Below are 140,257 nucleotides of genomic sequence, written 5' to 3' on the forward strand. Positions count from 1 at the left end.
AAGAAAACAATTATGACAGGTGTGTTGTAATAAAAACGAGTGGGGGCCACTGATTAAATGCAGTCTTTCTGTATTGTGAAGAGGGAAAATCCCAGATATTTACAAAGTTTGTGATGAATGACAGGTTATTTCTTCATGCAAAATAGATTTGGGGTTTAAAATTCAATTAAGCTGCTTTATCATTTTTGACCCTGAGAACAAGGAGAGTATACAGAATGTTAAGACTACACAAGGGTTAAAACCATAACATTTGAGTTGAACAAGTTACAGTTCATGATCAATTACATCAAAAGCAGCACTGAAATCTAGCAACACTGCACCACCTAACTTCCTGTCATCCATACTCTTTAACCAATCATCCGTCATTTGTGCTAAGGCCGTACTCGTGGAATGCCCTTCTGCGTATGCATGCCGGAAACCCATTATCAGATCATTACATGATAAATAATGTTTGATTTGTACAGATCATTTTTTTTTACAATAATTGACTTAACACAGGCAGCAAGCTTATAGGACGACTATTAGGACCAGTGAATGCAGATTGTTTATCCTTAGGTAGTTGAATAACATTTGACTCTTTCCAGACTTCTGGGCACACCCCATACATCAAGCACTTATTACAAATATGAGAGATTGGGGTAGATATTTGGTTAGCTGTAACTCTAAGCAATTTGGTGTCAAGATTATCTGTACCAGGTGACTTGTCATCCGAAAGAGACAACAGCATCCTTTCTACCTCTTCCCTTTCTACTTGATTAAATTTAAACATGCATTGCCTCTCCTTCCTGATTCAATCTTTTATAAGGGTATATGACATAGATCCATCAGTTGGAATCATAGCATTCGTCAACTTGCCCACTTTGCCTGTAAAATATTCATTTGTTTGCCATGTCATGTGTTTTTGTAATAAAAATACCCTCTGATTCAACAAAAGAGGCGGACATGTTCGAATTCCTACCCATAATCGTGTTCAACATTCTCCACAGTTTTTTCCCATCACCCTTAACTTCATCAATGTTGTGCTGAAAGAATCCCTTCTTCTACAAACAACAACACAGAGTTACACATAGAATAAACAAGCGTACAGTCAATAACACAATAGAAAAAAAGAAAGTCTATATAGTGTGTGCAAATGGCGTGAGGAGGTAGGCAATAAATAGGCCATAGTAGCAAAATAATTACAATTTAGCAGATTAACACTGGAGTGATAAATGAGCAGATGATGATGTGCAAGTAGAGATACTGGTGTGCAAAAGAGCAGGAAAGTAAATAAAAACAATATGGGGATGAGGTAGGTAGATTGGGTGGTGTCACGCCCTGACCTTAGAGATCCTTTTTATGTCTCTATTTTGGTTTGGTCAGGGCGTGAATTGGGGTGGGCATTCTATGTTTTGTGTTCTATGTTTTCTATTTCTGTATGTTTGGCCGGGTGTGGTTCTCAATCAGAGGCAGCTGTCTATCGTTGTCTCTAATTGAGAACCATACTTAGGTAGCCTTTTCCCACCTGTGTTTTGTGGGTAGTTGTTTTCTGTCTTTGTGTCTGTACCAGACAGAACTGTTTCGTGTTGTTCGATTTTCGTTTATCTCTTTGTTATTTCTGTCATAGTGTTCACTTTTCTATTAAAGGCATGAACACTTACCACGCTGCGTTTTGGTCTCCTCCCTTAGACGATCATTACAGGTGGGCTATTTACAGATGGACAATGTACAGCTGCAGCGATCGGTTAGCTGCTCAGATAGCTGATGTTTAAAGTTAGTGAGGGAAATATAAGTCTCCAGCTTCAGCGATTTTTGCAATTCGTTCCAGTCATTGGCAGCAGAGAACTGGAAGGAAAGGCGGCCAAAGGAGGTGTTGGCTTTGGGGATGACCAGAAAGATATATCTGCTGGAGCGCGTGCTACGGGTGGGTGTTGTTATCGTGACCAGTGAGCTGAGATAAGGCGGAGCTTTATCTAGCATAGACTTATAGATGACCTGGAGCCAGTGGGACTGGCGACAAATATGTAGCGAGGGCCAGCCGACTAGAGCATACAGGTCGCAGTGGTGGGTGGTATAAGGGGCTTTGGTAACAAAACGGAAGGCACTGTGATAGACTGCATCCAGTTTGCTGAGTAAAGTATTGGAAGCTATTTCGTAGATGACATCGCCGAAGTCGAGGATCGGTAGGATAGTCAGTTTTACTAGGGTAAGTTTGGCGGCGTGAGTGAAGGAGGCTTTGTTGCGAAATAGAAAGCCGATTCTAGATTTGATTTTGGATTGGAGATGTTTAATATGAGCCTGGAAGGAGAGTTTACAGTCTAGCCAGACACCTAGGTATTTGTAGTTGTCCACATATTCTAGGTCAGAACCGTCCAGGGTAGTGATGCTAGTCGGGCGGGCGGGTGCGGGCAGCGAACGGTTGAAAAGCATGCATTTGGTTTTACAAGCGTTTAAGAGCATTTGGAGGCCACGGAAGGAGTGTTGTATTGCATTGAAGCTTGTTTGGAGGTTAGTTAACACAGTGTCCAAAGAAGAGCCAGATGTATACAGAATGGTGTCGTCTGCGTAGAGGTGGATCAGGGAATCACCTGCAGCAAGAGCGACATCATTGATATATACAGAGAAAAGAGTCGGCCCGAGAATTGAACCCTGTGGTACCCCCATAGAGACTGCCAAAGGTCCGGACAACAGGCCCTCCGATTTGACACACTGAACTCTGTCTGCGAAGTAGTTGGTGAACCAGGCGAGGCAGTCATTTGAGAAACCAAGGCTATTGAGTCTGCGGATAAGAATATGGTGATTGACAGAGTCGAAAGCCTTGGCCAGGTCGATGAAGACGGCTGCACAGTACTGTCTTTTATCGATGGCGGTTATGATATCATTTAGTACCTTGAGCGTGGCTGAGGTGCACCCGTGACCAGCTCGGACACCGGATTGCATAGCGGAGAAGGTACGGTGGGATTCGAAATGGTCAGTGATCTGTTTATTAACTTGGCTTTCGAGAGCCAAGACCAGCAAGACGTGTGAGAGACAAACTGGCGGCCATAAGGGAGGTCTGAGAGAAGTGGGTGGAGTGTCTGCCATACCTCTACAACCCTCAGCCTGAAGTAACAGTGGATGAGCAACTGGTTCCATTCAGAGGTAAATGTTTATTTTCATATCTGTAATGTAAGTGATTTTCACTGTTAATTTTATTATTGTTTTTCTGTAATATCATTGATTTATGTGATTGTTTTCTGTGACACTGATACTAATTACTGATAGTAATCTCTTTTGTCAAAAGTTTGCTGTCCTTTCCGGCAGTATATGCCCAGCAAGCCAGCAAAATATGCATCAAGATATGGGTGGCCTGTGACGCACAATCCAGCTACGCTTGGAAGATGCAAGTCTATACAGGGAAGCCGACCGGTGGAGGCCCAGAGAAAAACCAGGGGATGCGGGTTGTGCTTGATGTGACAGATGGACTAAGGGGGCACAATGTCACGTGTGACAATTTCTTCACCTCTTATGAACTCAGCCAGCAGCTCCTGAAGAGGAAGATCACCATGGTTGGCACAGTTAGAAAGAACAAGCCTGAGCTCCCCCCTGCACTCTTCGCAACAAGGAGGAGAGAGGCCTTCTCATCAAAGTTTGCCTTCACCCCCACCACCACTCTAGTTTCTTACCTCCCAAAGAGGAGCAAGAATGTGGTCCTCCTGAGCACAGTGCTCAAAACAGTTGAGATCAGTGATCATGAGGACAGGAAGCCACAGCTGGAATTTACAGCTGCAGGAGGATGACTGCCCGCTGGCCCCTGGTCATCTTCCATAACATCATTGATGTGTCCTCATACAATGCCTTCTTGATATGGAACAAGATCAACCCTGCCTGGATGCCTGATAAGCGGAACAAGAGGAGGGTCTTCCTGGAACAGCTGGGAAAGGCACTTGTAACTCCACACATTCAAAGAAGGGAGTGCCTCCCCCGCGCAGCAACCTCTGCTGTATGTTTACACCTATGCAGTACCTTTAGCAATAATAATAATAATAAACCTCTACTTTAGTAAAGAAAACAATTATGACAGGTGTGTTGTAATAAAAACGAGTGGGGGCCACTGATTAAATGCAGTCTTTCTGTATTGTGAAGAGGGAAAATCCCAGATATTTACAAAGTTTGTGATGAATGACAGGTTATTTCTTCATGCAAAATAGATTTGGGGTTTAAAATTCAATTAAGCTGCTTTATCATTTTTGACCCTGAGAACAAGGAGAGTATACAGAATGTTAAGACTACACAAGGGTTAAAACCATAACATTTGAGTTGAACAAGTTACAGTTCATGATCAATTACATCAAAAGCAGCACTGAAATCTAGCAACACTGCACCACCTAACTTCCTGTCATCCATACTCTTTAACCAATCATCCGTCATTTGTGCTAAGGCCGTACTCGTGGAATGCCCTTCTGCGTATGCATGCCGGAAACCCATTATCAGATCATTACATGATAAATAATGTTTGATTTGTACAGATCATTTTTTTTTACAATAATTGACTTAACACAGGCAGCAAGCTTATAGGACGACTATTAGGACCAGTGAATGCAGATTGTTTATCCTTAGGTAGTTGAATAACATTTGACTCTTTCCAGACTTCTGGGCACACCCCATACATCAAGCACTTATTACAAATATGAGAGATTGGGGTAGATATTTGGTTAGCTGTAACTCTAAGCAATTTGGTGTCAAGATTATCTGTACCAGGTGACTTGTCATCCGAAAGAGACAACAGCATCCTTTCTACCTCTTCCCTTTCTACTTGATTAAATTTAAACATGCATTGCCTCTCCTTCCTGATTCAATCTTTTATAAGGGTATATGACATAGATCCATCAGTTGGAATCATAGCATTCGTCAACTTGCCCACTTTGCCTGTAAAATATTCATTTGTTTGCCATGTCATGTGTTTTTGTAATAAAAATACCCTCTGATTCAACAAAAGAGGCGGACATGTTCGAATTCCTACCCATAATCGTGTTCAACATTCTCCACAGTTTTTTCCCATCACCCTTAACTTCATCAATGTTGTGCTGAAAGAATCCCTTCTTCTACAAACAACAACACAGAGTTACACATAGAATAAACAAGCGTACAGTCAATAACACAATAGAAAAAAAGAAAGTCTATATAGTGTGTGCAAATGGCGTGAGGAGGTAGGCAATAAATAGGCCATAGTAGCAAAATAATTACAATTTAGCAGATTAACACTGGAGTGATAAATGAGCAGATGATGATGTGCAAGTAGAGATACTGGTGTGCAAAAGAGCAGGAAAGTAAATAAAAACAATATGGGGATGAGGTAGGTAGATTGGGTGGTGTCACGCCCTGACCTTAGAGATCCTTTTTATGTCTCTATTTTGGTTTGGTCAGGGCGTGAATTGGGGTGGGCATTCTATGTTTTGTGTTCTATGTTTTCTATTTCTGTATGTTTGGCCGGGTGTGGTTCTCAATCAGAGGCAGCTGTCTATCGTTGTCTCTAATTGAGAACCATACTTAGGTAGCCTTTTCCCACCTGTGTTTTGTGGGTAGTTGTTTTCTGTCTTTGTGTCTGTACCAGACAGAACTGTTTCGTGTTGTTCGATTTTCGTTTATCTCTTTGTTATTTCTGTCATAGTGTTCACTTTTCTATTAAAGGCATGAACACTTACCACGCTGCGTTTTGGTCTCCTCCCTTAGACGATCATTACAGGTGGGCTATTTACAGATGGACAATGTACAGCTGCAGCGATCGGTTAGCTGCTCAGATAGCTGATGTTTAAAGTTAGTGAGGGAAATATAAGTCTCCAGCTTCAGCGATTTTTGCAATTCGTTCCAGTCATTGGCAGCAGAGAACTGGAAGGAAAGGCGGCCAAAGGAGGTGTTGGCTTTGGGGATGACCAGAAAGATATATCTGCTGGAGCGCGTGCTACGGGTGGGTGTTGTTATCGTGACCAGTGAGCTGAGATAAGGCGGAGCTTTATCTAGCATAGACTTATAGATGACCTGGAGCCAGTGGGACTGGCGACAAATATGTAGCGAGGGCCAGCCGACTAGAGCATACAGGTCGCAGTGGTGGGTGGTATAAGGGGCTTTGGTAACAAAACGGAAGGCACTGTGATAGACTGCATCCAGTTTGCTGAGTAAAGTATTGGAAGCTATTTCGTAGATGACATCGCCGAAGTCGAGGATCGGTAGGATAGTCAGTTTTACTAGGGTAAGTTTGGCGGCGTGAGTGAAGGAGGCTTTGTTGCGAAATAGAAAGCCGATTCTAGATTTGATTTTGGATTGGAGATGTTTAATATGAGCCTGGAAGGAGAGTTTACAGTCTAGCCAGACACCTAGGTATTTGTAGTTGTCCACATATTCTAGGTCAGAACCGTCCAGGGTAGTGATGCTAGTCGGGCGGGCGGGTGCGGGCAGCGAACGGTTGAAAAGCATGCATTTGGTTTTACAAGCGTTTAAGAGCATTTGGAGGCCACGGAAGGAGTGTTGTATTGCATTGAAGCTTGTTTGGAGGTTAGTTAACACAGTGTCCAAAGAAGAGCCAGATGTATACAGAATGGTGTCGTCTGCGTAGAGGTGGATCAGGGAATCACCTGCAGCAAGAGCGACATCATTGATATATACAGAGAAAAGAGTCGGCCCGAGAATTGAACCCTGTGGTACCCCCATAGAGACTGCCAAAGGTCCGGACAACAGGCCCTCCGATTTGACACACTGAACTCTGTCTGCGAAGTAGTTGGTGAACCAGGCGAGGCAGTCATTTGAGAAACCAAGGCTATTGAGTCTGCGGATAAGAATATGGTGATTGACAGAGTCGAAAGCCTTGGCCAGGTCGATGAAGACGGCTGCACAGTACTGTCTTTTATCGATGGCGGTTATGATATCATTTAGTACCTTGAGCGTGGCTGAGGTGCACCCGTGACCAGCTCGGACACCGGATTGCATAGCGGAGAAGGTACGGTGGGATTCGAAATGGTCAGTGATCTGTTTATTAACTTGGCTTTCGAGAGCCAAGACCTGCAAGACGTGTGAGAGACAAACTGGCGGCCATAAGGGAGGTCTGAGAGAAGTGGGTGGAGCGTCTGCCATACCTCTACAACCCTCAGCCTGAAGTAACAGTGGATGAGCAACTGGTTCCATTCAGAGGTAAATGTTTATTTTCATATCTGTAATGTAAGTGATTTTCACTGTTAATTTTATTATTGTTTTTCTGTAATATCATTGATTTATGTGATTGTTTTCTGTGACACTGATACTAATTACTGATAGTAATCTCTTTTGTCAAAAGTTTGCTGTCCTTTCCGGCAGTATATGCCCAGCAAGCCAGCAAAATATGCATCAAGATATGGGTGGCCTGTGACGCACAATCCAGCTACGCTTGGAAGATGCAAGTCTATACAGGGAAGCCGACCGGTGGAGGCCCAGAGAAAAACCAGGGGATGCGGGTTGTGCTTGATGTGACAGATGGACTAAGGGGGCACAATGTCACGTGTGACAATTTCTTCACCTCTTATGAACTCAGCCAGCAGCTCCTGAAGAGGAAGATCACCATGGTTGGCACAGTTAGAAAGAACAAGCCTGAGCTCCCCCCTGCACTCTTCGCAACAAGGAGGAGAGAGGCCTTCTCTCCTGTAGTTAAAGTTTGCCTTCACCCCCACCACCACTCTAGTTTCTTACCTCCCAAAGAGGAGCAAGAATGTGGTCCTCCTGAGCACAGTGCTCAAAACAGTTGAGATCAGTGATCATGAGGACAGGAAGCCACAGCTGGAATTTACAGCTGCAGGAGGATGACTGCCCGCTGGCCCCTGGTCATCTTCCATAACATCATTGATGTGTCCTCATACAATGCCTTCTTGATATGGAACAAGATCAACCCTGCCTGGATGCCTGATAAGCGGAACAAGAGGAGGGTCTTCCTGGAACAGCTGGGAAAGGCACTTGTAACTCCACACATTCAAAGAAGGGAGTGCCTCCCCCGCGCAGCAACCTCTGCTGTATGTTTACACCTATGCAGTACCTTTAGCAATAATAATAATAATAAACCTCTACTTTAGTAAAGAAAACAATTATGACAGGTGTGTTGTAATAAAAACGAGTGGGGGCCACTGATTAAATGCAGTCTTTCTGTATTGTGAAGAGGGAAAATCCCAGATATTTACAAAGTTTGTGATGAATGACAGGTTATTTCTTCATGCAAAATAGATTTGGGGTTTAAAATTCAATTAAGCTGCTTTATCATTTTTGACCCTGAGAACAAGGAGAGTATACAGAATGTTAAGACTACACAAGGGTTAAAACCATAACATTTGAGTTGAACAAGTTACAGTTCATGATCAATTACATCAAAAGCAGCACTGAAATCTAGCAACACTGCACCACCTAACTTCCTGTCATCCATACTCTTTAACCAATCATCCGTCATTTGTGCTAAGGCCGTACTCGTGGAATGCCCTTCTGCGTATGCATGCCGGAAACCCATTATCAGATCATTACATGATAAATAATGTTTGATTTGTACAGATCATTTTTTTTTTACAATAATTGACTTAACACAGGCAGCAAGCTTATAGGACGACTATTAGGACCAGTGATTGCAGATTGTTTATCCTTAGGTAGTTGAATAACATTTGACTCTTTCCAGACTTCTGGGCACACCCCATACATCAAGCACTTATTACAAATATGAGAGATTGGGGTAGATATTTGGTTAGCTGTAACTCTAAGCAATTTGGTGTCAAGATTATCTGTACCAGGTGACTTGTCATCCGAAAGAGACAACAGCATCCTTTCTACCTCTTCCCTTTCTACTTGATTAAATTTAAACATGCATTGCCTCTCCTTCCTGATTCAATCTTTTATAAGGGTATATGACATAGATCCATCAGTTGGAATCATAGCATTCGTCAACTTGCCCACTTTGCCTGTAAAATATTCATTTGTTTGCCATGTCATGTGTTTTTGTAATAAAAATACCCTCTGATTCAACAAAAGAGGCGGACATGTTCGAATTCCTACCCATAATCGTGTTCAACATTCTCCACAGTTTTTTCCCATCACCCTTAACTTCATCAATGTTGTGCTGAAAGAATCCCTTCTTCTTTCCTTTGTTTAGCTTGGTCACAATATTTCTTAATTTACAATAACTTTGCTTGATTTGCCAGATTTATCTGCTACTTTTTTGGCCTCATAACGTTGAATCATAAAATTTCTCAGCTCATCATCAATCCATGTGGCACCGTTTGACCTCACAGTGCATTTTCTTAAAGGGGCATGCTTATCAGCTATACTCATAAATAATTTCATAAACACATTAGTGACATTTCAGGATCATCCTTACTACACACTTCTAACCATTGCACATTCTTAATCTCATCCACGATTGAGTCCTGATTGAACACTCTGTAGGACCTTTGGTAGATTACCTTCGGGCCAGCCTTTGGTATTTTAGTTTTCCTAGTGAGTGCAACCAAGTTATGATCACTGCAACCTCGTGCCACTGATACAGCCTTAGAACAATGTTCAGCCATGTTAGTAAAAATGTGATCAATACAAGTTGATGATGTGATACCGGACCTATTAGTGAACGTTCTGGTTGGTAATGTCATAACTTGGGTCAGGTTTTTAGCAAGGATCCCGGGACATATTTCAGCGTTTCCAGCGTTAACGATAACTGCGTCCCAGGATCCAGATATGAATAGGAAAACTATTGTAAACTTTTACCATAGTAGATTGTTGTTAAAGTAAAACAAACCGAGTCTCTAGTCTTGTACTGCGCGTGTTGATGACTATGCGTGTTGATGGTAAGAAAAAAGAGAGCGATAGATGATGCTGTTTAATCAGCTTCTTGATATCCACACCTGTCAGGTGGATGGATTATCTTGGCAAAGGAGAAATGCTCATTAACAGAGATGTAAACAAATTTGTTCACAAAATTTGGTAGAAATAAGGTTTTTGTGTGTATGAAACATTTCTGGGATCTTTTATTTCAGCTTATGAAACATGGGATGAACACTTTACATGCTGCGTTTATATTTTTTGTTCAGTGTAAAGAAGTTAAATGTCTTACCTGTGATTAAATGTTTTCCACCAACAGCTACATGTAGCCTACATGGACACTGGGTCCCCACATTTCCCACTCTCCCACGCCCAATAGCTTGAAGCCACAGCACAGGGCTCTTCTAGCAGGCTCTATTTCCCTATGTGGGAGCATTGCGAACTGTAGGTCGGAATATTTGACCTGGTTACATGTACACTGAACAACATAGCAGCTTTTCTGGATTTTTTATTATTTCTGTATAACAAAAAATCGACAACAAAGTTGCCTTTTTTACAATGGGGGTCAATAGGAAAGAATGTTGGTGGTCAAGGGGAATTCCTTATTATTATGTGAATACCGACTGGGACTATTCTCTCCAGTGCTGTAAAGTACTTAAGTAAAAATACTTTCAAGTACTTCTTCAGTAGTTTTTTTGGGTATCTGTACTTTACTTTACTATTTATATTTTTGACAACTTTTACTTTTAGTTCACTACATTCCTAAAGAAAATTATGTACTTTTTACTCCATACATTTTCCCTGACACCCAAAAGTACTCGTTACATGATGAATGCTTAGCAGGATAGGAAAATGGTCCAACTGATGCACTTATCAATGGAACACATTGTCATCCCTACTGCCTCTGATCTGTCAGACTCACTAAATACAAATGCATTGTTTGTAAATGATGTCTGAGTGTTGGAGTGTATCCCTGTACATTTTAAAAACAAGAAAATGGTGCCGTCTGCTTTGCTTAATATAAGGAATTTGAAAGGATTTATACTTTTACGTTTGATACTTAAGTATATTTTAGGGATTACATTTACTTTTGATACTTAAGTATATATAGAACCAAATACATTTAGACTTTTACTGAAGTAGTATTTTACTGGGTGACTCACTTTTACTTGAGTAACTTTCTATTAAGATATCTATACTTTTACTCAAGTATGACAGTTGGGTACTTTTTCCACCACTGATTCTCTCTAATCTCATTATGTCAATAGTGTGTCCAAGTTACAAGCCAGAGTGAGTCAATGTAGAGGGAAAAAAACAAAGTTACCATGGAGACTACACAGATGTTGGTTTGTAATGCAGGGCTATGAAACCATGTTGTCGTTACGGAAATATTTTATCAGACTCCAGAATCAAAGTAAATACTTCGAGAGAGAGAGAGAGAGAGAGAGAGAGAGAGAGAGAGAGAGAGAGAGAGAGAGAGAGAGAGAGAGAGAGAGAGAGAGAGAGAGAGAGAGAGAGAGAGAGAGAGAGAGAGAGAGAGAGAGAGAGAGAGAGAGAGAGAGAGAGAGAGAGAGAGAGAGAAGGGAGTTCCCTTGTAAACAGTCAGGGATTCCATCCTACTCTATGACATGTCTGGGTGTCCCCCGTTTGATTGGTTTCTCCATAGCAATCTTCTAAATATTTACACATGCAGTAAGAGCTGTGCTGGTAGAGCTGGATACATGAGGTTGGCTCCATGACAGTTTTATTTTGGCAAAGCCTGGCTGAATCCATAACAATTGAGTAAGGCTTTATGACTTCCAGACCCTACCAAGTACACAGTATTTGTACATGGTACCTGTGTGAATGTCAAATACATATATTATTACTGACTACAATGTATTTGTAGAATGATGTATCATAATAGATATTTAATTGATCATGTACATTATTTTAATAGTTATGATTGGAATGTAAAAAAGGTATTTCTGTAAGTCTGTTTGTCTCTCAGTCTGTCAATTGTGTCAACCCACAGTTTCTGGGGGTTGACCAAACTGGCACACCGGGCACGTGCCCGGGGCCCTGACCTCGAGATGTAAACCCTGGATTGCTGATGCTATGTATTGGCCATTGAAAGACTTTGACGCCACCGGTTGGCCATATTGGCACTCCCCAGTAAGAGCAGTCCATAGGAATTAATGAATTTCTACTGTATTTACATTCATTGTTTCAAGGACAAAATTACATTTATTTAAGTTTTTTTTGGTAATGGAGACAATAACATTAGTAATCTCAAAAAATGCAACTTTAAGGAAAATGTTTTTATATATACACTACATGATCAAAAGTGCTTGTCGAACATCTCATTCCAAAATCATGGGCATTAAAATGGAGTTGGTCCCCACATGGCTGTTATAACAGCCTCCACTCTTCTTGGAAAGGCTTTCCACTAGATGTTGGAACATTGCTACGGGGACTTGCTTCCATTCAGCCACAAGAGCATTAGCAAGGTCGGGCACCGATGTTGGGCGATTTGCCCTGGCTCGGAGTCGTCGTTGCAATTCATCCCAAAGAAGTTCGATGGGGTTGAGGTCAGGGCTCTGTGCAGGCCAGTCAAGTTCTTCCACACCGATCTTGACAAACCATTTCTGTGTGCCACAAAGTTGGAAGCTCAAAATCATCTAGAATGTCAGTGTATGCTGTAGCGTTAAGATTTCCCTTCACTGGAACTTAGGGGCATAGCCCGAACTATGAAAAACAGCCCCAGACCATTATTCCTCCTCCACCAAACTTTACAGTTGGCACTATGCATTCAGGCAGGTAGCGTTCTCCTGGTATTCACCAAACCCAGATTCATCTGAAAATCTTGGCTCTCTCTAATTTTCTCCTTCTCTCTTTCTTTCTCTCGGAGGACCTGGGCCCTAGGACCATGCGTCGGGACTGCCGCCCGTGGTGACTCCTTGCTGTCCCCAGTCCGCCTGGCCTTGCTGCTATTCCAGTTTCAGCTGTTCTGCCTGCGGTTATGGAACCGCCACCTGTCCCAGACCTGTTGTTTTTCAACTCTTGATGATCGGCTATGAAAAGCCAACTGAAAATTATTCATGATTATTATTTGACCATGCTTGTCACTTATGAACATTTTTGAACATCTTGGCATAGTTCTGTTATAATCTCCACCCGGCACAGCCAGAAGAGGACTGGCCACCCCTCATAGCCTGGTTCCTCTCTAGGTTTCTTCCTAGGTTTTGGCCTTTCTAGGGAGTTTTTCCTAGCCACCGTGCTTCTACACCTGCATTACTAGCTGTTTGGGGTTTTAGGCTGGGTGTCTGTACAGCACTTCGAGATATTAGCTGATGTACGAAGGGCTATATAAAATAAAATTGAATTGAATCTGTCGGACTGACAGATGGTGAAGCATGATTCATTGCTCCAGAGAACACATTTCCACTGCTCCAAAGAACGCGTTTCCACTGCTCCAGAGTCCAATGGCGGCGAGGTTTACACCACTTCAGACAACGCTTGGCATTACGTATGGTACTCTTAGGCTTGTGTGCAGCTGCTCGGCCATGGAAACCCATATCATGAACTCCCAACGAACAGTTATTGTGCTGACGTTGCTTCCAGAGGCAGTTTGGAACTCAGTAGTGAGTGTTGCAATCGAGGACAGAAAGTTTTACGTGCTACATGCTTCAGCACTCGGCGGTCCCGTTCTGTGAGCTTGAGTGGCCTATCACTTTGCAGCTGAGCCGTTGTTGCTCCTAGACGTTTCCACTTCACAATAACAGCAGTTACAGTTGACCGGGGCAGCTTGAGCAAGGCAGAAATTTTACGAACTGACTTGTTGGAAAGGTGCTTATGACGTTGCCACGTTGAAAGTAACTGAGCTCTTCAGCACGGTCCATTCTACTGCCACTCCTTGTCTATGGAGATTTCATGGCTGTGTGCTCAATTTTATGTACCTGTCAGTAACAGGTGTCGCTGAAATATCTGAATCAACTAATTTGAAGAGGTGTCCACTTACTTTTGTCAAGGTAGTGTATTTATATGTTTTTGTTCACATAATATAATTTAGAAGTATGGAATAAGGTGTCTGTAATAAAATAAATGTGGCAAAAACGAATGTAAATATTTCTTACAACGGTGAGGGAGTGACAAGATGGAGGCAGGGTGGCTTCAACACAGCGCTCCCTAAAACTCATCTAGTGTATATATAAATCATTGTGTACAACAGCTGACGAACCTAACAGTGGAAAACTGTGAAAAAATGTGTTCAGTGTTATTTCCTGATAGTTTCTGGTTGAAAATACAATCTACACAGGACCTAATCAGCAGGTTTGCATGGGCGGGAGTTTCAGTTTGCCTGGTGATATCACCAGGTGGTAAATTGGTTAATAGATATAGAGCAATTTCAGTGCCAACAGAAACTGTATTTGAATTCCATAATTATGAACTTGTATTACGATATTACATTTTAATGTTATATCTTAGAATTTGTAATGCACAATTGTAATCATAGAATTCATAATATGAACTGAATTGAATAAATATTGCATTCCATTTTAAAATTCAATTTCAATTTAATTGAATATTCAAATTCAATATTTAGCTAGCTTTCCGTTTTGCCATACATTTGGGGCCCCAAATGCGTTAGTCTGGCCCTGCTCAGTTTGTTTTAGATTTTGTTAAAAACGACTGCCCAATGCAGTCGTTTTTATATGAATATCAAATCATTTCTGGGTAACGATTAAGTACCTTACTGTAATATATTTCCATAAAAATAGCTTTTTAGCAAAAAACTATTTCTCAAGCAAGAATTTAAAAGACACTACACAAGCTCTTCCCTGGAAACTGCCTAGGTCCAGGAACACATAGTGACTATGGTGACCTCGGAAACGGCAAGAAAAACAAATTGGAGGAACACATACATAAACAAGGTTTAAAACATTAATTACACATCCTTTACGTTCTCTCTAACCTCATTATGTCAATGGTGTGTCCTAGTTACAAGCCAGAGTGAGTCATTGTAGAGAAAAAATGTGAAGTTACCATTGAGATTACACAGATGTTGTTTTTCAATGCAGAACTATGCAACCATGTTGTTATTATGGAAACATTTTGTCAGACTCCAGAATCAAAGTAAATACTTCCAGCTCTAGGGGTGGAACCGAACACTGTGAGGGTTGAGAGCCAGAGGGACGTTACAGAAAACAATGTGTTATGTCACAACAGCAGTGTAGACTCTTTTTTATACAATTTCAGTCATGCAGAGAGAGCATGCTCTAAACCACATAAGCTTGAAAGGGAAGAATGAGGCGAAGACTTAAGAAAGAAGGAGAGGCTACCCAGTAACCAGGGAGTTCCCTTGTAAACAGTCAGGGATTCCGCCCTACTCTATGACATGTCTGGGTGTCCCCGTTGGATTGGTTTCTCCATAGCAATCTTCTAAATATTTACACATGCAAATACTATGGCCTATTTATTTCCTTACCTCCTCACGCCATTTGCACACACTGTGTATAGACTTTTTTTCTATTGTGTTATTGACTGTATGCTTGTTTATTCCATGTGTAACTCTGTGTTTTTGTTTGTGTCGCACTGCTTTGCTTTATCTTGGCCAGGTCGCAGTTGTAAATGAGAACTTGTTCTCAACTGGCCTACCTGGTTAAATAAAGGTGGAAAAAATAGTAAAATAAATAAATAAATAAGACCTGTGCTAGTTGAGCTTTACTCAGAGAGTTGTAAGTGGCTGGGTTGGATCAATGACAATAACAATTGAGTAACGCTTATGACTTCCAAACCCTACCAAGTACACAATAGAATGAATGGAACATCAAACGCATGGAAACCACGTGTTGGACTCTGTTCCATTAATTTAATTTCAGCTATTACAATGAGCCTGTCCTCCTATAACTCTTCCCACCAGCCTCCTCTGTTGTACATGGTACTACTGTCAAATGTACAGTGCATCTGGAAAGTATTCAGATCCTTTCCCTTTTTCCACATTTTGTTACGTTACAGCCTTATTCTAAAATTGATTAAATACTTTCCCCCCTCATCAATCTACACACAATACCCCATAATGGCAAAGCAAAATCCGATTTTTTGAATATTGTGCACATTTATTAAAAATTAAAAATACCTTATTTACATAAGTATTCAGACCTTTTGTATGAGACTCGAAATTGAGCTACGGTGCATCCTATTTCCATTGATCATCCTTGAGATGGTTCTACAACTTGATTGGAGTCCACCTGGGATAAATTCAATTGATTGGTCATGGTTTGGAAAGGCACACACCTGTCAATATAAGGTCCCACAATTCACAGTGCATGTCAGAGCAAAAACCAAGCCATGAGGTCGAAGGAATTTTTCGAGACAGGATTGTGTCGATGCACAGATCTGGGAAAGGGTACCAAAAGACTGCTGAGCCATAAGACTGCTGAACAATTAATAAAATGGCCACCCGGACTATTTACATTGACCCCCCCATTGTTTTTACACTGCTGCTACTCGACTGAGTATGTTTTACAACGTGTTAATATCTTATGCCACCTACTGGTCTCATACTGGTCTTAAAGTCTTGTGCTACCTGCTGTTAAATCGTAGGGAAGTAGGTATAAAAGGTAATGGCCTTATACCAACAGCAGAGGGAAGCAGAGTACTGAGAGACAGCGACAATCCGGCAAATGTATGCTACCGTGAAAAAACTGAGGATAGTTTGGTTCAACCAAATGGTGCATATACAGATTCAACAACATATTTGAAAATGAAAGATTATTTGAGACAAATACTATGTACTTAGTTCTAGTTTAACCTGATATTATTATTTGCTTTGCCATGTTCTGCACTCGTGTTGACAGATAGTCCCGATTATGCCTATACGTGTGAGTGCCCGATCGCACTAACAGGAGCGCGCACGTGGCTGTCAGCAGTAGGAAATGCAGGCGATTTGTGCTAAATGTCTAGCAGCAGCACGACCACACTGATTGTGAAGGACAGTTTGGGAGAAAGGAATACCATTTGGTCGTAAAATGATATACATTTGTAAGATTTAAACTCTCTGCAGTTATGTCAGAGAGTAACCCAAACAGACAGCTAGGTTAACAACACCCGCCTAACATCATTAGCCAGCAAGCTAGGCTAGCTAGCTAGTTTTGGGGGACATTGCGCCTCCTAACCTGCTCAGCCGTTATCTATTTATTTGCCTTTTGTTGCCTGGACAGTCCAGCTTCTCATTGTCGTGCTTTCATTGAACGGAGGAGCTTAGCGGACTGGAGCTGTGGGGGGCCCGCGGACAAACCCCCTGCCCTGGGCGTCCAGGCGGACGGATCACGTAGACACGCGGGCCGTGGGTAAGTTTACACGAGCGAGTTTATAGCGAGGGAAGCGGATGGGCAAGGCCGTGGACCCAATGGTCAGACAGGGCCCCGGCGACAGGGAGGGGAGTGGACCATTAATTAACTAGAAAACTAAGATGCCTGTTAGGCAACAATATCATTTTCCTGTGGTTGAATCGGGAAGTTGTGTCGCTTTGAATGAGGCCTCGAGAGGATATGAAAACAATCGTTCGTTTTTAGGTAGCTATAGTAGCTAGGTAGTTAGCGTGTTGGCTGTCGCGAGTTAGCAAACTAATCTGCTTAGATAAGCGGAATATAAATATAATGTTGTCCGTAATCTTGGTAGAAGAAATAAGATACTGTATCGGTGGTTGCTAGCGAAGGTAATTTTGTCTGACTGTTGTGCTTGTTAGTGCATGCACGTGATAGTGTTTGTGGCCACACCTGAGTTGATCGTTAGGGCCAGGCAGTCTTTTGAATGAATGTATTCTACAATGTATTTGAATTGTAGACATGTCATTGTCAACATCTAGCTCTGTAGATTGTCCGTGGATTTTCAGTGTTCGGTGACACTGGATAGATATTGGGCAGAAATGGAGAGGTGGGTTTGGGTGAAGTAAATAACACAGGTCAAATCATCATATTGAACAACATTAAGTAAAACCTAAGATAGACATGCATAATTCTACCTATTACTGTATTGTTACTTTATTGTGGAGATGGTGCTTGTTGAAAATACCCCAATGGGCAATAATTCGAAAAATCCAAATCCATGTCCACTAACTAAATATCAAATAGAAGACATAGAGTAGGAGGTAGGTGTGTAATGCATGTCCAATGTCCTCTTTCAGATATAGGGAACTGTGTTTGTTTATTTTTATCTGATTTTCATTGTCTGTTATTAGAATCTTCCCCACTATTCAAAACTGCAATTCTGCCAATAAAGCTTTGGGCATTAGCCCATCTCTCAAATAATGTCCTTGATTTTGAAATATACAGCCAACTTATTCATTTAACATTGTGTCAGCAAGGACTTTTTTGTTGTTGTGAAAAACTTGTCTGAAAAGAGTGGGGCAGGGACTGATGGCCTCAGACTGATGATAATAAATAATACTAACATAATTTACTCGAATACACTATGGAAATGTGGAGAGGTTGTTTCCATGTAATCATGATTAAGAGTTCTGTTAACTTTGGTTTCTCATGAAACCTTTCTGTCTTCTTTCCATCTGTCAAGGAGAAAATAAGGAGGCGCCATGGCCGAAATCTCCGCCCTAATCCCCTCACCTCCAGCTATAGGTGACACACATGCTGCCCCCTCCTTCCCCATACCCTCTGCCCCCCCTCCTCCCAGCAGCACCACCCCAGAGCCCCCTAAGGAGTACCCCGTCCCCAAGTCCTCTCTGTACGGTGACAAAGCTTCTCTGACATTAACTGTACCAGGAGAGACGCTTCCTTCTCACCCTCCTTCTCCCAAGTCTCCCAAGAGAGGGGGGAGAGGACCTCCACCGAGTCCCCCCAAACGCGTCTCATCAGCGTTAACTCCAGAGACTCCAGTGCCCCCACCTCTAATACCCCCAGAGAGACCTGCCCCCGTACCTGTAATAGCCCTAGATACTCCTGCCATCCCACCTGTAGATGTAGCATTGTGGCAGAGGGAGGGAGTGAAGGAGACAGACATGGAGGCAGGGGCCAGCCCAGTGTTGGCTGTAAAGCAGGAACTGAGTAACCCAGGGGGCAAGGAGCTGTTAAATGCCCCCTCAGAGTGCCCTACACAGGCCCACAGTGAGCAAGAGGTACAGGGGGTAACACAGCAGACTACCAGCCCCTCCTCTTGTCTTAATCTCACCCCTAATCTCTACCCCAGTGTTCATGTCACTGTGAACACTAATCCTGCTACTGATTATGCTCAGCCTCAGTCTATGGTGCAATCTCCTCCTCCTCCTGCCCCCACTCACACCCCCCCTCCTCCAGACTCCACCCAAACAGCAGCAGCTGCAGCCCCTGAAGCACAAAATCCTCAGCCACCAAAAGAAAGCCAAAACCCTCACCCTCACCCCCATCCCAAACTGGACACCCCCAGCCTGTCTCCCATACCTGAGACCTCAAGCCAATCTCCCAGAAGGGCAGAGCTACCCAACACCCCCTCCAGAGCAGGGCACCCCAGCCCTCCAGTGATCCAGGAACCTGTCTCCCTCTCCCTGCCCTACCCCAGAGTTCCAGCCCCAGACACCCTCAGCTACCTTGAGTCAGCCAGCATGATGTCAGGGACCCTGGACTCTCTGTCTGGCCTGGGGGAGGATGGAAGCTCTATCGGGTCAGACTCAGAGATCAACGGCCTGGCTGTCAGACGCACTGACAAATATGGCTTTCTCGGCGGGACCCAGTACAGCGAGGGCAGGTGGGCATGGTAAAACAAAAACACACCCTCACTCTATGCACACACCCATGTCAAATACGAATCTATTGTGTCTTCACTCTGACTGTAGATGGGCAATTACACTGGTTTGTTTTTTTCTCTCTTAAAGAAAAGTATATTTGTCACATGTGCCGACTACAACAGGTGTAGTAGACCTTACCGTAAAAGGCTTACTTACTAGTCCTTAACCAACAGTGCAGAGTAAAAAGTAAAACATTTGCTAAATAAACTAAAGGAAAAATAGTAACACAATAAAATAACAATAATGAGTTTATATACAAAGGGTACCAAGTCAATGTGCAGGGGTTTGAGGTAATATGTACATGTAGGTAGGGGTAAAGTGACTGCATAGAATTTAACAGAGAGTAGCAGAAGCATAATGTGAAGGGATATGTGTATGTGTGTGTGTTGGAATGTCAGTGTAGTATGTGTGAGTGTACATAGAGTCTGTGCAAGAGAGTCAGTGCAAAAACGTATCATAAAAAAAAAGGGGGTCAATGCAAATACTCCGGGTAGCCATTTGATTAACTGTTCAGCAGTCTTATGGCTTGGGGGTAGAAGCTGTTACGGAGCTTTTGGTCCCAGACTTGGTGCTCCGGTACCGCCTGCCGTGCGGTAGCAGAGAGAACTCTATGACTTGGGTGGCTGGAGTCTTTGACAATCAACCGTCTTTCCTGGCTTGGTCATCTTCTCTGAGTCACCCAGCTTGCCCTAAGTGATCTCTCCCTCCCCACCCTTTCTGTCCAGTCTTCCCTATATCCACTCTAAACTTATCGGTCTGTCCTTCATCTCTCCTTTGTGTGACTCAGATAGATAGTGCTGAGAGCGCTTTTGTGACACAATATGTACTGACTGTGCCTCGCCCAGCCACTCATTTCCCTCTCTTTCTGGAGAACGTATCTTGCCCCTCCCCTCGGACAGTCTCGCTAAGTGCACTTCCTCTTCTGTTTTCTGTTTTATTGATTTAGTTTGCTATTGATTAAACCTGTTCCCCTTCAGTGTCGTTATCAAAGGGTGTCTGTGTGTGAGAGAGTAGTGTAGGACAGAAATATTGTAAATGAGCATATAATATGAAGTATATTATAAATCTGTAGATGAGTATTCCTTTTAAAGAAGCTCAGGTCGCACAGCTTCCATTTAAAACAACTATTGCTCCTGTTTGGAATCCACTGAATGAACATGACCCTGTGGCTGCATCCAATCTTAGGATATCCATATTTAGATAACAGGTTTTTCTTCTGGATTAAAAAACGTGCTTAAGTGGTGGGCATGGCAGGGGTCGTGACAATGGGCGCAGTCAGCCCATCAGTGGGGCTGAATTTTAGAGGCCCCCAATTCTTTATCATTTTTAAGACAATTTCCTGCAATTCTCCAAACTTCTCCATGGCACTGAGAGACATTTTTGCTGTTTTAAATCTACTTTCATGCAATTCTACATATTCTGCCATGGAACTGAGAGAAAATGTTGCTAATTTCCTGCGTTTCTACATATTCTGCCTTGGAGCCGAGAACATTTTTGCAGTTTAAGGTGAATTACCTGCAATTCTATGCATTTTGCCATGTCTAATGCTGTGTTCTTTTGCTCAAACATAATAACAAAGTTAATACTGTTCAATTAATTGTTTTAGCTTTTATTTTGATGATTTTAGTTCTCAAAGATTCTATTATTTAAAAAAAAAAATATATATATATAGTATTGTTAGAGCGGGGTAAAGATTAGAGGTCGACCGATTATGATTTTTCAACGCCGATATCGATTATTGGAGCACCAAAAAAAGCCGATACCGATTAATCGGCCAAATTTTTTAAATGTATTTATTTGTAATAATGACAATTACAACAATACTGAATTTAACTTAATATAATACGCCAATAAAATCAATTTAGCCTCAAATAAATAATCAAACATGTTCAATTTGGTTTAAATAATGCAAAAACAAAGTGTTGGAGAAGAAAGTAAAAATGCAATATGTGCCATGTAAAAAAGCTAACGTTTAAGTTCCTTGCTCAGAACATGAGAACATATGGAAAGCTGGTGGTTCCTTTTAACATGAGTCTTCAATTTTCCCAGGTAAGAAGTTTTAGGTTGTAGTTATTATAGGACTATTTCTCTCTATACCATTTGTATTTCATATACCTTTGACTATTGGATGTTCTTATAGGCACTTTAGTATTGCCAGTGTAACAGTATAGCTTCCATCCCTCTCCTCACCCCTACCCGGGCTCGAACCAGGAACACATCACAAAAGTTACCCACGAAGCATCGTTCCCCATCGCTCCACAAAAGCCTCGGCTCTTGCAGAGCAAGGGGAACAACTACTTCAAGGTCTCAGAGCGAGTGACGTCACCGATTTGAAACGCTATTAGCGCGCCCACCGCTAACTAGCTAGCCATTTCACATCGGTTACACCAGCCTAATCTCGGGAGTTGATAGGCTTGAAGTCTTAAACAGCTCAATGCTTGAAGCACAGCGAAGAGCTGCTGGCAAACGAACGAAAGTGCTTTTTGAATGAATGCTTACAAGCCTGCTGCTGCCTACCACCGCTCAGCCAGACTGCTCTATCAAATCATATACTTAATTATAACATATCACACACATACGAGCCTTAGGTCATTAATACTAAATTCCCAATCTGGCCCTCAAACCATCACGGTCACCTAATAATCCCCAGTTTACAATTGGCTCATTCACCCCCCTCTCCCCTGTAACTATTCCCCAGGTCGTTGCTGTAAATGAGAACGTGTTCTCAGTCAACTTACGTGGTAAAATAATGGATAAATAAAGTTTAAAAAAATATGGTCAAATCCGGAAACTATCATTTAGAAAACAAAACGTTTATTCTTTCAGTGAAATACGGAACCGTTCCGTATTTTATCTAACAGATGGCATCCATAAGTCTAAATATTCCTGTTACATTGCACAACCTTCAATGTTATGTCATAATTACGTAAAATACTGGCAAATTAGTTCGCAACGAGCCAGGCGGCCCAAACTGTTGCTATACCCTGACTCTGCGTGCAATTAACGCAGGAGAAGTGACACAATTTCCCTAATTTAATATTGCCTGCTAACCCTTTCTTTTAACTAAATATGCAGGTTTAATAAAATATACTTCTGTGTATTGATTTTAAGAAAGGCATTGATGTTTATGGTTAGGTACATTCGTGCAACGACTGTGCTTTTTTCGCAAATGCACTTTTGTTATATCATCCCCGTTTGGTGAAGTTGGCTGTCTTTGTTAGGAATAGTCTTCACACAGTTCGCAACGAGCCAGGCGGCCCAAACTGCTGCATATACCCTGACTCTGTTGCACAGAACGCAAGAGAAGTGACATAATTTCCCTAGTTAAAATAAATTCATGTTAGCAGGCAATATTAACTAAATATGCAGGTTTAAAAATATATACTTGTGTATTGATTTTAAGAAAGGTGTTGATGTTTATGGTTAGGTACACATTGGTGCAACGACGGTGCTTTTTTAGCGAATGCGCTTGTTAAATCACCCGTTTGGCAAAGTAGGCTATGATTCAATGATAAATTAACAGGCACCACATCGATTGTATGCAACGCAGGACAAGCTAGATGAACTAGTAATATCATCAACCATGTGTAGTTAACTAGTGATTATGTTAAGATTGATTGTTTTTTTATAAGATGCGTTTAATGCTAGCTAGCACCTTACCTTGGCTCCTTGCTGCACTCGCATAACAGGTAGTCAGCCTGCCACGCAGTCTCCTCGTGGAGTGCAATGTAATCGGCCGTGATCGGTGTCCAAAAATGCAGATTACCGATTTGTTATGAACTTGAAATCGGCCCTAATTAATCGGCCATTCCGAGTAATCGGTCGACCTCTAGTAAAGATAAAGATTTTGTTTCGGGCGCCAGGCAGGTATTAACCCTGCTGAAAGGAAAAGAGTAGGATAAAGTACCTCTACCAGACCCACCCACACACATCAGCAGAAGACTGCCTAGAGTGTAGCCTGTTTGCCAGATAGCTAGTGGAGAGAAAAGATAAGACACCATATAAAACACAACCAACCAATAATAATGGCAGAGCAATTTAACGGTAACTTCATAGAAACAATTGACAAGAAAGAACCCAGTCATCAACATTAGATGATTTGCAATATTCTGCATTACCTCAGAGGGGGCGGTGTGAATGGGTGTGTGGAGTGTGTGTTCATAGACAATACAAAGAAGGCCTTAAAATGTCCCAAAATCTTCTTGGCCAAATGTAAATAGTCCCACACAAAATCAATACAGTTCAAACAACAATAAACAATAACTAAAATGTCAAACCAAATATGAATGGCAAGGAACTAATAGTCCAACGACACTAAACATCTCAAGGAGCATCTAGGATAAAAAGAAAGTCTGCTGCAGTAAAAAGCACAGGAGCGATAGAGGGAATATGAGAGGGGGGGGGGGGGGGGGGGGCTTGCAGTTACACTGTCTATCTGTCTGATACACCTGATGGTTTGTTTTTCAAAGCTTCGCAACAATGTTGTTACTACTCCATGCTAACAATGACAGGAGCGTTCCCAAAAGATTACAACCACGACCTAGAGCGGTAACACCAGTGATCGACTTAAACACTTTACAACTAAGCATGCTGAAAATTAACAATACTTCTGCAGAGTTGTACACACTGTCAAACTGCCGCGCCAACCGAGAGTTCTTCACAGAGAGCCGGAAGAGCTATCGTTATTTCCTCCTTCCTGACTGCTGATGCGCTCTTAAAGTGGCAGGGCATGGTGAAGGCTCCGTGCAGGATTTCGCCAAAGCCTGTAGAAACAGAGGATGCAGGTTTTGGCAGGGTCAGATTCCTCCTACACTAAACCAGGGAAGTCCCCCTCCAAGAAGAGTTCCTGCAGGTGTTGTTGCCTCCTCTGCGGTAGGGTAGCAGGGCTTTAGGTCAATAACATGCACCGTCCTGACATCTTCCCAAGTGTCCTCCAAACAGACGAAGTAGTTCACCGGCCCCAACTGCTGCACCACACGGTATGGATCTTTCCATCTTGAAGCTAGCTTGGCAGTGGACTGTTTGGAAGCCTTTGACAGATGATAACGGACCCAGACACCAGCATGTGGTGGTAAACTCTCGTCTATGTTTGTAATAGTTTCTGACCTGTCGTTGTTTGGCTTTGATTTTGCTGGCCTCCACTCTGGCTAGCAAGGTGTGGTGATGCTGGACTGCATCAAATGCGGGGCAGTCAGGTGAAACGTTGGAACTTTGCAAGACCCTGTCCATCTGACCTTTTAGTGGTCTTCCCAAGTGGAGTTCGGCGGGAGTGACCCCAGAAATCTACCGGCCTGCGGATTTCAGTGCAACGCGAAACTCAGGAAGATGCTGATCCCACCTTGTGTGCTGACCCCCCCCCCCCTCGAATGAAGCAATCATCTCCTTCAAGGTGCGGTTTACCCTCTCAATCAGGTTGGTCTGAGGATGGTAGGCCATTGTCAGCTTGCCAGCTACACCCCAGTAGGTACTGAGCTCTTTGTAGATTCCTGATATGAACTGCGGACCTCAGTCAGAGAGAATTTGGTCTGGAATCCCGAATCTGGTAAAGACCCCCCTTCGCAGAATTAGAGCAATGGCGGATGCAGTGGCTTTGCGGAGGGGAAACAACTCCAACCAGTGTGTGTGTGGTAGTCCACTACCACCAATAAAAAATTCCTTCCCGGTTGGGAGGAAAAGGTCCCATGAGGTAAATTCCCAGCACTTCATTGGCATGGTTCACCATGTCTGCTTCAGTTTTCAGGCATGTCTGGTTTGTATTTCTGGCAGACTTCCCAATGCTGTACAAGCTTCTCGGTGTCAACCCGTAAGCCACCTCCTGTAATCTTCGGTAGGTCTTGTAAACTCCAAGATGGCCACTCATGGGGTTGGCATGATAAGCTTGGATCATCTGGTCAGTCAATGTAGAGGGGATGAAGACGTGGTAATGGGTGCTATGTGTTCCATCTCCTCTTGGAGTTTTTCGATACACTTTATCCTGAACTTCTAATTGAAGCGACTCTTCGAGTCTTCTTCAGACAGACTCTTGTGGATAGCCATGATGGCGGCATCATTCTGCTGTGCTATCCACACGCTCTCCTCATCCAGAGGAAAGGAATCATCCAGACACTTAGCACCAGTGTAAGTGCTGCCCAATGGAGGACAAACATTGGCAGTCTCAGTAATCCGATCTGGTTTAAATTGTTTACGTTGACAGTGGAAGCGTTTATCCATCCTGAAAATATACACTGCTCAAAAAAATAAAGGGAACACTAAAATAACACATCCTAGATCTGAATGAATGAAATATTCTTATTAAATACTTTTTTCTTTACATAGTTGAATGTGCTGACAACAAAATCACACAAATTATCAATGGAAATCAAATTTAGCAACCCATGGAGGTCTGGATTTGGAGTCACACTCAAAATTAAAGTGGAAAACCACACTACAGGCTGATCCAACTTTGATGTAATGTTCTTAAAACAAGGCTCAGTAGTGTGTGTGTGTGGCCTCCATGTGCCTGTATGACCTCCCTACAACGCCTGGGCATGCTCCTGATGAGGTGGCGGATGGTCTCCTGAGGGATCTCCTCCCAGACCTGGACTAAAGCATCCGCCAACTCCTGGACAGTCTGTGGTGCAACGTGGCGTTGGTGGATGGAGCGAGACATGATGTCCCAGATGTGCTCAATTGGATTCAGGTCTGGGGAACGGGCGGGCCAGTCCATAGCATCAATGCCTTCCTCTTGCAGGAACTGCTGACACACTCCAGCCACATGAGGTCTAGCATTGTCTTGCATTAGGAGGAACCCAGGGCCAATCGCACCAGCATATGGTCTCACAAGGGGTCTGAGGATCTCATCTCGGTACCTAATGGCAGTCAGGCTACCTCTGGCGAGCACATGGAGGGCTGTGCCACCCCACACCATGACTGACCCACCACCAAACCGGTCATGCTGGAGGATGTTGCAGGCAGCAGAACGTTCTCCACGGCGTCTCCAGACTCTGTCACGTCTGTCACGTGCTCAGTATGAACCTGCTTTCATCTGTGAAGAGCACAGGGCGCCAGTGGCAAATTTGCCAATCTTGGTGTTCTCTGGCAAATGCCAAACGTCCTGCACGGTGTTGGGCTGTAAGCACAACCCCCACCTGTGGACGTCGGGCCCTCATACCTTCCTCATGGAGTCTGTTTCTGACCGTTTGAGCAGACACATGCACATTTGTGGCCTGCTGGAGGTCATTTTGCAGGGCTCTGGCAGTGCTCCTCCTTGCACAAATGCGGAGCTAGTGGTCCTGCTGCTGGGTTGTTGCCCTCCTATGGCCTCCTCCACGTCTCCTGATGTACTGGGTTGTCTCCTGGTAGCGCCTCCATGCTCTGGACACTACGCTGACAGACACAGCAAACCTTCTTGCCACAGCTCGCATTGATGTGCCATCCTGGATGAGCTGCACTACCTGAGCCACTTGTGTGGGTTGTAGACTCCGTCTCATGCTACCACTGGAGTGAAAGCACCGCCAGCATTCAAAAGTGACCAAAACATCAGCCAGGAAGCATAGGAACTGAGAAGTGGTCTGTGGTCACCACCTGCAGAACCACTCCTTTATTGGGGGTGTCTTGCTAATTGCCTATAATTTCCACCTGTTGTCTATTCCATTTGCACAACAGCATGTGAAAATTATTGTCAATCAGTGTTGCTTCCTAAGTGGACAGTTTGATTTCACAGAAGTGTGATTGACTTGGAGTTACATTGTGTTGTTTAAGTGTTCCCTTTATTTTTTTGAGCAGTGTATTTCAATTATATATAAAAATAATAATTAGGTGCCCCGCCCAAGGATTTCAATGGCAGAAAAATCCCTGGAAAGCAATAAATACACTTTCTTACTGCCCAGTGTGGTTGACATGCATGTGTGTCTTGGTGTTTATGTTAACTCTTTCTCCATGTGTTACAGTGATAAGGACATCAGAGTTGATGTAGCACGGCAGAGAGAGCTGAAATGGCTGGACATGTTCAACAATTGGGACAAATGGGTCTCAAGACGCTTCCAAAAGGTACATAGCTACAACTGTCTATGTATGGTATGAGATTGTGTATCTATTACATACATTGTATGTGTGTATAACATAAGTGTATGTGTGTGTTCCAGGTGAAGTTGCGCTGTAGGAAGGGGATCCCCTCTTCTCTCAGGGCTAAAGCCTGGCAGCTGCTCTCCAACAGCAAGGAGCTCCTGGACTCCAACCCCGGCAAATTTGAGGTACTGCTGCTAACCCACACCCTTTCTGTCTTCATACTCACACTTCCACTATGCAAAACATGTCTATTGTGAAGCAGACACTCAAAAAAGACAAACTTTTCACTATGTACTCTTCACCCATTCAAATCCGAGGCCATCATTCCTACAGCCTCTATTTAGGGTCATTGTAGTCAAAATGTCATTGTAATCAAAGAACGTATTTGAGTACAGAAGTTCTTCAGTGACCTCTAGGTAGACAGACTAACTGGAACAGAAGTTAATGCGATGGGGAGGAGTTGTGGCTCGTTAGACCTGTTAGATCTCATGGGGTGTTTATTAGGGGGCGCAGAGACCTCCCCAGCTCTAAGCCTCTTATCCTAGGCAGTAATCCAGCCTGGCTGGGTCTACCTTCACAGACCTGGGGGTCTGGACAGATCATATCAGATAAACCCTTTTCCTTCCTTTTCTCTGCTTTCACTCTGACACAGACATGCTTTGTTAAAGGCCTAGTTATACTCAGTCCTGTTCCATATTATGCTGCTCCAACTAGATACGTTGCTTTAAAGTTGCTCAATTAGAAATGCTCTGAACATTTCTTTCTCTCTTAATCTCTGTAGGAGTTGGAGAGGGAGCAGGGAGACCCTAAATGGTTGGACATTATAGAGAAGGACCTGCATAGACAGTTCCCCTTCCATGAGATGTTTGCTGCTCGCGGTGGACACGGGTAAATGACCATGCTGTACTGACGTATAATAGGATTTGTTCAGTCCATGTAGAGCACACTGACATGTAAAATAAAAATGTACTTTGTGTGCTAACTGTCTGATCTCTTCTGGTGTGGCCTCCAGGCAGCAGGATCTGTACCGGGTACTGAAAGCCTACACAGTGTACAGACCTGAAGAGGGATACTGCCAGGCCCAGGCCCCGGTGGCTGCTGTCCTGCTCATGCACATGCCTGCTGAGGTGAGGGGCTGCTGGGGGACACAGGGAGAGGGAGGGGGACTGTGGAGGAGACTGGGAATGGGAACAATGTTATAGAATGATGAAGTAGTGGGATGGGGCTAGGTGTTTATAATGTGTTTATTCCCAAATTGCAGCATGCCTTCTGGTGTCTGGTGCAGATCTGTGAGACGTACCTGCCTGGATACTATAGCGCTGGATTGGTGAGTAAATGAACGAACACACGTATCTTCTTCTTTGGTGTACATTGAGACGACTCCTCATTCTTTTAGGAAGCAATCCAGTTGGATGGAGAGATCTTCTTCTCTCTGCTACGTCGTGTCTGTCCCATGGCCTACCGTCACCTGAAGAAGTTTAAGATAGACCCCATTCTCTACATGACCGAGTGGTTCATGTGTGTCTTCTCACGCACCCTGCCGTGGTCCTGTGTGCTACGTGTGTGGGACATGTTCTTCTGTGAGGGTAAGACACTCACACACACACACAGTGCACATGATGCTGTGGCTAACTATTGTCTAACTGTGCTGTTTTCTAGGAGTGAAGATAGTGTTCCGTGTGGGCCTGGTGCTGCTCAAGCAGATGCTTGGCTCCGTGGATAAACTGCGGGAGGTCCAGGGCATGTACGAAACCATGGAGCGCCTCAGGAACATCCCACCTGAGTCTGTCAAAGAGGACCTATTGGTGCAGGAGGTGAGACTGTAAACAGTGTATACACACACAGACATACACACACACATACACGTGTTCTAAACATACTCCTACTCTGACTCATTGACACGAGTCAAATGAGTCAACTGACGTTTCACTGTCTGTGTCTAGATCTGGTTTGATGACTTCCTCTGTATGTCTCTGTCTGTGTGTAGGTGGTGTCCCTGGCGGTGACCGAGGCTCTGATCGAGAGGGAGTGCAGTATTCAGGTAAGGAAGTGGAGGGAGTCCAGGGGCGAACTGACCCACCAGCCTGTCCGAAGGCTCCACGGGACACGGGACATCCACGAGCACAAGCGTCGGGCCTCCGCCATCAGCTCCGGGGGTAGCTTCTCCTTCCTGGGGTCCATCCCCCCTCCAGGGCCCCTCAGGGCCTCCTCCAGCCTGCTCTCCCTCCCCGGCTTCCGCAAGTCCAAAACTCCCTTCCTCTCTCAGAAGAAGGGCTCCTTCTCTGGGGCCTCTGGGATGGAGGCCATGCAGCGACAGAACCCCTCAGCGGCAGCTTCAAACCCACCCAGAGGCCCCGCCCACAAACCACCCATGTCTAGTGGCTCTGTAGCTAGGGCGCCTGCCTCTCAGGGTCCTTTGGTTGGGTCTGGTCAAGGCCCCTCTTCTGGCCCATCCAAGACCTCAGCACAGAGCCAGCCTGGTGCATCAGCCCCAGTACACCATACACCACCCAACACCCTCTCCCCCAAAATCACCTCTGAGCAGATCACACCCACCATCCCATCACCCACCGCTAACAACACCCCTCTGCCCCCGTTCCCAGACGGAGGGAGAGGAGGAGCAGCAGCTACAGGAGGAGAGGATGACAGGAAGAAGAAGAGCAAGGAAGACAAGAAGAAAGAGAAGGAGGAGGAGAAGAGGAAAGAGAAGGAGAAGAAGAAGGACAAAGCAGACAAGGAGAGCCAGAAGAAGGAGAAGGAGCGGGCAGAGAAAGAGAAGAAAAAGGAGAAAGGGGGGAAGAAAAAGGACAGAGCTGGAGGAGAGGCAGAAGAGAAGAATGGAGCCACAGCACCAAGAGATTCGGTCTAGTTTATCCTGTTATTCCTTCTGAAAGAAAACAGGGAAGGAAAAAAAGAGGACATGGAAACAAAAGACCCCCAGAAGTGGAACGAAAGAGAGAAAAGGAGAAGGCCTCCTGTACAGTGCATCTTGAGGACTACATATAGTCAGGATGATTTTGGAGACATCTGGATCATGGTTTTATTAGCGCCCCAGGGGTCATGCCCCCCCATACAACCCCCCCCCATGCTTTCTTCATCAATGAGTTTGAATAATTAAGATGGGACACGTTTCCTTTTGCAACTGGAGAATTGTCTGTGTGGTTCACAATGGATCTCCCAAGATCACACAACCGTTTTATCATTTAGTTTTTTATTTGATTTTTTATCAGACTAAAGCTGGTGGACAGACAAGCCGTTGGACATAGAGTAGGTGGGAGTTATAGATTGGGTGCAATTGGATGTAAATAGAACATCCTAAATCCATGTAGGATCCTTAAGTCGTTCCCCATAATGCCCTGTCATGTCCAGTTTGTGGTCAGATGTCCAACTGGAATGCCTGCAGAAAAAAAGTAAACAATTGAAATATATCTCAAACCCAGGCACTAAAAACTGTGATTGCTGGTAGTACTGTGGTATTTGGATGTCTGGGAGGGACTATTTATTGTAGTGTTGTGTGAGTGTGCCTTAGTAGCGTAGTGAACTGTGTTACCGTTCAATATTGCCACCCAGTTTCTCTGCTCTTTCTCTCATGTCTTTGTCTTCCTCTTTTTTGAGTTGCTTGTTTTCTCCCCCCTTTCTCTCATCTCTTGATCTCTAGTCCTCTGACCAGTGACAGATGAATATAATCCCAACAGGTAAATGGAGAGATGTACACTGCGATAGGGAGGGTTTTGTAAGGAGAGGGAGAAATGAACATGACATTCTGAGCCTTGACAGACAGACATGCATGGATCAGGATGGCACCTCCCTAACAACACAGGGAGTGATTTAATTTTAGAATGCAATTATTTTTTTTCTTTTCAAGTCTCTTGAGTATGTTTATAGTGGGAGATGATGATAGATACTGGTAGTTTAGCGACGGAGGGTCCTTCTGCATTCAATGACAACTCTGAATCTGCCCATCAGACCAAATGTCCATCTGTTATTTTTTTGCTTGTGGTAAATTAAATAATATATATTTTATTTAGCCAAATATTAATAAGGGTGAGGCTTTTAGTAAATTAACCCATTGGAATGTGATCTATTTAGAGTGATTTGAGAAACTTAAGTTGACCACTCCTGTTTGGTTGGTAGGTAGGTAGGTTGTTGAATCTCATCTGGATAGTTCATAGAGAATGATAGAGGCCTCTAGTGGCCAAAAGGCTGTTTTAGCATGAGCAGGGCCATGAGGGCTTCCACCATTTTAATGTAGTCAACTGGGTGGGACTTCCAACTTCATTGACCGATCCCTACTGGTGACCCTGTTGGAGTCGTGCAACCAGGTCATCAGGAGGGATCGGCCAATCGGGAAGAAGAAAATTGACTACTTTGAAATGGAGATTGCCTCAATGAAGCTGTCACAGATGCCATAATGGAACGGATACAATGATGAGGCCTCTTTCCATCTCTATGGGATAGTTTCACCTCTTACTCCTGCGCCTTTAGGACCCATAGGAAGCTACTTGGTGCTGGGCGGGTCAGGCGTGCCAATATAGCATTAACCTCTGAACTCTGACCTTCGGGCTCTGATGTATTTATGTACAAAGTTGGTTAATTTAATCAGATATTATATATGTATTCTTTATTTTGGATCTGACTGCTATTTTTCTATGCGAGTAAAGGACACCTGGTTAACTGGAAGGATGGCTGGCGATGTGAAGCCCAGTTTAAGGAGGATAATGTTAAGTATTGTTTTTTTGTTTTTTTATACTGGTATAGCTGTTTTGATTTCTTTATTGCACATTTGTCCTCATCTTCTAAGATAACAAATCCTATTTAAGTCATTTCATATTTCAAGTTTACTGTGGTAGCTATGGGTAATGTTAGGTCCACAATTCTCCATTTACCTTATTACAGTATTAAACCTGACAGTGATTGAAGAACAGGGGAATGACCATCAACTAAGATTCACATGAATATTTCAGATATGACATCATTTGAGTGAGCCGAAGGTCATAAAGTACTGTATAAGATACTGGGAGGCGTTTAGTCAACTCTGACAAGGGTTGTAATTGAAGATCTGAAGTTGTCTTTGTCATGCCAGTATGTTGTAACCAACCACCATAATGATGTTTTGATAACTCCCTAACCCACTCACACACAGTGTTATGTAGCGTATGTATACTGTACATTAGATGGATAGTGCCGGTTAGTTACTGTAACACCATTCCTTGATGGAAACCGTTGATTCTCTTAACACTGATTCTCTGTACTGTTTTTGTAGGAGAGGAGGGTCTTTAGTGTAATCGTAGCCAAAATGTTCTTTGTGTTCACTATTTGTCTTTTTTTCCCAACTCATGTTATTTTTTTAAGCCTCTGCTTTCCCCCTTCTTCCTCCACATGTTGCTTCCAGTCTTCTCAGAATCACTTGGATCAGAGTAGAGTCAGCGACGATGACCTGAACATGTTTATGCAAACCTTACTGTTCACAAAGCATGTTGTCAAACAGCAGCACTGACGGCCAGCAATGCCACTGCTGAGATCAGTAGTGTTCATGGCAATAATTAGACGTTGGAGAACCCTGAGAATGCTACAGAACCAATCAGGATAGAGCAATATTTCTCCAAGCAGGCCCTGGCTTCATCCAATTGGGTAGGCCCCTTAAGGTCCTCAATTCTGTGTTCAGTCATTGCTCCCAAATTGATCTGGATCTGGAATCAGTTTTCACTCCTGAAATAGCCAGGATGAGTCAACAGAGACACTTAGGTCCTGAATGCATTTCTGCATTGGTCCTGAAATCCTTGAGCTTTTAATCGGGAGCGTCCCACTTGATTAGATGTTTTTAAAGGATGTTGCTTTTATTTTTTTCTATTTTGTCATTGCTTTCTCCCCAACTGTATGTCTTTTGTTGTTTTAAGTTTACATGGAACTGTTATTGGTGGAAAAATAAAATCCTAGATAATGAAATGCATTCCTTACCTGCAGAAAATCTACACATGATGTATTTAATTACTAATGATAATGACAGTTGTGATGAATAATAACCAATAATATATTAAAGAACCCTGCTCTGCCTTGCATTCTTGTTTCATATTGATATAGCCTGCATTCTCCCAATGAGCTGTGCATGAACATTTTATTCCATTCTGGAAAAACTTCATATTTCAGACAGTCTATGGTCCAGCAGGGGGCAGTAAAGGTGTATTTTTGCTGTCTTTACCGATGTACCTAGTCTGCAGATAAGACTTTGGTGTCTCAAACAGTTTGTATTTCTTCCCCCTATACACACAGCACAGGAAATACACCCACACCAGCCCTGTTGTTTTGCAATCCCACTCTACCAGAACCACTCATGAACAGAGACACTAGTGTACAAAAGATAAGAGCTTTTATTCACAGTTAGTCCCTTTTATTCGTTACAGAGGAGTTTCTGGCAGACTAAAGCTAGTCCAGGTGCAGAAAACAAAGGAGCTTATAGAAAACAGGTAGACGTAAAGGATGAAAGGGAGGGAAAGGAGGTGAAGACGAGTGTTTTCTTTGGGTCCTTTCTCTTCTAGCAGCCTTTCTCACTTGAGAAAAATGTAGCCGTCGCTTTAAGGAGACCATGTTTTTCTCTAGCCTCATTCCTTCTTAGAATATCCTATATCCCCACCTTATCTACAGGAGTTAACATCTACAATATTTATAGAACGATATCCCTCTGTTTGGTTTATTTGCCCGCCTGAGGGTTCAATTAAGGGGGAGTGAAAGGACTTCCAGGTCTAACCTCTGAGCTGTTGCAGCTGAGGCAAAGACTGGTGCTCCATTTCACCTTGGGGTTTACACATCCATACCACAGTAGTGGAATACGACTTGCTGTGTGCATTTCTTCTAACAGACTGGGGAAACAACCAACGATAGATATGAAGAGGGTTAAGGGAAGAGAAAGCGGATGAGAAAGAGATGGAGATGTTAAAAGATCATTTTTATTGAAAATAATCCCATATCCCCACGAACAAACATAGACAACCCATGAGCACCCGCTCTCACACAAATATCTTTAGTAGAGACGAGTCTTTTAGAGAATTTGTGTGAGTGAGAGACAGAGCACATGAGTACACATAAAGAGAAGGAAGGTATGAGAGAATAGAAGGAAGAAGAGAGGAGCAGGAAGGTAGAATGGCAAGGGAGGCTGTTTTCTTTTCTTCAGTCTGTTTCATTACTCCTCCTTCTCCTCTCCGTGTGTGATGACGTAGCAGATTTGCTTGTAGTCTACGTTGCCGGCCACATCTGGGGGGAAGGCATCCCACAGGTTCTTCATCTGAGGGGAGGAGAAGGAGGGTCAGCCACTCGCCAAGTCAAGGGACAACGAGAGATCATGATGATATTCAAACTGAATGATTAGAAATGTATTCACCTCCTCTGCAGAGAACCTGTCGCACTGAGTGGTCAGGAGCTCCTGAAGGCTAGAGAGAGAGTGAGACAAAGTCAGAAACATTCATGAAGCTGTGGATTCTGTTATGGAGTGCACTCATTACTACAACTGTAAAATAAGGAAGGAAATATTCTCACAATTCCTTCTTGATGAAACCGGTAGCCTCGGGGTCCAGGACCTTGAAAGCACTAACGATGACATCCTCGGGATCAGCACCTGAGACACACAGAGCGTCAGTCAGGCATGTTACACTGACAGCAAGACACATGCAATGTCCTCAGATATGGGAGTGTACTTAGAAAGCCACTAACACTTTGAAGCGATTATAACCTGGTTATAACAAGTTAGACAGTGAGCCTAACAGAGTCAAACCAAGAAATGAGGAGATTGTGAAACATAAATAGAGCAAGCAAGTACAGTGAGTTATAGACCCACCCTTGAGCTTCTCTCCGAACATGGTGAGGAAGACGGTGAAGTTGATGGGGCCGCTGGCCTCCTTGACCATGGCTTCCAGCTCCTCATTCTTCACATTCAACTGGCCTACAGAGCAGGGAGGGAGTGGAGGTTAGCTAGGACCATTATCTATCTCTCTCTGACACACACACAAACACATACAGACATATACAGTACATATTGGACATTGTGGACATACTAAGGCACACTTTTAATAGAGACAAGTCAGTCACATAATATGTCCTCAGAATCTTAAAAGGTCTTAAATGTAACCCTTGCTCACCCATTGAGGCCAGCACGTCCCTCAAGTCATCCTTGCTGATGATACCGTCTCTGTTCTGGTCAATGATTGTGAAAGCCTGAGAAGGAGGGAAGGAGGGAGGGAAGAAGTGAGGAAAACAGAGAATGTCTGACATGACATGAACACCAGTCACCAGAGTCTGCCAAGTTGTCATCCCCAGTGGGACATGGAGGAGGGTGGGTTCAGTCCTGTGCGTAGTGGGACGTGGAGGAGGGTGGGTTCAGTCCTGTGCGTGGTGGGACATGGAGGAGGGGGGGTTCAGTCCTGTGCGTAGTGGGACGTGGAGGAGGGTGGGTTCAGTCCTGTGCGTGGTGGGACATGGAGGAGGGTGGGTTCAGTCCTGTGAGTGGTGGGACATGGAGGAGGGGGGGTTCAGTACTGTGCGTAGTGGGACGTGGAGGAGGGTGGGTTCAGTCCTGTGCGTGGTGGGACATGGAGGAGGGTGGGTTCAGTCCTGTGCGTAGTGGGACGTGGAGGAGGGTGGGTTCAGTCCTGTGCGTGGTGGGACATGAGGGAGGGTGGGTTCAGTCCTGTGCGTGGTGGGACATGGAGGAGGGGGGGTTCAGTACTGTGCGTAGTGGGACGTGGAGGAGGGTGGGTTCAGTCCTGTGCGTGGTGGGACATGGAGGAGGGTGGGTTCAGTCCTGTGCGTAGTGGGAAGTGGAGGAGGGTGGGTTCAGTCCTGTGCGTAGTGGGACGTGTGTAGCATGTGCACTCCATACAACTTAGAGACACCTCTGTCAACTATGGTCATTTAAGTGCCAGGTGCTGCCTATTTATGGCACAATGCTATGTAACCCTTGTTAGGCGAGACCTAAAAAGACCAGAAGAAATTGAAATTCTTACACGTTAATTTAGGGAGAGCTCATTAAGTTACACCTGTTAAATCCTTCTTCCACTGTCCCAGCTTGTCTCTGGACCTCATCTCTTACATCTATGAAACCCAAGAGGACCCCCATGGTTGATCTTGAACTTTAAAAAGCAGCTGGTAATCCATCTTCCTGACTCACACACATGCACACACACTCTCCCCATCATTGCAAAGTGTTAAGACTGTCCCAATGATGATGTCAGACATTCCCCAAGTGACACTTAAGAAGTCTGTATCACTTACAGCAGCAAGAATTCCCTCCGTCAAGTCTGTGCCCATATCCCTTGACAACACTTTTGAAAACACACACCATCATATACAATCTCCCACCTACTTCCAGATCCCTATTTCCTGACCTTATCTATCCTTCCATACACACAGTATCCTTCCCTACACTTCTTCCACTTTCTACCCTCCGTCTTTCATCTACATACCGTTCACCTCTCCAACCTTCCTCTCCTCATAATCAGGTACACTAACCTGCCTTCCAAACTCTAGACCTTATCAGAAGCTCAAGAAGGTGCCCCCCCCACCCCTTCTGTTCCACTCTGTCCCCACCTGTTCTCCCCCAGTCACCCCCCATTCATCCCCGCCCCCCTCACTGCCCTTCCCCTCTCCTCTGTGTGCAGAGTGCCAGCCAGGGCCCAGTTGTCCTGCCATACTTAAACATGCAGCCCTCAGCAGCAGAGGACTTAAGATGAGAGGTTGAGTGACAGCTGAAGGCTCAGACGAGAGGGAGGCCTGGAGAGCTTCAAAAGGTTACAGAAACTTCAGAGCTTCTCCTCATGACATTCCTTGCTTTATTAAGATGGGAGAGAGGGGGGACAGACAAAATAGCAACTGCACTGAGAATTTACCAATCAGAGGCCAGCCCCCAAAATCTAATTTGGGGTTCGCTCCTTTAATGAAACAAGGAAAAACAGTACACCATGATTGACTCATGATTATAACAGTATCAATTTAGCCGCTGGGCCTGTCTGTTTCAGCGTTAGCAATTATTTCAGCCACTCTACAGCAGAATTAGGTTACAATGAAACTGACTGGTGGCCAGACTAGAGTCACTCACTCTCAGCCCAGATAGGGAGTTGAAAGGAAATCTGTCCCATTGACATTTTAAGGAGTAAAAGTGATGAGGTGTTGCATAGTGTGTTAAGAAATCCTCACCTCCTTGTACTCCTGGATCTGGCTCTGCTCAAACATGGAGAACACGTTGGAGGAACCGCCCTCTGCTGCTGCTCCCCTCCTCTTGGCCTTCTTGGGTGCCTGAAGGACAAACACATCAACTGCTTAACAATGGGAACTTCTAGGTCTGTTCATCCTGCAGCTGTAGCCCTCAGGAGGCCAATTAGTGACCTTTGACTTCAGTGTCAAGCTGTTCCTGGTCAGGGACAGGTGAGTGGATGTCCTTGTGTGTAGGTCCAGTACACTGTTCCGTCCGCCATCTAGCGTTACAGTCTTTGATCTGACTATCAGTGTGATGTGGGGTGAATATGTGTGGTCCACCATTAAATCCTGCCACTATGTCTTCAATGTAGTTTAACATCCCTTACTTCCTAGCTCTTGAAATTTGCTCAGAACAGTTCAGGAACAATCTTTCTCTGGCTCAGGACAGAGGACGATGTTTTTGAATGTGGATGTATTAGAACATTAATTATCCTCAGGTAGCTAACCTTTTACAGCATTTTTTTTATAAATGTTGTTAATAAAGTGTTAACAAAATGTTTAGATCCTGTGAATGATATTGTATATCCAGGAACAGCTTTACACAAAATGTCTAAAAATGTCACCACCCAAAAAAGTCCAGTTGAGTTTTAAAAAGTTGTTCCATAATTTATTTTTCAATCTAGCAAAAAAGCTTAACATAGAAAAACAAGAAAATCTGGAAATGCTGTGTTATTCCTGGAGGTTCCCATCGACAGCACACAGAGTAGTGGACAGGTAAGCAGTCAGAAAGTGAGGACCGGTGTTACTCACCATCTCGAGACGGTATGTATGGAGGTTTGGATGGTCAACAAGAGAAGAGACTGATGTGAAGCCGCATTAAACCCCTATCCTCGGGGGCTTATATACCTCTGTAGACCGTGCTAACTTTAGCCACAGCCTCAAGTTTGGATTTGTAGAGGCAGAGAGAGGGAGAGAGAGGGAGGGATGAGTTTGAAGCAAAAGTTAAGCGACTGGCAGAATGAGGGACAAGCTATCACCTTACAAGAGATCAGAAATAGACCCAGGAGTCTTGGAATGAAGGGAACCCGATACAACAGGGACCAGGCCATACGTTTAGTGTCCCACGTGGACTAATATGGACATTCAGGACGTAAAAGGCTCTGGTACAGTGTTTGTGTCTATTAGACCATGTTTATTGGTGTCGGTAGTGAGGTCTCCCATAATCCCCCTGGAGTCTAAGGGCCTGAGCCTGGGTTTCTATTAGTCTAACATATAGAGTTGTTGTAAGATGGTTATACCAAGGACCATTCGGCTAAGGACCATATATACCTCTGTAGTGGTATATATCTGAGTTAATAGGAAAAGGCCAAATTCAATGTTTCCTTAAATAATAATAATAAAACAAATAATATTAATATATATATATATATACAGTGCATTCGGAAAGTATTCAAACCCCTTGACAGCTTTATTCTAAAATGGATTACATTCATTTTTCCCCTAGTCAATCTACACACAATACCCCATAATGACAAAGAGAATAAAAAAATTGTTGTTGAAATTTTAGCAAATGTATTAAAACATATATTTTTAAATACCTTATAAGTATTCAGACCCTTTGCTATGAGACTCAAAATTGAGCTCAGGGGCATCCTGTTTCCATTGATCATCCTTGAGATGTTTCTACAACTTGATTGGAGTCCACCTGTGGTAAATTCAATTGATTGGACAAGATTTGGAAAGCCACACACCTGTCTATATAAGTTCCCACAGTTGACAGTGCATGTCAGAGCAAAAACCAAGCCATGAGGTTGAAGGAACTGTCCGTAGAGCTCAGAGACAGGACTGAGTCGAGGCACTGCAAAATTCTGCAGCATTGAAGGTCCCCAAGAACACAGTGGCCTCCTTTATTCTTAAATGGAAGAAGTTTGGAACCACCAAGACTCTTCCTAGAGCTGGCTGCCCGGCCAATGAGCAATCGGTGTAACGGCTGTCGTCGGTGGAAGAAGGTGAGGACCAAGGTGCAACGTGGTAAGTGTTCATGATATTTAATAATAATCAAAACTGAACACTGAATAACAAAACAACAAAGAAACAACCGAAACAGCTCTATCTGGTGCAGACACACAAAGACTGAAAATAACCACCCACAAAACCCAACAGAAAACAGGCTACCTAAATATGGTTCCCAATCAGGGACAACGATTGACAGCTGCCTCTAATTGAGAACCATATCAGGCCAAACACAGAAATAGAAAATCATGGAAAACTAACATAGACAACCCACCCAACTCACGCCCTGACCATACTAAAACAAAAGACAAAACAAAGGAACTAAGGTCAGAACGTGACAGTACCCCCCCCCCAAGGTGCGTACTCCGGCCGCAAAACCTGAACCTATAGGGGAGGGTCTGGGTGGGCATCTGTCCGCGGTGGCGGCTCTGGCGCTGGACGTGGACCCCACTCCACCATAGTCTTAGTCCGCTTCTGTGGCCTCCTAGGAACGGCGACCCTCGCCGCCGACCTTGGCCTGGGAACCCTAATAAATGGGCCCACGGGACTGAGGGATGCCTCTGGACTGAAGGATGCCTCTGGACTGAGGGGCAGCTCCGGACTGAGGGGCAGCTCCGGACTGAGGGGCAGCTCCGGACTGAAGGGCAGCTCCGGACTGAAGGGCAGCTCCGGACTGAAGGGCAGCTCAGGACTGAGGGGTAGCTCAGGACTGAAAGGCAACTCCGGACTGAAGGGCAGCTCCTGACTGGCGGACGGCTCTGGCAGCTCCTGACTGGCGGCGGCTCTGGCGGCTCCTGACTGGCGGGCGGCTCTGGCGGCTCCTGACTTGCGGGCGGCTCTGGCGGCTTCTGACTGGCGGGCGGCTCTGCCGGCTTCTGACTGGCGGGCGGCTCTGGCGGCCGCCAGTCAGGAAAAAATCCAGAAAACGAGTGGAGGACAGAGGAGCCTCTTAAAGAAGAAGTTACAGGTCTGTGAGAGCCAGAAATCTTGCTTGTTTGTAGGTGACCAAATACTTATTTTCCACCATAATTTGCAAATTAATTAATTAAAAATCCTACAATGTGATTTTCTGGATTTTTTTTCTCATTTTGTCTGTCATAGTTGAAGTGTACCTATGATGAAAATTACAGGCCTCTCTCATCTTTTTAAGTGGGGGAACTTGCACAATTGGTGGCTGACTAAATACTTTTTTGCCCCACTGTATATACTGTATCACAGTTGGTTGGTGGCACCTTAATTTGAGAGGACGGGCTTGTGGTAATGGCTGGAGCGGATTAAATGGAATGGTATCAAACGCATGGTTTCCATGTGTTTGATGCCCTTCCATTCGTGCCGTTCCAGCCATTATTATGAGCCATCCACCCCTCAGCAGCCTCCTGTGTAATGTGTGTATATATACAGTATTTTATTATTTGATAGAACATTGAATTTGGCCTTTTGCTATTAGCCCATAGAAACGCATTGAATAACATATTCATACATGGCAAAAAAAGGAAGCATGTTTTAAAATGTCTGTTCTATATCTGAGAGATACAAGAAAGCTCAGGAAATTACTTTCAAACGAGTCTTGTTAGGCTTGTGGGTGTCGTAGAGCCAAACAACGATTTGTAGCTGTTCATGAGAGTCACAGCTTTCGATGGTGGGGTAATATTAATTGGATGCTACAGACACTTTTGCAAGAAGACTGTCAAATACCGCTGTGGCTCTGCCACTTTCCACTGCAGATGCAGAAGGCCGACATCAGCGAATGCGATGGATTGGAGACGCAGCTCATCCCAAAACAATTCAGATATCTCAAGCTTAAACAGACAGATTTTTATGGGGATTTTTTTTATTTTGCTAATTTGATTAGCACAAGGGTCACGTTAAGCGGTTTTCACCATCAGTGGCAAGAGTGCTAAAGAAACTATACTCCCTAAAACAAACCTCAGGTTGTTAACCTTTGACAAAAACCCAAGAAACTTCAGGCACTGTTAACTTCTGACCAATGCCCTTTTTTCTCCTAGGTTTTATTAGGGATCCTACTTTAGTGATGCACACACTTTCATTTGTTTTCATAGTGCCACACACAGAAAGTCAGACAGCCCCCCCCACACAGTTTTGTATTGCTATCCTTCTGGTGACCAAAGAATTGATTCCCATCATAAATCATATTTACCCGAACCTTGAACCTAACCATAACCCTAACTTTATTCCTAAACCCCTAACCTTAAACCTATATCAAACCGTAACTAATTGTAACCCTAACCCCAATTGTAACCATAACCCAAAACCTAACCCGTAAGCCTAAAATAGCATTTTTCCTTGTGGACTTAGAAGGTAGTTAAACAAACAAGCACGCACGCACGCACGCACGCACGCACGCACGCACGCACGCACGCACGCACGCACGCACGCACGCACGCACGCACGCACGCACGCACGCACGCACGCACGCACGCACGCACGCACGCACACACACACACACACACACACACACACACACACACACACACACACACACACACACACACACACACACACACACAAACACACAGTGCTCTCTCTCCTTCCTCAAGTGCTCCACTCCTAATGCCATGTTGGAGGGGATCACAGGGAGGGGGACTGAGGGTGCAGGAGGAGCTATGAGGAGAATATATATGAGGGACAGCTGAGAAAGACCAAAATAGCAAAGGAAACTTGTCTGCCCCCCCACTCATCATCAATTTTAAAACTGTCCATCCATAGTTCATCCACTCATCTAGTTGTTTTTATATATTCCAGTCTGGTGTCTTTGATTTATTTTAATTTTAAACGACTTAAACCCAAAGTGCCGCCAGACAGGTGAGAAGCTTCCCCAGTGTCGGGGGACTATGGTAGGGCCTGTAACCTGCCGTCGGTTGTCTGTGTTGTTCTATGACCTCTGATCTGCCTTGTTATTGCCATGGTAAAGTGTAAAGTAAAGTCATTTTTCGTTATACTTTAGTTTATTTAACCAGGGAAGTTACTGTCAAGGATGCTTGGTCATATGGTGTACCATACATTATCTACACACAGTTCCGTAACAGGACCCCATACTTCCTTATATAGAGTGCACATAGCCTACTTTATTATAAGACAGGTTACTAGGGGTGTTCAGTGTCGGTCTTGGAGGGACGAAATACTTCTGGCTTTCATCCTCTCCTTCTAATAAGGGACTAATTCAGACCTGGGACACCAGGTGAGTGCGATTAACTACCAGGTAGAAACAAAGTGTTTCGGCCCTCCAGGACCGGAATTGAACAGCCCTGGGTTACACCTTATGGCTTGTTTATATCCTGTCACAGTGTGAGGAGGTGTTGATATACAGATGTATGTGCTTTGTGTAAGGTGACACACTTCCACGCTCCCCTGGACAAATCTATCACATTCTAGATGATTGGTATGAATTTCTGGTATGTGGTGAAGCCAAAGTCTCATCTTTGAGACACACATAGAAAACCACTTTCACACTTCAACTTAAAAGTTTCAACTCTTAGCTGACACTCTTACCCAGAGCAAATATGGATGCGAGCCTTGCTCAAGGGCACATTCACAGATTTTTCACCTAGTCAGCTCAGGGATTTGAATCAGCAACCTTTGTGTTATTGGCCCAATGCTCTTTACCACTAGGATACCTGCCACCGTGTGTGAACTTCAGTTTGATCCGTTGATCTGATATTCTTAAATATGTAACTTGTTTATTTTACCACTGGTGTCTCACTAGTGTACATTATATTAATCCTCATATATCCTTATCTCAGAACCCAGATCCAAATCTCACATCTGTCACGAGAGACTACATTGGTCCTGTTAATATTAGCTCACTTTTCATCTCTTGGTTTTTCAACTGAATGTGTTACATGTTGGCTGGTGGATGGATGTCCCATCAGGGCAATACCAGAGAGGGCTCTTTGTTACTAATGTCTCTCTCTATAACAATATTATGATTGAATTAAACTGAGTCTTGTCACACTTTTTAATCAGTGGACATTAATGGTTTAATTCACAGCTAGTGTTTGTAGCACCCTCTGGTGGTACAGCATGGTTGAGCTGCATCAACCTTTGTGCGCATTAAAGTTTCTTAAAAATAATGGATACATTTAACATGAAAGATATACACCTAATTATATAGTGCTGCATTGTAACTTATTATTTTGTTAAACGGGGATGTGAAGCCTTTACTTGACAGTGTGTAACAACACATCAATATATATGATGTTTAACACACCATAAGGATGTTTTTATGTTTGACATTTTAGTCATTCAGCAGACGCTCTTATCCAGAGCTACTTACAATCAGTACATTCATCTTAAGATAGCAAGGTGGGACAACCACATATCACAGGCATATAAAGTACATACTGTGGGGCAAAAAAGTATTTAGTCAGCCACCAATTGTGCAAGTTCTCCCACTTAAAAAGATGAGAGAGGCCTGTAATTTTCATCATAGGTACACTTCAACTATGACTGACAAAATTAGAAGAAAAAAAATCACGAAAATCACATTGTAGGATTTTTAATGAATTTATTTGCAAATTATGGTGGAAAATAAGTATTTGGTCAATAACAAAAGTTTCTCAATACTTTGTTATATACCCTTTGTTGGCAATGACAGAGGTCAAACGTTTTCTGTAAGTCTTCACAAGGTTTTCACACACTGTTGCTGGTATTTTGGCCCATTCCTCCATGCAGATCTCCTCTAGAGCAGTGATGTTTTGGGGCTGTTGCTGGGCAACACAGACTTTCAACTCCCTCCAAATATTTTCTATGGGGTTGAGATCTGGAGACTGGCTAGGCCACTCCAGGACCTTGAAATGCTTCTTACGAAGCCACTCCTTTGTTGCCCGGGCGGTGTCAGTCGTCCTGGTCAGTCGTCCACAGATCAGTCGTCCTGGTCCCTTTGCAGAAAAACAGCCTCAAAGCATGATGTTTCCACCCCAATGCTTCACAGTAGGTATGGTGTTCTTTGGATGCAACTCAGCATTCTTTGTCCTCCAAACACGACGAGTTGAGTTTTTACCAAAAAGTTATATTTTGGTTTCATCTGACCATATGACATTCTCCCAATATTCTTCTGGATCATCCAAATGCTCTCTAGCAAACTTCAGATGGACCTGGATATGTACTGGCTTAAGCAGGGGGACACGTCTGGCACTGCAGGATTTGAGTCCCTGGCGGCGTAGTGTGTTACTGATGGTAGGCTTTGTTACTTTGGTCCCAGCTCTCTGCAGGTCATTCACTAGGTCCCCCCGTATGGTTCTGGGATTTTTGCTCACCGTTCTTGTGATCATTTTGACCCCACGGGGTGAGATCTTGCGTGGAGCCCCAGATCGAGGGAGATTATCAGTGGTCTTGTATGTCTTCCATTTCCTAATAATTGCTCCCACAGTTGATTTCTTCAAACCAAGCTGCTTACCTATTGCAGATTCAGTCTTCCCAGCCTGGTGCAGGTCTACAATTTTGTTTCTAGTGTCCTTTGACAGCTCTTTGGTCTTGGCCATAGTGGAGTTTGGAGTGTGACTGTTTGAGGTTGTGGACAGGTGTCTTTTATACTGATAACAACTTCAAACAGGTGCCATTAATACAGGTAACGAGTGGAGGACAGAGGAGCCTCTTAAAGAAGAAGTTACAGGTCTGTGAGAGCCAGAAATCTTGCTTGTTTGTAGGTGACCAAATACTTATTTTCCACCATAATTTGCTAATAAATTCATTAAAAGTCCTACAATGTGATTTTCTGGATTTTTTCCCCTCATTTTGTCTGTCATAGTTGAAGTGTACCTATGATGAAAATTACAGGCCTCTCTCATCTTTTTAAGTGGGAGAACTTGCACAATTGGTGGCTGACTAAATACTTTTTTGCCCCACTGTATTTCCTCAATAACATAGCTATCAGTAGAAGCAGAGCTGGAGGGGGGGGGGGTCAAGCGCTGATGAAGTGTTGCTGTGATGTTGTTGTTTTTTGTGTGGGGGGGGGGGAATCGAGGTGAGGATACTGTTTATTTAAGTTACTGTTTAAGAGGTAGGGTTTCAGATGTTTGTGGAAAATGGGCAGGGACTCTGCTGTCCTAGCTTCAGGGGGAAGCTGGTTCCACCGCTGTGGTGCCAGGACAGAGAAGAGCTTGGACTGGGCTGATCGGGAGCTGCCCTCCTGTAGGGGTGGGATGGCCATGAGACCTGAGGTGGCAGAACGGAGTGCTAGGGTTGGGGTGTAGGTTTTGAGCATAGCCTGAAGGTAGAGAGGGGCAGTTTATCTTGCTATTCCGTAAGTAAGCACCATGGCCTTATAGTGGATGCGACCTTCGACTGGAAGCTCTTTGCTTCAATATTGCATAACTACCCTGATTGCTGACAGAAAGTTAAGCTTCACACTCACCATCAATATTACCTAGAAAATATACCAGTGATTTTAATGATAATTTACAAACAGTAACAGACAAACCCGTAGGAGTGCCAGTACTCTGAAATAAGAAAGTGACTATCATTTGCGGAACTAGCGTGTTTAAGAGGAACCAGTCACCTGTGTATACAGCATGAGCTGATTATATTCCTAAAACCTAACGTAGCAGGCGGAAAAGAAACACCCGAGCGGAGTTCCCACATCAGGGATGTATCCCTGAGAACCGGATGCATCCGGTTGTTTGCAACACCACTAAGGGTGATAGTCTTATGAGTTTGATGATGAGTCTCTGCTTAGTGACAATACATTTTTAGGCTCATCATCAACCTCATAGGACCCCATCATGATGTATACACAGGTGACTAGTTCTTCTTTAATGCTCTAGTTCCTCAAATTATAAAGTCACTTTCTTATTTCAGATTACTGGCATTCACACCAAAGTCCTCATCAAAATAACCAGAGTGGTGACTGTCTGATCTCTGTGGGTCAGTGTTCACTTAGGTCAATGAGATCCTCCTCAAGGTGCTCCTCTTCCTCCTGCCTCCTCCTCAGCCAATCAGCTCTCAGCTGCTTCACCTCCTCTCCATAGTAATCATGTAGCTTGGTGAAATCCTCTAGAGGATCAAAGTCCACTTGTGGCCGTTCCCCATATGGTGGTGCTGGTCCATTTATCGGTGTGACATGTGCGTTTCTCTTGGGCCAATGCTTAGGGGACCTCTTCTTGATCACGTTGCTGGGGATTGGAGGGGCTTGTAATACATTACTGGCACTGTGGCTTCTCCCTTCTCTCCTCACTGGTCCTGGCATGAGGAAGGAGGAGGAGCATGAGTTCAGGTAAGTCATGGATTGGGTAAGGCACATTGAGCCTGGACCAGTCACAGTGGTTCGTTGATGGGATTCAGCAGGGCCAGCTTGGCGTTTAGCCTCTGCTTAGTGACAAAAGAATACAGGTCGAGAGGCAGGAAAGGAACACATATTTTTGAAGAATGAATACAACAATACACACACACCACACTTTCTCCACACACTCACCTTCGTACTGCTTCCCCAGGTCTCTGACCAGCAGTGAAAGGTAGCAGTGGCTGGCTGTGAGCAGGGCTTTGACCCAGCTCTCCTGGCCCAGCTGGTCCTCAGCAGCAAGCCTGTAGGTTTTCAGCCCTGAACCTCTGAACACCATGGAGAAGGCAAACAGTCCTCCCTCAGACTCACAGCGCTGGACAGCACAGCCCTCTAGGACAATAACCCCCAGCAGGTGTCGATCTGCCGGACGCTCCTGGTAGAACAGCAGATTGGCTTTCAGGACAAACCAGCGCCTCTGGTAGGAGGAGGTCCTCTCTTTCTGATGTGGTATGTGTAAGAGGAGGATGCCAGGATGGTGGGGTGAAAGATGGAGAAAGGGAGGGGTAAGTAACAATATTTTTGATGAAGGGAAGTTGTAAAGAGTGAGAATAGATACGGAGATAAATACAGCGATAATTTTACCCAAATGAGTGCCATTATACAAGCCCTCCATTTCAATGTTCTATTTATGTCAGTGATATATCAATAGGGGGGGGTGGGTTGACATTGATAATAATAAAGTAGCTTCAAATATCAAATATCAGTTGAGACATAATTATTATTAGGCAGGGAAACTCAAAAGGCCAAGAGGAGACTGTGTTATAACAGAATCTCACAGCATATTGATAATGTAATTTGGCTCTTGCTTGTGTCTGTCAAGTTTTACAATACCTTTTTGTAGAGATATCCTTCTTTATTTATCGGTGAGGTGCAGGATAGGTAATGGGTTAAAATCTTCTCATGGATCTTCATTACAACGTTCTCCAACAAAGAGAGGATCCTTTAGAGGATGAAAGGCATCCTTGATAATATCAATCCAGCACCAGTAGTACAGACACATAACATTTGAGCCTTGTTTGTCTGTCATAATACCTCCTTTCTTTTTCACCAGTAAAGCAACATTGCCAGTAACCAGTTGCCATCGTCCTGTATTCAACTAGTCCATTCTTTATGACAATGATTTTAAATCTACACACAATTTCCATCTCTATCTCTTGCCAGTCTAGCGGAGGAGTAATGTGTCATCCAAGCTTACCTCTCAGGGTCACTCTCTATCCATCCAAATGTATATGTTTTAGATTTTCTGCCATAAACCTTCACTTGTTCCTCTCAGTCTAATTCCCACAGTAGTTTGTGTTCACCGCAACACATCTAGAATTAGACAATGTTTAAATATAAAGTTTCAGGTTACGAACACAGGTCCTCCCATGGGTACTAGAGGACAAGTGTTGAAATATAAATAACTCAACCCACTTCCTGGAAACAAAACCCTGACACACAATATTCTCTTTCCCCTCTACGCTTAAGTCCACACCTACTACCCAGATAGTATACATTGAGAGGGTGTTCTTCCTCACTTCCCTGTTCTGTGTAAAATGTTAAGTTAATTTCCTCAGTGATGCTTTAGAAAAAATTCTTACTATATTAAATGTGTTCTTGAAGTTGATTAAATGTTCCTTACTTCCTCTGGTGATTGATTCATAACCAAGAATGAATTTTCTCATTAAGGCCTAGTTGGACCCCATAGCACCACTACATTAACATGAGTGGTAATGAGGGCCAGAGCCACATAAACAGAGCTTTATCATTGCAGTTTTTACCTATTGAAATTAAGCATTTTATGAACAATAAAAACAAAAAAGGACTTGAAAACAATGAGAGTTATTTGACCTCGACCAACTTGTGCTGGCACTGAAATCATCGACGCTCAAAGATGATAAAAATACTATGTGACTTACCTGAACATAGTAACAACACAAGGCTCCTAAGAAAAGGAGGAGTGTAATTGGCCTTCAATAAATTGGTCTCTAGAGGCAAATCCCCCCCAAAAACACCCATGAAATGGCCTTGCATGGAGATAGATACGTTACAAAACATTAAAACACTTCGAAACTAACACACTCTGAATACACCCCGTTCTGGTGCTGAACGTTTTGAATTGTTTAGAGAACTTTTTGAGACCGTGACACCTCTTGAACACGCCGCAGAACTGTACGCATCAGGTTCGACATCACTTCCGGTTTAGTTGAATGTCGCTTGCAGACTTTTCATATCGATAGCTAGTAGCTAGCGAGGTAGTTTGTGTTTTCCTTAGCTATCTGCATTTAGATACATGTTGTATTTTTTGTATTTTTAATTATCCTTATCCATCCAAGGTGTTGTGAAGCTAGCTAACTTACGCCCCTTTAACGTTACTTACTAACTCTGCACGTGTCGTTGTTTGTTTTGTACCTGCTAGTACTGTAACGTTAGTCAGCTAGCAAAACTAAATTAGCTAGCTATAGCTGTAGTAGTCACACTATTGTGGAGATAATCGTATCACGTAAGTTAACGTCACGTGGAATAGTGTAACGTTACTCGCTTAAATATTGATGACATACGTATTCAAAAGCTTTAGTAAATGGTTAACTAATAACGTTAGTTAGCTCGCTAACGTTACTTGTTAACGTTAGCTAGCGCAGTAGTTAGCTAAGAAGATTGCTTCCATTTGATTCATTATAGTACAGTAATATATAGACATGTATACTACAAACATGTGCATGTAGATTTGTTTTCTCTTCTGTCATCAACAGCATGTCAAAAAGAAAAGTCACATTTGGGGACGGTGATGGTGGAGAGTTGTTGGATGAGGACGTTCCAAAGAAAAAGGTGCTGCCACAAACACTTGTTCTCAGATCTTAAGTACAGTGCTACATTAATTTTTAACAGCATAGAGTGGGACATAAGAATTACATCTGACCAACACAAATTTGCTTTTTGATGTAAGAGTCTTTCAGTTACTTGTGTTAGCTAGAGGCATTTGTTTGAGGGTTCTCTATACTGACCAGTTCGCCTTGTTATCTCACCTGGGATCTCGCCAGTTATGTGAGGACGTGGTTGGGCCGGGCTCCAGGTTCAAGGGAAAACATTCTCTGGACAGTGACGAGGAGGACGAGGAAGAAGATGGAGATAAGAGCAGCAGCAAATACAACATATTGGCCAGTGACGATGTGGAAGGTTTGTCTTACCAATTTGATTGTCTCCATAACTGAGACCTGGCCCTCCAGTTATTTAAAGGTAGACTCTGAGAAATGGCATTGCTACAAGCAGCACCGCAGATTTTGGGTTGAGTGAGACGCAAGACTTCCCTCTGACACAGTCACCCACAGTATCTGCGCATGTGCACGGGTTCGCCTTACCCATTACAACGTGGTAGCCACAGGACCAAATCAGCGGAGAAGTTGAGCATCGCGCTTCAACACTCTTAGCTGTTAGGAAAATTGATCCACTATGCTGTTTAGTTATTGCATCTGTCATATCGCTGAGTCTACCTGTTAATGTCTAAAAGTGCATGTTTTGTTTTAGGTCAGGAGGGGGCAACAATTGACTGTGACGAGGGAGTTCCCATCACACCCTTTAACCTGGATGAGGAGATGCAAGAAGGGCACTTTGACTCTGAAGGAAACTACTATGTCAAAAAGGATGAGGAGATCAGGGACAACTGGCTTGACAACATTGACTGGGTAACTGTGTCTTTAGTTATTTGATTAGTTGTTCACTGTAGAAATGTCACACACAGTGAAGTAATGTATTTGTCTCGCTCTTTAGGTGAAAATAAGAGAGCAACCTACTAAACGAAAGAAGAAAGGTCTGGCAGCCAAGAGGAGGAGGAGAGTGGGGGATGAAGATGAGGCAGAAGAAGAGAAACAGCGAGAGGAGAAGCAGGCAGACAGTGATGAAGAGGAAGACATGGAAGAAGAAAAGGAGCCAGTTGAAGACCCCCTGGCATCCTACAGCCAGCATCAGCTCACAGAGGCTGTGTTGGAGCTGCTATTACCTGGGGAGACTGTTGCCGCAGGGCTTCGCCGGCTTGGAGGCCTAGGTGGGCGTAAGAAGGGAAAGCAGAGGGAAGAGAACGGGAAAGCAGAAGAAACAAATAGGGATACCGAAAAACTGGACAGGCTCACGGCACTTGCAGACAGACTGGTTGGGAGTGGGGTGTTTGAAATATACCAGCAGACGTATGAAAAACTGGCCTACACACTGAAAGGGAAGAGCCAGCAGCAATCAGTGGAGAGGAGTAAAAATGGGGAGGAGGAAGAAGATGAGCTTGACATGTTTGCAGACAAAATTGACGAGAAGCACAGTGTCAAAGCTCCGGACAAAGAGGATCAGGATGATGAGACGGGTTAGTGAGAGTAAATTGGTTTGCGGTCAGCTGGTTCCAAACCATTTACACTACTATTACAGGTGCAATTTTTGTTGACTTTTGAGATGTATGTGTAAACATATTTTGTTTGTCTTAAGTGAGTGATGAGGTGATGTGGGAGTATAAATGGGACACAGAGGAGAATTCTGAACTCTACGGCCCCTTCAGCAGTCAGCAGATGCAGGTTTGAATTATCTCTCTATTTTCTATTACAGTATAATGGACAATACATTAAGGGCAGTAGTATCTGCACTTATGCTCTAGTAACTGTCCTAGGGGTAGGAACATCAACAGTACCTGCCATTCTGCTACTGGTCTGTTTTTCTGGTGGTCACACAGTTTATTTTCCTTCTTCCCTTCTTCCCTTATCATCCTGTACCTGGTTATACTGGATTAGGCCAGGCCGGTTCTGTCCAGTAATCCCTATTTTCTGTCTCTTTCAGGGCTGGGTGGATGAGGGCTATTTCAAAGATGGTGTTTACTGCAGGAGGATTGAACAGGGAAGCGCTCAGTTCTACAATTCCAAGAGACTAGACTTTGATCTTTACACATGACCATGATCAGTTCTTGACTAATAATTTATGTATTATGTTGTTTCATGTGGACCCCAGGAAGAGTAGCTGCTGCGTTTGCAGTGGCTAATGGGGATCCTAATAAATACCAATGATGGTCTCTCGCTCACACACACACAGACATCCAAATTCTCTGTTATCTGATCTCTTATTGTATGTAGCCTTCCTGTTTTAAAATAAACAAATTGGTCTTTTATATAGTCTATTTCTTGTCTGCTGCTAAGCCTACAAGCAAGGTCTTGAAACATTGCTAAATGCATTTTACTAAATATTTGTTGGGTTTCTATATAGTGCACAGTGTTACAACATTGGTTTTAAGAGTAGTTAGACAAATTTGCTAAAATAATATTTTGTATTACACTGGTTTCTGAACAAGCTGCTTTCCGGCTTTCTGATTGGTTCTAATGTACATCACTCGAGGACAAAGACTGCTTTCTGATTTCTGTTGGCCGTCCTTACCTAACAAGATACCTTCACTAGAATGCAGTTGGTTGAGAGACGTTTATAGCTTTCCTTCATTGGTTAGATTTTCTGGAGGGATTTCTTCCATGTGAAAGCTTCCCTCTGATTGTTTTTTTGGTCGGTGTGCCAGTGGAACTTTTCATGATGAACGGACATTTGTGAAATGGTTAAACTTGGGCGCCGTCCTGCGTCGTGTTTACGTTAAAGATGTCTGTACACAATTATATTATAGCAAAACTTCATATTTTTCTTACTAAATAATTGGGGCGGTGCGGTAAGTTTACTACTTCAAGTTGGCTACATAAAATATGCATATTTTTAATGTTTATGACTATAACGTTATCTCAGCAGTGCGAATGCTAACGTTAGCTAGCTAACTACTAATACTCACCCTACCCTCATTTTACCTTATCCTCCTTGAAATAATTGAATTCTCCCGACTTTACCAAGCTAACTTAGCTAGCTGACTACCACATAGACCTTAGCCGGCTATTGCATTGAAGTTCACGATATGCACAACACAGATCTACTGTTAACGAATAACGAGCTCTTGTAGAAGTGGCCTCCACCGGTGTACCATCCCCATGACAACACAAATAATGTGCTTTGTTCAAAAGAGTGCATGAAAATGATTTATTGTCAATAGGAGGCAAAAATTATGCATTTGATCAAATACGGGTAGCTATTAGTGGCTTATTCACGTATTTGTTAGCTGACGAGGTAAAACTAATCAAATCACGTTTTATTGTTCATTCTGGAAAGGTTAAACTAGAAGGTTATCTGTATATGTGTTGTTAGCTGGATGAAAATAAAAGCACAAGCTAGCAAACACTTTCCATTTGTGTACATTTTGCACAAATGTTTACTGTGCAACTGTTGAACATATTCCATAAGCAAGCAAGCCAGTCCCTTCCTAATTTGAAAATTAGATAAAAGTATGTTTATCAAATGTTTCCCCTATGTTGATGTCCAGCGTGTTTATTTCTGTTGTCTTTACAGAGAAAGACAGATAGGGTGAGGATGTTGATCTAGTTTCCTGACTTGCTCCCCTAAATAGTCTGTCCAATGGAGGGAGATGCCATGGTTCCCCCAACCCCTTTCTGTAACCCCCCTCACAGCGAACCTCCACCCCACCTTCTCCCTCTTTCCTCCATCACCCCCAGGTATAGTTCCCCTGGCACCTTTTGCTTCCCTCTTCCCCTATTGTATTTATATCCTTGCTTGTTTGAAACCCATGTTTTTAACCACCATCGCAATTACTGAGAGCTACTGGTGAAGAGTCCAAACCGTAACTGTTCATTTCCCACAGCTGTGAAGATGGCAAAAAGCCTGGTGACAGGAGGAGGAGTGGGCACATTCAAAAGACATCGAAGAAGCAGGAGCCCAAAGACACAGTGGCGGAGTCAAGACAAAATACATCCCCTGCCAAGAGGGAGACCAGTGTGGTAGTTTCATGTTTAAGTCTTAATGGTTTCTTAGATATTATAGGCTACTTAAAAGGGTCTTGTTTGGTAATCAGTTCACTCCTCTCTGATCCTTAGATGCAAGTGTCTCAGTCCCTGTCATTAAAGCTAATGAGTGTTGATCCCCCCTGCAAACAATCGCTAAAAAAGGTATGCAATAAATGTCTATTTGTGCATGGGCCACTTTCTACTGTATCCACTCTAGATAATCTGTCTGTACATTAGTGGTGGTCGGTGCTGGTTAAGATTAGGGTGGACAATTTTTTATTACATTTTTATGAGCATGGCCTCATTTCTATTACAGCGTATTGGATCACTGTCATTCATATTCCATTTATCCTGCTCAATGTAACATCGATAGGTTTAGGCTACTACATGATACTTACACATGATTTTCCCTATACCCATCATGAGGTTGCTACAACGTAGCCTATGAATTAAAGTGTATAATGTAGGTGCACAGGCTGCGCAACAAATTGGAGTTATCAAGGTGACAGACAGTGACACATTAAATACCTCCTTGCACACTTGCCTGCATCTAGCTGATCTTGGTGTAATCATTAGTCCAAACAGTTGCAAATGAGAGTTTCATTTGGACAAATAGGTTTATACCTGTTTCACTCCATTTGCTTCCGTTTAACAAAAGTTTCTCAACAGAGTCGGTGGAATGAATACACCCAGGATCACCCGCACTCACGGTTCACTTTCAAAGCAGCCACATACAAACAGCATCATCAATTTGCTCGATGTATAATTCCTTCTCCTTCCATCTACGCACTCTCCTCTCACCTTTTCCCTTCGCTTGTGGTCTACTGTTGGAATGTAGCCTAATGGAAGAATGTCGCAAATGCGCTTACCCAGGTGATCAAGAAGAAATAACAATAGCCTACGATTGGTACGGCTATAATATTCGTTTTTTAAAAGGTAGTGTGATCAGTCCAGAGGGGTTCCGATCTATGCGGTAGCGAGGGTTGGCGTAAACAGAGGAAGAGTCAGGTTTTTAATTTGCAAAAATAAGTGATGTATTTAATGTTCACAGAATGGCACTCGACCGGTTAAAGAAAGGAAACAAAGTCCTAGCTCGGTTCAGAGCACTTTACTTACACACCAATGAGCCTTTCGATAATCAACAAATTAAATAGTCTCTTTTGTGGCTTGGCATTGGCTCGCGTTTACGGGAATCACTCACTTCTTCAATGTCCTCTTCTGTCCGTTTCTGGTTTCTTCGTTCTATATTTCTCCTTATTTCTTTGTCCGTTCCTTCCTCCCCTTCCGCATTTCCCACTGTTCTCTTTTTTTCCCCTGTGCGTAATTGCCCCCGTGCCTTCACCTGCGCCGGTAATAGTTATGTGATCGGAGAATCCTGGGACGTCGGCAGGGATTCCCTGAGTGCCCCCGCCCCTCTGACTCCCATTTACCCCCACACCTCTGGATGGTTCACAGCAGGCTAATATAACTGATATTTGATTTTCTTTATGTACATGAGAAACATAGCCCTACCAATTTGTAAATCATTCTGCAACCCCCCTTCCTGAGAGAGAAAATAGATGATACGATCGTATATCAACGATGTTTGGACAGGACCATGTGTCATTCCAGACATGGCCCATCCCAAGTGCACTGTGTTTTGGCAGTACAGTGCCCTACACAATGCCGTGGTGTAACCGGTAGAAATATGTAAATTAATCCTCTTACAAGGTCTGCTGCATCTTAGAGACGCACAGCAAGGAGCAATAATTGGTGTCTGCAAACATGACTGACCTAACTTGATAGCCAGACATCCTCAGTGATGTTTACATTAACAATCAGTTTTATTGCAGATTGTCGCTGTCTCTATAAAAGCCATTTTGCAACCAAAAAACAACTTTTTTTTTGTTGCATAAAATCTTTAATAACTTATTTATTTTTCATGGTCACTATGTGTGATAAAGGCAGAGGCAATTATTGGCAAAGTGATTACACTATATGGATATGTTTATGATGTAAATATTTACTTACTTTGCAGAGCGGTTTGGATCTCAATGTTGCATCAGAATGTCAAGTGTCTAAGTGAGTATGATGACTTGCATAGAAGTTCAATGTTTTTTGTGTGCATATGACTTGATTTGTTCAAATGTCTAGAAACGAAGTGTTTTACCATGGGTGGAGAAATTGATTGAGTCAGTGGCTGTTTCCATTAACCTATCAAGTGATTTTTGTCAACATTTAGCAAGTTCGCATAGAAAATAGATGCAACATTTGCCTGCTACGGTGCGTTTCCAATTAACTATCTCGTGTCGATTTAAAAACAGCTGGACATAATACCGTCACACCTAAAAAAATATATATTAAAAAATGAAGTGGTTGAAGTCTTTCCATTAACCATTTAGGCAAATTGAGCATTAATAAATTGGTTACTGCCTGTATGCCCTCCAACCCATCTGTTTTATGTTTTGTGTGGCCTTCAAAAGCCAGCCTGTATAGAATGCAATAATTGACTATTTGCCACATTCTAATACAGCGTTTCCCAAACTAGGGTCGCCTGATTTGAAAATGGGGTCGTGAGAAACTTTGAGATAAAAATAAATAAAATTGCTCTTGGTTCATAGAACTGGGGTTACATCAGTAACCTCTGATAGCTGCTAGATGCAGTTGTAATTAACAATGGTTTCTGTATTTATAAAAAAAAAATGGGTGAAATCTTTTGAACTGTTTAAGCAACAAAATATTATGACCCCATCACTGAAAGATGCAACTTTGTTTCCCTCTACAATGCCCACAAGCCGCACAGGACTCATTAGAACAGAGTGGACAAGACCAGGCACTAAATAAGACTGGGAGGAAAAGAACATCACCAATGATAGTATTTTCTACAGAAAAGATCATACAAAATGATTGCCGATCTTTTGAACTTCCCAATACCTTTCTGGTGCATTTCAGTCACTTCAAACCATACTTCCTTCAGATTTAAATAATATCAAAAGCACTGTCGGACAGATTTGTAATAGACTGTCATAGTCCCAATGAAAAAAGTGAACATTGGCTGTTGATTCTATCACTTTATTTACATGGTGGGGTCGCTCCCCCCAAAAGATAGGGAACCGCTCATATAATTCTCATGTGCCACTGTGAAACCTGCACTCCTGTAGATCTGAAATAATTGGATGGTGAAACTTGCATCCAGCCAACCAGAAAAGCAAGGCGAAGCAATTCAGGCTTTCTTGAAAGTCAAGACCAATCTTATCTTGCAAAGAAACATTATTTTCATAGTTGAATAATACATTTAGATAACAGTAGGCATTTAGAATTAAATGTTGAGTGGAGCTTTATAGTTGGGTGATAACATCACGTGCCCCACGTACCTTAAATTATTCAGCAATAATTTATTTAAAAATATATAATTTCCATTTGTTGCAATAAAGATGAACAAAAATGTAAATCCGCCCCCTGTCGAATGGATACAAATGTTGTCGATCATTAGAAACTCTCCTATAGCTACTGTTTTTGATTACACGTTAATGTTTTTTTTTTTTGCATTGCTTTTGTCAAATTAACCTGGGTCAATGGAAACCTGCCTAGTGAGATCAGTGATCATGGATGGTGTTGCTCAGTTGGCCAGGTTGATCTCTTTTGTGATGAAAAAGGATGGAGGAAAAATAGATGAAGTGAAATGGATGGAGTTAAAATTTCAGATTAGGGGAAGGCTTGTCTGATTACGTTCAACCTCTTCATATCCCCAACTGTAGTTTAAGGTAGGGGTACTAGTCAGGGAATTATTTGGTTAAGATTCATTCATAAGTATTCATGAAAACAAGCTGGTAGTGCCTATTCTTAGTTTGGATGAATAATACCGTTACACCTAATTGTAGTTTGTTAAACATACCTGTATTTTGTACAATAGTGTTGTTTTTCTCTGTTCATGTGTTCTTTTTTGTTTCTTTCCATTGTAGGAACAAAGACACGAAAGGCTCAAATAACAAAGCGATTCCATCCTCTTCCACATTAACTTTAGATGTAAATACTACTGGCAAGACTGAACATGAATTCAACCAATCAGGCATGGAGGCGGATGAAGAGGTTGGCTGTGGAAAGTCCCCTGGAAACCAGACCTCTGTGAAGCGATGGGTGATTGGCCCATTGTTTCAGTCATTTAAATCCAAGATGGCCAGTTTCACACAGATTGTCATGAGTCCCGTCCGACTTTTCAAACCCAATGGCTCCCCACCTGAACCAGATGTAGACGTCTCCTCTGCCTCTCATAGTTCTCACCAACAAGGACCTGGGTACGAGCTAACCTCCGGCACAGTGCAACACTTTGAAGCTGGAAGAGGAGGAAATGACCCTGCCTCTCGTAAACACTTAAAGTTCAGCATGGATCTAAAAACCCACGGCACTCCAGAAGAGGATGAGTTTTCTCTTGAGGGGAAACAAAATATGATGCCACCTGGAGATGCGCAAAGGGACACCTGTATGTCAAACAGCTCAGAAAAGGAGACCAATAATAATGATTCATTACCTTGTATGCAGCCTAGTCCTCTACTCAGAAGCAGTATCAAGTGTGGTTCTGAATCAACGGAGTCCCAGTTCAACTCATGCTCTTCCACGTCCTTTCAACCCCCTGACCCCTCAAGTTCCTCATGTGGGTCCAAGCTGTCTCTCATTGTTCAAATGGAGGAGCAGGTGGATTTGACAGGGGCTCACCGGAGACCATTGCGCCGAAAATGTGTTTTTCTAAATGAAGCTGCATCACAGAGCAGTCCCTCTGCTGCAATTAACTCATCTGAAGCAGACCGCATCTCTAGTTTACCAGCTGAAGTAGGAATCTGTGAGCCGAAGGCTAAACGGCTTGCCACAAAATCGTATGTAGAGTACAAAATCTGGGACTGTTTTGACAGTGAAACATCTAGTCCATTATCCCCCTCTTTCTACAATACCCCTTCTGAGAGTCTATGCCAGACAGATGATGACAGCATAAAAGCTGTTGGTCTGCCTCAAGACCGAAACATGTTGGTGTGTGGTTCCCAGTCACATATGTCTATCCGGAAAAGCCCCAGAAAACCTGTAAACACAACACTGAACAACTGTGCCTCAGTCAGTCAGTGTCTTCAAAAGCAGATAGATGAGTGTGAAGGAAAGCAAGGCTATATGGCAGGCTCAGCAAAGGAAGTTAAGAGGAGATGCAGAGCAACTCCTTTTACAGCGATCAAGAGAGACGCAGAGAAAAAGAAAAGAGTGAATCTGACGAAAAGAGAGCGATGTGAAGAGGTTACAAAAGAAGACACAGTAGATGTTGAGTTAGAAAGTTACACATTAACATCGGTAGAGCATGCAAGTGATGTAGAACTTGTCCAGCCGGGGGTTGGAACAAAACCGTGTGCAACTTCTAAATCTCAGTCTCTTAAAAGTAGGGTGCTGCTTCGGGTTAGCCAGAGTTCTACCGTATACATTGAAACCACTCAAAACCCCTCTGAAACACATGTACCTCTGATGGAGGTGATGAAGGACAAAGGTAGAAGTCGAAGTGGGCGTATTAAGAAAAATACGTCTCTCACAGTAATGGCCACTTCAAGTAATGGGAGTGTACTAGAGCACAGTAATGACAGTTTGTGTGACAACAGCATAGCAGCCAGCAATAGTAGGGGTATGACCAGTGCCTTGAGTTATGGTGACACTGACTCTAGTTCAGCATGTAATATGGAAATGGTAACTACCATGACAACCGCTTTGATGAAAGAAAATCATGAACTGCCCGTCTCTGAGCAGCTCTTGGATATCAAGGGGAAGTGGCCTCAAACGTCATCCAAAAATCAGCAAAAATACATCTGTAAGAAGAGGAAGATTTCCCCAGTGGTTGAAGTGGCGTCATCTCAAAATCAACAAAAGTGTCTGAAGTTGAAGGAGATCACTTCAGAAGAGAGTCGTCCACTAAAACCACCGAAACAAAATAAATCCAGGAGGTCTCATAACTCAAGCTCAACCCAACAGCTTGGCACGTCTTCGGGGCTAACTGATGTTGGTGCCGATCACTTGCACTCATTGAAGCCCAGCAAAGATGACAATGTCCATGTAGCTTCTAGATCTTCAGACGTTACACAACAGACATTACAGACTTCCGCAGTGGTGGCTGTCCACAAAGACCCAGGTTGGGGAGCAGAAATTAGTGTGTCTGACTCTAGCAAGAGCCCAAAGAAGAGTCGGAATGGATCTAATAAAATGTCTGTCAGTGATGCGTTACTGATGGATAAGAGGTTTGTGGAACCCCTTGGTGGACGTAAGAGAGTCAGCCGAGGTCCGTCCACAGAGGACAATGACGAGACAACTCAGTCCCTGCAACTTAATCAAATAACAGTTGAAGCAAAAAAGAGAACTGTGCCTTGGCCTGTGCGAACTTATCCCAAATGTTCAATCAAGCTGAACAAAAATATAGTGAAACATTCTATGGCTATGCAAGGATATTATGTGGCAATGGACTCTGATGTAGAAGTGTTTTCCACTGCCTCTGAACCAACTAACCTTGGCCAGAACAAGACTGTTGACCAGGTGATGGAGGAGGAGCAGGGGAAGGAGGATGAGTGTTCTGAACTGCCTGTACCCTCTGAGACGAGGCTCAGGGGGAGGGGGCAAAAAAAGAAGCCAAAGAAAGCAGCGACTCAATGTAGGAAGCACAGGCCTGTGATTAGGAAGAGGGGGCAGGAAGAAGAGGGGGAGAGAAATACCGCAATTGGTGAGCAGATGGACTTTTCATCAGATAACACCACCCTTAACAAGCGTCTGTTGCGCAGCTACTCCTGCCCAGAGATCCCTGCTCTCCTCCACCATGACAGCCACTGGACCACCTCTCTGCACGGCAGGATCCTCTCCGTACCCCGGCTCCACCCCGCCCTCTTTCCTCCTGTCCCCACTCCTCCTGCACCGTCCAGACGTCCACGCCGTCATACTGTCTCTAGTGTGGAAATTGAGCGGGAGATAGCTCCGTTATGCCTGCGTAAGGAGGTGTTCCCCTCAAGAAGGTCCTATTCATTGGGCAACCCATCCTACCACCTGTTACCCAGTGTGCCACTCTCCACTTCCATCTCTGTCTGGGCCTCCTGCTTCCTGTCAAGCCCCCTGGCCTTCCTCTCCAGGAAATTGCGAAAAGGAAGTCTAGCTGCCACTAGTAGTGCTTGCAGTCATGATACCTCCCCTTCCCCCTCCAGTGTTTCCTCTTCCATTTCACCATCCTGCTCTTCTGTACGTCACCTGTTCTCCAGTTCCGACCCCTGTGACCTGACATCAGACATATCCTCTGCTTCAGTCTCTTCCCTTTGCAGGTAAAACACCACTTTGTCCTTTGTTCAAAAATACATATTTTCCTTTTTGATTACGGTAGTTAAAAATGATTAATTCCACCATGTTTCCAGTGCATTGTTAAAGATTCCCTTGGAGAATGAGACAAGCCAGCAGCGTGAGGAGGATGGGGAGAATGTGGAGGACAGCAACCGTTTCAGGAATGAGTTCGATGCCATAGGGATGAGAGAGGAAAAAGCATTGTCAGATTCTGAAATTAAGGTACACTCACCACGTAATATTTAATGTGAACTATGTAATTTACATATGACATACAGTATGTGATTAGTTCCGAAGATGAGAAGATAAGTGAGCCTGGCTTTAACCCACCTTCACCATGGTAACACTGGTGGTGTTTGCACAGTTGGAAACCGGCAAACATGAGGAACGAAGGAAAGTGTCATCCATTCGAATTCGCAAAGCCTTACCCAAACCCCTCCACAACCTCACACCCATGGGCCTGCCCAAGCCTATCAGGTATGTGTATTTGAAGTGTGTGATGGTGTGCCTGTGTGTATATGGTAAACTTGCTACCTGTATTCGTAAAATGTGATGACATGAATTACAAAAAACCCAACTAATCTGTTGTGTTCTAACAGGGTGAAGAAGAAGGAGTTCAGTTTGGAGGAAATCTACACTAATAAAAACTTCACCAAGCCCCCTGAAAGGTTACTGTTCACTCATGCATCTTATTGTTCATCCTACAGTACATGTAATCATCATTGTAATGATTGACTGTAACTTTCCTTTCATTAACAACTTCCTTGCTCTGTGTTTGTTTTTATTTGTCCCAGACGGCTGGAGACCATATTTGAGGTGCCACTCAGTCGACGCGATGGGTCTCATTCCCTCCTTGGTCAGAAGCGCATGAAGCGTTTTGTGGAGTTCCCAGAGGTTGGTGTGGCCAGAAAGCCAAGGAAGCCACTTGTTGGTGATGGGGCAGGGGGTGGTTTACCCAGGAAAGCTGGGGTTGGCTCTCCTTTTGGAAGGCCCAAGCGTGGGGGTTGCCCCTCTTCTAAAGATCACCCCACCCTCAGTCTACACGAGCTTGATTCACTTCTTTGCTCCAAGCTTGACCAGCTGGATTCCTGGTTAGCTTTTGACCAGAATATCTGTTGACAAATGCCAATCAAAGGGGTAGACAAAAGCACATTTACATTTTCGAAAATATTCTTATTACAAATTGCCCAGCCCCGTTGCCTTCCATCCAACTCGTTCTCATCTTCTGTAATTGTTTACAATGTTTTTCTTTTGTGGGGGTGTATTATTTACCTTCCATTGGGTCGTTTAAAATGATAATTGAAGAAATGTTGTTTTTTCATTGTGTACTATTTGTAGATAACGATATGGAATATACTGTTATTGTATTATTTGATTATCTATGAATGTAATGCATTTTATATTATTGGTTTAGGTCAGTTCGTGCATAAGTGTTTGTGTATTTAAAACTGCTATTATTTCTGCACTCAGTTTTGTTGATAATCTGCATTCTTAATATGCCAATGCCTCAGCCTTTTAATCATTATTAAACACTGGCTGCTTTATTAATCACTTGCTACCGAATCCTAAATTTGGAAGCTCACATGCAACTCAAATCTTTGTGGATATTATCCATTGACATCAATGTATATTTACACAGCAGTTATTGTATGCACATACTTCTCAAGTAAGGATTCTTACTAGCCAAACAATTTCCAGATGTTAATTCCCAATTTAGCTGTAGGTGCAAACCTGTTATTGGCAACTAGCATCAAATGGCAGCTACTTTCAAGATACATTGAATGTTGAGAATTCTGTTTTTGGCCAAATTACAGCTGTAAGAAAATGTTTCTGGTTCTGACAATCACAGACTTCATTTTTTTTTTAGAACCGTCCTTTAATTGTTGCCTGACTATTCCTGCCAACTTTTGACTTGTATACACATTACATGGTATTGTTTTCTTCACCTCCGGATCATAACTATAGCAAATAAAATGTATATTGTCCATTTTATACATTTTTGTAAAACATTCTATGTAGAATTGTTACTTGTGTAAAATTGAACATAAACGTGATGACACTTCAATGAGTATTTCTATGGAAACATTAGCATGAATATTTTCATCAATGCAATTAGTTTAATGTTTTGTATCATTGTGGATTGTAATATTTGTTTTGATAGCAATATTTCATTGAAAATTGCTAGTATATACAAATTACTTTTCTATTACATCACATTTTTTTGTAATTATATTTCTGAAAATATTTGTCTTTACTGTGTGGTTTGTATTGAATAAATGTATTTGTATGCATTTCTTGTTACAGCTAGAGAGTGACTTTATATTAAGTAAAAGGTATTTGTAGCTATATTAACTTAATGTAAATGGGGCAAATAGCCTGAAAAGGAACTTAATTCAGATCAAATTGATGTAAATATATTTTAATTTAATTAAAAAATCCTTTAAAACATGCAATGTATAAATATAAAATACAAAGTAAGGCAATAACATGAATACAGTAAATGTAGAAATGGTAATGTAACCAAAATGAAGTATTGTACATTTTTGGTATTTAAAACCAAAGGCAGTTTTCACTATTACTGTAAATCAGAAACACTGCACTGATTTAATTATACCTAGTTCACAATCTGTCCTTTATAATTAGACATTCATAGTTAGTTCCTCACATATACAAATAATTTATTTCATTACTAAATAAAAATATAACATTGTTAAAAAATGAAGTTCATGTTGCATATCATAAATGGTAAAAGTGAGACAGATAGTGGACATGGGAGTGTTTTGGAGTCAGGCTCCTGTATAGTGCCTCACAGTTTGTTTTGAATTTATATAGGAATTTTTAAATCTCTGTTTTATACTCAAACAGTCCTGGACTCATGTCAGCAAATAAACCGTGTCCATTAAATGCTATCTCAAAAACAAGTGGTTATTTTGTGTCCCCTTGCTCATCTCTCGTCTCCGAACTAACCTCTTATTCAGGAAGAAGGTAGTTTGACTACAGTCCTTACTCTAAGTGCTAAAAGTCTGGTTGGGCTACTGATAAATGTCAAAATATCTTAATATTTATGATGTATTTATAGCTGTGGTATCACTTGAATGTTAACTATAAACCATTCTTCCAGCGATAAATTCCAGTGACACAAAAGAAAGTTAAAGGTGCCTTTGTAAATCCTTATCAGCAAGACAGCCTTATCAGAATGATACTCAGGAAGGCTGTATACAGTGGAGTCTCCCTGAGTCACTGGAGGTGCTTTTCCATCTGTTCCCACATCACAGTGTCACGGCAGTCCAAGATCAATACTAAAGAAGTTGGACCACTGTCCTGTAGCCATCCTTATGGTACAGTACATCCACCTTGGTGGTTCCTGGGAATTGGTCAGTCTATCAGAGTGAGTATGTATGACACCAGTACCAATAGTAGTGGGCTGAATACCAGAATCGCCACCCACACCACAATAGAAATGATCCCAAACGTTTTTGCCCGTTGGGAGTATTGTTTAGCCTTCTCTGGAGTCGTCTTCCTTGCCTCTCGAGCCTGTCATAGGGATAGAAGAGTACATTATATTTTGATATGACTCATATCTAAGATATAGACTCTAAGTGTAGATGTGCACATTTTGAGAACCAAGATGGTTCCTAAAGGGGCAACACCTTTTATTACATTACAGAATGTTTACAAAAACAGGTTTAAAAAAAAAAATCTTGAAATTACCTTGACTGAGTTGACCAAAGCTAAAATGCCAATGCAGGAGAGTCCACAGATGATGCTGCTAATGGCCAGTCTCCTATAGTCCCTGTCCTTGGCACAGGAGGGAACAGTATGGTCACGACCACAGCAGGTGATCACTTGAAGGCAGGTGGTGTCATTTTGGGCATCTGTCGTTTCACCTGTCCCTGGGACAGCAGTCAGTGGAATATCCTCCATTGTTGCTGATTGGGCAGACATTTCTGAGGAGAAAAGAGATACAGCAGAGAGTTCAGAGGATAGATCAAATGCAGAACAAGGGAATACAATTATTCAAGTCTGATAGTACTGTATTATTTGCAGTTGTGACATTGTCATAAAGGATGTAGGATATTAGTTTACTGAAAGTAAATTAGTTTGTTTGTAATAGTCTTTCACTGACATGCCAACAAAAATGGTTTGAGATGCTCATTCTCTGCCAGGGTACTTTCCACAGACAGAACACTGTTATGCCCCATGGGATGAGGTATGCGTTGCTATCTATCAAACAGGAGCCTGAAGAACTGGAATGATTACACTGTGCAGTGTGCAAGTGAATATATGCCAGAGTGCTAACATTAGTAATGGAGAAGGAAAACAGCAAGAGGGAAATGTTATGACTGTATGTCCACTGAGTATACCAAACATTACAAACACCTTCCTTATATTGAGTTGCACCCCAACAAGTTGGCTGGATGTCCTTTGGATGGTGGACCATTCTTGATACACACGGGAAACTGTTGAGCGTGAAAAACCCAGCAGCGTAGCAGTTCTTGACACAAACCTACTACCATACCCTGTTCAAAGGCACTTCAATCGTTTGTCTTGCCAATTCACCCTCTGAATAGCACACATACACAATCCATGTCTCAATTGTCTCAAGGCTTTTTTTTGTTGCATGTCCTCCCCTTCATTCATCTACACTGATTGAAGTGACATCAATAAAGGATCACCTGGATTCACCTGTTCAGTCTATGTCATGGAAAGAGCAGGTGTTCTTCATGTTTTTTATACTCAGTGTATATCACATTTAAGTGTGTTAGATGTCATTAGATACCATCAACATTATCGTACTGCTGTAATGTTAACATGAAAAACCTTTTCCTGTCCCAGTTTCAGACTTGACCTGGTGAATTCCAGTAATTTGATATGTATTCTTACAGCAAAGATCCTATCAATGAATGAAGAATAGTTACATTGTAATAGTCTCTCCCTTCAGTCTTTGGCAACAGAACACTATTTGGGGGCTTTTCTTGAGCTCTCCTCATCAAATTATCATAAAGGAGAAGTATTTTAGGGAAATAACTTGGAGTGTCTGTAAAGTCCTGATTACGCAAAGCAATGAATGAGAGATGCTAAGCTCTTTTCCCATATGGTCTCATACACTCATTCTCAAAGGGAATTACAGACGGAACAACATAACAGCATTTTTGTGGATTAACAAAGCACACAGTATCTGAAATGAAACAATAGTATATGACACACCATAAAAATATCACAGATAATAATTGGCTTACTAGTCCAGGCTTGATCTTGATTGGGAAAGTACAGCTCTGTATGCCTCTGTCTACTCTCCAGTCAAACTGAAATCCTCACTTATGACGGCTGACAGAGTTGTGAAGAAGAAAGCTGATCTTTTCTTTGATTTATTTTCCTTTCTGGATTTAGTTAATGATCACAGCTGCTAGTTGGTTGTGGCTTCAGGTTCGTGAAGACTTGAGTTAACATGTCCAAATGTTATCCAGATATTTCTTGTTTATAATATTTTCTTGAGCAATCTGGCTGTCTTTCTTCTACAGTCTCAGTTTTGGTTGTGGTCACCATGAACGATAGTGGTGTCTGAAAAAGGAGAAGGCTGGGAGTGGATTATAACTCTTTCTTGTGTGAAACCTCCACGCCCCTTTACTGTTCACACTTTAACCTCCTCTTTCGTCCCACTCCCTCCCACACTCTCAGGCCCTACCTTTATCTATATCTAACTACACTCTACCTCCACTTCAACCATACTTGTTTGTTCTCCACATTCTATTATTCTATCAATCACGATGTTATGGAATACAGTGCCTCTTAGCTTCTCTTCTCTCTCTCTCTTGCTCTCTCTGTGCAACATTCCTGAAAACTTGCATAGGTGAGTCTAAACATGCCTTGCCTTGAGGGAAAACAAACAGCTTGGTTTCATGTACTCTGTCCTTCCTTATCCTCCTCTGTACATGTTAATAATATCTTTATGACACTGTATTCATGTCTGTCTCCCCCTGTATCCCTCTTTTAAACTCACACCTTTCATGCACGCTTTGTTTCACATACACACATACAATTCCCAATATTTTTGGTTCATCGTAAGTGAGAATGATTTAGGTAATTGGATAACTATGTGTTGAGACATGCCCACTCTCTCAAGGTCTCTGTTATAGGTCAACTGTTTTGCTACTCTAGTCTAAGTTAACGTGCACACCCTGTTTCAAGACTTCCGCCAAACTACTCTTTGTTCTCTGACCCAGAGGTAAGGAATACTTATTTCAGTACTTGGGGACTACCAGACTGCATTCTTCAACAGTGATGTCACTCAAGCACACACACACACTCGTCCACAGACACACATAACACTCGCACACATGCATTCTGACGCCACACACTCACACACTTTCACACACACTGCTGCTACTGTCTATTATCTATCATGTTGCCTAGTCACTTTACACCTACCTATATGTACATACTGTAGCTACCTCAATTTCCTTGTGCCCCTGCACATCGACTCAGTACTGGTACTTCTTGTATATAGCCAAGTTATTGTTACTCATTATTGTTATTCTTTTTTTTATTTTACTTTTCCATTTTTGTATCTTTAACTCTGCATTGTTGGAAAATTACCCGTAAGTAAGCATTTCATTGTTAGTCTACACCCGTCTTTTACGAAACATGTGACAAATACAATTTTATTGATTTTATTTGACACACACAGACACACACACACAAATACTACAAACAAGCAGAATTCACGCCTGTGGAAAATGATCTGTGACTTCTGGATCAAGCTGTCCCAAAGCAATCGCGGGATTGATCTAAACTGCAGGGACAGTTTCAGTCCTTAGCCAATAGAAAATACAGAATTTGTACAGCTGACGTGGATTCTGAAAACACGGAAGTAAAGCTTTGGTAAGTGAAAACATGCAACAGAAAGTACTATTGCATAAAATGCATACCTAAATATATTATTTACAAACATATGTCTAACCGTGCAGGTGGTGTTTCATTAAATTGAGAAAGAGAAAATGCCAGTGGTGGCAACGGAGAGATATGGCTCCCTCGAGTCATGGAAATATCAGTTGAAGGATGGAGTAATGGAGAGAGAAAGAGAAGGGGGCAACGGTGGGACGACTAGAAAAAACATCATTGGCGTGTTCAAAGTGAGATTTTTTTTACATTATAATGAATTTTGATAAAGGCTCACTGAATATAGTCTCACAACTGCAAAGGGAGTGAACGTTATTTATAATAAGGGTTACATGGAGAAAATTGGACATCTCTGAAGTGAAAATGGTTGGCCCTCTTCAGCAAAATATATTTGACCTAAACCCTCCCTGAACGCTTGAAAAAGAACAAGTGACCGTCATCTATACACCAAATAATAATTAAACATAAAGTGGATAACAGGGAACATGCCTACCGTTTACCCTCACTTCTGGGGACAGAAGGGGCCTAATTTATACACCTTTCATAAGTACAAAATAATACCCCAAAATGTGCTTGCGCCACTTTTCACGCAAAAGTTGGCATTTAAAAAAGTTTAGCTTGACTGTGAGAATGTGCTCACCTCTCCGCAAACTTTAGACCATATGTACACACATCTGCTAGTGGTTGAAATATTGTATTGCAAGTAAGCAGTGGCGATTTTAGCATGTAAATCTATTGGTGGGGCAAAAACAAAAATGTGGGATGCATGCCAGCAAAGCCACTACACAACACAACACTAAACAATACATTAATTGCACTATAACGGTGACAAACGGTGTCCACAAACTGTTAGGGCCTACATAAAGCTGTCCCAACAGCAGTCCCAACACCTTACCACTGCTACACCTGGCTTTCAGCGGAGCCTTGTCTGGCAGCGAAACAGTTCATTCAGCCTCATTTACTGCCTACATAGCTGATATGGCTGACTTGCTTAAACAAATGTGGTTTCTACTGACAATTGAGATGTACAAACTGTGGCATAAGGGGACGACAAGCGGATAAGAGGCAATCTGTAATTTCGATTAAGACATTAACGAGCGACGACGGACGTAGCTAATATAACTATTTGTTCAGCACTTTTGAAATGTACAGCGACAGAATTCAGAACATGGGCCGTTCTTACAGTGTACTCCCTGTACAACAAGTCAGAACCATAGGATAAATAAAGGGGACATATAAACCAGACAATGAAAGCTCTTGCAATATTCAATGATTACATCTCTCTAAAACAGGTTATAGGCTACATGTGCACCACCAAGTTAGAACAGTAGGCAAAATTAAGAGGTGAAAATAGACCAAATTATTAGGGTGAGGCACATTGAACGCCGTTTGGGTCTTTGCCTGTCAAAAAAGATACACGTCATAACACTATTCGACGCATAGTGCAGCTTTTAATTTGACATGTCAAATAACAGAATTCTATTGTAGAATGTTGTGTGTGCTGAATTCGCACGTGCAACCCAGGCGCCACCACTACTATCAGTAGCACTGTCAAAGCTGTGAAAAAAAGTTGGCAAACAAGCACACACCGGCCACGAATGACATGGGCTACTAACAGCTTACTACACAACATACACTTAGTATTACTTTCTTAGCTACAGTGTACATATCTCCCTTGCATATTACATAATTTATGCAGCAGCATACAAGACATTTTTGGACTCACCTTGTGAAGGTGGCGCGGCGGTCCTTTGTGGGCACATTTTGTCAACAAACTTTGTCATCAAAGTCTGCCATTCTCTGGATTTCTGGTGGGAACTCGAAAAAACACACAGCCACTCCATTGAATAGCAGGCTAATGTTAGTGGTTGCTTTGCAGTGCTTGCAGTTAGCCACTGATTCCTTGTTGTGTAATCTTTATGTCCAATGGCCGATGAGCACCGATACGTTTTATCTATAATTTATCTTCATATGACAAGGATTAAAAAGGATTTGCCAGTAGATTGTCGACTTGTTTTTTTGTTGTTGCGCAAAACTGGTGGGGCTCTGCCCTGAATGACGGGTCGCCACTGCAAGTAACTATTTTGTGCAAATGGAGGATATGATGAAAAGCTTAATAAAAAACTAAAAACAGGAAAACATATGAACAAGAATGCAACCATTTACCATTAGTTAGAAGAATGAAAATATATGTGTTTTATATTTAAAATCAAAAATAATTAGACATAGAAATCTTATAATTAGACATAGGAATCTTTTTCCCTTTTTTAGGGAATATATTTGCAGAATATATTCCTCACTTTTTCTGGACGTGTTGGGTTCATATTCTCAAAGGAGCCATACAACAAATGACCATCCACATCTCTCATTTAATTGGACCTAGTAGCCTAGTAAATACATAGGCTATATGTATTTCAAGTTTTGCAAACTCATAGGCAGTGCGGTTTATAATACCGGTATACAGTTGAATTTAACAGCTGATCTTTTACATTGAAGTAGGCCTATGTATGGCTTTTCAATTTGTAGTCTCATGTGCATAAGTAGCCTACTGTGAAATGCTTTTCTAGCAGTAATAAATATCAGTAATACTATAAAACATAAATTAAAAAGTCAAGTAAAACAAAAACACAGGAGAAATAGAACTGTACCTACTGTAAGTACTGTAATTGCATTTTTTTGTGGCCTGCCCTACTATGTTTCAGAATTCACGGGTTCTCCATCATATTTAGGTTGGGGGAAAAGTCCATTTAAAACATTGTCAAATTAAAATGTTCTGCTGACAGGTCCACGAAAATGTGCCATTGTTTTCTCGTTCAGAAACTGACAGTTATTTTCCAGATACAGCATAAATGACTGCTAACACATTAAATAGGGCAGTAGTTTAGGTCAAATATTTCACAGTATGTTTAGGCTACAGTATTGCTGTGCGATAGGAACGCGACATCATTGCCTATTTAATCCCAGAGCCTATACCAAGGCAGGGCATATAAACACAATCATCTATTGATAAACTAAATATTTGCATGCCGTGGCCTAATGCCAATAGTTACAAATTATACAGCAAATAAAGGGTGTTATTGTCACCATAAAAGGTGAATGGAGGGTGTTATTGTCACCATAAAAGGTGAATGGAGGGTGTTTTCCAGGCTGAGTTGTAATGGTTGTTCACACCAGTGGAGGCTGGTGGGAGGAGCTATAGTAGGACGAGCTCATTGTAATAGCTGGAATGTAATTAATGGAATGGAGTCGAACGTGGTTTCCTTGTGTTTTATACGTTCCATTTATTCCATTCCAGCCACTACAATGAGTCTGTCCTCCTATAGCTCCTCATATTCACCCTCTCCTTCTTAACCTAAACAGAACATAGGCTAGTCGGCGCGCAATCAACAAAAAAATCAGAAGAAGCCTTTGACTCTCCTGAACTGCCACCGTAGGCCTACACAGCACAGCCATTGGTTAGGCATTGGTCAGCAAGAGCAGGCTGGGGCTCAGGGTTGGAATATCCATTGCAGTGTGTAATGCTGCCTAGTTTTATTTACCCCATCCCAACAGCTATCTTAGAAATATAACTTTGCTCTGTGCTTCTCCTAGCAAGCACATATAGGCTATGGATCATTTGATTGAGACCACACTAAATAGCCTATAAGCACACTTGATATTGCGCGCCCAGTGGAGAATCAGAGATGAGGGGAGGCATCAGGCACACATCGATATATAGCCTAGTAAGCAACTAATTCTAAAACACTGAGAAATATAGAAATGTCATCAATTACAAATTACATGACCCTCCCCTGGAGTAGATTTCAAAAATACTAAACCCTCCCCTTGACTGAAATTGAAAAAGCATGACCCTCCCTCGTTTTCCTCCAGGTACCCATACTGTACATTTCAATCTGTCCCTAAACACCCCCTCCCCCACTCTCTCTCATATCTCATCTACTCTTGTTAGAGTGTCTTCTTGCCTCAGGGGTATCCAGAGAGTGTCAGTGGTGATTACCTGCAGTATCAATTTTGGGATACTCTTCAGGTAGGTCTGTGTGAGAAAGACAGAGGATGTGGTTGTTTTGTGGATATGTGTGCCATAATTTTGAAATGTCTAATTTATTATGTACATTTTAACACTCTATTGCACTCTCTCTCTCCCCCTCTCCCTCTCCCTCTCTCTGACACACACACACACAGGCCTTCTCCAGTTCTCTTTCAGGTACTCTTGCCACCCAGGCCTCTTTAAGGGGTGTTGGTGTTGGAAACCAAGAGGCAACAGTTGCTGCTGCAACAATTACCTGGTTATTACGAGGTTAGTGTTAATGACTGTGATAAGACTATTGTCTTCTTTCCTGTTAAGGGGTTTTATAAAAAAAACAATCTACATTTTAGATGGCACAGGCATGCTGGGAAGAATCTTATTTGCCTGGCTTAAAGGGTGAGTTTTGATTTGTTTTGTAATCTACTATTAGTAATTTTCAATATTGTTTTTCAAATTTTGTCTTTCTCTGTGTTTTAGGAATAAACTAGACTCTGAGGCCAAAAAATGGAGGTAGGGATGTCAAGCATCAATAAAGTGAGTGTGTTCATTGTGTGTTATGGAATTATTGGGTATGTCAATGCTTGTGCTGTTTTCCTTAGGCTTGTTGCTGATGTTCTCAATGATATCGCCATGTTCATGGAAATACTGGCTCCTAATTGCCCAACATTCTTCACTCTAATTGTGTGCTCTGCTGGAATATTCAAGGTAAACCTGAATACCATATTCTCACTAGCATTGATTTTGCAGATAGCAACCAGCTATTTTGAAGGTTTTACTTGCAATGTTCCTAATATGTGGTTGTTTTACCTACTTTGGTTGAATGCACTGATTGTAATTCACTCTGAATAAGAGCGTCTGTTAAATGTAAATGTACACTGTTCGATATCTCTCTCTCTCTCTCTCTGTGTGTTTGTCAGTCCATTGTCGGGGTTGCAGGTGGGGCCACCAGAGCTGCTTTGACTCTTCACCAAGCTCGCAGAGACAACATGGCGGACATCTCTGCCAAAGATGGCAGCCAGGTGCTCCATACATATTTCTCTACTTGATGATACTGTAAGATACTGTAACTAACCCATGGCTTTTACTGTACTGTCTTGTACTGCTGCTTTAAGATGAGGATCTTATTGTAATTAATGTGTTCTTTACAGGAGACTTTAGTGAATCTGGCTGGACTGCTGGTCAGTCTGATCCTTATTCCTCTTGTCACTGACAATCCACTGTGAGTCCTCTATTGCACTGCTTACACTGCCACTGTATGAGATAGGACATGACAGCTCTATATAGCTAACCTATTGGTTATTCGATGGATATTGATCTGTTTTCCATCCCTTCTCATCTCCTCAGGCTGACGTTCGTCCTCTTCTTCCTTTTCACCATCCTCCACCTTTTTGCAAATTACAAAGCAGTGCGTTCGGTTGTCATGGAGACACTCAACGAAGCTCGGCTTGCTATTGTGCTCCACCAATACCTGAGAGATGGACGGGTCCTCGGTCCACTAGAGGCCAATCATAAAGAGCCTGTATTCTGGGGTATGGCTGACATTCAGTGAATAATAAACAATGAAATGGCTTGTTGATCATTATGGCTATCAACTATCAATGGCTTTAACATACTTTTCTGCTGTTTATTTTTTTAGAGTTCAGGAGGACAGTGCCAATCAAACTGGGAGTGAGGCTAGGGGAACTTGTTTATACGTAAGTTGGTGTCTGCCTGTTTGGTGTGAAAGTGAAGTGTGCTCAGATTTGGATGTTCATGCTCAATGATATAATTTCTTTCATTTTGTAGGTCAGAGGACCTTAATTTGGCCATGAAAAACAACCACAAGCCCTTCCTTATCGGAGTCAAACGTGGTGTGTATAACATATTTCAGTAATCCCCCACCAACTGATGTATTCAGTTGTGACGTGGGTTGTTTCGAGATGGATGTACATTACATCATGTAATTTTAATAGATGGTGTATGTCATGTGAGTGTTATTGAATATGCTATTTCTCTCCCTTAGGCTCTGTGTGTGTTTGTTTGGGAACAGATGCATCTGTATGTGATGAGATCAGGGCTGTGTGCCAAGCAGTGTGCCTCTGCACTGTGTTACACCCTGTCTCGCCACTAGAGGGGGCTCTCAAACAACTCTCAATGTCACACAGCAACAGTGAGCCTTTAATGATCATCTTTACATTTACATTTAAGTCATTTAGCAGACGCTCTTATCCAGAGCGACTTACAAATTTTTACATGACAGTTTAAACCAATGTCTTTGTCAATGCTGTGTTATAACTCTGTTATCCCTTTTTCCTTTCCCTCAAGATCATTGGGAGCTGGTGCATGAGAGTCATAAACTTATGGACCAAATTTTTCAGCCATTCCTCAAAGGTAAGCTCAGTGTAACAAGGTGTGCTCAGTCAGTAGCTGTTTACTCCCACCGTGTATGTTGGGATGTTGTCAGTGGCGTCCGTTCAGCTAAACCTAGGGTATGCCCCTCCCCCCAAGGAAATGTTTGGAAGTTGAAGCTCATTTACTGCATTTCTACACAGTTTAAAAACTATAAAATGCTATTTGGAGAACAGCAAAAACCAATAAAAATGATCCCAGCCATTAATTATCACCTCAATATTGGGTTTAAATGTCTGTGGAATGGTGTGTAAAATGTCAACCACTACTCAACTTCATAAATTGACTAATTTACTTGTGGAACAGCACATACAGTGAACATGAAATAGATGCATAATACAGGCTATCAGGTCACAACAAGGACGAATTTCAAAAGCCGATATCAATGTTCTTTTATTTTATTATTATGATTATTTTTTATCCCAGGCCCCATCCCCGCAGGAGGGATTTTGACTTTTGGTAGGCCGTCATTGTAAATAAGAATTTGTTCTTAAGACTTGCCGAGTTAAATAAAGGTTAAATAAATATAATAAAAATAAATGTGAGTATCTGGTGCATAAAACAGCTGGCCGCGAATGCAAACTATGCCACATAAATCAAAAACATGCATTGAATACAAGGCCTAGGCCTACACAAAATGACTTACTTAGGCCGACAAGGACGCATGACTCGACCAAAGAATGTCCAAAATCACGAAATACAAATAGAAAATCTACACATGCCTTTTAAAAAGGGAGCTAAGGCCCCTTTACATGTCACCTTATCAAACCATAGAGATAGATAGAAGTTTCATATTTTATATGTGCCATTGTAGCGTATATGAGCAGCGTCATTGAGGCAATCTCCATTTTGAAGTAGTCAATTTTCTTCTTCACTGTTGGCTGATCCCTCCTGATGACCCGGTTGGACATGACTCGAACACGGTCACCAGGAGGGCTCAGCCAATGAAGTTGGAAATCCCATCCAGTTGACTACATTAAAATGGTGGAAGCCCTCATGGCGCTGCCCATGCTAAAATGGCCTTTTGGCCACTAGAGGCCTCTATCATTCTCTATGTCGAACCTATATATATATATTTTTTTTTTTTTTATTTTTTTTTTCTCCCCTTTTCTCCCCAATTTTCGTGGTATCCAATCGCTAGTAATTACTATCTTGTCTCATCGCTACAACTCCCGTACGGGCTCGGGAGAGACGAAGGTCGAAAGTCATGCGTCCTCCGAAGCACAACCCAACCAAGCCGCACTGCTTCTTAACACAGCGCGCCTCCAACCCGGAAGCCAGCCGCACCAATGTGTCGGAGGAAACACCGTGCACCCGCCCCCCTCGGTTAGCGCGCACTGCGCCCGGCCCGCCACAGGAGTCGCTGGAGCGCGATGAGACAAGGATATCCCTACCGGCCAAACCCTCCCTAGCCCGGACGACGCTAAGCCAATTGTGCGTCGCCCCACGGACCTCCCGGTCGCGGCCGGCTGCGACAGAGCCTGGGCGCGAACCCAGACTCTGGTGGCGCAGCATAGCACTGCGATGCAGTGCTCTAGACCACTGCGCCACCCGGGAGGCCCGAACCTATATATTTCCAGTAGTTACATTTTCTCTTATTGCGCTGCATAATGTGTGCGCCAAGCTCATTTTATCATTTCTGCAATATTCACCAGGGAAGGAAAACATTCAACGAATATTGAGGCATTTTATCAACAAGGTGCCTCAGAGTATTTAAACATTCTATTAACCAACAATGTGGCACTGAGAATATTGATGTAAACTCAGCAAAAAAAGAAACGTCCCTTTTTTAGGACCCTGTCTTCCAAAGATAATTTGTAAAAATCCAAATAACTTTACAGATCTTCATTGTAAAGTGTTTAAACACGGTTTCCCATGCTTGTTCAATGAGCCATAAACAATTAATGAACATGCACATGTGGAACGGTCGTTAAGACAATAACAGCTTACAGACAGTAGGCAATTAAGGTCACAGTTATGAAAACTTAGGACACTAAAGAGGCCTTTTTACTGACTCTGAAAAACACCAAAAGAAAGATGCCCAGGGTCCCTGCTCATCTGCGTGAACGTGCCTTAGGCATGCTGCAAGGAGGCATGAGGACTGTAGATGTGGCCAGGGCAATAAATTGCAATGTCCGTACTGTGAGACGCCTAAGACAGCGCTACAGGACGGACAGCTGATCGTCCTCGCAGTGGCAGACCACGTGTAACAACAACTGCACAGGACCGGTACATCCGAACATCACACCTGCGTGACAGGTACAGGATGGCAACAACAACTGCCGAGTTACACCAGGAACGCACAATCCCTCCATCAGGGCTCAGACTGTCCGCAATAGGCTGAGAGAGGCTGGACTGAGGGCTTGTAGGCAGGGGGCTGTTGTAAGGCAGGTCCTCACCAGACATCACCGGCAACAACATCGCGTATGGGCAAAAACCCACCATCGCTGGACCAGACAGGACTGGTTAAAAGTGCTCTTCACTGACGAGTCACAGTTTTGTCTCACCAGGGGCGATGGTCGGATTTGCGTTTATCGTCGAAGGAATGAGCGTTACACCGAGGCATGTACTCTGGAGCGGGATCGATTTGGAGGTGGAGGGTCCGTCATGGTCTGGGGCGGTGTGTCACAGCATCATTGGACTGAGCTTGTTGTCATTGCAGGCAATCTCAACGCTGTGCGTTACAGGGAAGACATCCTCCTCCCTCATGTGGTACCCTTCCTGCAGGCTCATCCTGACACGACCCTCCAGCATGACAATGCCACCACGCACAGAATGAGCAGTATGGCTGATTTCCTGCAAGACAGGAATGTCAGTGTTCTGCCATGGCCAGCGAAGAGCCCGGATCTCAATCCCATTGAACAAGTCTTGGACCTGTTGGATTGGAGAGTGAGGGCTAGGGCCATTCCCCCCAGAAATGTCCAGGAACTTGCAGGTGCCTTGATGGAAGAGTGGGTTAACATCTCACAGCAAGAAATGGTCAATCTGCACTGCAGTACTTAATGCAGATGGTGGCCACACCAGATACTGACTGTTACTTTTGATTTGGACCCCCCCCCCCTTCAAGGACACATTATTCCATTTCTGTTAGTCACATGTCTGTGGAACTTGTTCAGTTTATGTCTCAGTTGTTGAATCTTATGTTCATACAAATATTTACACATGTTAAGTTTGCTGAAAATAAACGCAGTTGACAGTGAGAGGACATTTCTTTTTTTTGCTGAGTTCAGTAACCAACGAAGGGGTGGCTCGCTCAATTTGTTCCCCGGGCCAGCTTGTCTCCATCTGATAGTGCAACTTCTGTGTGTGCAACACATTACTATCTGGGTGCTCATTATATTTAAAAAGTGCAACATCCACACTATAGCTAAATAACTTTTGCAAGCAAGATTGTTAGAATATCTCATTTTAATTCAGGAAGATGGACAAGCAAGACTGATAGTGAGTGGTGGAAATGCATTATACCAGAGGCAGGTAGACTACAGGTAGGGATTAAGGATTCAGACAGAGGATGATGATAATGAAGTAGACCTACATCAAGAAGTTGAAAAAAGTTAGCCCAACTAAGTAATCATGAATGATTTGCATTATCTCAATAATCATTCTGTCACTGCATGACAATGCACATTTGTTATAGCCTACAATTGTTCGTTTTTAATGCCAAAAACAGGAAACCAAACTTGCTCTAGCCTACTCGGTGAACAGATGAAAATATAAATTAGCTCTCCATCTTTCATAACCCATATTTTAATGGCAATAAATGCTTTTGTTTTTGAGCGGCCACCAAAAAGGAGGGCTTCCCCACCTCCCAATTAAATTATCTCCTGGCTATCAAATAAGACAGTTCAAATGCCGACATCAAATTCAAAGCATTCAGCACACTTCCTAAATTGCTGTCCGGCAAAGCAAACTGGCACTGTCCCTGCTTTCTAAAAGTGAGCGAAAAGATAAATAAGTCTTTACTCAGGCGGTTAACCATTGAAGAAAAAATGGTCACGGTTCCTGTCTGTATAAGTGGGTGTTTCCTCTCTCGCATGAGCAGGCTTTACCCATGCGAGCTCGCGGTTCCTCCATAATATCTGGCATGCTCACGCAAGAGACGGAACAGCTGTCTCTGGTCTACTTATTGTCCGCTCCCGCCCCGTCGGGGGCAATAAGTAGACCAGAGTGGCCCCGCCCCAATCAGGAAAAAAATTGGGAGTGGGGTGTCTCGATTTCTCTACTCTCTCTGAGGCCGCAGGCTGGCAGCCGCTTTACGAGCGATGCTCCACATGGTCCTAAAGCCAGCCCTCAATATGCTAAACAGCTGTTGCATTGTAAATCGGGATTGGAATGATTTGAGTCTAATTTACATTTTTGGTCTTGAGCGCCATACCCAACTGACGCCCCTGGATGTTGTCACACTGGTCAGTCACCATTGTTTGTGCTTCATCTCTTCTAGCTCTGGAGGTAGCTGGATGGCAGACCAGTCGAACCCTACTGGACTGGAATGAATGGAGGGTGGAGTGGAAGAAGAGCAGTTAGAGGAGTGGCAGGGACTCTGGAAAGCAGCAACTGCAAGGCAATAGGCTGAGCTCTCTGTCAAACATTCATTGTGAGATGCTCAAAGATTAATATGCTCAGATTCATTTAAAGGTTTTTGTCCTTTTTTGGTACATTTTATACAAACAACATCAGAATAAACTTGACCATAACTTTAACCATCTTATGTCCAGTGTGATATTACCAGCCCCTGAAAGTAAGCCTCTGACTAGCCTGATACATCATCCAGTGATAGCCAGCTAGCTAGTCACAGTCTGACATAATGCAATACAATAAATCTTTGGAAACGGTTCTCTCAGGACCTCTGGAAACCAGAATATTGAATAAAATTACATTTGAACTTAGTCTGCCCATTTGTCTGGGGGATTGGTCCTTTTGAGACAAAATATTAAAAGGAATGTACTGTATGTACTGGCTCCCGAGTGGCTCAGCGGTCTAAGGCACTGCATCTCAGTGCAAGAAGCGTCACTAAGCGTCACCCTGGTTAGAATCCAGGCGTGATTGGGAGTCCCATAGGGCGGCGCACAATTGTCCCAGTGTTATCCGGGTTTGGCTGGGGTAGGCCATCGTTGTAAATAAGAATTTGTTCTTAACTGACTTGCCTAGTTAAATAAAGGTTCAAAATAAATTATATTAAATCAGACTTTACAAACGTGGGTCCCACTTCTCTGCTTGCCTCATGTCAAAATAAAAGTCAGTGACAAGTGATCGCTTCCCACTGGGCATACCATGTCATTTCCACGTGGATAATTGGGTAATAGTTGGTTGAGATGTTGATCAATGAGATTCCAACCTATATTCACCATCTCAAAAGACAGTTTTGAAATTTTGAGTCATCTTGGGTGTATCTGTATCAGCATTGCACATCTGGATTTGGGGATTTTCTCCCATTCTTCCCTGCAGATTTTCTCAAGCTCTGTTAAGTTAGATGGGGGGCGGCGGTGAACAGCAATCCTCAAGAATTTCCACAAATTTAAATGGGATTTAAGGCTGGATTTCAGCTGGGCCACTCAAGGACTTCCACATTCTTGTTCTGAAGCCATTCCAGTGTTGCTTTGGCTGTATGCTTGGGGTCACTGTCCTGTTAGACTGGGGCCTTGACCAAGTTAAGGTCATTTACATTCTGAAGTATGTTCTCATCAAGGATTTGCCTGTGTCCTTGCTGCTGAAAAGCATCCCCATAGCATGATGCTGCCACCACCATGCTTCACGGTAGGGATGGTGTTCGACAGGTGATGGGCTGTGTGTGCCTGGTTTTCTCCAGACGTAGCCTTATGCTCTGAGTCTTTCACATGCATTTTTGCTAACTCCAGGGGTGCTGTCATGTGCCTTTTTTCTCAGGTGTGACTTCCATCTGGTTATTCTCCTATAAAACCCAGATTGGTGAAGTCGTCCTTCTGGCAGGTTCTTCCATCTCAACCAAGGAACTCTGTAGTTCTGTCAGAGTGGGCATTTGGTTCTTGGTCACCTCGCCCAGTTGCTCAGTTTGGTCGGACAGCCAGCTCTATGCAGAGTCTGGGTAGTTCCATATTTTTTCAATTTCCCAATGATGAAGACCACTGTGCTCATGGAAACTTTCAACACCATAGAAATAGTTTTATAGCCATTCCCAGATATATTCCTCCTCACAATTGTATCTCGGCGATAACCGGACAGTTCCCTGGACTTCATGGTATAGTTTCTGCTCTGACATGCACTGTCAACAGTGGGAACTTATATAGACAGGTGTGTTTCTTTCTAAATTATGTCAAAACAATTGAATTGGCCACAGGTGGACCCCAATCAAGTTCTAGTGACATCTCAAGGATGATCAGAGTATATTGGATGCACCTGAGCTCAATTTGGAGTGTCATAGAAAAGTGGTGTGAATACTTATGTAAATAAGATATTTCTGTAAAAAAAAGAAGAAGCAATTTAAACCATTTTGAATTCAGGCTTTAATTCAACAAAATGTGGTCATTTTTTGGGGTATGAATAATATAATATAAGGGGTATGAATACTTTCTGAAGGCAAAATAGAGAGAATACAGTAGATGGCATGTGTGAAAAAGTGATTGATGATCTATTTTTAGTGTCACGTGTTTATGCCCTTTTATGGACTTCCTGTCCGGATGTTCTCACGCTATCTTGTGAGTGCTTATGTAATATGATAGTGCAGCTGTTCCTTTGAAGTAAAGCATATGTTTTCAATAAAAATGTAATGTTGATTGATGTGTAGTGACCTTGTTGAACTGTTGAATGTGTTTGACTATTTGAAACAGTTGGGAATTTATATAGTGAATGAGGGAGGCCTGAGTTTGAAAAGTTTAAACAGTTGGGAATTTTTGTAGTGAACTTATGGAGTGAGCTTGTGAGCCTCTGTAGAATGAAAAAAGTAATTTCCAGGGTAGGTATGCCTAAGTATAAGTAAGACCTGTGAACACTACAAGCGACAAGAAACCATGAGAGATAAACTACATAAAACATGGCTCCTAGACCAATTATCTGTATTGTGTCCTTTGTGTCAGGAACACAATGACAAAAACATTGATGCCATTCTTTGTGATGCACCTGATTGTTTTAATGGTGTGATTGATACGAGTGAAGGACATATGGGTTACATTTTCCAACCAGACGATTCAACAGTGAAGATTTTCACAGCTGCCTCAGCACACTTTTTCAGCCAAAAACCGGGAGTTTTTCGCCTGCGTTGCAAATGAGAGAATGGCTTAAGATGAGACTTGCTCTATGTCAGATCGAACAGGCCCTGAGTGGAACATCCCTGCCTGGGTAAGCATTGGAAGAGGAAGTCTGCGGTCGAGATGATTTGAAAGCCATAAGAATCTCTTCAGTGGCCTATAGTCCAGACTCCAAAGTGACAATTTTAGGTTGTGCCGAATTCAATAGCTCAAACATCACCAAATCTGTTAGCACATACAGTTGAAGTCAGAAGTTTACATACACCTTAGCCAAATACATTTAAACTCAGTTTTTCACAATTCCTGACATTTAATCCAAGTAAAAATTCCCTGTCTTAGGTCAGTTAGGATCACCTGTCCCTCCTGCAGCAAAGCACCCCCACAACATGATGCTGCCACCCCCGTGCTTCACGGTTGGGATGATGTTCTTCGGCTTGAAAGCCTTCCCCTTTTTCCTCCAAACATAACAATGGTCATTATGGCCAAATAGTTCTATTTTTGTTTCATCAGACCAGAGAACATTTCTCCAAAAGTATGATCTTTGTCCCCATGTGCAGTTGCAAACCGTAGTCTGGATTTTTTATGGCGGTTTTGGGGCAGTGTCTTCTTCCTTGCTGAGCGGCCTTTCAGGTTACGTCGATATAGGACTCGTTTTATTGTGGATATTTTTGTACCTGTTTCCTCCAGCATCTTCACAAGGTCCTTTGCTGTTGTTCTGGGATTGAATTGCACTTTTTGCACCAAAGTACGTTAATCTCTAGGAGACAGAACGCGTCTCCTTAGTGAGCGGCATGACGGATGCGTGGTCCCATGGTGTTTATACTTGCGTACTATTGTTTGTACAGGTGAATGTGGTACCTTCAGGCGTTTGGAAATTGCTCCCAAGGATGAACCAGACTTGTGGAGGTCTACACATTTTTTTCTGAGGTCTTGGCTGATTTCTTTTGATTTTCCAATGATGTCAAGCAAAGAGGCACTGAGTTTGAAGGTAGGCCTTGAAATACATCCACAGATACACCTCCAATTGACTAAAATAATGTCAATTAGCCTATTAGAAGCTTCTAAAGCCATGACATAATTTTCTGGAATTTTCCAAGCTGTTTAAAGGCACAGTCAACTTAGTGTATGTAAACTTCTGACCCACTGGAATTGTGATACAGTGAAATAATCTGTCTGTAAACAATTGTTGGAAAAATTACTTGTGTCATGCACAAAGTACATGTCCTAACTGACTTGCCAAAACTATAGTTTGTTAACAAGAAATTTGTGGAGTGGTTGAAAAACAAGTTTTAATGACTCCAACCTAAGTGTATGTAAACTTCCGACTTCAACTGTATATAGATAAATGAATAAATAAATCTGCACATAAATAAATTAGCAAGGAAATACAAATATACTAACCAAAATGCATCTACATATATGTATGTATTTAATTATTTATTAACACATTCATGTATATATTTGTTTTATTTTTTATTTCTTCCTCCATATGATAATGAGGGGGTGTCAATCAACATCTGTGGGTGGTATCTAACACATCATTGGATGATCAATGTCACGGCACGTTGCTTGATTGCTTTTGCCTGACTCTGATGGTCCGAGAAGTAAACAATCAAACTACACACACTTGAGAGATTTACAACCGGTAGATACTGTAGCTACAGTAGACCAGTTCTTCTGGCAGTTAGTTAGTATGGCTGCAATCAGGCGAGCAACAGCCAGAGACTTGGCAGTGCTGGCTAACGCTTCTGAAAACAGCGCCTCTCCAGATTACCTGCCTTTCCATGTGGAGGTGTAACAGAGTTTATTTATTTTTATTTAACCTTAACTGACTTGCCTAGTTAAATAAAGAACAAATTCCTATTTACAATGACGGCCTACCCCGGACGACGCTGGGCCAATTGTGTGCCGTCCTATGGGACTCCCAATCACAGCCGGATGTGATACAGCCTGGATAGGAACCAGGGACTGTAGTGACACCTCTTGCACTGAGATGCAGTGCCACTTGAGAGCCTCGAGTTAAGAACATACCGTAACCTCACTCCACAGCTAGCTTGAAATGTCGCCGATGGAGCTATGCAATTGGTATCTTTTGTATAGTTCAATCTGTTTGCATGTTGTCAAGCGGGCGGTCACCTCTGTTGGCGAGGTAGAGGAACATGGTTCAAGCCCAGCCAGAGGCAAGTTCAGGGAGGCTGCGCTATATGCTAAGCTAGCACACTTGACCCTGGTTATACTGGTGCTGTGACCCAAATCCACAGTTTGGCTCAGCTCGAAGGCTTGGGTTGCTGTGGAGTGAGTTGAAAGAGGGTGATTCTAACGGAGTTAAGAACGTATTGTAACCTTACTCCACCGCTAGCTTAAAATATCGCCGATGGCGCTATAGCCTAAATTGGTTCGCACGTTGTCAAGCCGTCGGTCACTTGTGTTGGCGAGGTAGAGGAACCTGGTTCAAGCCCAGTCAGAGGCAAGTTCAGGGAGGCAGCTCTATGTGCTAAGCTAGCACACAAACCCCGGTTATCGAGGAATGCATCGAAAACTTGAGTCAGCTAGCTGCTACAATTTGGAGGAAGTTGCCCGATGACTTAGAGTTCAGGTGCAGCACACCATAGAAAATCGCCCTGTGTGCCACCATAATCACACCGTTTTTCAACTGGTCGTTCATCACAGGACCGTTTGTGTATTTAGTATTACTTTTATTATTACGTGTTTTACTTTTCTATTATTTCCTTTTTCTGTGCATTGCTAGGAAGGACCCTTAACTGTTAGTCTACACCTGTTGTTTACAAAGCATGTGACGAACAAAATGTGATTTGATTTCAAATTTGATTTAATTAAACGTTGAACACCGTTCTGGCATACTGAATCGAGCAACGCGCTGTGACATTGATTGACCAATGGTGTGTTAGATACCACCCACAAATGTTTGATGACACCCCCTCATCATATTGGAGGAAGAAATACATAAATAAATAAAAAAGTGAGATTCATATTTATATATATCTATTTGTGTGCTTCATTCATCCATTTATCTATGTGTGCATTTATTTATGTATTGATTTGTGGCAGGTTTGGTCCTCCATAGGTTGGAAGCCCAAAAGGGCTTATGTGAAAACCACACCACAAAAACAATACACAAATATAAGTAAAATAATTAATAAAAAGTGAGTGAAATCTGCCTGAAATCTGTCCACGTTAAGCAGATCCTTAATTATTCAGCAGGCAAGGAGTTTTTGTATGGGGGGGGCAATGAGAGGGTCAAATTTAGTCAAGATAAACATGAATTGTTATTTTGATAAGTGAGACTTATTTGGTCTAATAGAAGTTTCGTAATGATTAGGTTGTTACGAGTGTAGTGATATACAGTGGGGAGAACAAGTATTTGATACACTGCCGATTTTGCTGGTTTTCCTACTTACAAAGCATGTAGAGGTCTGTAATTTTTATCATAGGTACACTTCAACTGAGAGACGGAATCTAAAACAAAAATCCAGAAAATCACATTGTATGATTTTTAAGTAATTAATTTGCATTTTATTGCATGACATAAGTATTTGATACATCAGAAAAGCAGAACTTAATATTTGGTACAGAAACCTTTGTTTGCAATTACAGAGATCATATGTTTCCTGTACTTCTTGACCAAGTTTGCACACACTGCAGCAGGGATTTGGCCCACTCCTCCATACAGACCTTCTCCAGATCCTTCAGGTTTCGGGGCTGTCGCTGGGCAATACGGACTTTCAGCTCCCTCCAAAGATTTTCTATTGGGTTCAGGTCTGGAGACTGGCTAGGCCACTCCAGGACCTTGAGATGCTTCTTATGGAGCCACTCCTTAGTTGCCCTGGCTGTGTGTTTCGGGTCGTTGTCATGCTGGAAGACCCAGCCACGACCCATCTTCAATGCTCTTACTGAGGGAAGGAGGTTGTTGGCCAAGATCTCGCGATACATGGCCCCATCCATCCTCCCCTCAATACGGTGCAGTCGTCCTGTCCCCTTTGCAGAAAAGCATCCCCAAAGAATGATGTTTCCACCTCTATGCTTCACGGTTGGGATGGTGTTCTTGGGGTTGTACTCATCCTTCTTCTTCCTCCAAACACGGCGAGTGGAGTTTAGACCAAAAAGCTCTATTTTTGTCTCATCAGACCACATGACCTTCTCCCATTCCTCCTTTGGATCATCCAGATGGTCATTGGCAAACTTCAGACGGGCCTGGACATGCGCTGGCTTGAGCAGGGGGACCTTGCGTGCGCTGCAGGATTTTAATCCATGACGGCGTAGTGTGTTACTAATGGTTTTCTATGAGACTGTGGTCCCAGCTCTCTTCAGGTCATTGACCAGGTCCTGCCGTGTAGTTCTGGGCTGATCCCTCACCTTCCTCATGATCATTGATGCCCCACGAGGTGAGATCTTGCATGGAGCCCCAGACCGAGGGTGATTGACCGTCATCTTGAACTTCTTCCATTTTCTAATAATTGCGCCAACAGTTGTTGCCTTCTCACCAAGCCGCTTGCCTATTGTCCTGTAGCCCATCCCAGGCTTTTTCAGGTCTACAATTTTATCCCTGATGTCCTTACACGGCTCTCTGGTCTTGGCCATTGTGGAGAGGTTGGAGTCTGTTTGATTGAGTGTGTGGACAGGTGTCTTTTATACAGGTAACGAGTTCAAACAGGTGCAGTTAATACAGGTAATGAGTGGAGAACAGGAGGGCTTCTTAAAGAAAAACTAACAGGTCTGTGAGAGACGGAATTCTTACTGGTTGGTAGGTGATCAAATACTTATGTCATGCAATAAAATGCAAATTAATTACTTAAAAATCATACAATGTGATTTTCTGGATTTTTGTTTTAGATTCAGTCTCTCACAGTTGAAGTGTACCTATGATAAAAATTACAGACCTCTACATGCTTTGTAAGTAGGAAAACCTGCAAAATCGGCAGTGTATCAATACTTGTTCTCCCCACTGTAAGTGTGATGCAAGTAAAATCCTGGCAACTTTGATAAAAAACACTTTATATCGGAGTCCCTGTTGAACTTCAAGATGCTCTAAGCATCTCACTCTCCATTGAATACACACGGTTGACATCAACATTCCTCATAAAATATTCAAAATGATTATTCAAATAACAAGATGTTTCCACCAATCCAAAGAGGAATAAGCAGGAGCAACGAATCCATTGTCATTATATCATATCTCTGGTTTGATTATGTGTGTGTTCATGTGTGGTGAGTGTGAGAGTGTGATACTTCCATCTGGTGGAATCCAGTCTTGCCAATTTAGGGACTATATTTTTGCGAATTTTCAGAACCCTTCAGTGACTTTATTGGTAAAAGGGTCTATCGACAAATTCAGTTACTTTTCAGTCTGCCTTTGGGGAGTTTTCACACCGAAGGTTTTCTATGTTTTCTTTTATCTAGTGATCCATCAATGATTTGGTTAATTATTAGCTATAATAAAACCAACCGTTTTTAAATGCAAAGTGGTAATCGGATGTCTTAACAAACTCAGCTTGCAAGCTTAACATGATGTTTGCCCTTACTCATACTTTTCTTGACCCAAAATAGGTTTACTACAAGCATTGTTTTTAAAATGACATGTAGACCAACAAATTGACACATCTTGATTTTAGAGTTTTATTTTCAAAATCCACAACTAATCCACAAGTAAAACGTACACAGTTTCACCTAAATGTTCACAGAAATGCCCATTTTTGAAATTGGCAGATTTTTTTATGATTTAAGATAAACCCTGCTACTTTATTTGGCACTTAGACCACCCCTCATCACTGTCAAACGCTCCCTAAAACACTTCTGCGAGCAGGCCTTTCTAATCGACCTGGCCGGGGTATCCTGGAATGACATTTACATTTACATTTAAGTCATTTAGCAGACGCTCTTATCCAGAGCGACTTACAAATTGGTGCATTCACCTTATGATATCCAGTGGAACAACCACTTTACAATAGTGCATCTAACTCTTTTAAGGGGGAGGGGGGGGTTAGGAGGATTACTTTATCCTATCCTAGGTATTCCTTAAAGAGGTGGGGTTTCAGGTGTCTCCGGAAGGTGGTGATTGACTCCGCTGACCTGGCGTCGTGAGGGAGTTTGTTCCACCATTGGGGTGCCAGAGCAGCGAACAGTTTTGACTGGGCTGAGCGGGAATGACATTGACCTCATCCCGTCAGTAGATGATGCCTGGCTATTCTTTAAAAGTGCCTTCCCCACCATCTTAAATAAGCATGCCCCATTCCAAAAATGTAGAACTAGGAATATATATAGTCCTTGGTTCACTCCAGACCTGTCTGCCCTTGACCAGCACGAAAACATCCTGTGGCGTTCTGCATTAGCATCGAACAGCCCCCGCGATATGCAACTTTTCAGGGAAGTTAGGAACAAATATACACAGGCAGTTAGGAAAGCTAAGGCTAGCTTTTTCAAACAGAAATTTTCATCCTGTAGTACTAACTCAAAAAAGTTCTGGGACACTAAAGTCCATGGAGAATACGAGCACCTCCTCCCAGCTGCCCACTGCTCTGAGGCTAGGAAACACTGTCACCACTGATAAATCCACTATAATTGAGAATTTCAATAAGCATTTCTCTACGGCTGGCCATGCTTTCCACCTGGCTACCCCTACCCCGGTCAACTGCCCGGCACCCTCCACAGCAACCCGCCAAAGCCTTCACCATTTCGCCTTTACCCAAATCCAGATAGCTGATGTTCTGAAAGAGCTGCAAAATCTGGACCCCTACATATCAGCCGGGCTAGACAATCTGGACCCTCTCTTTATAAAATTATCTGCCGAAATTGTTGTAACCCCTATTACTAGCCTGTTCAACCTCTCTTTCGTATCGTCTGAGATCCCCAAAGATTGGAAAGCTGCCGCGGTCATCCCCCTCTTCAAAGGGGGAGACAATCTAGACCCAAACTGTTACAGACCTATATCTATCCTACCCTGTCTTTCTAAGGTCTTCGAAAGCCAAGTTAACAAACAGATTACCGACCATTTCGAATCCCACCGTACCCTCTCCGCTATGCAATCTGGTTTCAGAGCTGGTCATGGGTGCACCTCAGCCACGCTCAAGGTCCTAAACGACATCATAACCGCCATCGATAAGAGACATTGCTGTGCAGCCTTATTCATCGACCTGGCCAAGGCTTTCGACTCTGTCAATCACCACATTCTTATTGGCAGACTCGACAGCCTTGGTTTCTCAAATGATTGCCTCGCCTGGTTCACCAACTACTTCTCTGATAGAGTTCAGTGTGTCAAATCGGAGGGCCTGTTGTCTGAACCTCTGGCAGTCTCTATGGGGGTGCCACAGGGTTCAATCCTCGGGCCGACTCTTTTCTCTGTATACATCAATGATGTTGCTCTTGCTGCTGGTGATTCTCTGATAAACCTCTACGCAGACGACACCATTCTGTATACTTCTGGCCGTTCTTTGGACACTGTGTTAACTAACCTCCAGACGAGCTTCAATGCCATACAACTCTCCTTCCGTGGCCTCCAACTGCTCTTAAACGCAAGTAGAACTAAATGCATGCTATTCAACCGATCACTGCCCGCACCTGCTCGCCAGTCCAGCATCACTACTCTGGACGGCTCTGATTTAGAATACGTGGACAACTACAAATACCTAGGTGTCTGGTTAGACTGTAAACTCTCCTTCCAGACTCACATTAAGCATCTCCAGTCCAAAATTAAATCTAGAATTGGCTTCCTATATCGCAACAAAGCATCCTTCACTCATGCTGCCAAACATACCCTCGTAAAACTGACCATCCTACCGATCCTCGACTTCGGTGATGTCATCTTTAAAATTGCCTCCAACACTCTACTCAACAAACTGGATGCAGTCTATCACAGTGCCATCCGTTTTGTCACCAAAGCCCCATACACTACCCACCATTGCGACCTGTACGCTCTCGTTGGTTGGCCCTCGCTTCATACTCGTCACCAAACCCACTGGCTACAGGTTATCTACAAGTCTCTGCTAGGTAAAGCCCCACCTTATCTCAGCTCACTGGTCACCATAGCAGCACCCACTCGTAGCACGTGCTGCAGCAGGTATATCTCACTGGTCACCCCCAAAGCCAATTCCTCCTTTGGTCGTCTTTCCTTACAGTTCTCTGCTGCCAATGACTGGAACGAACAGCAAAAATCTCTGAAGCTGGAGACTCATATCTCCCTCACTAGCTTTAAGCACCAGCTGTCAGAGCAGCTCACAGATCACTGCACCTGTACATAGCCCATCTGTAAACAGCCCATCTATCTACCTACCTCATCCCCATACTCTATTTATTTATTTATTTATCTTGCTCCTTGCACCCCAGTATCTCTACTTGCACATTCATCTTCTGCACATCTACCATTCCAGTGTTTTAATTGCTATATTGTAATTACTTCGCCACCATGGCCTATTTATTGCCTTAACTCCCTTATCTTACCTCATTTGCACTCACTGTATATAGACTTTTTGTTCTACTGTATTATTGACTATGTTTTGTTTATTCCATGTGTAACTCTGTTGTTGTATGTGTCGAATTGCTATGCTTTATCTTGGCCAGGTCGCATTTGCAAATGAGAACTTGTTCTCAACTAGCCTACCTGGTTAAATAAAGGTGAAATAAATAAATACATTTTTAAAATGAGGCACTATAGTAATTTATTTAACATATTGAAATGAGAACATGTTTTTATTATGTTGAACTCTTCATGACAGAATGTAAAAATTAGGTGAAATAAAAGTTACACTACACAAAAGGTACTCAATTGGTGGAACAACCCGCACACTTTCCTCCTCCCAGATATTTTGTACCAGTTTCCGTCTCTGTACAAAGGCATGGTCTTAAAGCTATGGAAGATGGCAAAACATGTAATAATAATAATAATTGATTGGACTTACAGGGCACTTTTCTAGACACCCAAAGCGCTTTACAGTGTAAGGGAAAACTCACCACCCTAACCCCACTTACATACTTTTGCGATAAGTGCCATGGGAGTGACCACAAAGGTGGGACACCCGTTTAAGTCCCATCTTCTTAAATTTTATTGAGGAACATTACATTGTTCTTTAGCACTTCAACATTATTAAAAGGAAATTGATGTTGTAAATTGGTACAGTGTACTGTATGGTATAAATTACCGTGATCTGTCTTTGAACTTCCTGCCTTTCTGTTCATTTCAGAACCATATCTGTATTTTGTTAGTCTGTCTTTCCCCCTGGTGGCATTCATACATCTTCGTGCCCACAATTTGAAAGGGAACACCATTGAATGTGAGACTTTTACTCACCCAACTCCGTTTTTTTTCTGCCAAAGGCTGAGTATCTGTTGAAGATCAAGAATATGATATATTACTATTAGAATGATAGGCTTGTAGGGAAACTAACAACGTTGCTCTATCAAATAGAATAACTCATCCATGCTTGGAATGGAATCCCTTATACTATATAGCTAATTTTAGGTGAGTAGCAGAAGGTTAGCCTCATACGAACCATCCTGATCCTCGCGAGCTTACATTATGTGTCGCGAAACATCATGTAAGCGCGTGCGATCAGGATGTTCGTACGAGGCTAGCAAAAGGCTGGGTCAAAGACAGTGTGCACAGATAGAACAATGAGCCAGATATAGGTATTGTAGCCCAAGGAGTGGCTGATGGACCTCCCGGCTAGTTGATGGACCTCTCAACTAGCCGGAAGATGGGCCTAGCACGAGGCTAGCTTCAGGCTAACTGGTGCTTGCTTCGGGACAGAGATGTTAGCCGGGAGTAGCCACTCGGAGAGCAGCTAGCTAGCTGCGATGATCCAGGTGAAAATGTTCAGAGCTTGCGGTAGGAATCCGGAGATGCAGTAGAGAAAAAGCAGTCCGATATGCTCTGGGTTGAATCTCGCTGTGCAGCCTATAAGGGATTTGCGTCAATTCAATCTGGTATCAGGACAAAATGTGATTCAGAGTCACCGAATATACTTTAAGTATTTTTATTCAACTCAAGCGATAAATGGTAAATGCAATTTTTGTATATATGGGTTCACTGTACCACCCCACAGGGTAGAACAGGGAACTGGCAGGATGTAAGTAAACAGCTGTTCTTATACGGTGACAGACGTAGTTCCAACCCGTCACCGTAGAGGCTGAGCGTGGTTTAAACTTTGCTAACGCCGGCGCTCAGGCTAGTCCCAGCCTCTTTGCGCTCTTTGGTGTCCCGGCGCTGTTGCTGTGTAGATTACGCTCCCTCACCCCAGAGACTGAGGTCAGACAGCTCTGCAACATTGTCTGCGCTATTTGCATCTGCATACAGAGCACACTGTTCTCGCTCAAGGCTAACCACAGCTTCCCAGCACACTTATCTGGGGCTAACTGTTACTTCCAGCACACACACACAGACACCCAGGCGCCCAGGCTAACAGTTGCTAATATTATATCACATGTGATATAGCATTGGGTTATAGTGCAATAAACACCAATCCTAACAATCCCCCTTTTTACACCCCAAAAGGGGTGTAAATTAAAACAGAAACCAAAAAGTTCAATGATCGATACATACATACTAGGTTGTTGATAAACCCAGGAACTTTAGACCTTTAATGACCATTCAGAACACGTTCTCAGTACCCTAGTAACATATTAGATAACAGTGATTTTTAGGATTACCCCTTTTGACACCCCTAGGGTGTCACTCATTACCCTTTACTTCAGCGGTCACAGTATAGTAATATGTTAATAGTATTTCATGAAAATAGTAAAAAGTTTATTATTAATTAATTAATTGTATTATCTTTTTAATTTTTTTAATCAACAAAGAAAAAATCAACAAATGATATACGCTAAGTTGCATTTCGACTCCTCCTTTTGACACCCTTTTAGGGTGTCACACTCAGAATACAAAGATTAAAAGAAACACACCTTTATTGTATAGAAAATAAAAACCATCTAGTCCACCCTGCTACCCTAACAGGTACTAGGTTGGCTACCTCCCACCCAGGAAATTTAAACCTTGACATAAGGTAGGACAACATACAGGGTAAAAGATTACAAGGATATATTGTGAAACAAAAAGCAATGAATTAAACTAAAAATAAGCTATTTTTATTATTTTATAGCAAACCATGGATCATCCTCTGTCAAGGCAGTCTCAGCATCCCCCCGTGAGCAAGCAGTGACATCATAACCGCAGCGCGCGCAACATCTGTAAAAGATTTCCTCAAACAGGGGATAATACATGCAGCACAGCACATTAATATAAGAAATACAACTATTAGGGTCAGAAATCCAGTAACCATCAATGCAGTGTACTCACCAAACCAGCCACCCAGCCAGGAGAACAGACCCCCCTCCTCCACACCGGCAAGACCCTTCATCTCCACAGATAACTTTTCTAACCCGCTCAGAGCTTTTGAAATGCTCCCATCCGGACTGGTATTGTTAGGGATAAACGTGCAACATTGTTCTCCAAACATTGTACACACACCTCCCTGGTTGGCCAGAATCATGTCTAGTGCTAGCCTATTTTGTCTAGCGGTTCGAAAGGTGGCATCCAATTGTTCAGCCATCCCCGTAAATGCGGTGTGGGTGTAGTTAACAAATCGTTGTTGATTATAGTAGATATAATTGATCCAGGCAGTTTGCTTAGCATCAACAATAGCTGGGCCAATAATGGGCAACAAATGCCACAGCCCATCATTCTTGTTTAATGTCTGGAATTCGTGGGGGACCCCTATTGGGACCCCCAACAGGTTGGTGTGGATGTTATCTGTACCCTCGGACCAAGGAGCGTCACGTTTCTGCCGTCTCCTGGGTTGGTCCCGAGCCTCTGTGTCATGTGCAGATCCCAGGAGTTGGTTAGCTGTAACCTCAATAATAGTCAATGGTGTTATCAGACTAGCCAAAGCATATGTGCCCTGCCAGTCTCCTTTCAAAATGGGGGTCAACCGCCTGGCAGTTCCACACATCCACCATACATCAGCAACACCTCTAGTTTGGTTCAGCCCTTCAACGGGCCAGGTGGCATTAATAGTGACATTAGTGATGCAGTCAGCAGTAGGGAGCCTCCCATAATTTATACCCCTACCTGTACCAGTGATACAGCTGTAATTGCCCCATACGCCTTAAACCCCCATGGTGCTTTCTGGGGAGGGACTTCTGGGAACACAAGACTCATAGTTTCCAAAGGGGGATTGTATAAATTGTATACATTCAGGGCCAATCTAGATACAGTTATTCTCTACCTATACCGAACTACGGTTTGCAATCAACTCAGTCACAGTAACCTGCAATGGGGAAATGTATAACTAGTATACATTTAGAACAAATCTTTAATCTATATCAGCGTTATTACCACCCTTAATAGCTAAATGTTATAACTTCAAAAATACCCGCAGGTCATTCAAACTTTGCAGTAGTGCTCTGACTTAATACCCAATGAACTTTAATCAGTAAACCATTCTCAGTATAACACAGGTCCACGCCTGTACCGTTATCCGCAGATCATTCAAACCAGTATTAGGACGCCGACTAATACCTACTGTACGCCAGTCACTCATTAAGCCAATCTCAGTATAACACAGGTCCCCGCCTGTACCGTTATCCGCAGATCATTCAAACCAGTATTAGTACGCCGACTAATACCTAATGTACATCACTCATACGTTCTGACAACAGTAGTTCCAGGACTTCATTCACTCTTGTTAATAGTCCCTGACTTATTAACTATAATCAAACTTGATACCCAGTATCCTGTACATTACATTCGCTGTTATACCTACGCTTACACACACACACTTGTTAATAGTCCCTGACTTATTAACTACAATCAAACTTGATACCCAGTATCTAGTACAGTACATTCGCTGTTATACCTACGTTTACTTGGCCAATCAAAATTGCATTCACCACAACATACGCTTCTTACATTCAACAGCTATTGTTATTTATATTTCAAATTTTATCAATCATATAATTTGGTTACTTACGTCAAACAGGTGTCTCACAAAACTAAATTTGGATAATGCCAATGTGCAGAAATTTAGTTTTTTTTCACAATAGGTTTCTGCTTACCTTTTTAGTTGACCGGTCTGGAGTTGTGAGACACCGTCTGACGACAGCAATGGTCAATTGGCTGGACAATCTCCAGCGAAGTCCTTCAACCAGATCACGTCGGGGTCACCATATAAGGGATTTGCGTCAATTCAATCTGGTACCAGGACAAAATGTGATTCAGAGTCACCGAATATACTTTAAGTATTTTTATTCAACTCAAGCGATAAATGGTAAATGCAATTTTCGTATATACGGGTTCACTGTACCACCCCGCAGGGTAGAACAGGGAACTGGCAGGATGTAAGTAAACAGCTGTTCTTATACGGTGACAGACGTAGTTCCAACCCGTCTGTTGGCCTATCACCGTAGAGGCTGAGCGTGGTTTAAACTTTGCTCAGCCTATCGCCGGCGCTCAGGCTAGTCCCAGCCTCTTTGCGCTCTTTTGTGTCCCGGCGCTGTTGCTGTGTAGATTACGCTACCTCACCCCAGAGACTGAGGTCAGACAGCTCTGCAACATTGTCTGCGCTATTTGCACCTGCATACAGAGCACACTGTTCTCGCTCAAGGCTAACCACAGCTTCCCAGCACACTTATCTGGGGCTAACTGTTACTTCCAGCACACACACACAGACACCCAGGCGCCCAGGCTAACAGTTGCTAATATTATATCACATGTGATATAGCATTGGGTTATAGTGCAATAAACACCAATCCTAACAAGCCTGGCAGGAGTTGACCGGGCTGAGGTTAGCTGATGACCGCTAGCTGTGGTTAACTGACTACTAGCTTGTAGCTAGTTAGCTGGCTAGCTTCTGTTGGGGGTTCCGGTTCTAAAGTATAGAAAATAGAAGATCCATACCACATTGGGTGAGGAGGGTTGCAGGAGAGTATGTTGAAATTGAGGTTAAAAATAAAAAAAATATATACGAAATATATATGAAGGAAAAAATATATATATACACGGGACATGACAGAGACGTCTGACTGCTACGCCATCTTGGATTGGTGCCCTTCTTTGTGAGGTATTGGAAAACCTCCCTGGTCTTTGTGGTTGAATCTGTGTTTTGAAATTCACTGCTCGACTGAGGGACCTTACAATTATCTGTATGTGTGGGGTACAGAGGTAGTCATTCAAGATTGATATTAAACACTATTATTGAACACAGAGTGAGTCTATACAATTTATTATGACTTGTTAAGCTGATTTTTTTTTTTACTCCAGAACTTCTTTAGGCTTGCCATAACAAAGGGGTTGAATACTTATTGACTCCAGACATTTCAACTTTTCATTTTTTATGAATTTGTAAACATTTCTGAAAGCATAATTCCACTTTGACATTATGGGGTATTGTGTGTGTGTGTGTGTAGGCCAGTAACATCTCAATTTAATCTACTGTAAATTCAGGCTGTAACACAAAATGTGGAAAACCTGAACCTTTGCGGTTCAGGAAGATCAGGTGTAGTGTAACAATTGTGACACATGAGGCTGTGTTTCCCATTTGTGAAACTGTGAGGGAAAACCAGGTTGAGAGGAGGTTATTAGGTCAGGTTTGGGCAGAGGGTCTGACTAGCTCCCATGATGAATTGTTATGATAGGCTTGTTGGGATAATTGTTGTTAGTGGGAGAAGGGTTACTTTGGTTTGTTCCAGGCATTTTGGTTTAGTTTAGGTTTAATTATCGAATCCGCAGTTGGGGAAACAGCACCACTGTTCGCCCCAGCGTCTTTAATATTGTTTTTGTTTTGAGAGGAAGAGGAACGTCCGGCAGCGTGGTAAAATAAATTGCAGTACATATTCTGCTGTTCTATTGCGCGTGCAATGATTTCCGAAGGGGAAAAACAGTTTGTTTGCAGTAACTTTTTTGATGTTGTAATATGCCAAATGGACATGGCAGTTTCACCAATTTAATGATTCTAGCTTTTAAAGGGGCAATTCGAAAAACAACTACCGGTTGGCTGCCCCGCCACTTGTTTTGGCAAAAGAGTTGAGGGATGGGGCTGGATAAATTGAACCACTCAAATTCATGAGATCAAAATGATAGTTTTAACCATGTTTTTGAAGCTATACAGTGTTTGTGTACAATTACATTGTTAACAAACAATGGATAAAAAAATGAACAAGTTAGTATATTTTACATTAGTTGTCTGTAAAATGTATATAGGATGTAGAAGCCTAAGTATTGTTGTCCATTAATTTACACCAATTAGGTGGTTGGGTTAGGGAATAATATTATATAAAAAAATATATATAAAGTGATATACAATGTATGTGTCACGTTCCTGACCTGTTTTCCTTGTTTTTGTATGTGTTTAGTTGGTCAGGGCGTGAGTTGGGGTGGGCATTCTATGTTATGTGTTTCTATGTTGGGTTAAATGTGTTGCCTGATATGGTTCTCAATTAGAGGCAGGTGTTTGACGTTTCCTCTGATTGAGAACCATATTAAGGTAGGCTGTTCTCACTGTTTGTTGGTGGGTGATTGTTCCTGTGTCTGTTGCACCACACGGGACTGTTTCGTTTGTTCGTTCGTTCGTTTGGCTAGTCTTTCCTGTTCGTGCGTTCTTCGTGTCTATGTAAGTTCTCAAGTTCAGGTCTGTCTACGTCGTTTTGTTGTTTTGTAATTTTCCAAGTGTTTTTCGTGTTCGTCTTGTCTTTAATAAATATAAATTATGTCTGCATACAACGCTGCGTTTTGGTCCGACCCTTACTCCTTCTCCTCATCCGAGGAGGAATTAGACAGCCGTTACAGAATCACCCACCTTCCAAGGACCAAGCGGCGTGGGAGAAAGCAACAGCGATCGCAGGATTCATGGACATGGGAGGTAATATTGGACGGAAAAGGTCCATGGGCACAGCCAGGAGAATATCGCCGCCCTCGTGAAGAGCTGGAGGCAGCTAAAGCCGAGAGGCGGTGGTATGAGGCAGCACGGAAGCGAGGCTGGAAACCTGTGAGTCAAGCCCAAAAATTTCTTGGGGTGCTACAAGGGAGTGTGGCGAAGTCAGGTAGGAGACCTGCGGTAGAGCGCACGGTGTCTCCTGTACGTGTGCATAGCCCGGTGCGGGTTATTCCACCTCCCCGCACTGGCAGGGCTAGATTGAGTATTGAGCTGGATGTCATGAAGCCGGCCCAACGCATCTGGCCACCAGTGCGTCTCCTCGGGCCGGCATACATGGCACCAGCCTTACGCATGGTGTCCCCGGTTCGCCTACACAGCCCAGTGCGGGTTATTCCACCTCCCCGCATTGGTCGGGCTACGGGGAGCATACAACCAGGTAAGGTTGGGCAGGCTCAGTGCTCAAGGGAGCCAGTACGCCTGCATGGTCCGGTATATCCGGCGCCACCTCCCCGCCCCAGCCCAGTACCACCAGTGCTTACACCACGCACCAGGCTTCCTGTGCGTCTCCAGAGCCCTGTTCCTCTTCCACGCACTAGCCCTATGGTGCGTGTCTTCAGCCCGGTACCACCAGTTCCGGCACCACGCACCAAGCCTCCTGTGCGTCTCCAGAGCCCTGTTCCTCCTCCACGCACTAGCCCTGTGGTGCGTGTCTCCAGCCCAGTACCTCCAGTTCCGGTACCACGCACCAAGCCTCCTGTGCGTCTCCAGAGTGCTGTGCGTCCTGTTGCTGCTCCCTGCACTAGCCTGAAAGTGCGTGTCCTTAGCCCGGTACCTCCAGTTCCGGCACCACGCACTAGGCCTACAGTGCGCCTCAGCCGGCCAGAGTCTGCCGTCTGCCCAGCGGCGCCTGAACTGCCCGTCTGCCCAACGCCGTCTGAGCTGTCCGTCTGCCCAACGCCGTCTGAGCTGTCCGTCTGCCAAGCGCCGCCTGAACTGCCCCTCCGTACTGAGCCTTCAAAGCCGCCCGTCTGTACTGAGCCTGCAAAGCCGCCCGTCTGTACTGAGCCTTCAAAGCCGCCCGTCTGTCCTGAGCCTTCAGAGCCGTCCGCCAGACAGGAGCCGCTAGAGCCGTCCGCCAGACAGGAGCCGCCAGAGCCGTCCGCCAGACAGGAGCCGCCATAGCCTCCCGCCAGACAGGAGCCGCCAGAGCCTTCCGCCAGACAGGAGCAGCCAGGGCCTTCCGCCAGACAGGAGCAGCCAGGGCCTTCCGCCAGACAGGAGCAGCCAGGGCCTTCCGCCAGACAGGAGCAGCCAGGGCCTTCCGCCAGACAGGAGCAGCCAGGGCCTTCCGCCAGACAGGAGCAGCCAGGGCCTTCCGCCAGACAGGAGCAGCCAGAGCCTTCCGCCAGACAGGAGCAGCCAGAGCCTTCCGCTAGACAGGGGCAGCCAGAGCCTTCCGCTAGACAGGGGCAGCCAGAGCCTTCCGCTAGACAGGGGCAGCCAGAGCCTTCCGCCAGACAGGAGCAGCCAGAGCCTTCCGCCAGACAGGAGCAGCCAGAGCCTTCCGCCAGACAGGAGCAGCCAGAGCCTTCCGCCAGACAGGGGCAGCCAGAGCCTTCCGCTAGACAGGGGCAGCCAGAGCCTTCCGCCAGACAGGGGCAGCCAGAGCCTTCCGCCAGACAGGAGCAGCCAGAGCCTTCCGCCAGACAAGAGCAGCCAGAGCCTTCCGCCAGACAGGAGCAGCCAGAGCCTTCCGCCAGACAGGAGCAGCCAGAGCCTTCCGCCAGCCAGGAGCAGCCAGAGCCTTCCGCCAGCCAGGAGCAGCCAGAGCCTTCCGCCAGCCAGGAGCAGCCAGAGCCTTCCGCCAGCCAGGAGCAGCCAGAGCCTTCCGCCAGCCAGGAGCAGCCAGAGCCTTCCGCCAGCCAGGAGCAGCCAGAGCCTTCCGCCAGCCAGGAGCAGCCAGAGCCTTCCGCCAGCCATGAGCAGCCAGAGCCTTCCGCCAGCCATGAGCAGCCAGAGCCTTCCGCCAGCCATGAGCAGCCAGAGCCGCCCGCCATGAGCAGCCAGAGCCGCCCGCCAGCCATGAGCAGCCAGAGCCGCCCGCCAGCCATGAGCAGCCAGAGCCGCCCGCCAGCCATGAGCAGCCAGAGCCGCCCGCCAGCCATGAGCAGCCAGAGCCGCCCGCCAGCCATGAGCAGCCGCCCGCCAGCCAGGAGCAGCCAGAGCCGCCCGCCAGCCAGGAGCAGCCAGAGCCGCCCGCCAGCCAGGAGCAGCCAGAGCCGCCCGCCAGCCAGGAGCAGCCAGAGCTGCCCCTCAGTCCGGAGCTGCCCCTCATTCCGGTGCTGCCCCTTAATCCAGTGGGGTTAATTTGGAGGGTGGCCATTTGGAGGAGGCTACGGAAGCGGGGTTTGACTATGGTGGGGTGGGGACCATGTCCGGAGCCGGAGCCGCCACCGTGGACAGATGCCCACCCAGACCCTCCCCTAGACTTTAGGTGGTGCGCCTGGAGTTCGCACCTTGAGGGGGGGGGGTTCTGTCACGTTCCTGACCTGTTTTCCTTGTTTTTGTATGTGTTTAGTTGGTCAGGGCGTAAGTTGGGGTGAGCATTCTATGTTATGTGTTTCTATGTTGGGTTAAATGTGTTGCCTGATATGGTTCTCAATTAGAGGCAGGTGTTTGACGTTTCCTCTGATTGAGAACCATATTAAGGTAGGCTGTTCTCACTGTTTGTTGGTGGGTGATTGTTCCTGTGTCTGTGTCTGTTGCACCACACAGGACTGTTTCGTTTGTTCGTTCGTTTGGCTAGTCTTTCCTGTTCGTGCGTTCTTCGTGTCTATGTAAGTTCTCAAGTTCAGGTCTGTCTACGTCGTTTTGTTGTTTTGTAATTTTCCAAGTGTTTTTCGTGTTCGTCTTGTCTTTAATAAATATAAATTATGTCTGCATACAACGCTGCGTTTTGGTCCGACCCTTACTCCTTCTCCTCATCGGAGGAGGAATTAGACAGCCGTTACAATATGGGGGATTGGAAATGGGCCAGACAATTACATTGATAGAAACCACAATCTATCTGCAATATTAAAGATCTACCCCCTAAAAAAAAAAACATTTAGTTAAATCAGCTTTTATGCGCAATAGAATTTTGAAATGGAAGTTATGGAACTCCCTCACATGCTTCTGTCATGGGAATAAAGTCCACAATAAAACTGACATTAAATGTGGTTAGAGCATTGGTCCAGTAACTTAAAGGTTGCTGGATCGAATCCTAGAGGTGACAAGGTAAAAATCTGTTGTTCTCCCCCTGAACAATGCAGTTTCCCGGTAAGCCGTCATTGTAAATAGGAATTTGTTCTTAACTGACTTGCCTAGTTAAATAAATCAAGTAGCCTATTAATTTCTATGCCTATGTTGGCTACTGTAGCCTACCTGTCACGTCCTGACCATAGTTCTTATGTGTGTTGCTTGTTTTAGTGTTGGTCAGGACGTGAGCTGGGTGGGCATTCTATGTTGTGTGTCTAGTTTGTCTGTTTCTGTGTTCAGCCTAATATGGTTCTCAATCAGAGGCAGCTGTCAATCGTTGTCCCTGATTGAGAATCATATATAGGTGGCTTGTTTTGTGTTGGGGATTGTGGGTGGTTGTCTTCTGTCTTTGTGTTCTGCACCAGATAGGACTGTTTTGGTTTTCACATTTCTTGTTTTGTTGTTTGTAGTGTTCTAATATATTCTTTATTAAATCATGTTGAACACTAGCCGCGCTGCGTTTTGGTCCTCTCCTTCATCCCAGGAAGAAAGCCGTTACACTACCATTTGATACAATACATATGTTGAAATGATATCACTGGAGTCATTGCAAATCAATTTGTGCCACTTGTGTAGTCTACCTGGAGCTGGCAAACTGATTTAATAAATAGCCTATAACTTCAGTGTATTGTTGTTGTAGCCTTGTGTTTATTAATGTCCATGTTTGGTTAATGAAATTGGAAGTTATCAATTGTGTGTCATCGTCACAGTTCTATCGCAATTGCCGATCAGCTGTTATTAGAATGCATTAGATTGAGGGTAATAGTCTGTCAGATTAGGTTACAGATAAAAAAATATATATAAAAACCACTGACTGTTGTTGACAAGCATAAGCCTGTTCAATTCATATCCATGTTATTAATATTTGATTCAGTGATTGAAATTATAACCACATCCTCAGTAGCCTATTCCAGAAGGGAAAGTTCCTACATTGAAATCGCCTCCCTATGCATGTTGAATAAATTAGTCTGACAATTTGAACTAAGCAAGCTGCTAAATCATTCATTTTACATCTTGCCTAGGTTACTGTAGGCGATCTGAAATTAGATGTAGGCATATCAGGGGCTGTAGTCTATCTGCATCTAGCTAACCAAACTATGACAAAGTTGAATTACAATTATAAACCCATATTTTAGTTAATAGGTCTAGCCTCTAGCCTATGCCTATTGAAATGACTAGTCAATCTCCCAAATAGACCATCTATAACGGTTTTTAGTCTTAACATCTGGCACATAATGTCACAATTGCCTAACATTACAATTATTAATTCATCCAAATGTTTCTAACATAGAGATTTCGAGATATTCTGTCCAACTTTCATCCCTCAAACTCTCCTGTTGGATTTATCTATAGTTATGCACATGGGTGGTTCAAGCCCTGAATGCTGATTGGCTGAACATGTGGCATATCAGACCATATACCACAGGTATGACCAAATAATTGTTACTCTTCTAATTGCGTTGGTAACCCGTTTATAATATCAATAAGGCACCTCTGGGGTTTGTGGTATATAGCCGATATACCACGGCTAATTGCTGTATCCAGGCACTCCACGGTGTGTCGTGCGTAAAGAACAGCATTTAGCCGTGGTATATTCGCCATATAGCCTACCTCCCCGGGCTGTATTGTTTAATCATAGCAGTCAAATTAGTTAATTTTCCATCAATTTATGACGATTTATCTGTCGATTTTAATGAGGGCGAATTATAATTTCTCTTGCGATATTTAAATTAATTTATTAGTCACTTTAGCTCTCAAGAATTTTGATGGCAACCCGAATTGTTCTTCTTAGAGCATTGGACTAGTAACCGAAAGGTTGCAAGTTCAAATCGCCGAGCCGACGTAGATGGTGCATTTTATATTTGCCCATTTTGTGAAGAACATTTGCAATTCACACTCCGACCTGTGAAAGGCAGCAATACGCAACAAAGCGTGTAGTCTGCCAGAAAACTACACGAAGAAGAACAACCCGTGTAAAAAACATTAACATCCGGCGGCATCATCACCTCTGAGAACGTTTAGCTAGCTAGTTGTGGCTCGTATTTTATATTTGTTCGTTTCACACAGCGACAAAAATGCCAACACTGTGTTCAGCATACAACTGCAAAAATCGCGGTCCCAAAGCTGATGTAGGATTTTTTAGGTACGTTTTACCGTCTTACTCGAGACACACGTTAACGCTATTAGCCGTGGTATTTTGTCAATATACCACATACCCCAGAGGTGCCTTATTGACTTATAAACTGGTTACCAACGTAATTAAAACAGTAACAATTATTTGGTCATAACTGTGATGCATACTACGGGGTACAGTAGCTAGCTCTGGTATTGTTAGCTAAAGTAAAAGTTATAGTTAGCTAGTACAAATAACGTTAGTGTGCAGGAGAAAACCTATGACAAAAAAAGCTTCATTAGCTAGATTATATGTTCTGTTGAGATACTGTTCTCTTATAAATCTACATAAATCATTTATGGATTTACAATTCATCATTTGATACTTTTGTGATACCAATTTGCTGGTGTATTAATGTTTCTGGTAAGTTTCCCCAAAAATGACCCTGAAAGACGCAAGCGATGGATTATTAATATGAAGTGGAAAGACTGGAATCCGCAACACCACCACCGTGTGTGCTCCATTCACTTTGAAGACAAGTACATTTGCCGGATGGACAAACGTCAACGTCTCACGCCAGACGCAGTCCCGACCATTTTTGACTTCCCAGAGAACTTTCAAAAGAAGAAGGTACGCTGAAACAAAAAATGTATCTAGCGAGATGCATCCCAAAGTCAGAACTAACTACACAAATAATACGGTTTATGATAACTAGATATTTTATCGTGTGATTTAAATTAAATGTGTTCCTTCTACAGGCATCCATCCACCCACAGAGTAGAAGAGCCAGGGTAAGGCACTGGAAGAGGCTAATAACTCCTTGGCTGTATTTGGCATCACACATTGCACATTACTGTCCATCTTGGTATTGCATTTGATGTAACTCAGCTATGTTTTCACTTGGTAAGTGAAGCATTGATATGTACATTCATAGCCTACACAAGGTACATTTAAAGTACATGCGTCCTCGCAGTAATGGTGGTTATTATCTTTGTTTTTTGGCATGCAGAGTGATGGGTTGCCAGAGAAGTATACTGCTGCCCCTGCTGTTACAGTGGCCGAAATGGTAACAACACCAAGCCCCACCATCACATCAGAGACAAGCAAGCTGGCTAAAGACAATACTAAGTAAATAACCTTGTGAATTTAAGTGAAAGTTAAAATAGCTCTTTTTGGAATGCACAACGTCACTGTAGAGCAGTATGGTTTCTACCTGTTCTAGTTCTTGCTTTTTCAATTGTCAACTTCTATTTTGACGGATCAGAGCTCCAGAAAAAGTTACCTCTTCAAGTTGGTATATCCATGTAGATGAAGAAATCCAAATGGCTGAATCCCTCCCAGGTTTCTTCCACAGTGATTACTGTCTACCACACGTGAGTGGCTCTAGGTGGTCTGATTGGACTGTTGCTTTGCCAGATATACAGGGATTATTTACTGGGGTTTTGCATTATGTAGACATTTAATACAATTTTCCTCATATTGATCTTTGCAGAGTATTCGCTGGGGATTCAAAGATGATGTTGCCCCGAAGGTAAGTTGTTTGCTCACTGGAATAACCTGTATCTTATGCTATATACCAATAGCTTATGCTAAGAATTTGATAAACAATGCACTTTATTTTCAGGTGGCATGTGAGAACCTGGAGTTCCAACTTCCACCCCTCAAGCACATAATAGAGGTAATGAAGGATGTGTAAACATTCAGTCTCTGATACAGGGTTAGGGATAGATCCTCCAAGTTGATCATTGATTCATTGCTGTTTTTTCCGGTATGTCTCACTCTGGATCGAAAACCAATAAGATTGTCATTAAAACAGTACTATACATTGTCTCCCATTCTTACCCAGATCACAGAGGCATGGGAGTGGCTGGGTATGGACATTAGAGGGCCACTGCCCCTAACACCGAACGGACACCAGTACGTTCTGACCTTGACAGACTTCTACTCCAAATGGGTGGAGGCCTTCCCCCTGAGAGGTTGTAGCTCTACTGAGGTAGCACAGCATGTAGCTGAAGTCATCTCTCACTTTGGCTTCCCTTTTGGTATCCTTGTTCGACTGAAGAGGAAGTTTACCAGTAAGGTGAGGCCAAATATATTTTGTCACATACTTACTGTTACACATACCTTGCAACAATCTTGAGGTTGGTTCATATATGCACTAGCGGTCAATAGGTCCAGAGTGGTTCATTAGACAATCGTATGAGGTGTTTTTACATTTATTCATGTTTTAGATCAACCTTGCCTTAAACAGTCATCTGAAGCTGAGGGGGTTCTCTCTCTTATACCGTCATCGGCAAGTTGGATCACTGGATCTGGCCACACAGACCCTGATCAGCAGGTTTGTGTTTTAGACTCATTCCTTTATATGGTTTTTAATTTCATACTCAACTTTGACCATGGTGGCCTTCACCCCAACAGGATGGTGTCTGATCTTGTGAAGGACCATCCAGACAACTGGGATGTCTGCCTCCCTGCAAAGGTGTTCAGCCTGTGTTTCAAGGAGCACCCCAAGACCAAGCAGAGACCTTTCTCTCTGCTGTGCTGCAAAGGACCACAGCCGGTCACCACCCCCAGGGATCTGTCTGTAAGTTTACTCTGTAGTTATAGCTTAACTCTTATCATAATGGATTGCATTTCAATTGAATGGGTGTGTTTCTGCCTGTCCTTTTTATATTTCCTACAGTTCAGTCCTGCAGAGCTCAGAGAGAGTTCCTTTGCAATTCAGTCAAATCAAGAGGGTGGGCATGACACTGATCCGCAAGGTGAGCGCAATCCCTGTACAATACGACATATCACACACTGTGGTGATGGTTAAAGGGATACTTCAGGGTTTTGGGAACTTCTGCGTCAGATGAACTTCTGGATATCATTTGTATGTCTCTGTGTCTAGTATGAAGGAAGTTAGAGGCAGTTTTGTGAGGCAATGCTAACTAAGTAAAAATGGAAATTGTAATGCGATTAAAAACAATAACGATGCTGTTTATAAGGAGTACAAGTACCGAATCAATGTGCAGGGGTACAAGGTAGTTGAGGTAATACAATATGTATTATACAGGTAAACACTCTTGGTAAATAGTATGGTCTACAGTTTATCGTGAGGCATAACTCAGGCGAGCAGAACCGAGACTTACTTAATATTAGAGATTGGGCACCAGCTGTTCATTTTCCTAAAGAGGTTTGAGAATAACTTTGTCAACATGTCTATTGTTCAAGTGAGTATTTAGTGTGTTAACTGTTCTAAATTGTAATTGTCTTATGTTATGTTACTAACAATTGTAATTTGTTGATCATATTGTGTTTTTCTGTTATTACAGACATGGTTGGCATTGAATCTGGAAAGGAAACAGCTGGAAAGAGCACTGTTACAAGGGTCTCCTTTTTAAGGAGCAACACCGAGAGTAACAACAACACTGATGGTAACACATATGGTCCCCCCGGCGGTCACCCGGACGGTCACCCCGACGGTAGCACGGACGGTAACCCCGACGGTAGCACGGACGGTAACCCCGACAGTAACACGGACGGTAACCCCAACAACAACCGTAACACCAACAGTGAGCGATCCTCTGAAGAACATCATGCCATGGAAAACTGAATAATTGATTGGATGAGCGCTCTATCGGGGGTGTAGTTTTTATTTTATAATTTTCATTAGAAACACTTGTGTTTTATGGTTGTGTTTGGCTGGTGTACTGGGTCATGATTGTTACACAGGAGGATGATAGTAGGAGTTTATGAACCAACTGGATCAATTCAAAACATCATGCATAGCAGCATAGATGATGGAATAGTGATAAGCTTATCCTAAAAGCAATTTCTTTATTTTACTGTAAACTTTTTTTTTTCTTCCAGTAAATGAATCCAAACATGCGTTATTGTAGTATAGACATTTTCACCTTACATTATTGTAGCATATACTGTAGATATTTTCACCTTACCTGATCTTGGAAAAATCCACTTAAATGCTCCTCCAACTGGTAATTAGTATTAGGAAACTTATCTATCATCCCTGAGCTCTGACTTCTCCCACATGCTGACCTCTGACGTCACATAGTAAGGAAATTACTTCCATAACAGCATTTTCGGCAGTTAAATGCAACAAAATATTATTTATAAAAAGCAATCTTGTTATTGTTTTTGAACACTTATTTGTTTACAATCATGATAGCTGTACTTTGTTTAAGGTTGACAGTTTGTTGGCCATTAGCCAATCGGTGAGTTCAAAGCTTGTGAATGTATCTAACTGGTATTTACGACTTCACAACTGGTAAATACTACCTTCCCCAATTGGATATGAACGCAGGATTATTGAAGGAATGTTTTTTTATGCCTTGAATAAGAGACTGAACAATCAAAAAAAATGCATTTGTTTATACAAAGATACTTACATTATGAAGCATGCATTTATTATGCGTCCCTTCATTGTAGAGAATGCCGGTGTTGGAGTTTAACAAAATGTACAATTATGAAATATTCTCAAAACAAAGAGTTTTCACTTCACTGCACAGGCAGCCATTCGGACAGCTGGGGTGTATTCAGTCCGCCGATTCTGTTGCAAAACGTTTTTTAAACGAAACTGAATTTACCTCCATTTTCCAATAGAATTTACCTGAATATTTACCAATAAACTCTTGTTTTGGTTCTTAAATGGTAAACATCTCGCCAACTTGTAGTTCTAAAACCCGGTAATGAGTTACCTCTAGTTGGGGAAATAATAGGGGTTTGGAATAACTGCCTAAAATAAGGTCTGAGGAGGTCTTGTATATTTTGTAGTATGAGATAACAGTCAGTTAACATGTCCTTTATGAATTATGAAGCGTTGTGCTTTATTTTTCATAAATTCACAGAAAGTGACGTAAACTGATGAAGATGATCTCATAGAACAAAACGTTAGATTTCCTAAACAAGTGTTAACCACAGACCTTATTATCGGCGTTTATTCAAAACCGCCATTCATTTCCCCATAGGCTTTGGCTAACGAACCATGGTGGAGTTCGCAAAGATGGTTACCCCTTCTGCCTGTGGAGTGAGTTGATGCCTACAAAAATACACCATTACTAGTTCTCTGAATACCCTCCGCTGTGGTATGGGTATGATCAAAGATATTAGAGAAAGGAGATAGGAATCCTATTGTGCAATGAATGAGGCACGTATAACGACCCACCCAGCAGACTGTTGACCAATCGCGTTGACGTTGTCTTGCTTCGTCACGCTGTTGCTAAAATAATCGTCACGAAATCCCTTCCCAAAGTCAGGGTATGAGTAGAGAAACGTGCATTTTTTTCTCCAAAGAACGCGATGTCACGATTCTAAAGGTATACATTACAGATATTAAGTTAATTATCGCACATATCGGAAAATATTTGTAATGTTGTACTTCTTGTTGACAAAATGCAAGCTAATGTTTAATTTTTAGTTAGCGGCCAATTGACTCCCATTCACTCCTTGAAGGAGAGCTCTCCTTGTCCAAGAATCACCCAGAAGGCACCGCGCTGTCCATTGACGCAGCATGGGCAACGTACACAATGGTCGTTAATACGATTTCAATGGAGTTTCCTAGCTCATCAAAAGTATCTCTGGTGTTATACACCACTGTTGGATGAGAGCGTATTTTGTGATTCTCGCAGTGCAGCGTGGGATAGCGGAGGCGCAACCGACCGAGAGAAATGGTGAGTGAGGAAGAGATAAATAATCTATTTTAAAACTGTGACTTGACATTCTTATGGCGATTTGCTACTATGGTAGAGTAAATGTTGACATGTAGAAACCGTTAATTCCCTCCATTAAGACATATGGTTGGGAAACGCTTGATATGGACTCCTTTTGTTTCGCAGCATTTTAAGCTAACGGTAACTAGCAAGTCAACAGTAGCTGTTTAACTGCAATCAGCGTTTTGTTTTAGTCTAACTTGACGAGCTAATTCTAGCTAAACGTTCACTGTCTGACTTGTTAAAAAGAAAGGAAACTAACTAACTTATCCTAGATCTGCCTCATTTAGCTAGTTATCTAGCCTTGGTGACACTAACATACTTTCCATGTCCATAGAAACTAGGTTACGTTAGCTAACTAGGTAGCTACTGCCCAGATGGCTTGCTATTCGTTTGGTGTCAAGCGTACATTACCACACGTCAGTGAAGCATTGATGGAATGGGCTAGCTAGCTAACGTTGGCTGGCATCTACTACTGTTAGCTAACTGAACAAGTCATGCAATATTACCTAGCTATTTTTTGCTGACTAGTTAGCTACACAAACATTCCATTTGCCATTTAATTAGTTAGCAAGCTAACGTTATACAGTTGCCAGGTTGGTAACTAAAGTAATTTGGACATTTTGTATCCAGCATCGTTATGTAGCTAGCTAACAGTTAGCTAGCTACTAGCTTTGGAAGACAATGTTAACCAGTCAATGTTAATCAACTAGCTATTAAGTAACTGGTGGCAAGTTTAGGTAAAATGTGCTCATAGTCAACCGTCAGTTTGCCATTTTGTCAGTCAACAGAAATGTAGTATTTTCCTCTTCAAGTTAAGCCTAGTCTTTTCAAACATGGGTGGAACTGGGATTTACAGTTGGTGGTGCGGTCTTAACCAATTTACTTTGCATGATCCCCCAACCTTAAATGATGAAACCCTGTTTCTCCCAAATATTGAAACCCATAATTTAACTGCACTTTACCCACTATCCTCCAGCCCTACATGTTGTCGACATTATTGGGTCCGGCCCAGGCTTGAGGCCTTTAATTAGAAAGATGGCTCTCTAGCACTTCTAATGATGAACGAGCACATGTGGGGCTGTCACCCGGCTGAAGCCTATGGTGGCAGATTTGGCTGCTGTTTGCTCAGTTTTCCCCTTTACTGAGATGTTAACATCAAACGGGTGCATTGGTTCAAGAAAGGCTTCTGCATATACAAATCATAGGCCATTGACTACTAGACAATGAATGAAATGTCAAGGGCTGCAGCACGTTTCAGTCCTATTCCAGTGTTTCTTATTGTTCACTGGTCTGTTAGTTAGCTAACAAACAGAGAGCAACGGCATAGTGGTCCCTGGTACTAAAAGTTTGGGAAACTTATTTTTATTATGTCTTATCTCCCTAACTTGCTGTTGTCTTAGGATGTGTTTCTAATGATCCGGCGTCACAAGACGACCATCTTCACTGATGCCAAAGAGTCAACTACGGTCTACGAGCTGAAGCGCATAGTGGAGGGTATCCTAAAGAGGGCACCGGAGGAACAGAGGCTGTACAAGGTATATACAGTGCATACCCCTTGTGGAGGACAATTACAAAGTGGGGGAGTAAGATATGGCCAGGCCAATGAGTAATTTATTCTATTTGTATATATAAAATAATTTTCTTCTGATGCAGGTACTCCCCAAGTCTAAGAGGAAGTTGACTTTATTAAACTCAAACAATCCCCCAAAGTCTGTTCTTCTCTTTCTCCTACCACATTTGTGGTGTGTGTGTGTATGTGTATATATATATATATATATATGTGTGTGTGTATGTATATTGATTAAATGGTTAACTTGATGGTGGTGTTACATATCTACCCTCTGCTCTGACATCTCTCTTGTATCAGGATGACATGTTGCTGGAGGATAGTAAGACTCTTGGAGACTGTGGTTTCACAAATCAGACAGCCAGACCTCAGGCCCCAGGGACTGTTGGATTAGCATTCCGTCTTGGTGGTGAGTATTCATTTTTCTGTTACATAGTATCTGTCCCATGTTTTAAAACATTCACTCTGTTTTATTCTGATTTTGAGCTGCAAGATATGTCTGTCAGAATGGCTGTGAAATAGTTTGTTTGATAGTTTAACAGAAACAAATTGCAACTTCCTTGCACCCCTAAGTTTATCCCTCTAATAATGCCTCTTGCTTCCTCTGTTTCCCTTTGATACTCTTCACTCTCTCCTTATCAAACAAATCTCTCCCTCTCTTTCAGATGATGCATTTGAGCAGCTGAGGGTTGAGCCCTTCTCCAGCCCCCCAGAGCTTCCTGACGTCATGAAGCCTCAGGACTCTGGCAGCACAGCCAATGAGCAGGCCGTGCAGTGAGGGAAGGAAGCAGGCAGGGAGGGAGGGACATAGGGGGGGATCTGGGAAGTGGTGCTTTGGATTAGATAGGCCGGCTTTACAGACTGCTTTAGGGAAACATGCGAGTGTACCTGTGAGATCTTTAACTTTGCAGGAAGAACATGAATTCCCTCACACAGAGGGGAGTATTTTCATGTTATTCCTGAACTAGGCTCACGCATGTTTAGATTCACTCACAAGATCCCTCAACAAACATTTCTAATTTGTCAGGCCACTGTCAGTAAGGGGGTTGGGAAAAAATAAAAAATGCATCATACCTCATTTAATTCATACTAGTCTTTTGGGGAGGATGTAGCCTGTGTTTTGGCTTGGTGGGGATTTGAGAAGGGAGTGGCTATTACATTTTTAGAATGCCCTCTTGCTGGTTGCGTTTCTCTTTATTCAATATCAATATTACAATTTAGCGTTTTTTAATTACTCCTTGGGGTGGTAATATGTGGAGCAACAAAGGGTTTGTTATTAGCTTATCTAGATAACATGTGCATGAATGGATCTGAAATAAACACACAAACATGTTGATGCCATGACATAAAATGTATAGCAGAACACATGTACTTGCACACAGAATGGTGTGAAGATTTACAATCGTCAGTTTTTATTAAGCTTCCCCACTATCTGGTTTTTGTTTGCTTGTTTCTTTATCTTTGCACTGGAGTTCCTGTGTATTTCCCCCCCCCTTGATTCTCTACAAAACTGTACCAATTTGACCCCTATCCCCAAATTACACCCCCCCCCCCTCTTTTTTGGGGGGCTGAAGTGTAAATGGAAACCTTCAGTGGAAAGAGACAGGAATCACTAATCTTTTGTGATAAACAAGCATGAAGGTACAAATTACTGGTGTTGAATGGAAATAGGTGTAAACTGTCTCAATTAGATTCAACAACCTGACTGGGGTGGTTGTCATGCCCTTTTTTTAAGATATGATGGAAATGGTTCACCAACAAGCTCTTTTTAAAACAGGACTTTATGAAACAAGCAACACCTGTAATTGTCTTGAGTTGACATAAAAAAAAAAGTTTTCTTTGTCACCTCCTGTGTGGTATATTGTTAATGGACTCTGTGAAATGCTTTTGTGCCATTCACTTTACTTGGTATTTGTCATTCATATGGTGAAATAAAATCAGTTCAGTGAAATTTGGATTGCCAGGATTGTATGGTAGTGTTATACTACAGCCAGAAAGAGGTGAGCTCTTGCACTTGCTTAATCTATTAAACTAGCTACAGCAGGAGAATGTGTTTGTAGCAGGCTGGATGAGAGCTAGTCAAAAAATATGTAGCTAGCTCATTTATTTGGATAAAGGGTCAGGTAGATAACTTTAATCTACACAATTGAGGATGAAGTGGATTAGCGAGTTAGCTATAACACAATAATAGCCAATTTATTATTTACCTTAATATTTGTTAATAAATGACCTTGGTAAAATGTTCAGATGGCTAGCTAGCCTGTAATTTGGTGTGTTGGCTGAACAAGCATGGCATTTTGCATCAACTATATTTAAATGAGTGAATTAACTAAACATCAGTAAATACGGTGTTTAGCATATTTTCGGTGGTCCTCTATCGTTTCGGTGGTCCACTCATCTTTTGTGATAAACAAAGTTACAAATTACTGTCTCAGAGTCAACAATCTGACTTGTGGTGTCATTCTCTTAAAACATGATGGAAATAGTTTGCCAACATGCTCTTTTAAAAACAGGACAACCACAAAGTCCTTTTGTTGACATACAAACAATACATTTGTCAGCCCCTGTGTGGTATTGTTATTGCTTTCGTTAATGCACACTATTCTGTGAAATGCTTTTGTGCCATTCACTTTGTCATTCATATGGTGAAATAAAATCTGTTCAGCAGTAAAATTAGGAAATATTCAGGATTTTATGATAGGGTATTATACTACCGCCAAAAGAGGGTGATGTCTTGCCCTTTTTTACTGTATTACGCTAGCTACAGCAGAAGATATTTCCCAGAGCCTGTAGGGATGGGCATTGGCAGTTATTTGGGCTGATACAGCCAAAACAGGTGGCAGCATGCACCTATAGCATTTGTTTTCGTACCCAGTGGTGTCAAGTACTTAAGTAAAAATACTTGAAAGTGCTACTTAAGTTGTTTTTTGGGGGGGTATCTGTACTATTTATATTTTTGGCAACTTTTACCTTGCTACATTCCTAAATCAAATATAATGTACTTTTTACTCCATACAATTTCCCTGACACCCAAAAGGTCAAAATGGTCCAAAATGGTCCAATTCACACACTTATCAAGGGAACATCCCTGGTCATTCCTACTGCTTCTGATCTGGCTGACTCACTAAACACAAATGATTCGTTTGTAAATGTGTTGGAGTGTGCCCCTGGCTATCTGCCAATAAAAATTGTGCCATCTGGTTTTCTTAATATAAGGAAGTTTAAATAATTGATACTTTTACTTGTGATACTTAAGTACATTTTAGCAAATCCATTTACTTTTGATACGTAAGTATATATAAAACCAAATACTTTTGTAGTATTTTACTGGGTGACTTTCACTTTTAGTCATTTTCTATTAAGATATCTCTACTTTTACTCAAGTATGACAATTGAGTACTTTTCCACCACCGCAATAGTTCGTACTGCAATAATATGAAAGACGACCCCGTACAGTAGATGGCGGAAATACACCAATAGGTGTAGTCTGCCATAAAACCTTAAAGAAGAAGAAGATTATATTTTTGTTTTTAGCAGGATGGATGAGAGCTAGCTAGCTAGACAGAACAAATATTTAGCTATCTAATTTATTTGCATCTCAGGTGTCGGATATCTAACTTTAGCAATCTACACAATAACTGAGGAGGACATAGTGGATTAGCAAGCTAGTTAGATATAACGCAATAATAGCCAACTTACTAAATTAGCTAGTTTAGTTACCAGTATCTGTGATAATAAGTTACCCTGTATTATACATTTCCGTTTCGGTGGTCCTCTATCAAACCTTTTCCACTGCGCTCAGCACCACGCACACGCATGGATAATAATTATGTTGAGTCGGCTGGTCGAGCTGTGCTCGAAATGATGCAGCGTGAATGGGAGCCTCTTTCTCAAGACGAACTGGAGCAACGATTGGACCGAGCAGTGGAAGAAATTCTGGAAGCTGACCTCCTAGCAAAGGTCCAGGACCAGCCTGGACCAATCTACCTTCAACTGTCTCAGCTGGTGGAAGAACCTCAACAGCAAAACCAAATTCGGTCAACAACAGAACTTACAACACTTTCTGATGTAGAAGAGGAGTCTGAATCTCAACAGTTAACTGATGCTGAGGAAAACGCTGCAGTTCAGGTAGCCTTCAGTAGGCCTACTTTTCTTCATTGTTGTGGCTTGATCTATTTTTCCATCCCCACACTAATGCAGATTTGAGATGACTTCATTTGCTGTGCACAGATCTGATTTATGTTACTTTTCATCTCTCAGTACATTACGGATCTCCTCCAGAATTCAAACTCAAGATACAATCAGAGCCGTATGGCAGGACGTGCCCGCTTATCCTTATACCGTTCTCCTGTCCCTCACCCTCCTCTCCAAGCGCCTCAGCTATCGCTCTGTGTCTACCAGTTTCCGCCTGGAAAAAGGAAACATTCATAGGATCTTCTTTTCCTTTTGTGAGCGTGTGAACACACTTGAGGACCAACAAATTAGATGGCCGACTGGTATGTAGACTGCTGTTCAGTGTGGATCAATTACAAGTGTTATACAAACTTTTTCAGCAGGGATCCCATTTTATCCGCCAGTATTTCTGGGGACCCCATTTTCCCCCCAATAATTTCTTGCCACCCCAAATCAGATGACACAACCTTAAAATCAGTCAATTTAGATTTTTACATCAACAAATAACCTTCAATTAATTTCAAAATGAAAAGGCATCAATACATTTACTCAAGAAATGTTTTCAATTATCTTTCTCAAAAACGTTTGTATATTGTCCTATACAATTTTTTGGGGGGGCGATCTCACTGCAGCCCCCCCCCCCCCCCCCACCGATGTAGAATATCACTGAATTATAATATCCTGAAATGTTCACCTTCAAACAATTTACACACTATTTACTCCATCACCCATGTTTGTTTCTGGTCCTTCTCTCCTCCAGGCATTGAAGCTGTTGAAAACCTCCCCCCCCTCTCCAGCCTGCTGGGGAAAGCCAAGGGCTTGGAAGAGAAGGGCGTCCCCAGGGTCCTGGGAGTCTTGGGGCACACCCGCATCCCCATCCGCCTGCCCATTGGCAAACAGGATGTGGAGAGCATGGTGCCAGAGGTAAAGAGGATGAAGAAGGAGGCACATCCCGACTCCTGGCTGAACTTGGAGCTGGTGTGTAACCATACAGGCAGGTTGATACACTGCAGAATCAGCAAGGGATCAGACTTGGATAGAGCCAGTGCTCTGAGGGACAAACTCAAACAGCTCCCTGAGATGATGCCCCCAGGGACCTGCCTAGTGGCTCGAGTTGGATATCCAGCCTCTGCCCAGATATTGACCCCGTACGTAGTGGGTCGTGGCCCCAGGGGAAATCTTTACAACAGGTCCCTGGAAGCCCATTTTTACCTCCTGGACCAGGCTGTGGCTGACCTGAAAGCCAGATTTGAAAGGCTCAGGTATTTGGACATGGGGAACTATGAAAGAGCCAAAGCAGTTGTCCTTACTGCTTGCATACTCCACAATGTATTTCTGGACATGGGGAAAGTGGTCAACGGACAGGTTGAGAGGGAGGCAGGGACACAGGAGGGAGAGGGGGAGTGTGATGAGGAGGGTGTGAGGAGAAGGGAAGCCATTGCAGATTTGCTGTACAAAGAGTTGGATTCTGGAAGTACATAAAGTGATTTATCATTATTTTTGTGTTTGTATTGAGATAATAAAATATACAATATAAATGCTGTGTAAAAGGAAGAGTATCACAGCAATATCTTGTATTTTATACATATGTAGGATTATTTGTATCCTATGGCAGATCTATGTACAATATGCCCTGTGTAGCCTTCTTCTCATTCACAGATATTACAGGGAATTCCTACAGTGAACTCCTTTGTCAAATGGTGTTATTACAGCATAATAAAAACGTATACAATGAAAAATCATGACAACACAAAGTAGCTGAATGGTTGAACGCTTAAGAAACATTTGCATGATGCAGTCTTTCATTCTATGCACAAGCTTCCATATATCAACCAAATCCAAAAGTTTTTAGTTCAGTGAGAACTCCTTTGCTCAGGTGTGCTGTACTGCTACTCTGGCAGCTGGAAACTGTTGTTTTGACTGTGAGACAAACTGGAGATTGCACGGACTAGATTATTGATGGCCAATATTTTCCTCTCATCCAGGGCCTTCTGCTGGGCCCACATGTTCATCTTCCTCTCCTGCAGCTCCATGACATCCTGGGGGGGCCTGGAAGCAAAGGGGGCAGCTGTCAGGGAGGGTGTAGGGAGGATGGGGGTAAACTGCTTGCTGGCAGCTTGGTCCCGTTGAGTTTGGACCTGCGCTGTGCCTCGATCTCCTCCCGACTCTTCCCCAGGACCTCATGCATGGCCTTGAAGAACTCCCAGTGGACACTCTGGGCCCCCAGTCTCTTGGACCTCTCAGCGTTTTTCCTGTATGTGGCCAACATGTTACGCCACTTCAGATCACACTCATAGGCCTTGACTGTGACATCTGTGCTCCCAGCTGCCCTTAGCTTGGCAGTCACTCTCTCAGCCACTGTCTCCCACAGTTTCTTTTTCTTGCACACTGGCTGGTCAAAATCCTGGTCCATTTCGAGGCGGGTTTGGACAAGTTGCCATGTGGCATGTAAAGTCCATACAAACTCTGAAGAAGGGAAGTTGATAAATGTGTATATATAAAAACAATATGATACAAATAAATGACATGTTTTGTTAAATGTTGTTTATTAATTTGTCATGTGTTTTCCTCGTAACCCGTGTTTACAGAAACTTGCCCTATTGAGAAACTTTTTTAGTCTGATAAATATCAGTGATCAACCACAAACTCATCGAGCTCCTCGCAAATAACGATGAATGCAATCTGATGACAAGTTGCACTGATCTGCTTTCGATTTATCTGGATCCAAATTGGACGACGTTGGAGTTTCATCTACTTCAACACTCTCTGTTACAACCGTCTCAATAACATCCATTGTGTTACTCAGTGACAATGAAATTTGTTTGAAGTAGGATATGACAGGCAATTCTAACCAATAATTTAACAACTCTGCTATGGCATGCGATTATTTTTTTCCCCCGCATCAACTAAAACGATGAATATAACAACAACCCCATACTTGTTTCCAGCACCTCCCAGTGAGCGTAGCCATTGCATCGTAGAGCAATATGGAAAATGTAGTTTTTACAGTTCTAACGAAACAATATTTATTTTGCTTACTTAACAACAATTACCGGTTGCTATAGACATGGCTTGAAACGAGGAGTTATTTATAAATGTTTTGAGAAATGTTATTTTTCATAGAGAAATATCTCTTAATTCTGATAGTTGTAAAACAGCCGAGACTACAAGGCCCATGATTAAATAGAACGACCCACCCCTTCACACCCCCCCCCTTTTCGTGGCGCCTCCTGTTTATCGTCCAGCTAAAAGATGGCGTTAGCTGCTAGCTAAAACGATTATTCTTCGTTTGATTGAATTAATTATGTCGGTGGGAATAATTAGTCATTGCAAATACTTTATTACTCTTGAGATGGGACTTAAAAACAGAGATTATAGCATTTGTGTTCGCACCATAACGCACCGTGATTGTTTGTTGGGCCTTCTCGCATACAGAGGCCTGTTTTTTTAGGGAGTGGACGAGAGGTTTACAAACTTCAACTCCCAGCAGCATTGCTGAGAAGTGGGGTCAAAGGGTAATTTCTTCCACTTGTCATGCCGTTATTTGTAGTATTTTTTTGTTATTTTCCAGATTTTTTTGACAAACTTTGGAAATTGATTAAGATGAAAATACACTAGAGGAGATCATTTGTTCACCATGTTTAATACTGTATAACTTTATGATGTAGCCTAAGAAAATTTTAAAGTAAAATGCACAAAAATAATGATCCACATTTCTGCCCCTCAGTCCCCCTGTCATCATCCATGTCATCACTTTATGTCTGAAGTGACTTGTTAGTGACGATAAGCAGAAGAGCAGGTGGGTTGGAGACCATTAGTGGCATCATGGCGTCAAAGCCAGTGCCAGGGATCCAGAAACATGGGACATGGGCAGGCAACCCCAGAGAAGTGTCCTCAGCCTCCCCAGAGACCTCTCTGACCTGGTGCCTGTCACAGCTCTCTAAACCTGGGAGAGCAGCAGCCGAGGACCACAAGCCAGGCACTGCAGGGCTGGACACCAGTGGACACAGACAGCTGGACAAGAGGGTCAAAGCTGGGCAGTGGCGAGCACTGGTGGCCATCCGCACACAGCACATTAAAGGAGGAAGCAGTGGGATAGCTCGATTCCGAGGCCAGGGTGGACTGCACACTCTCCTGGACCTGTTAAAGCACCCTGAGAGTTCCAGGAAGACTCTGGATCTGGTTCTCAGCATCCTGGCTAACTGCTGCACTGAGAGACAGACACGAGTTGAGGTGAGACAGAAGGGTGTAGGACAAATCAGGGTTGCTACACATTTACATTGATTTAATATGAATGTTCAGTATGAAATGTTGGACAGTGGTGACTTACATTATGATATTTAATGTTTTTCTCCACTCTAAAGGTTAGGAAGCTCGATGGAATATCTATTGTGGGCAAGTGACTATCACAATACGTTTGAATCATTCATTTCACATGATGGTGAGAATTTCAGAAATGTAAGTTTGCTCTTCCTTTCTTAGTGGGTATTTTGAAGAAGAATGTAGCCATGGAGACGATCCAGAACAGAGCAGCCCGGGCCTTGGGGAACTTGGCCATGGACCCAGAGAGTTCCACACTTATCCACTCTGCCGGTAAGTTTAAAAAAAAAAGAAAAGAAAAAAAGATTTTGGCTGCCTGTGTCTGTCTGTACATCACTTTCTGATGGTATTTGTGTTTTGTAGTACAGTACCAGTAAAAAGTTTGGAAATAGGGTTTCTCTTTATTTGTACTATTATCTACATTGTAGAATAAGAGGGAAGACATCAAAACTATGAAATAACACATGGAATCACAGAGTAACCAAAAAAGTGTTAAACAAATCAAAATATATTTTTTATTTTTTATTCTTCAAAGTAGCCACCCTTTGCCTTAATGACAGTTTTGCACATTCTTGGCATTCTCTCAACCAGCTTCACCTGTCCTGTTGATAAACAAATGATAGTCACACTAAGCGCAAACCAGATGGGATGGTCTATTGCTGCAGAATACTGTGGTAGCCATGCTGGTTAAGTGTGCCTTGAATTCTAAATAAATCACTGACCGTGTCACCAGCAAAGCACCATCACACCTCCTCCTCCATGCTTCACAGTGGGAACCACACATGCGGATATCATCCGTTCACCTACTTTGCGTCTCACAAAGACACCGGTTGGAACCAAAAATCTCACATTTGGACTCATCAGGCCAAAGGACAGATTTCCACCGGCCTAATGTCCATTGCTCATGTTTCTTTGCCCAAGTCTCATCTTGTTGTTGTCCTTTAGTAGTGGTTTCTTTACAGCAATTCGACCATGAAGGCCTGATTTTCATGCAGTCTCCTCTGAACAGTTAATGTTGAGATGTGTCTTACTTGTACTCTGAAGCATTTATTTGGGCTGCAATTTCTGAGGCTGGTAACTCTTAATGAACTTATCCTCTGCAGCAGAGGTAACTCTGGATCTTCCTTTCCTGTGGTGGTCCTCATGAGAGCCAGTTTCATCATAGCGCTTGATGGTTTTTGCGACTGTACTTGAAGAAACTTTTAAAGTTCTTAAAATTATCCGGATTGACTGACCTTCATGTCTTAAAGTTATATTAAAGACTGTCATTTCTCTTTGCTTATTTGAGCTGTTCTTGCCATAATATGGACTTGGTTGTTTTACCAAATAGGGGTATCTTCTGCATACACCCCTACTTTGTCACAACACAACTGATTGGCTCAAACGCATTAAGAAGGAAAGAAATTCCACAAATAAACTTTAAAAATCTGTAAATTGAAATGCAATCCAGGTGACTACCTCATGAAGCTGGTTGAGAGAATGCCTTGACAGCTTTGCACACACTTGGCAAAGGGTGGCTATTTTGAAGAATCTCAAATATAAAATATATTTTGATTTGTTTAACACTTTTATGGTTACTACATGATTCCATATGTGTTCTTTCATAGTTTTGATGTCTTCACTATTATTCTACAATGTAGAAAATAGTAAAAATAAAGAAAATCCCTTGAATGAGTAGGTGTGTCCAAACTTTTGACTGGTACTGTATAAGTTGAACATTAGATTTTGTCCCTGAAAAATTATTGGTTTTCTGTTTTCGACACAGGTGGTGTTCCACTCCTGCTCCTCTGCGTCTCTCTCGCATCCGCCCCATCCCCTCCCTCTGATGACCCACTGGAAGCCCCTTCCTCTAAACTAGAGTGTGCTCAATCGGCTGCCCGTGCCCTCCTCTACCTTGCAGACACCCCCTCAAACCGCCTATTACTGCTCACCCAGGGTACTCTGACTGCTCTCGCTCCGCTCATTGCTCCAGAGTACCCTCTGGGGCTGAGGAGAGCAGCACTCCGGACCCTCCATGAGCTCACCAGGAGCTGTGGTGTAGAGTGTGCTAGAGAGGTGTCCCGATCTGGGGTTCTAGCTCAGCTAGGTGTCATGACTTCGGGAGAGGCCGCTAAACCTTTGGAGGAGCTTGCATTGAAAACCCTGGCCAACATGTGCACTCAAGGCTGCTTACGTCCTCTGGTGGGTTCCCTGGGGGTAGTCCAGAAGTTTACGGAGGAGGTCAAGAAGGACGGCCTGAAGTCTGGAGTGTTCCTCAAGGCTCTCTGCTTATGCTGCAAAGAGGCAGTGAACCGGGCCAAAGTGAAGGAGAGCGGCGGTCTGGAGGTGTTGATTGGCTTCCTTGGTTTCCATCGGAGCCACCCCCTCGACCGATTGGTCATTCTGGCTTGTGTTGACTTTGTCTATGACGAAGCTGCCCTGGAACAGTTACAAGAATTGGGAATAGTCCCCTTGCTAGTTGCTCGGTTAGTGGAGCTGGCTAAAGGTGAGGAGCCATCTGCTGGGAAGATGGATGTGAGCCTCACCTCTACCATGTTTGCTTCAGAGCTGCTGTCTACGTCATGTTTCGACTCATTTGACTTCCCTCCCCCAGAGGGGAACAGGAAAGAGGAGATGGGGAAGGAGCATGTCCTTGGGTCATCCAGCTTTCTTAGCCTGAGGTGAGTGAACAGACTCACCTTTGCCCCCCTCTGGGTTTGTGCACCTGTGATTTGAGTTTTGTAAAAATGGTTATCTGACCTGTCCTATTGCTGCTCCTCCAGGTCCTGGTTGGTGTCTGAGGGGTTGATCTCCTCTGAGGGGGATCTTCTTGACTCTCCTGGAGGCACGGAGGGAGATTGGGGGAGTCTTCATATCCCCTCTTCTTCTCCCCAAACCTCTTCCACTGACTGTCATTCCCCTTTAAAATGCTTATCTCCTACCCGCTCACTACCTTCCTCCACTCCCTTATCCGCACCCAAATCTCGGAGTCAATCCACCCCCTCTACCTCAACGAGTTCTCCAGCTCAGGTCCACATGTCATCTCCTTCAAAAACCGCTGATCTGTCTCCCTGTGTCCCTTTGCCCTGCTCCACCTCCAACCCCCAAGCCCAGCCCGGCTCCTCTACCTCCAACCCCCGAGCCCAGCCCGGCTCCTCTACCTCCACCCCCCGAGCCCAGCCCTGCTCCTCTACCTCCACCCCCCAAGCCCAGCCCGGCTCCTCTATCTCTTCTCTCCCTTCCCCCACTATCCCACCCCTCACTTCTGTCTCCCCATCCAAGTTCTCCTCCCCTCCACGGAAAAGGCCACGTGTCCCCTCAACCACCCGCTCCAGTGTGGTGCCCCTCGACACCCCTCCCACAGTGTCCCGACCCCAGGCCTACCACCACCCCTACCACCCTGAGCCTTGGGCCCCAGAGTCTCCCATCCTGCTGCTGCTCTCACGCTTCTCTCACGCCACGGACCCCAGCGCTGCTCTGGTCAACTCAGGCATCATCTCTGGCCTACTGTTCTACCTCAGCCAGCATCAGGACCCCAGCGGCAGGTGCTTCCGCATGCTGTGCCGGCTGAGCTGCAACCCCAACTGTCTGCAGGCGCTGGTCAGGACTGGCTCAGTGGCTCTGATCCGCCACCACCTGGTCCAGAGAGGGAGTGACCCTGAGAGTTGGGGAGCTGGAGAGAGGCAGACTGATAGGGTCAAGGCCAAAGTGAAACAGCTTGGTAAGTTGAATTGATGTATGTGGTCATAAAGTTTGGTTTTTAATTTGTGTAATGGTGCTGCTGTAACGTTTTGGGTATAATCTCTTGTGCATATGTCTTTAGGTCTTGCTCTGCTTAGTAATCTACGCGTTCAGTGTGAGTCTGGATTTGGTTCTGGAGTCCTGAGCCATGTGATGCTGTCAGGCTCAGAGTCAGACAAGCTGAACTGTGCCCTGTCTCTACCACTAATAAATGGGTAAGTCAAATTGTCTTGTGTGAAATGGCACTGGTGGAATGTTCTGAAATGTATACCAACTGTAATCTGACATCAACTTGTGTGCCCTAACAGTAACAAGGCTCTCTTGAAGAAACTTCTTCTAGACAACGGTGGTCTACTCTTGGCTCTGGAGCCCCTTGGATGTAATGAGGAAGAGGAAGAGGAAGACCATCACACCAGTGAATGCCGACGACTCCTCTCAGATTGTCTCAACTCACCGCAACATGTCTCCGCCCCCCAGCTCCACTCTCTATATTTCTCCCTGCTGATTGGATGCCTCTCTAGTCTGATGGGTTGCCCCAAAACAGTACTGGCTAAAAGAAGGTGCAGGGTACTCAGTCCTATCAAACCCCTGTCAGTCTCACAAACCGGTAAAGCTTCACCCCCTCCCTTAAAAAAGCCTCGTCTGGTCAATATCTGTCCTTACAATGATTCAACCTTTGACCTCCTCTTCCTGCTGGACGATGGGAGCCAGGTGTCAGCCAATAGGGAAACAGTGGCTGGGGCGGAGGAAACCGAGGTGGTGGGGTCAGAGTACTTCAGGGCCCTGTTGAGGGGGGGCTTTGGAGAAGCTCAAGGGAGAACTGGGGAGGCCATCCCCATCAGGGATGTGAGCCAAGGCATGCTGCTACCTGTACTGCACTATCTGCATGGCTGTCGCCTGAACAAGGACGGAGAGACTGCAGAGGAACAGGGGGATGAGACGGAGAGAGAAGGCAGAGGAGAGTGTCAGATTTTGGGATCCTTGGCCTCTGAAGGACTGGGTGTCTGGAGAGACGGGGCAGAAGAACCCTCACCAGAGGCACAGGGCTTCCAGAAGACCCCCCTAGCTGAGACGATGATGGGGGCCTGTAGGTTTTTGGTGACAGAGTTGCAGAGGGAGGTGGAGGATCTGTGTGTGTCTTTGCTGTCCTGCTCTGCCAAGAATGATGGTCGAAATGCAGACGTTGGCAAAAAGCCTCCATCTAACATGGACCAATATGGGTCAGAGGGAGAGTCTGCTGACGAGAGCCTGGCAAACCGCACATCTGGACTAGAGTTGAGTGGTTCTGAGGCCCAGACAGACTCCTTGGCCCCCACAGTCACAGCAGGCCAGGCTGAGTCACTACATGGCTCTGGACTCCAACCCTGTCAGCAGACAGAGGGTAGACGGCACTCTGCCCCTGGACCAGGCCAGAAGGGCAATAGTGCACCAAAGACAACCTCAGGACTGGAGACTTGTGTCAATCCACTGAAATCAAGTTCTGCCTCAAAGTGCTGCAAAAGACGTTTTAAACTGCGGAGTGTTTCAAACACACAGAAGGTTGCGGATTCTGTACAGGACTCTAAAGTTGGTCCTGGTAGATGGACCCTCCTACCACAGGTGTATTGGTTTTCCCAGCTGTACAGCTATCCTGAACTGGGCAGGGCCTGCCTGTCCCTACTGCTGGGCTCTCAGGGCTCCTCCCAGCCCCGCCCTTCTTCCCTGGCTGCAGACTGCCTGCGCAGACTGGCCAGAGAGGCAGACTGTACAGAGACTCTGAAACGTGACCTAGTGAGTCTGGCCACCATGGCACTGAGCTGAGAGGGGGAGGGCTAGGAGGAAAGAGGGGTGTTGGGTGGTGATGGAGGTGATGGAGGTGAAGAGAGGATCAAATAGGAGATTATTAGGGATGGTATGAGATCATGTGATTGTCTCTCCAATGACACTGAAGTTAACGTTTGCCATTGTGAAAATGATTTTATTTTCAAAAGTCTTTACAACATGATTAGCCTTCCTTCCTTGTGAATATCTGTCTTTGTCTCACAACAAATAACCTTTATATTCCAATATTGGTGTTTACAAAGTAATTGAAGTTTGAATTATTTTCTTCAGAATAGTACATTTATATTTAAAGGAGTCATGCTGCCATTTAAAGGGATGGGTTCTCAGACAATGAATCATGAGGAAATCATTTTTATGTCATGGTGAACTGTAAACTAAGTTGTATTATAATTAAAACATTAGCATAATGTAATATGCTAAATACTTTTGTTGCATGTAATGTTAACTTTTTTTATATTTTCAGTTTGATTTTGAAATTTACACAGAGCTGTCCTGTAAATGTCCTGTATTGACTTGGATGACTAATAATCAGGGTGGGACTGGGTGTTGTATATGCTGTAAATAAAGAGAACTTTAAGAGGAGCTGCAAGTTGAAGATAACAGACATCAGCTTTCACTCATGTGAATCCACGCTCCTCAATAAATCTGTTTATATGTCTTTCTCTTTTGTCCTGTCTGAAAAGGCATGCTGTATCTAAAGGACAAGACAGATCAACACGAATGTTGGCCATGCGCACTAGATCACCTGCTAAGTGCTCAGATGAACAGTGGTGATTTAACATGTAGAATTGTCGGGAAATGAACAGAAAATGACAGCCAATGTTCTGTGGTCAGAGGCAAGAGCAAGGCCACACCCACTACGCACAGCCAACGTCTGTTTTGGTCTGTCTTGTCCTCAATGTATGTTTGGTGTTCAGAACTGAAATATATGTATGTTTAATGTATGTTTACATACTAGTTCCATTCATCTTACACAAAATAACATCAGACAGTTGGAGGTAAACAAATGAGAAGCCACTCAGTGTGTGTGATACAGTAAAACTAGTATATTTTTTATTTCTATCTGACTGGGAGCACCACAGTCAGTAGTGTTGCTAATTGGCCCCTTGGTCAGTAGCATAATGCCAGGTTCATTAGAGCTATAGATTAGAGCTATTCAGCATGTAGCAATCAGGGAAGGTGGATGATCATCATAGAGTTAGGAGGTTCCCTTAGTGGCGGGTGCCCTCATAACCCTCAGGAAGAGCATTTTCATGAGGGTTGTGGAAGAGAGAGTGGTTGCCATCACCCCAGGGCCATTTCTGAAAGAGAAAGTTGTTTTCATCATTCAGGATAGATTGGATAAAACTAGACCTATGTTCAGAAAGACATCCCACTACTACTACCAATCCTAACATGTAGATGATTAACTGTGAGTGAAGTTAGTCTGAGGATGTGGCTACATCTGTTGGTTATCAGAGTGTCTCCTGTATCACCTTGGTGCGGATGCGAAGGTGTGAGTAGGCCACAAACTCAGGGGGTTCATGGGAGTGCTGCTGCATCTTCATGTAGGCGTTGGCGATGCAGACGGCCACACCAGGTAGGGCCAACACAAACGACAGGATCTTCCAGGTCCTAGCTGTGGGGTTCAAACCAGTTCCGCTAGATCAGACTCAACGGTTCTGTGTGACCCTGAGTTAACAAGGCTTGGGTACATCACAACACCAGCATAACTAAGTAACAGAGCAGCTCCAAAATACTGATGATCCAGTTCAGATTTCAGTGACTCGGCCTTGGTTCCTTGTCTCAGGCTCTGACAGGCAGGACAGAAGCGCCTCAATTACAATATGATACATTTGTAAGTCACCTGACAGGCCTAAATACAGCAGAGCACAAACATTTAATGAATGTAAGAGGAAGACTGCCAACTTTCCACAAACCTCTGTTAATGTTAAACCCAGAAGCCCAACTCAACACAAAAGGTGCAGGCAGTAGAGCAGAGAGAATATAACACAATATGTGGAGTTAAGTACGTTACACACACCTGATCCTCCCTCATGGCCTGCGTGTGATGCAGCAGCTAATACCCTGCGGGCCGCCATCGATGCAGGAGACGCCATTCCTGTGGAGTACAGACAGACAACTTTTAAACCAATGGACAGAGGATATAACTGGGAATTAGTTTCCATGTTTGTGTAGACAGAGAGGCAGTAGGCTATGTTCAGATGTGTACATTTATTCCTTTTAGAAAGGTGCTATTATATTTATAGGTCATTTATTACACCCTATAGACAAGATGAAATAATCCAGGTCTAGGCCCACACTTTATCTATGTCAAAGGTTTGTATTGTGGCTCCTCTACCCCAGCAATGGCACACACAGTAAGTAGGTCAAGCTAAAGCTCTCAATAAACCTTCATAGATAAGATACCCCATTAAAATGGTTCACAATACATGTTAACTGGCAGTAAATGTCTAACCTAGTCATTTTCAAATGAAGTCAAATACATTTTATAAATATTGGGTTTTAAATACCTAAATGAAAAGAAAAGTTAAGTTAAAAACAGTCAGAAGCCATGCCAAAGGCCTGTTGATATTACTGGTGATCTGAAATGAGAAACACTTGGGAAGAAAAAATTAAACAAATACCATAGAATTGTAAAAACTTTCTGTTCTTTATCCAAAAAGTTTAACTCACCTTTAATTTTGTTGGTCAGTCTTTTGTCCCTTTCTCTTTCTGCACCTTTGTGTCTGTTTGTCCTTCAGCCTGTCCTGGACTGAACAGAACTGTGAGACTCCTCCCTGTTGCAACCTGTCTGTCTGCCAAGAAATATCAAGTTTATATTTGGTCAAGTGCAAAAGGCAGGCCGGAAGATCTGTGATAGAGAGGAAGAAGGAATGGAATGGGTGTTTGACATTGTCTGTTGTGTTTTTGTCTCTTTGTAAACTGCACATGAGGTGTGTGTGTGTGTGTGTGTGTGTGTGTGTGTGTGTGTGTGTGTGTGTGTGTGTGTGTGTGTGTGTGTGTGTGTGTGTGTGTGTGTGTGTGTGTGTGTGTGTGTGTGTGTGTGTGTGTGTGTGTGTGTGTGTGTGTGTGTGTGTGTGTGTGTGTGTGTGTGGGTGTGTGTGTGTGTGTGTGTGTGTGTGTGTGTGTGTGTGTGTGTACTGAAAAATTCATTAAAATCTGCGGTAGACCTATCAAACCAACGCAGTGTACAGGAGGAGTAGGATCACCCTGTTTGAGGAGAACTTTCCTGCAATGCTGGAAATTTAAAACTTCTGAACTTTGTAATTTGCACTTTGAAATTTCAGACTTGATTTTCCGCTACGAAAAATATACATTAGGCTAATTATAATCCACATAATAATTCACAGTTTCTGTTGCTGCAGGATTATTTTCCTGCTGTGTAAATGCTAGGCACTTTTGCACTTGACCAAATATAAACTTGATATACTAGGCACTTACACTAAAACCGGCTAAAATTAAGATCCTACACCTGTAATAGTAGTAGGTCCCAGTTTTGTTCAATTTAATTCTGCGCATGACCACATGCACGTGAGATTGATAGATTACCATGAACGCCATCACATGTTGATCAGATCGGGAAAAGGTCTGAAGTGGGAAAATAGCGTCTGATGAAGCTTTGAAATAGATGGTCTGTATTTCCTTTATGTTTTTGTTTAAGAGTTCACAAGAAGGCTAATGTGTCAAGCAATTCATCATGCCTAATTTCATAGGGTTGGCATTTGTAGATAAATGTATTTTCATCAACTATACTTCAGTTGTACATAGAGAATGGGCGGTGTCCGCCCGTGTACAATCGGAAGTTGTGAATATGACTGATAGGTGTGTCTGCTAATCATGGTGCAGCTGACCTGTGCCTTTAATTTACTGAAGTCTGACTTGAATTTGGTCCAGCTGGAACTTGTACAAGTTCAGAAATAGCTCTCACTGTGTGTCACAGGGTAACAGTATGCCCTGATCTGCGGCCGGTTAGTCAGTGGCAGTCACAGTGCAGCACCCATGCCTCTTCCTAGACAGTGAGCGTTCTATACCTACAGACTGCAGCCTGAACTTTGTATTGCTTAATGTTGAGCTATCTCTCGCATAGTTGGGCTGGACGTGCGTGTGTGCGTGTCTGTCTGTGTGTGTGTGTGTGTGTGTGTGTGTGTGTGTGTGTGTGTGTGTGTGTGTGTGTGTGTGTGTGTGTGTGTGTGTGTGTGTGTGTGTGTGTGTGTGTGTGTGTGTGTGTGTGTGTGTGTGTGTGTGTGTGTGTGTGTGTGTGTGTGTGCGTGTGTGCGTGCATGTCAGATAATAGTGTCCGTGGTGTAGGCCTACCGTATTGAAGCTGACAGAACCATAGGTTTAATGCTGCACATTTGGGTTTGAAATTAAATAATGAATATTGACATTCAAAGACGAGATAGCAAATAGGTCTAGAAGTGTAGTATTACTTCAGTATAGATAAATATCATATCAGAACAGTAGCGGTGCGTGGGTAAGAAAAGCCATATTACAACCTATGTGTTGTAATAATTGCATTGTTTGCTCTATAACCTGTTAGTTCATGTGCCTTGCGGCCTTGATATATAGACCTAAAGGCCGAGACAATAAGAAGACACAGTGGCAGAATACATTCAACTACAGCTTTGTTTCATCACAAAACCGACAAGCAACCTCTGTCCTGTGAAGTCCACAAAGCATATTGCATGTAACAAACAGTTACATGACCTACAGCAGGGTCAAGCAAGTTACTGTTTCCAACATTTTCGGACCACTAAACAACTATGGATTTAGAAGCACTGTGTCACGTTCCTGACCTGTTTTCTATTGTTTTGTATGTGTTTAGTTGGTCAGGGCGTGAGTTGGGATGGGCAGTCTGTGTTGTTTGTTCTATGTGGGAGTGTGATTGTTAATTAGCCTTATATGGTTCTCAATCAGGGACAGGTGTTATTCATTTCCTCTGATTGAGAATCATATATAGGTTGGCTGTTCTCACTGTTTGTTTGTGGGTGATTGTCTTCCGTGTCTGTGTCTGTGCACCACACGGGACTGTTTTCGGTTTGTTCGTTTCATGTAGTCTATTCCTGTTCGTGAGTTCTTTCGTGTCTTTATGTAAGTTCCATGTTCAGGTTTCGTCTACGTCGTTTTCTTATTTTGTAAGTTATTCAAGTGTTCTTCGTGTTTCGTCTTTATTTAATAAATTCATTATGTCATCATACCTCGCTGCGTATTGGTCCACCGATCCTTCTCTCCTCTCCTCGTCCGAGGAGGAGGAAGAGCTAGAGCACCGTTACACACTGTGAGTTACCGCAAGTCGCAAAGAAAACAGCAACTGCCTCCACTATTCCAGCACCATTTCAACTTCAACATTTCAACATCATCAAATCACCTATGCTTAGTCTAATACAGTGACAACTAAAAGATACCAAAAACATTCACTCCAATCTACGTAAGCAAAATATGATGTGGCTGTTGATGTTTCTGATTTCTGTGTGCGTGGGTGCTCGTTCGTGCAAGAGGAATAAACATGTTGATTCACCCTACTTGGAGAGAAATGCCAATGCCATCCTCCTCTCTTTCATGTTGACGAAACGATCTATCACTTTGTCATACAGTACACAAATGTATTGTTGTTGTCTTAGGTTACCTGGCTAAAATGCTTGCTCGCTAGCCTAACTTCCTTTCATGGACCATGTTAGCTAGTTAACAATAGCCTTCTAAATCTTGCTACATATTGAATGTCCATCCTCTCAGGCCAGGGGCACAATGTATGAATTAATGGTTGGATCAGAATCGGAGTAATAATCATTGGCCAGTACAGAGAATTAAGTAAAACCACAAGTCTAAATCCCTATCTCCATACATGGCTAAATTAGGAAAGGGACAATTTTAGCTAGCTAGCTAGCCACAGGAGGACAACAACGCAATGAGATGCAACAATTTTGAGATGCAACAAAGTTGTTTCTGCCGATGACTTATGCTCTCCATACGATTTAATAGGAGTCACAACAAATCCAAGTTGGCTTCCCTTGACACTTTTTTTTGGTGTGCTAGGAACATTCACAGTTGAGCTCACTCAGTTTAGCTCAATGCTGACTGGCTATTATTTTATACTTTTTTCATCATGGGAGGTCAAATGCTCGCTGGCTTCCTTTACATTCAATGCTACAGGTGGCTACAATGTCATACTCTTTTGGAACTACACATACAGTGTCAGAGGGGCGCTGTTTCACTTGCTCGGATGCTTTCTCCGGTGAGATACAGTACACAGTCATGCCTAAAAGTTTTGAGAATGACACAAATATACATTTTCACAAAGTCTGCTGCCTCAGTGTCTTTAGATATTTTAGTCAGATGTTACTATGGAATACTGAAGTATAATTACAAGCATTTCATAAGTGTCAAAGGCTTTTATTGACAATTACATGAAGTTGATGCAAAGAGTTAATATTTGCAGTGCTGACCCTTCTTTTTCAAGACCTCTGCAATCCGCCCAGGCATGCTGTCAATTAACTTCTGGGCCACATCCTGACTGATGGCAGCCCATTCTTGCATAATCAATGCTTGGAGTTTGTCAGAATTTGTGGGTTTTTGTTTGTCCACCCGCCTCTTGAGGATTGACCACAAGTTCTCAATGGGATTAAGGTCTGGGGAGTTTCCTGGCCATGGACCCAAAATATCAATGTTTTTTCCCCCGAGCCACTTAGTTATCACCTTTTCCTTATGGCAAGGTGCTCCATCATGCTGGAAAAGGCATTGTTCGTCACCAAACTGTTCCTGGATGGTTGGGAGAAGTTGCTCTCGGAGGATGTGTTGGTACCATTCTTTATTCATGGCTGTGTTCTTAGGCAAAATTGTGAGTGAGCCCACTCCCTTGGCTGATAAGCAACCCCACACATGAATGGTCTCAGGATGCTTTCCTGTTGGCATGACACAGGACTGATGGTAGCGCTCACCTTGTCTTCTCCGGACAAGCTTTTTTCCGGATGCCCCAAACAATCGGAAAGGGGATTCATCAGAGAAAATGACTTTACCCCAGTCCTCAGCAGTCCAATCCCTGTACCTTTTGCAGAATATCAGTCTGTTCCTGATGTTTTTCCTGGAGAGAAGTGGCTTCTTTGCTGCCCTTCTTGACACCAGGGCATCCTCCAAAAGTCTTCGCCTCACTGTGCGTGCAGATGCACTTACACCTGCCTGCTGCCATTCCTGAGCAAGCTCTGTACTGGTGGTGCCCCGATCCCGCAGCTGAATCAACTTTAGGAGACAGTCCTGGCGCTTGCTGGACTTTCTTGGGCGCCCTGAAGCCTTCTTCACAACAATTGAACCGCTCTCCTTGAAGTTCTTGATGATCCGATAAATGGTTGATTTAGGTGCAATCTTACTGGCAGCAATATCCTTGCCTGTGAAGCCCTTTTTGTGCAAAGCAATGATGACGGCACATGTTTACTTTTAGGTAACCATGGTTGACAGAGGAAGAACAATGATTCCCTCCTTTTGAAGCTTCCAGTCTGTTATTCGAACTCAATCAGCATGACAGAGGGATCTCCAGCCTTGTCCTCGTCAACACTCACACCTGTGTTAACAAGAGAATCACTGACATGATGTCAGCTGGTCCTTTTGTGGCAGGGCTGAAATGCAGTGTAAATGTTTTTTGGGGATTCAGTTCATTTGTATGGCAAAGAGGGACTTTGCAATTAATTGCAATTCATCTGATCACTCTTCATAACATTCTGGAGAATATGCAAATTGCCATCATACAAACTGAGGCAGCAGACTTTGTGAAAATTTATATTTGTGTCATTCTCAAAACTTTTGGCCACGACTGTACATTCAGCCTCTTGTGATTTGAAGGAAAAGGATTAAACACAAAAAAATCTTGGTGAATTTTGTGGGGAAGCCTGGCCTCTCTTGGCATCCATGAATGCACGCCACTGATAGTGAACCAACCAACTCAATGTTTTTTTTTACAGTCTGGGTACAGTATTTTTACTGACCACCAGATGGGGCATTGTGTGCCTATGGCAGGATATCCAATTGACAAAGATTTTCACCCTCCTGTTTGGTGTTTCTCTAACTTGCCTAGATGTCCATTACTTCTCCCTCAACATCCATATGTGATCCTAGAGAAAATTATGCCTTACTGTATTTTCCCAAATATTTTTTAACCTACTTTCAGTCGGCTATTAGTTCCCTGAAATCAGTTCAACTCCTCTTCAGCCTACAAGACTGTCTTTTTGTGTGTTTATGATGTGTGTGTAACCTTGTGAATTTCCTCTATGTCTCTGTGTGTGATGTGTGTGTAACCATGTGAGTTTATTCTGTGTCTGTGTGTGATGTGTGTAACCATGTCCATTTGTCTGTATGTGATGTGTGTAACCATGTGAGTTTCCTCTGTGTCTGTGTATATGATGTGTGTAACCATGTGAGTTTCCTCTGTGTCTGTGTGTGATGTGTGTAACCATGTGAGTTTCCTCTGTGTCTGTGTGTGATGTGTGTAACCATGTCCGTTTCCTCTGTGTCTGTGTGTGATGTGTGTAACCATGTGAGTTTCCTCTGTGTCTGTGTGTGATCTGTGTAACCATGTGCGTTTCCTCTGTGTCTGTGTGTGATGTGTGTAACCATGTGAGTTTCCTCTGTGTCTGTGTGTGATGTGTGTAACCATGTCCGTTTCCTCTGTGTCTGTGTGTGATGTGTGTAACCATGTGAGTTTCCTCTGTGTCTGTGTGTATATGATGTGTGTAACCATGTGAGTTTCCTCTGTGTCTGTGTATATGATGTGTGTAACCATGTGAGTTTCCTCTCTGTCTCTGTGTATATGATGTGTGTAACCATGTGAGTTTCCTCTGTGTCTGTGTGTGATGTGTGTAACCATGTCCGTTTCCTCTGTGTCTGTGTGTGATGTGTGTAACCATGTGAGTTTCCTCTGTGTCTGTGTGTATATGATGTGTGTAACCATGTGAGTTTCCTCTGTGTCTGTGTGTATATGATGTGTGTAACCATGTGAGTTTCCTCTGTGTCTGTGTGTGAGCCAGCCTGTCCTTTTATAAGTGTGAATCCTTTATTTTCACACTATTTGTTGCGCGTTCCCGTCTCTGTCTGAGGAGCTTCCAGCTCCAATGCAAACAGCAGTGAGAGCCAGGCATGAAGTCAGCCTGTCAGGGTTAGGGTTAGCCAGTCATGCAGGCAAGCAGTCTGGCCGTCTGGCCCTGTGTTATTGTAGGCACATGTTATGTTTTACTGTGCGCGTGCATACGCACTCATCAAGGCTCACATTGAAACACACATTGAAACACACACACACACACACACACACACACACACACACACACACACACACACTTCTTCGAAATTGTTCACTCAAGCACACAATCAGTCTCACACATTCCCATGTTTCCACTCTTTCCAGCTCTCTCTTACCACATACACCTGTTTATGTGAACCTGGCACACACCACTGCATTGAGACACCTAGACTCAACAATGTTCAAGTGTACACACACACGCACGCACACACACACACACACACGCAAAGCTCGCACACTATGACTGTATGCTTTCAAAATGCCAAGATAAAGATTGAGATGGCATGAGCAGTTAGTGCCACCCTGGCATAGCGTTGACAATAAGTTGAGAGCATGTGCCCTGTTAGACGAGTCGAATCAGGCCATGCCAGCTCCAGAGGGGCTCCTGGGTCTGATATAGACCGTTCAGTTCTCCTGCCCCAATAAAGTCACTTCACGCTTACACCAGACAAAAATAACTCAACCAAATTCTTTCTAGTTATTTTCTTTCTTTGTCTTGGTTTAGTCACAGAAATGACATGGTTAACCATGGTCACATCCATGTTGTCTGTATCAGATGTATTGTGAGGCGTGATCCATTGTTGTTTAAAGTCATTTTGTAGTGGTACAGAGTTGCTATCCAAACATTACAACATCGGTCTTGAAAACATAGTATACTGTGCATTTGATGAGGGCGCCTCGAACAGCTAGTCCGTCAATTCCTGTCTGTATTTTTTATGACCCTGAACTGAATTTAAACATTGTTCTGCATCACTGTCTTGGACAGTACCAGGGCTCATTTGTATTTTTCACACACTGTCTGGTGGGTAGCAAATGAGGTTGGGACTAGGCAAATCATGATCAGGTGAAGTAGAAATGTTTAAAATCAAGACCTGTGACTATTACGTTGTTGGAAAGCTTTTCATCTCTGCCGATTGCACGAAGGCTTGAATATTTCCTTTAGAGGTTTTGACTGTCGTTCAGTAGGAAGAGAGGGAAGAGGTGAGGGATGGAAGATAAAGAAGCTCTGTAAGGACACACCTTAATGTGAAATTCTATGAAAGTGGAAATTGCAAACAGCATAGACAGGGTAGATATACTGCCTTGGATGTGGAGAGATAGAGATGCAGGGAGAAAGTGAATATTGAGAGTTAGAGGACATGTGGAAACAGCTATCAGGGGAATGAGATGGGCAGTAGAGATGTGGAGATAATGACGCAGAAGGGTCAGAGAGAGGATGCTTAGGAGTGGGTGTAAAGTGGGAGGGGTCTGGTCAAGACACAGGGCAAAAGGTTCAGAGGTTTAATTCCCTGTGGGGACAGTCAATCTCTCACTATGTTCACTAATGCAAACATGTGCACCCAACAGTACTGCGTTTACTTATACACTGAACAAAAATATAAACGCAACATGCAACAATTTCAAAGATTTGACAGAGTTACAGTTCATATAAGGAAATCAGTCAATTTAAATAAATTCATTAGGCCCTAATTTATGGATTTCACATGACTGGGAATACAGATATGCATCTGTTGGTCACAGATACCTTAAAAAAATGGGAGGGGAGTGGATCAGTCAGTATCTAGTGTGACCACCATTTGCCTTATGCAGCGCGACACATCTCCTTCGCATAGAGTTGATCAGGCTGTTGATTGGGGCCTGTGGAATGATGTCCCACTCCTCTTCATTGGTTGTGCGAAGTTGCTGGATATTGGCGGGAACTGGAACTGTCGATCCAGAGCATCCCAAACATGCTCAATGGGTGACATGTCTGGTGAGTATGCAGACCATGGAAGAACTGGGACATTTTCAGCTTTCAGGAATTGTGTACAGATCCTTGCGACATAGGGCCGTGCATTATCCTGCTGAAACATGAGGTGATGGCGGCAGATGAATGTCACGACAATGGGCCTCAGGATCTCGTCACGCTATTTTGCTACATTCAAATTGCCATTGATAAAATGCAATTGTGTTCGTTGTCCGTAGCTTATGCCTGACCAAACCATAACCCCAGCGCCACCATGGGGCACTCAGTTCACAGCGTTGACATCAGAAAACCGCTCGCCCACATGACGCCATACACACTGTCTACCATCTGCCCGGTACTGTTTAAACCGGGACTTATCTGTGAAGAGCACACTTCTCCATTGTGCCAGTGACCATCAAAGGTGAGCGTTTGCCCACTGAAGTCAGTTACGACAACGAACTGCAGTCAGGTCAAGACCCTGGTGAGGACAACAAGCACGTAGAGGAACTTCCCTGAGACGGTTTCTGACATTTTGTGCAGAAATTCTTCGGTTGTGCGGTTTGCGGTTGTGAGGCCGGTTGGATGTACTGCTAAATTTCTCTCTATGGTAGAGAAATTTACATTAAATTATCTGGCAACAGCTATGCTGGGCATTCCTGCAGTTAGCATGCCAATTGCATACTCCTTCAAAACTTGAGACATCTGTTGCATTGTGTTGTGTGACAAAACTGCACATTTTAGAGTGGCCTTTTATTGTCCCCAGCACACACTTGTGATATGCCATACTTGTGAGGTGGATGAATAATTTTGGCAAAGGAGAAATGCTTACTAACAGAGATGTAAACATATTTGTGCACAAAATTTGAGCGAAATAAGGTTTTTGTGCGTATTGAAAAATTCTGGGGTACTTTTAATTCAGCTCATGAAACATGTTACCGACACTACATGTTGCATTTATATTTTTGTTCAGTGTAATTCAATACACAAAATAAGGACAATGCACTACCAGCTGATGCAAAAGGATGCAAGTTTCAAGTTTTATTCGTCACGAGTACAGTGAAATGCTTAACTTGCAAGCTCTTCCCAACAGTGCAGTAGTCAATATCAAAATAGTATATACAAAAAACATGAGAAATAATAAAGAAAGAAAAATGCATAGAGTTGCTAAAGCATAACACGTATCCCTCAGACTATCTCACTCTGTTTTCTAAGTGGCTGGACAGAGACCCTGCCTGTCTGTTTTGGTGGGGTAACCCTGGCTGTAGACACTAAAGCAAACCTTTAATACTGAGAATACACCATCAATATTGTCACTGTCTGACTCAGTCAGCAGGGGATTTGGAATGGAGACGGAGACGGGGAGCGATGTGAGGGCTTTATAGTGGAATCTTCCATATGCCGTCACTGAGAGTCAACAGGGAAATGGAGGTGTCTGTGGAGAGAAAGGCGGTTAAGTGTCTATTGTATGATATTTTTTTCACATTGAGTGAATTCATCTGACAGAGGTTGATAATCTTGATAACTGAACGTCAGGAGCAAGACTAAAATTCAATTATGGTCTTAAAATCGAGTATGGTGGACTTTAGTTCGGTCTTAAGGTGTCAAATGATGTAATATACTCAGTTATTGTAACCAGTGGTTAAATAGCTGGGAAACAGTGGAAAGGTTGAGTTCTACCATCATTGGACTGATTGGACTGATCATTTTATGGATATGTAGGGGCTGAAAGGTGTTCATTATGAGGTGATTTTAGCATGCCAAGTTGCCAACAGACTCATCTGGTCCCGTGTGGCTCAGTTGGTAGAGCATGGCGCTTGCAACGCCAGGGTTGTGGGTTCATTCCCCACGGGGGGACCAGGATGAATATGTATGAACTTTCCAATTTGTAAGTCGCTCTGGATAAGAGCGTCTGCTAAATGACTTAAATGTAAATGTAAATCTAAATGCAACAGTATATAGGCTAACCCCCTTGGCCCTTGTCTCAATACGGATTACCACTGCGCACAAACTGGTTGAATCAATGTTGTTTCAACATAATTTGTCAACTTATTGTGACATGGAATCTACGTGGAAATATATGGATTTGTTGTTTTTATGTCATTATGGTAACCAAATTTCAACATAGTGGTAGCTATACAAGGCAAACCTTGTATAAAATATGTTGAATTTGTACCATTAAAAAAACGTAATTTTCAATGTTAGTGTTCATACCCCTTGACTTATTCCACATTTTGTTGTGTTACAACCTTCATTCAAAATTGATTAAATGTATTTTACTACACACAATACCCCATCCTTTTTGAAGTTTTGAGTTTTGAAAATGTATTGAAAATGGAAATACAGGAATATCACATTTACGTAACTGTTTATGTAGAGCAACTTTGGCAGCGATTACAGCTTTGAGTCTTTCTGGGTAAGTCTCTGAGAGTGTTCCACACCTGGATTGTGCAACATGAATACATGTGACTTTGCTGCTTCATCAAACCAAGGACCTTTGTTGACTCTTCTCTGTGAATTTGTCAGTTGACCACTATACAGTACATACTGTTGTGTAAAGCCTAATCGTGTATACATGATCTATTGATAGTGAGTCTCCTTTTAATACTGTGATTGTAATCACAGAGTTTGTGGTCTACTAGCGCTGGATTGGACCAGAAAGAAAATACATTAACATTTTTTTTTTTGTCTACATTTTGGTGCAATCTTTTGGGGCTTGTCCTGCAACTGTTAATGTGATCTACATTTTGGAATTCAATGATTGTTTTACTTTGACGTTTTAACTTTTACAGTAAAATAATCATGCTAACCTCATAAGGTAACACATAAAAAGGGGATTATGTAAACTTTCTAACCAAAGATGGCAGCGAAAACACGAGAATGGCTCTTACTGGCCATCTCTGTAGGAATTTGAATAGGACTAGCAATTCATGTATGCATCCTTGTGCTCAGAAAGAAGGTAGGCACTAATTTAAGTTTGTTTTGCTTTACTTAGTATGCTATGGGAGAACGTGAGTCACCCACTTTCAGTAACATGCACTTGACTTTCTTTTCAAAATTATTTAAGCTTTGTCTAATTGGTTGTTGATCATTGCTACACAACCATTTTCAGGTCTTTCCATAGATTTTCAGACAGATTTCAGACAGAACTGTAACTCGGCCACTCAAAAACATTCACTGTCTTCTTGGTAAGCAACTCCAGTGTAAATTTGGCCTTGTGTTTTAGGTTATTGTCCTGCTGAAAGGAGAATTCATCTTCCAGTGTCTGGTGGAAAGCAGCATGAACCAGGTTTTCCTCTAGTATTTTGCCTGTGCTTAGCTCCATTTTGTTTATTTTTTTTTATCTTAAAAAACTCCCCAGTCCTTATATATTACAAGCATACCCATAACATGATGCAGCTACCACTATGCTTGAAAAAATGGAGAGTGGTACTCAGTGATGTGTTGTGTGGGATTTGCCTCAAACAAAACAATTTGTATTCAGGACAAAAAGTTAATTGCTTTGCCACATTTTTAAAAGTATTACTTGAGTGCCTTGTTGCAAACAGGATGCAGGTTTTGGAATATGTGTATTCTGTACAGGTTTCCTTATTTTCACTATGTAATTTAGGATAGTATTGTGGAGTAACTACAATGTTGTTGATCCATCCTCCGTTTTCTCGTATTACAGCCATTAAACTCTGTAACTGTTTTTAAAATCACCTTTGATCTCATAGAGAAATTCCTGAGCAGTTCCCTTCCTGTCCTGCAACTGAGTTAAGAAGGATGCCTGGATCTTTATAGAGACAAAGGGATATTCAATGTCTGCTTTTTTACCAATAGGTGCCCTTCTTTGTGAGGCATTGGGTAACCTCCCTCGTCTTAGTTGTTGGATATGTTTGAAATTTACTGCTCGACTGAGGGCCCATACTGATAATTGTTTGTGTGGGGTACAGAGATGAGGTAGTCATTCAAAAATCATGTTAAACACTATTACTACACACACAGTGAGTCCATGCAACTTAGTACGTAACTTGTTAAGCAGATTTTTACTCCTGAACTTATTTAGGCTAGCCATAACAAAGGGGTTGAATACCTATTGACTCAATACTTTTCAGCTGTTCATTTTTAATACATTTGGGACAATTTCGAAAAACATAATTCCACTTTGACATTATGGGGTATTATGTGTAAGCCAGTGACAAAAAATCTCAATATAATACATTTGAAATTCAGGCGTTAACACAACAAAATGTAGAAAAAGACAAGGGGTATGAATACTTTCTGAAGGAACTGTCAGAAAAACAAAACAATAGGCTTGGCAGCACCTCCTACTGGAGATTTGATCCATTTACAGTTACCCTTTGGTCTCCCATCGCAAGGTTTTAAGTAAGCCCTACTTAGCCACAAAATGTATCACCAACTGTTACCAATGTGCTATCGTGAGAACGATTGTTAAGAGATCTCCACTTAAAATCGAAAATATTGTCACTATCGAAGTCATTCCAAAGTGTAGGTTGAACAGAGCAAATGAAATGTGACCATACTTTATCAATCATTACTGATGCTATTTAGGCCTATAAAGTAATCAACAGCAATTGTTTCAATTCAACCCATTTTTTTTTTTAATACAATAATAATAATAATAATAATAATGGTTCAAGCTCTGGTTGATTTAAAATGTAATGATATTTAGTTATATTGAATTGTGTCTGGTTGTCAACGCAACCAAATATCAACATTTGAAGGAGATCCAAACGTCTACATCTCAACCAAAAATTGAATTTAAAGAATAGGACTAAATCAAATCAAACTTTATTTAAAGTGCATTTAAAGTTTGATTTGATTTTGTCCTATTCTATAACTTCGATTTTTGGTTGAGATGGAGACGTGAATCCAACATATAAATTATTAATTTGTAGAC

The 140,257-nt window shown here is 43.0% G+C and overlaps 11 protein-coding genes across 22 annotated transcripts; 8 read left to right on the forward strand and 3 right to left on the reverse strand.

The window, feature by feature from the left end:
- The first annotated feature begins 16,662 nt into the window (after positions 1-16,662).
- Positions 16,663-30,522, forward strand: tbc1d10b (TBC1 domain family, member 10b). Of its 3 annotated transcripts, none has more exons than XM_071415707.1 (10): positions 16,663-17,102; positions 18,325-19,497; positions 27,457-27,556; positions 27,652-27,759; positions 28,356-28,462; positions 28,587-28,701; positions 28,836-28,901; positions 28,971-29,160; positions 29,234-29,388; positions 29,562-30,522. In XM_071415707.1, the coding sequence occupies exons 2-10, from the start codon at positions 18,344-18,346 to the stop codon at positions 30,441-30,443; spliced, it is 2,877 nt and encodes a 958-aa protein (XP_071271808.1). In that variant the 5' UTR covers positions 16,663-17,102; positions 18,325-18,343; the 3' UTR covers positions 30,444-30,522. The 3 variants fall into 3 exon arrangements, with proteins under 3 accessions (XP_071271808.1, XP_071271976.1, XP_071271890.1); XM_071415875.1 differs by having other exon boundaries at positions 18,325-19,488; XM_071415789.1 differs by lacking the exon at positions 16,663-17,102 and adding an exon at positions 17,348-17,470.
- A 3,974-nt stretch (positions 30,523-34,496) lies between these two features.
- Positions 34,497-38,793, reverse strand: mylpfa (myosin light chain, phosphorylatable, fast skeletal muscle a). Its single transcript, XM_071416008.1, has 7 exons — positions 38,567-38,793; positions 37,757-37,855; positions 35,704-35,779; positions 35,403-35,507; positions 35,105-35,183; positions 34,950-34,998; positions 34,497-34,853 (listed from the first exon to the last, which is right to left on the reverse strand). The coding sequence occupies exons 1-7, from the start codon at positions 38,567-38,569 to the stop codon at positions 34,752-34,754; spliced, it is 513 nt and encodes a 170-aa protein (XP_071272109.1). The 5' UTR covers positions 38,570-38,793; the 3' UTR covers positions 34,497-34,751.
- A 7,357-nt stretch (positions 38,794-46,150) lies between these two features.
- pheta2 (PH domain containing endocytic trafficking adaptor 2) lies at positions 46,151-49,223 on the reverse strand. 4 transcript variants are annotated; one of them, XM_071416936.1, is made up of 5 exons: positions 48,965-49,223; positions 48,262-48,377; positions 47,898-48,006; positions 47,199-47,505; positions 46,151-47,092 (listed from the first exon to the last, which is right to left on the reverse strand). In XM_071416936.1, the coding sequence occupies exons 3-5, from the start codon at positions 47,976-47,978 to the stop codon at positions 46,653-46,655; spliced, it is 828 nt and encodes a 275-aa protein (XP_071273037.1). In that variant the 5' UTR covers positions 47,979-48,006; positions 48,262-48,377; positions 48,965-49,223; the 3' UTR covers positions 46,151-46,652. The 4 variants fall into 4 exon arrangements, with proteins under 4 accessions (XP_071273037.1, XP_071182180.1, XP_071272881.1 ...); XM_071326079.1 differs by lacking the exon at positions 48,262-48,377 and having other exon boundaries at positions 46,151-46,966; positions 48,965-49,170; XM_071416780.1 differs by lacking the exon at positions 48,262-48,377 and having other exon boundaries at positions 48,965-49,170.
- Positions 49,121-52,182, forward strand: cd2bp2 (CD2 (cytoplasmic tail) binding protein 2). Of its 2 annotated transcripts, none has more exons than XM_071416649.1 (7): positions 49,121-49,300; positions 49,799-49,874; positions 50,087-50,222; positions 50,571-50,728; positions 50,814-51,393; positions 51,513-51,598; positions 51,858-52,182. In XM_071416649.1, exons 2-7 carry the CDS (start codon positions 49,800-49,802, stop codon positions 51,966-51,968), a joined length of 1,146 nt encoding a protein of 381 aa, XP_071272750.1. In that variant the 5' UTR covers positions 49,121-49,300; position 49,799; the 3' UTR covers positions 51,969-52,182. The 2 variants fall into 2 exon arrangements, with proteins under 2 accessions (XP_071272750.1, XP_071272670.1); XM_071416569.1 differs by having other exon boundaries at positions 49,218-49,548.
- A 404-nt stretch (positions 52,183-52,586) lies between these two features.
- prr14 (proline rich 14) lies at positions 52,587-64,137 on the forward strand. 2 transcript variants are annotated; one of them, XM_071416135.1, is made up of 10 exons: positions 52,587-52,722; positions 53,448-53,611; positions 53,758-53,893; positions 53,990-54,061; positions 55,917-55,960; positions 57,841-61,200; positions 61,291-61,438; positions 61,581-61,693; positions 61,816-61,884; positions 62,011-64,137. In XM_071416135.1, the coding sequence occupies exons 2-10, from the start codon at positions 53,514-53,516 to the stop codon at positions 62,333-62,335; spliced, it is 4,365 nt and encodes a 1,454-aa protein (XP_071272236.1). In that variant the 5' UTR covers positions 52,587-52,722; positions 53,448-53,513; the 3' UTR covers positions 62,336-64,137. The 2 variants fall into 2 exon arrangements, with proteins under 2 accessions (XP_071272236.1, XP_071272323.1); XM_071416222.1 differs by having other exon boundaries at positions 52,606-52,722; positions 53,506-53,611.
- Positions 64,138-67,962: 3,825 nt separating this feature from the next.
- On the forward strand, positions 67,963-79,417 carry rusf1 (RUS family member 1). 2 transcript variants are annotated; one of them, XM_071416357.1, is made up of 15 exons: positions 67,963-68,098; positions 68,185-68,349; positions 72,066-72,143; positions 72,299-72,413; positions 72,494-72,539; positions 72,621-72,653; positions 72,743-72,848; positions 73,061-73,162; positions 73,292-73,362; positions 73,488-73,672; positions 73,780-73,837; positions 73,929-73,993; positions 74,146-74,292; positions 74,448-74,513; positions 78,973-79,417. In XM_071416357.1, the coding sequence occupies exons 2-15, from the start codon at positions 68,215-68,217 to the stop codon at positions 79,053-79,055; spliced, it is 1,290 nt and encodes a 429-aa protein (XP_071272458.1). In that variant the 5' UTR covers positions 67,963-68,098; positions 68,185-68,214; the 3' UTR covers positions 79,056-79,417. The 2 variants fall into 2 exon arrangements, with proteins under 2 accessions (XP_071272458.1, XP_071272547.1); XM_071416446.1 differs by lacking the exon at positions 72,066-72,143.
- Positions 79,418-102,898: 23,481 nt separating this feature from the next.
- On the forward strand, positions 102,899-107,419 carry LOC139530167 (uncharacterized). Its single transcript, XM_071326366.1, has 12 exons — positions 102,899-103,066; positions 103,465-103,666; positions 103,795-103,827; positions 104,046-104,164; positions 104,301-104,409; positions 104,529-104,567; positions 104,661-104,714; positions 104,883-105,116; positions 105,268-105,374; positions 105,455-105,620; positions 105,720-105,798; positions 106,351-107,419. The coding sequence occupies exons 1-12, from the start codon at positions 102,999-103,001 to the stop codon at positions 106,629-106,631; spliced, it is 1,491 nt and encodes a 496-aa protein (XP_071182467.1). The 5' UTR covers positions 102,899-102,998; the 3' UTR covers positions 106,632-107,419.
- Positions 107,420-108,563: 1,144 nt separating this feature from the next.
- Positions 108,564-112,269, forward strand: elob (elongin B). 2 transcript variants are annotated; one of them, XM_071326693.1, is made up of 4 exons: positions 108,564-108,705; positions 110,148-110,282; positions 110,615-110,723; positions 110,980-112,269. In XM_071326693.1, the coding sequence occupies exons 1-4, from the start codon at positions 108,703-108,705 to the stop codon at positions 111,090-111,092; spliced, it is 360 nt and encodes a 119-aa protein (XP_071182794.1). In that variant the 5' UTR covers positions 108,564-108,702; the 3' UTR covers positions 111,093-112,269. The 2 variants fall into 2 exon arrangements, with proteins under 2 accessions (XP_071182794.1, XP_071182712.1); XM_071326611.1 differs by lacking the exon at positions 108,564-108,705 and adding an exon at positions 108,755-108,885.
- A 1,710-nt stretch (positions 112,270-113,979) lies between these two features.
- Positions 113,980-116,229, forward strand: LOC139530239 (putative nuclease HARBI1). Its single transcript, XM_071326490.1, is given in 4 exon segments — positions 113,980-114,442; positions 114,575-114,648; positions 114,650-114,810; positions 115,248-116,229. Coding segments are annotated over 4 exon segments (1,269 nt in total). The 5' UTR covers positions 113,980-114,130; the 3' UTR covers positions 115,970-116,229.
- A 1,470-nt stretch (positions 116,230-117,699) lies between these two features.
- On the forward strand, positions 117,700-125,010 carry armc5 (armadillo repeat containing 5). 2 transcript variants are annotated; one of them, XM_071326817.1, is made up of 8 exons: positions 117,700-118,002; positions 118,215-118,720; positions 118,852-118,882; positions 118,970-119,080; positions 120,573-121,467; positions 121,570-122,507; positions 122,610-122,742; positions 122,836-125,010. In XM_071326817.1, the coding sequence occupies exons 2-8, from the start codon at positions 118,313-118,315 to the stop codon at positions 124,325-124,327; spliced, it is 4,008 nt and encodes a 1,335-aa protein (XP_071182918.1). In that variant the 5' UTR covers positions 117,700-118,002; positions 118,215-118,312; the 3' UTR covers positions 124,328-125,010. The 2 variants fall into 2 exon arrangements, with proteins under 2 accessions (XP_071182918.1, XP_071183007.1); XM_071326906.1 differs by lacking the exons at positions 117,700-118,002; positions 118,852-118,882 and having other exon boundaries at positions 118,584-118,720.
- Positions 125,011-125,374: 364 nt separating this feature from the next.
- Positions 125,375-127,160, reverse strand: cox6a2 (cytochrome c oxidase subunit 6A2). 2 transcript variants are annotated; one of them, XM_071327099.1, is made up of 5 exons: positions 127,025-127,117; positions 126,862-126,948; positions 126,372-126,449; positions 125,824-125,966; positions 125,375-125,649 (listed from the first exon to the last, which is right to left on the reverse strand). In XM_071327099.1, the coding sequence occupies exons 3-5, from the start codon at positions 126,445-126,447 to the stop codon at positions 125,560-125,562; spliced, it is 309 nt and encodes a 102-aa protein (XP_071183200.1). In that variant the 5' UTR covers positions 126,448-126,449; positions 126,862-126,948; positions 127,025-127,117; the 3' UTR covers positions 125,375-125,559. The 2 variants fall into 2 exon arrangements, with proteins under 2 accessions (XP_071183200.1, XP_071183119.1); XM_071327018.1 differs by lacking the exon at positions 126,862-126,948 and having other exon boundaries at positions 127,025-127,160.
- Positions 127,161-140,257: the final 13,097 nt, after the last annotated feature.

Source organism: Salvelinus alpinus, chromosome 1 (genome assembly GCF_045679555.1).
Source record: "Salvelinus alpinus chromosome 1, SLU_Salpinus.1, whole genome shotgun sequence".
NCBI classification, from domain to species: Eukaryota; Metazoa; Chordata; class Actinopteri; order Salmoniformes; family Salmonidae; genus Salvelinus; species Salvelinus alpinus.

Bases quoted from the DNA above. Each gene is read 5' to 3' on its own strand.
- tbc1d10b (XM_071415707.1), top strand. From the start codon at position 18,344: ATGGCCGAAATCTCCGCCCTAATCCCCTCACCTCCAGCTATAGGTGAC. The intron at 19,498-27,456 runs GTAAAACAAAAA...CATGTGTTACAG, and splicing joins AGCGAGGGCAGGTGGGCATG to TGATAAGGACATCAGAGTTG. The intron at 27,760-28,355 runs GTACTGCTGCTA...TAATCTCTGTAG, and splicing joins CCAACCCCGGCAAATTTGAG to GAGTTGGAGAGGGAGCAGGG.
- mylpfa (XM_071416008.1), bottom strand. The intron at 35,780-37,756 runs GTGAGGATTTCT...CCTCCTTCTCAG, and splicing joins AGATCCAGGAGTACAAGGAG to GCTTTCACAATCATTGACCA. The intron at 34,854-34,949 runs GTGAATACATTT...TCCTCCCCTCAG, and splicing joins ACAGGTTCTCTGCAGAGGAG to ATGAAGAACCTGTGGGATGC.
- pheta2 (XM_071416780.1), bottom strand. The intron at 47,506-47,897 runs GTATTGTAAAAC...ATACCACATCAG, and splicing joins AAGGATATCTCTACAAAAAG to AAAGAGAGGACCTCCTCCTA. The intron at 47,093-47,198 runs GTGAGTGTGTGG...GTCACTAAGCAG, and splicing joins CCTGGGGAAGCAGTACGAAG to AGGCTAAACGCCAAGCTGGC.
- cd2bp2 (XM_071416649.1), top strand. From the start codon at position 49,800: ATGTCAAAAAGAAAAGTCACATTTGGGGACGGTGATGGTGGAGAGTTG. The intron at 50,223-50,570 runs GTTTGTCTTACC...GTTTTGTTTTAG, and splicing joins GGCCAGTGACGATGTGGAAG to GTCAGGAGGGGGCAACAATT. The intron at 51,599-51,857 runs GTTTGAATTATC...TGTCTCTTTCAG, and splicing joins TCAGCAGTCAGCAGATGCAG to GGCTGGGTGGATGAGGGCTA.
- prr14 (XM_071416135.1), top strand. From the start codon at position 53,514: ATGGAGGGAGATGCCATGGTTCCCCCAACCCCTTTCTGTAACCCCCCT. The intron at 53,612-53,757 runs GTATAGTTCCCC...CATTTCCCACAG, and splicing joins CTTTCCTCCATCACCCCCAG to CTGTGAAGATGGCAAAAAGC. The intron at 55,961-57,840 runs GTGAGTATGATG...TTTCCATTGTAG, and splicing joins TCAGAATGTCAAGTGTCTAA to GAACAAAGACACGAAAGGCT.
- rusf1 (XM_071416357.1), top strand. From the start codon at position 68,215: ATGCCAGTGGTGGCAACGGAGAGATATGGCTCCCTCGAGTCATGGAAA. The intron at 73,163-73,291 runs GTGCTCCATACA...TGTTCTTTACAG, and splicing joins CTGCCAAAGATGGCAGCCAG to GAGACTTTAGTGAATCTGGC. The intron at 74,293-74,447 runs GTGAGCCTTTAA...CTTTCCCTCAAG, and splicing joins CTCAATGTCACACAGCAACA to ATCATTGGGAGCTGGTGCAT.
- LOC139530167 (XM_071326366.1), top strand. From the start codon at position 102,999: ATGCCAACACTGTGTTCAGCATACAACTGCAAAAATCGCGGTCCCAAA. The intron at 103,828-104,045 runs GTAAGGCACTGG...TTTGGCATGCAG, and splicing joins CACAGAGTAGAAGAGCCAGG to AGTGATGGGTTGCCAGAGAA. The intron at 105,799-106,350 runs GTGAGCGCAATC...CTGTTATTACAG, and splicing joins GCATGACACTGATCCGCAAG to ACATGGTTGGCATTGAATCT.
- elob (XM_071326611.1), top strand. From the start codon at position 108,829: ATGGTTGGGAAACGCTTGATATGGACTCCTTTTGTTTCGCAGCATTTT. The intron at 108,886-110,147 runs GTAACTAGCAAG...CTGTTGTCTTAG, and splicing joins CGCAGCATTTTAAGCTAACG to GATGTGTTTCTAATGATCCG. The intron at 110,283-110,614 runs GTATATACAGTG...CTCTTGTATCAG, and splicing joins AGGAACAGAGGCTGTACAAG to GATGACATGTTGCTGGAGGA.
- armc5 (XM_071326817.1), top strand. From the start codon at position 118,313: ATGGCGTCAAAGCCAGTGCCAGGGATCCAGAAACATGGGACATGGGCA. The intron at 119,081-120,572 runs GTAAGTTTAAAA...TTTTCGACACAG, and splicing joins CACACTTATCCACTCTGCCG to GTGGTGTTCCACTCCTGCTC. The intron at 121,468-121,569 runs GTGAGTGAACAG...CTGCTCCTCCAG, and splicing joins TCCAGCTTTCTTAGCCTGAG to GTCCTGGTTGGTGTCTGAGG.
- cox6a2 (XM_071327018.1), bottom strand. From the start codon at position 126,447: ATGGCGTCTCCTGCATCGATGGCGGCCCGCAGGGTATTAGCTGCTGCA. The intron at 125,967-126,371 runs GTGTGTGTAACG...TGAACCCCACAG, and splicing joins AGGCCATGAGGGAGGATCAG to CTAGGACCTGGAAGATCCTG. The intron at 125,650-125,823 runs GTGATACAGGAG...TTTCTCTTTCAG, and splicing joins ACCTTCGCATCCGCACCAAG to AAATGGCCCTGGGGTGATGG.